This window comes from Arvicanthis niloticus, chromosome 16 (assembly GCF_011762505.2).
Source record: "Arvicanthis niloticus isolate mArvNil1 chromosome 16, mArvNil1.pat.X, whole genome shotgun sequence".
Lineage (NCBI taxonomy): Eukaryota > Metazoa > Chordata > Mammalia > Rodentia > Muridae > Arvicanthis > Arvicanthis niloticus.
In genome coordinates, this window is record NC_047673.1 from 22,919,523 (window position 1) to 23,063,701 (window position 144,179).

Genomic DNA, 144,179 nt, shown 5'->3' on the forward strand with positions numbered 1-144,179 from the left:
CTTTTGTATTGTGAGGCTTTCTTGGATGGTGGTCAGAGCTTGCAGGTTTATACTGATCTGTATCTACTTCTTGATAGCTGGTGACATCAGGGTGAGTAGTTCCGGGGTTCACATAATGGGTTCAAACATCCTACTCGATAGATCTCTCAGGGTTTTCATGAAAGTCAAAATAAAATCTTGCCTATGACAGACCAGTACGAAATGTAAAGCACGATGCTGGTGTGAGAAATGTCTCCAGTTTGTTAATCTATTCCATCTAAAGGAGGGTAGGAACAGGCTTTTATCATAAGGACCAAGGGTGACTAAGTGACAGACCCATGCATAAATGATGGATGGAATAGGCTCACTGGAATGTGTCTAGACTTGAGGGAAATATCTGATCATGTATCCCAAAGGATCTCATTTGCAAAATATACTGTCAGTAACTGTGTGGGCAGAGGTAGAGTTGCGTTCCAGAAGCCTGGCTGCAAGATGGAAGATAAAGGATGGAGGCCAGGCATGCAGGGGTAGGCTGGGAAGGTACCATAGGTACCAGTGTCGGGTCGGAACTTAATATTGTCATAAGTAGATCACAAGGGGGAGAAGAACTGAGGGACTGGCAATGTTTGAAAAAGAATAAAAGCCTCAAAAAACAAAACAAAACATTCATAGAGGACTGGGGTAGTAGGCTCAGGTTAGAAGTTAGGATAGGCCTAGCATGTGCCAGGTCCTGGGTTCAATCCCCAGTCCTGTCAAAAAGTATGAAAAACAACATAGGTTTTTGGAGACCCTCCAAAGGATGATAAATCTCAAGATTTTGTTATTCTATTTCATGATTATTGTAAGTAAATGGGGATCCAAAGAAGGTAAATACTTTTGTTCACAGTGAAGCTAATGAATAAGACAAGTTATTCAACCGTTGTTTAAAAACAAGGTACCAAGTTCTGTCTTAAGTTCTGCTGCAGCTGAGGTAGACGATCTGTTGTACTCTGTTCAGAAGTTTGGATTTTAAGATTTCCACGAGCCAAGGAAAACAGCTGTGTTCAAAAGGAAGCAGCAATGGCTAAGGTGCTTAATAATAACAGACTGTCTAAAGAATCAAGGGAATTTCTCCTTTAACAGGAGAATCTGAAAGAATAAATTGTAAAAATGAAATTTTAGGTCTCAAAATTAGGTTTCTTAGGTTCAGAGTTTCAATTTACATAGGTTTCTTAGGTTCAGAGTTTCAATTTACACTCAAGTGTTAGCTGCCCCTGGGGTGCATTCCAAGGGCTTAAATAAACATTTCAAAGGCACAAAAGACCCAAGATAGAGGCAATAAAATACCTGGGTAAACGGAAGTCACTTGAAAGGAATTCTCCCAGGAGCAAGATACAGATGTAAATTAGGGTAATTGGGATGGGGGCTAGATGGAAACCAGGCTTGGGAACGGATGTTTGAGATATCCAATCATATGTAACCGCGCCAAACTTTCCCGCTCTCCCCAACCCCTACCCATAAATATCCCAAGTTTCCGGGGCTAGAGCGTCGGAATCCCTATCTCCTGCGTGAGATATATTCCGGCCCGAGGGCCCTCGTCATTAAACCTCCTCTGCAGTTGCATCAAGAAGGTTTCTCGTGTGTCCTTGGGTTCGTGCAGGTCCGGACTTGGGTGAGAGTCCCCTTTTGGGGTCTTACATTTTGGTTCCCTGACCGGGAAACTCGCGACCACCCTAGACACACGACGACCCCTTGGAGGTAGGTTTGTGTGAGTGGTGTGTGTGAGAGTGCGGCGCCGCTGTCCTTGTCTCTTTGTTATGGTTTCTTCTGCTGTCTTTGTTTCTGTGTTTTGATATCGGTTTCTTTGGTGAGGGGAATCTTCCCCATCGGAGACTGAGTGCAGCTGTCATTGTGGACCGTGAGGGCCCAATGACTGTGGATGGACAGACGTGTTGAAACCCACAGGCTGCAGCCCGGGAAGGACGCTTCACGGGTGGTTAGGGAGTCAGAGTGGTCTGGCTGCCCTTGGGGAAAGGCGGTATCCTTTCCCATCTGGGTTAGGGAGTCAGGGAGGTCTGACTGCCCTGTTTTGGAACAGGAGATGAGTGCTCCTGCTAGGGGGAAGATGTGGAATCCTTCCCGTCAGAGGTCGCGTTTGGCTGGTTCTATGAGACCAAACTCGGGCAAGTGTGTCTGACTGTGTTAGTTCTGTGTGTTTATATTTTGTGTACAGTCTTTCTGGAACCCCTCCCTGCCGCTACTGTGTGGCAGAGTACCTGAGCCAGGCTCCACAACCACTGGCTGCCCTGGCCCCCTCGGTGGTCCCCTCTTCGCCAGCGCTCGAGCCACCCTGGTACTGGAAGCCAGAGTACATGCAGGTCTCCCGCCCACCGCAGTTTAAAAGGCGGGAGATGAGTTCCCAGCCTCCCGCCCGTGATGAATTAAGTGCGGGCGAGAGGCGGGTGGCGAACACATGCAGGCGGGCGCCTAGCGAGAGATAAGGGCTTTAGTGAGTGCGCTCCACATCCTGAAAACTACGTTTCCCAACAGGCTTTGCAGCTTTGACAATTTATCCAAGATGGCAGCCGGCCTGAGAACTACGTTTCCCAACAGGCCATGCGGTTTCCAGACACTGCTGCGATTGTTGACAATTCTGTGCCACTGATATAGTGATAGGGGCAGTCTATCGTGTTGTCTTTCCTTGTCTTTTCTTGATAAACTTCGTTCTGTGTTATTTGTTTCACATGTTCTTGGACTCTGACTGACAATTGACGTTCCTTTTCTTTTTTCTGGACTGATACTGTGTTAACATCCTGAGTTTTAAAAGCAGAAGCAATGAGACAGGCTGGTCCTGTTCCACAGCTTGTGGCCAAGAGAAAGCTCTGTTCCTCTGGAGGAAGAGACAGAGTGTGTCAGGTGCCTGATTTGATGTGATGAACTACTAAAACTGCTTACTTAATTTAGTTTAAAACTTACTTGTGAGACAGTCTCAATTTGCACAAGAAAAACTGATAATTCGCCCTGCTCTGTGGCCAGGAGAAAGACACCAACAGAAAGAACCTTGAAGAGAACAGACTGTTTTCATAAGCGGCTCTTAGAAGGGGGCCAACAGTTGTTTTAGCTTCTATAATAAGAGAGTTGATAGTGAGTTTTCCTAGTTTAATAAATAAAAGAGCACTTTTTTCCTTTAGTTACAGCTAAAAAGTTACAGGCTGTCCTGAGTCAGAATATATATATATATATATATATATATATATATATATATATATATATATATGTAAGCTTCTATTTTAATAGACTTTCTAGCCATTGCTGTCTGAGATAATTTCATTATTTATATGAGACTTCCATTAAGATTTGGTTCAAAGGTAAAAATTCAGACAAGAAGAAGTGGTGAGGACTTGTGCTCTTATGTTAGATATAAAATGTTTACTTTGTTGTTCTTGTTGTATATCACTTCTACCAAAGTTTCTATTTTGTTAAAAGTTAAATTCAAATAAGTGTCAAATGTAACTCAAGTTGCCTTTTAAAAATTGTTAATAACTGTGTGAACCTTCAACACCTTAATAATCCTTGCTGTGAAATGCTACAGATAAGGCTATTCATTCTGATTTGGTTTCTTTCTTAGAGCTTCAGAGGTGAGCTCACATTACACTTGTGGACAAGGTACTGTTTGCAAAATGAATTAGGTTATGGTCTCTAGTGTGATATAAACAACAGTCATACAGCCTCACAGATACACTAGTCTGTACAGAGTTCTAAGAGACTATTTACTGCTTTACAGGTGATCAAAAACAATAAGATAAAAGCCTCTCTTCCAGGTGTTCAGAGGTCTCTATAAATTGACTAAGTTTTAAAAGCTATCCTTTGTGCTTCCCACAATTATAGTTAACTCAGTCATTCTGGATTTCTGACGGGATTGGAAACTTATAGCTATTTACCTTGAAAAAAAAAGAAAAAAGATTTAAATAGATGGTCGGCAGCTGACATTCATCCTAAAGCCAGGTTCAGAACTAAATGTTTTAGTCAAGATAGATGACAGAGGTGCTAGTTAGTCAAAAAAAAAAAAAAAAAAAAAAAATAGACTGGGTAGTAAGACTATCTTATACTTCACTGATAAAAATTGACATAATTATGCTCTAATTATATTTTGAAAAGAAAAAGTTTCATTTTAAAAGCCTTGCTTTCACAAGACCTTTGCAGGTTCTGGTCTTCAGAAGTAAAGAGCAGGCGGGGACACCGGAGAAAGAATGTTCCTTCAGACATGGAGACATTGGGGACCCCGTCAATTGATCAGGCCGTGGTCAGCAGCAGGTCAATTTGGAGCAGATGTGACTGAGACCTTCATGTGACAGAAGGTAAGGGACACCCAAAGGCCCACGCCAGATCCCGCTGATAGATCTTGAGAGAGAGGGTTACATGAGACCCCACTAAGTTTGATCAGGAAGCAGAGATCAGATAAGTTACCCACAGTCTTTCTAGACTAGCTCATAGAGACATTCTGTCAGTGTAGACAAGGCTTCAGAGGCTAGAGAGACTACAGGATAAGTCATTGAAAGATTTAAGAAATATACTACATATTAAAATTATTGATGGTAATAACAAGTGGGAAAAGATTTTAAAGAAAGGAATAAAGAAGAGGAATAGAGAAGGGTTAATGTAAGTCTAGAAGAAAAGAGTAGAGAAGAAGAATAGAGATAAGTTGCTATGAGTTCAGAAGAATAGAGAGGAATAGAGAGGAATAGAGAGAGGTGAAGAAAGAAAAAGGTGACAGGAAAGAATTTACAGAAAGCAAAAAAAAAAAGGGACTCCAATCAAAGAGAGATAAAACTCTTTGAAAAAGACCAGTGTGTGCATTGCAAGTAAAGGAGCCAGCTTCAGGGTCCAAGAGGGCCCTAACAAATAGAAGCCAGGGCCAGAAAATCCCAGGCCTCGAAAAACACCCACCCCAAGTGGTGAAGATAACAGCTCTGTGTGAAGACGGCTATTGAGATAGATGGGGCCACCCAACTTTTGATAGACATGGGGGCTTCCTCCAGGCCAATGGGTCAAAACGTATTCATGGACTACCCGAAAATGGTGGACTAAGAGATGGGCTGGGTATCCCATTCATTTATGGTCATCCTAGGCTGCTCCTATCCCCTGTCTGGTTGAGGGGATACCCCCTAAGATGGACATCCAGATACAACACTTCCTGGGCTGCAACTAGCTGACAAGAATTCAACGGATAGAAGACTGACTTCAGCCAGGAGCCGAGATAACCTGCTTTACAGACGGGAGCAGTTTTCTCCATGCTGGTCAGAGACAAGCCAACTTACTGTGTTACTGTGGTGGACAAATGTCATCTGGGCTGACTCCCCACCCCTGGCCTCGTCGGTACAGAGAGCAACCTTGGAACTTGTGGGGCTGACGAGAAAACCAACATCTACATGGACAACAGATATGCTTTTGCCATAGCCCATGTCTGCAGGACTATATACCAAGAGAGAAAACCCTGATGAAGCCAGCAACTGTGAGTACTCATTGCCCAGGACACCAAAAGGGAAGAGATTCAGTGGCCTGAGGCAATAACTGGACAAATCAAGTGTCTTGATATGAGAGCCTGTTCCAGTTGTGGGCCTAAGAGATGGCCTCACTTAAAACACAGAATAAGAGAAAGAACTCAGATTACTAGCCATCCTGCCAGATACTATCTAGAAAAAAAATATAAAATGGTGCACACAAGAAGGGAGAACTATACTCCCCAGAAAACAAAAGATTTACCAGGTTAAATACACAGATAGACTCTTAAGATAAGAGTACAACCAAGCAGCCAAGAGATTTAAAAACATATAATAGACCTCAGGTTTTGGGCCAGGGAAATGATAAGACAGTGTAGGATATGCCAACAAATAAAGGCTTATGAGACTTAGAGTAAATAAAAAAAAGAGTTAAAAGGGAACAGCCTAGAATAAAAGTTGTCCCGAGGTTTTCAAACATCTGAGATAATTAGATCAGATAATAGCCTTGCCTTTGTTTGTAAGATAAGTCAGAAATTGTCAGAAATATTAGAGACTAATTAGAAGCTCCACTGTTTATACTGTCTCCAGAGCTTAAGACAGGTAGAGAGAATAAACAGAACCCTAAAAAACTAAATTACCCCTGAGAACTGGCGCTGGCTAGAGTGTCCCTTTCCTTGTCCCTATTCCAAACCCAGAATGTCCCTCTTCTGTGAGAGATGATTTTTCAGGCTACTAAGAAACTATTCCTGATGCTGTCGAACATAACTCGTGCCAACACCTGCGTCTGATGCCAACTGGAGAGAACAGCCAGACACCTGAACAACCTCCTCAGGCTCAAGATCACCTGCCGTTCTACAAGGCCAAGGACCAGCAGGCCTTGACTCCTGAGATATGCCCATCCTGGAGACACAGGGATAGAGATTGCCCAATTGTCAGAGATAAGAGACATTTGAATCTAAACTGTGTCCCAGACACAGCCTTAAAGAGTGGGACTTAAGCTACATATGTACATCCCCGAGATAAAAAAAAAGCCAACAGGCCCATCAGTGTGTGTATATATATATATGTATATGTAGAGAGAGAGAGAGAGAGACAGCTACTTTACCTAAAGTACATACTAGAAACCATCCAGGGGGTGAGAAAAAGATAGTTTAAGATTCAATGACAAAGATATAATTAGATGCTTAGACAACAATATCACTCTTTACACCCAGATGATGATTCATAATTCCAAGATTGAAATTTGACCATGAGAGAAAAGGAGGAAATGAAAGAATAAATTGTAAAAATGAAATTTTAGGTCTCAAAATTAGGTTTCTTAGGTTCAGAGTTTCAATTTACATAGGTTTCTTAGGTTCAGAGTTTCAATTTACACTCAAGTGTTAGCTGCCCCTGGGGTGCATTCCAAGGGCTTAAATAAACATTTCAAAGGCACAAAAGACCCAAGATAGAGGCAATAAAATACCTGGGTAAACGGAAGTCACTTGAAAGGAATTCTCCCAGGAGCAAGATACAGATGTAAATTAGGGTAATTGGGATGGGGGCTAGATGGAAACCAGGCTTGGGAACGGATGTTTGAGATATCCAATCATATGTAACCGCGCCAAACTTTCCCGCTCTCCCCAACCCCTACCCATAAATATCCCAAGTTTCCGGGGCTAGAGCGTCGGAATCCCTATCTCCTGCGTGAGATATATTCCGGCCCGAGGGCCCTCGTCATTAAACCTCCTCTGCAGTTGCATCAAGAAGGTTTCTCGTGTGTCCTTGGGTTCGTGCAGGTCCGGACTTGGGTGAGAGTCCCCTTTTGGGGTCTTACAAATCCAGCCTGGAAAAGCAATATTGCCAACCAGACTACTAATAACTTTGTTAGTTGGCCTTCTTATGTAGCATTCACGGAAGGTCTTGGTGAATTAAACAAGAAAAACAAGCACAGCAGTAGCGGCAACCTTCACCTAGCCTCCAGGACCCTGGGTGGGGACATTATTCTATGGCCTTTCCCGAGGCAAGCTGTTCACTCTGTCGGAGCCACTGTCTGAGATGCTCCAAGGCTGTCAGCTCTTTGAGCGGTGCTTTGAGATGTTGTCTTTAAAGCCGTGGGCTCCTTGGGTAGCCCTAGGGTACCTGGCATCACTTGAAATTTCCCATCATGGCTGGTTTTTGCCTAAAGCTCTGTCTTAGAAAAGGCAGGGGAAGCTGGCCGGCCGTCATTTGACAAGAGGCTCAATGGAGAGAAACGAAATTGTCCTTTGTTACCTAACTTTCTAGGCAGAAGGCTCCTAGAAGGCTTCTCAATTTTCACAGGCAAGGAATCCCCAGGGGATCTTGTTAAAATGCACGTTCTGGTTTGCTAGCTTTGGTGCCAAGGCACATGGAGTCTGCATTTCTCACAATTTCTGCAGAGAGGCTAGGTTGTGTAGCCCGTGCCCAGTAGCTAGGTGTCCCCAGTAGCCACTTACCATGAGAATTTGCTCAATTGGTTACATGCCATCTCTTGATCAGAAGCTCTAAAAAAAAAAAAAAAAATAAACAAAAAAAAAAAAAAAAAAAGAAAAGAAAAATCAAGGCTGCCTTCAAATCCCCAGGGAACTCAGGGGAAAACCTGGATCAGGTGGGCTGAAGTAAAGCTTAAGACTTGGCTCTTCTAACAAGAACCTAGCTGTTTCCAGGGGCATTCAAGGAAACACATTGAAGTTTACCTAGAAATACGTGTCCCCAGTGTTTGGAATGAATAATTCTCAGCTGCCAAGAGGTTTCTTTCACTGTGGAATGAGAACAACACCAAGTGCAGCTGAAGAATATTAGTCTATAAATTAGCGAAAGACAAAGCTCACACCGGCTTCCACACTACTGGGCAGAGAGAAGAGGTCTCCAGTTTCTTTTAATTACAACTCTGATTTCATTCTGAAGGAGCAAAGCAACAACGTAGCAGCCAACTGAGAGTGATAATGACTGGTATTTGGGATCAAATTGGCTTGTAGCAGCTTCTCCCCACCCAGGAGACCAGACACCCCAGCTAGAAGTTGGAGGATACGTGTAGCCCCTACTGCCAAAGCTAGGCTGTATTTTTGTTTTCAAAAATACTTTCTATGGAAACCCACTACAAAGTTCTCTTGGTTTCTGCAGGCAAAGATCATTTTAAGTAGTGTGTGTGTGTGTGTGTGTGTGTGTGTGTGTGACTGAGTATATAGTAGCAATATAGAAGCCAATGAAATTGCCTCACAGTAAAAGAGCATCATGGTCTGTGCTAGCCTGGATCCTCTGCTTAGATCTCTCTTACACATACACATACACATACACATACACACACAAACACACTCATACTTATATACATTCACACACATACTCACATACATGCATATACATGCATAAACATACAGAAGTGAACACATGTGTACACTCACATATGTAAACACATGCACACACATTCATATATACATTCACATACTCACATGCATACACATTCGTAAACATACAGATGTGAACACGTGTGCACACTCACATATGTAAGCACATGCACACACATGGAATGACATGTTTTATGACAATTACATGATTGCAGCTGCCTATCCTGAACTACAAATGAACATGGGGGAAACTGGGTGGGGTTGAAAGGGTAGTCAATTAAAAACCCAGAAGATACAAGTTGTGGTCCAGAAACAGCCACCCAGTGACTTTCCCTCTCTGACCACCATATTAAGGAACATCTGTGTCTACCATATACTTCAGCAGCATTGAACCAGAGCACATAATGAAGGTCCCGCCTTGCCTGAAAAGTCTGTTTTCGTGACAGCTGCAGTGAGTTTCTTTTCAGCAGTTCTATAACAAACTAAGAAAAGCTGAGAAAGATGCTCAGGCAACGCTCGCTAGAGCAGAGCACTTTGACAGTTGTGTGTGCAGACTTAAATAGCCAGCTTTCCAATTCTGTGATGTCATGGCTCCATGTTGGGAGGTAGCTGCGACTGAAGAATGTTGTTCCCTTTTGTTTCCCAGCCTTTCTTATTTTGTGATTGTCACAGACCACCTCTGATTCTAAAACATGGGTATCACACATTAAATCATAAATCAATGAAAGTTAGAGTACAGGATAGTCTTGAGTTGCTTGTGTGAGCTTGTGTCTGTGTGTGTATACATATTGTGTGTGTACACCTCTGGACCTCTCCAGGTGGCTACTTGTCTATGTAATTTGTAATAAACTGGTAATGTCACATAGGGTGTTTCCCTGAGCTTTTAAGTTGCTATGGCTAATGATTGGAATGGGAGAAAGAATGAGAACACCAGATTTTGGAGCCACCAGACAGAAAGCAGGCATGAATCTGAGAACCCTCACTTGTCATAGGGGGTCTGAAGTGAAGGAGCATGTATGACCTGAGCTCTTAACTTGTGGCATCTTCCCTGACTCAGTAGGGTTAGAATCAAGATTAATGTGCAGATACGACATTCAAATCTGCAGGGAACTGGAGGATTGCTTTCTGCAGAAGAACCACATTTGTGTCAGAGTGAATTTGGACAGAGTTTTTCATTTGTAGTTCTTTGTTTTGACAACACTGGTGATTGAACATGGGACTTCATTTGTGGGGCAAAACTTTGTAAAATAAATGCTTACTCAAACTGCACAGAAGGTTTGCTAGGTATTGCTCAGGTTGCCTAAACAAGTTTCACAGAAACCAAATCTTTTAGTCTAAAAACCTCTGGTTACTCCCACGAAGAATCTGGGAAATCAGAAAAGGATAATTTTCCCACGTGTCTCCCTCCCTCTGTGTCCCTGGAGAACCTACACAGATGCTGAAGTCCTACCTATCACATCATTCTCACCTCTAAATCCAGGGAGTGCATCCATTTCTCTGACTTTTGGTTTTTTCAGCTATCAAGAGTAGACAATAATACCAAGTTTTCTGGGTGGATTTAATTAAAGGACACATGTGTAAAACTGGACAGTGTGATATAAGGTACTAAGTACATGCTAATGATGATGGAAACTGCATTGGAAGGGGCACCAGCTATGGGAGGTACATTTATTGTGTGTGGGAGACATCATGGCGATACTATCTGTGGCCACATTTGGGTAAGAGGGAAACTTAGCCTGGAATAAAGGCCCAGAAGGCGTTTTTCTAAATTTGTTGTAAAATACGTCTCACCTAACACTCTTTTGATCCTTCATTTAGGAGCTATTGCCTGATTATTATGGTATATAACACACCCAACAGATGAGACTCAGCTCAATATAAGAGAAAGAAGGAATAGTTGGCACTATTTCTTTCCCTAACACATAAACTACATATTTTTGAGGCCATCATTATTAAAGCTATAATTGGGTATTGGCAGGTAGGAACTCGGAGGCTAAGAAATGAATTATAAATGAATGGAAGCCCTGTGGATAATTTCTAGTCTATGGAGTAGTTCACGCTACTTAGTGGCCTTCAGAGAAACAAATCAATAACTGTTATTTAGAACTCCCCTCTACCTCCCAGCCGGTTAGGAGCCTTTTCTCTATCAGAGATCCTGTAATTTCATCAATGTGGTATCATTAGCACTCCACAGTTAGCAATTAACCTTTATCCGACAGGCTTGGTTGTAGCTTCAGGGAGAAAAACTGTCAGTCACACGGAATATGCTCAGATTTCAGTGGGGCAGCCAGTTCTATTTAAGACAGATGAAGCAGCTGTTAAAGTTACAGTTAGAACTAGAGTCAGTATTGATTTGTGAGAACCAATTTCCTGTTTTTAAGGCAATTCAAGGAACCAAGGGGATATCTATATCAGTCATTTTAATCTTGGTAAGAGGTAAAGTGCTCCCTCACAGGGCCATGGTGACACTCTGGCTTTGGGCACAGCTCCTTAGTGGCAGCTTCCATTTAGACGACGCCCCCCCCACGCCCCCCCCCCCAGCATTAGCATCATGCTACTGACACCACTGTGTTTGTAAACCACTTTTGCAGCAATGCTGGAATGGTGGAGGGGTAATTCAGCTGTGGCCTTTATTCCAACTGGAAACCACAGTGCACAGAAATGACTTCAGTTGTTCATCTTTCAGTTACTAAGACGCACAAAGCTCACTTTGCTCATTCTCATGTTTTTTTTTTTTTTTTTTTTTTTTTTTTGATAGTCTTGCTTCTCTGAATAATTGCTGGGTGACCTTGAAAGTTGTCTGTCTGGTTCTTAGTCTTCTCAACTGCACAGTCAGCTATAATAACTGGGATTTGGTTCAATGGACTCCAGCAGTGGATCGTGTCCAGATAGATCTCTCCCAGGCATCTCTAAGTTAACTTCCCATCTTAGCAAGATCATTTAAATATTAATTATGGATGAAATGACATCAGCATGTCCTAGTCATTGTCCTACAGTATATTTTGTCAAAGTAGTACATTTAGTTCTATAAACTATACCTAATAGCATTTGTCCAAGTCTTTGCAAAGTGCTTTTGTATAAGTCCTCTAAGACAGTGTCCAAGACTTCCAGATTATACTTACACTATTAACCATTAGTTTTCCGTTTAGTTCAGAAATTTGTTTTTTAGACTGTCTCTAAGCAACTGAAATGATTTAACTAAACGTTTAATTAAACAGACAGATTTTACTTTCTCTGAGAAGTAGGAATTCATTCATTTTTTATATTAATGTGAACTGGCTGGCATATAAAATACCATTAGTGAAGTAGAAAAAAGGATTCCAGAAACTGAGCATACATCTACACATTAGATGAATGTGTTCCCAGTATGAAAAGTCATGCCCATTTTTAATTAGTCATGGATGGAATTAGGAAGAAATAGATGCTTTTGTTTAGAAGATAAGCATTTTGCTTACTATATAGAGAAAGTTGCTTTCAGAGATGAAAACTGAATATAATCTAATTGAAAACCAGTGACCGACTAGCATATAAAAAAATTTCTCAGGGAGGTGGTTCTGTGAGTAAATATGTTGTCACACATGTATGTAGACCTGAGTTTGAACAACAGAACCCTTGCAAAGGCTGGGGGCCAGAATACTAGAGTCTATAATCCCAACATACCTACAGCAAGAAGAGAGGTAGGGGCAGGAGACTCCCTGAAAGTGCCCTAACATATGCAGTACTAGAATTGTTAGTATTCTGTCTAAACTCCACCTCCACAGTTACCTGGCAACAGCCAGGTATGTTCCTCCCCACAGTTACCTGGCAACTGCCAGGTAGGCCTGGTCCACTATAAAAGGAGCTGCTTGCCCCCTCCTCACTTTCTTACCCTCTCTCTTAATCTTTTACTCTTACTCTCTTGTCTCTCTGTCCCCTCCCCCTTCTTCTCTCTCCACATGGTCATGGCTGGCCTCTACTTCTCTACTTCTCTGCTTCTCTCTCTCTCTCTCTGTGTGTGTGTGTCTCCCTCTACTACCCTCCTGGCTCCCCTCCCCATGCCCTCAATAAACTCTATTCTATTCTATACTATACCCGTGTGTGACTGGTCCCTCACGGGAAGGGATGCCTCTACATGGGCTCGCTGAGACATCCCCTTCCCATACCTCTCCACACACCCACAGAACATATTCTCTTTATCTCTTTATCTTTTTATAAACACTTCAAGAATAACAAACCCTGCCTCAATAAGGCAGGTTAAAACCACTTATAAAGTAAGCTTAAAACTCTGGGTTGTCTAGCTCTTCCAAAGCAGACTCCATAGGCCTCACTTATTTCTCTGCAGGAGGGAGCTCTGTGCTCTTCCACTGCATTCTTCCCACACAGACTGTGAGGCTGAAGACATCTGAAGGAAACAGAGAGATGTGGAGCCTGCTGAGAGGTGTGACTGATCGCTTCACTTAAAGAAGAGAAAGCCCCCAGGGAATTGATTTTGACAACTCTATGTCACCTCTGCAGACTTTCTAGTGATGTATGTATGGAGATTAACAAACATCAGTTCTTTCCAACAGTGAATATACTAATATAACTCTTCCTCTCACAAGAAGCATTGAATTGTATTACTTTAGTGATCTGAGATGTTACTGGCTATAGGTCTTCCTAAAATGCACAAAAGTTTTGAATCCAACAATAAATCCAGTGGTAAAAATATTCCTTTATGAGATTTAAGAAGTTTGATTTTTTAGTATATAAGTATTATTTATATATACTATATTTAATATATAGTATATATAATGCATTCATAAATGTATGACATAGATATGACTATGTATATATTAGTGAAAATATTTCTATGGCTTCTGTATAGTACATACAAGTAAAGGAAAAACTACTGTGGTTGACTGCATACAGAGGGATCAGGCACCTGTCCCCACTTCCATTCCCAGAAGTCAACAAGGGAGTGCTTTAGAGTTTGAAAATCTATGATATAAACTCAAGACTTTCCCATATCACATAGCACGGAGGGATACTAAGGCTTAACCATATTAAATCCTTACCCTAGTAATAGCCACCCACTCCTACACCTGAGACTGGGGCTTAAGATTTCCAACCTGGCCCAGTAACAAGTTGGTGACAATCTCATTCCTTCTGTGTATACAGAGTCCTGTTTTCTATTATTAACCATGCTACTTGGTAACATGGGACTATAACCTTGCACATAGCTAACTTTTAGATTTTCTTGTGTCCTAAAATAAGAATGATGAAGGAAAATACAAAAAAAAATAGATCTACAGTAAACTTTCATCTTTATAAAAATGACTCCAAGCAAAAATCTGCAAAATTCCATAAGACTTCAACTACCAGAAGTCCAATGGAGCAATTGCCTTAACCTTAACGGGAACTTTAAAGGACGCGAACAGATCCATTGTGCTTCCTGACATCTACACCCACAGTGGCTTTGACACATGTGGAATACTGAACACTTGCAGGAGATTAATAAGTGTTTCACTATGGCAGTGCTTTGCAAAGTGTTTCCCAGAAGCACCTTGTACTTGTTGGCTTTTCTGTCATTGTGACAAACTACTAGAGTTGTATCTGAAGGGAAAAGAAGGAATTCTCTTGGCTGATGGTTTCAGTCCACCATAAGGTAAGAACACGGGTGTGCAGAGTCGGTGAGCTTACCAAAGTCAGAAGGCAGAGAGACAGGAGGGGACTAATTATGGCCTTCAAATTTTTCAAAAGCACACCCCAGGGATCTATTTTAGAATAAATAGAGCAACTATTTATTCTAAAATAACTAAGGAAGCAACTGCATCCCTTAAAGCTTCTAGAAGCTCTCCAATCAGTCTGCTAGATGGGAACCAAGCCTTTAACACACGAGCCTGTAGAGGATATTTCATACTCGAACTGTGACACACTTTTGCCAGCAGAGGAATAAGTGTGTACAGCTCTCTTCCCCTGCCATCAAGTGAGTGTACCGTCTGATGTAATGAGTAGAGAACGGAATTATGTCGAGTTTGTGTCAGTTATTTCTTGAGTCATCTTTACATAAGCTAAAGTCATTTAGGAAGCAGGAAACTCAATTAGGAAAATGCCTCTATTGGAATGACCAGTTAGCATGTCTCTGGGGGCATTTTCTTGATTAATGATTGATGTGGAGGGCCCAGCCCATTGTGGGCAGTGCCATCCCTGGGCTGGTGGCCCTGGGTTCTATAAGAAAACAGGCTGAACAAGCCATGGGGAGCAAGTTAGTAAGCAGCACTCCTCCATGGTTCTGCAGCAGCTCCTGCCTCTGGGTCCTGCCTTGGGTACAGGTCCTGATTTTCTTTCTTGAACTGTAAACTGTAAGGTGAAATTAACCCTTTCATCCTCAAGTTCCTTTTGGGCATGGTCTTTATCACAACAATAGAAAGTAAACTAAGACACAGTCTCATGTTTTATATCAACATGTCTAATTTCATTACCTCATACTTCTACCTTTCCTTTTTGTATTTCAAATTACAGTTTTGTTTAAATGAAAAAAGAATATATCAACTTCACAATATCTAATGGGATAAAGGAAAGTTAAGGACAAATGCATATATAAATGACTAATAATTACACATGTATAATAAAACTCTTGAACAAAGATATACATATTTCGTTGAAAACAAGATTTAAAAACAGGTAACAGAGGTGGAAGTGTGTTGAAGGTAATGCATATCGGCTGTTGAGGGGAAGTTGTAAACCTATCTTCTCAGCATCTCTCCCTGTATAATTACGGGTGTGTGTGAATGCACACATACATATGTGTGCATGTGTATGTGTATTGGCACTCTAGGAGCATACAAGCATTGGCTTTGTTTCTCCAGCCCTTTAAAGCAGTTTTCACAATCTCTGAAATTACATTATGAACTAATATGTCTGCCTCACTATTTTTCTGGTCATCTGCTTGCCTGAGTTAGTCAGTTTAACTATATTTTCAGCAGATTTGAAAGTTACTATGATGCCTACAAAATTCTAGTGCTGTGTACTAAAATATCCGAAAAAAATTCCAAGAATACTCATATCACATGGGCTAAGAAAATAAATAACATATGCTGTTTAAAAGGATCTATTTGTTATGTATACAATGTTCTTCCTGCATATATGCTTGCATGCCAGAAGAGGGCACCAGATCTCACTATAGGTGGTTATGAGCCACCATGTGGTTGCTGGGAATGAAACTCAGAACCTCTGGAAAAGCAGTCAGTGCTCTTAATCTCTGAGCCATCTCACCAGCTTTATATTGTATACTTAAAGATGGAAACTTTATAATTTTAAAACAATTAATATTGCAATAAAATGTAGTTTTCAGTAAATAGATTTTCTTTGAGAAGTCATGTTTATTGAAATGTAATTTATATACAGTAAAATCAATATTTTAAAATACTACCCGTTTAATCAACCATGAGTAATCATATCATAATCAATATATGAGTAACATTCTTTAGGGCTCAAAAAGTCTTTCTGAGTAGAGTTCATGGTTTATACCTTTAATCCTAATACTTAGGAGGCTGACGTAAGAGGATTGCCATGAATTTGAGAGTAGCCTGTGATATGTAGTGAATTTCATGCCAGTGTGAGATTCTGTCTCAAAAAATATAAAAAGTTCACTTGCACTCCCCTTTATGGTCAATCCCTTCTCTCCTACCAGAGTTCTGACTATGGTGATCCCCATTCCACCTGTAGTTTTGCCTATTCTGAATGTTCTCTAATGGACTCATATAACACGTAGCTTTATGTGTCTGTATTAGTCACCTATGGCACTACTGAGATGCGTCTAAGCTGGTACATGTTATCAGTGGTTTTGTATCTTTTTTTTTCCTTTTGACTGCTGAGTTAAATTGTACAGTATAGGTATATCAGTCACTGAATGATAGACATCTGAGCTGCTCTGGATTTTGAGATATGCTTCTTTTAAAGAAATACAGTTTCTTTTTGGGAAAATGTCTAGAGGTGAACTTCAGATTACATAAGGTCTTCTTTCAGTTTTGTTTTCAAAGGGCCTGTACCATTTTGTGCTTTCATTAATATATGGTAGCTCCAGGTTCTCTGCACCACACCCCATATTTCACATTGTTTCAAGTGTGTGTGGATATGTGGGTGACTGCATGCATGAGTGTGTGTGTGTGTGTGTGTGTGTGTGTGTGTCTGTGTATGTGAATTTAAGCTTAAGGTCTACAGTGGTACCTCGCTGTGCATGTAATTCCTTCCAGAAGTCCTCCAGATTCCAGTCATACATCTTAATAAATTCAGCAATGATCTGACCGACTGATCCATTTCTTCTACCTTGTCCTCATATCCCAATACTGTCCCACAATCCACTCTGTTGGCCAACTTCTCCACTGAACTTTATATTTAGCTTATTAAAAATTTTCATTTCCATCATTTCAGTTTGGCTCTCTGTCAGTACTTTTGTCTCTTTATTAAATTCCATTTTCATATCCAGGATTGACTTTCTTTTTCTATTCAGCTAATTGTTTTCTGTTGGAAAATATTCTTTTCCTCTTTGAGTTCTTTGGATGTATTTATAGTCATTCTTTGGAACTTTATCCACAGTACTCTTGCTGATGCTAGTACTAGGGGACTGGTAGTTTGGGAAAAAGACATGTCTTGGTTTTTATGTTAATTTGGTTCTGTAGTGGGATGTGCATACCTGGAGTTGTTGGTTCCATGAGGTGGTTCTTCATGCCACCTCTCTTTTCTGTGGAGGTTAGTTCTAATTATTTTTGTCAGTGTACCACTGGAGCCTTCTACTCTTTGAGGGGGTGTTTGCAGAAATTTTCTCAACTAGCTCTTTGTGTACTGGCAGAACCACCACAGCCCTGTGCTACCTTGCAGCCTGGCCTAACTCACTACTGCAATTTGGGATTGGTGGCACCCCATTGGCTTACACCTGGCCTGGCTCATCCTCTGCCATACTTGATTTGGGTCCCTGAACCTGTGAACCTCAGCTACAACAAAAGTGTGGGTGGAGCTTCATTCATCATTCCTGGGTGGTTCCCTGCTTTTACCACTGGATCCTGTGGGTACTTACATCAGTGTGCCCTACCCTGGGTCACCTTCAGGCAGTCCTATAGGGTATGAACTTATCAGCTCTGTATTGCAGTTTTTCCTTAATGTAGAATGGTGGCCAGGTACTTAAATAAGGCAGCTTGGTTACTTTCAGTTGGTTGGTTTCACAGACCCTGTCTATTGATTGGCATATTCATTGACATAAAAATACTGAGTAAGAATCTCATCCATGTAGTATACGTGCTTCTATTTCTCTATAATGGACCTAAATTGCTCTAAGCTTTTGGACAGACTAAGTCTTATTTCACTCCTGTTTTCACCTGACACTTTCTTGATTCTCCATCACACTACTGGGGACCTCAGGCACCTTCTTTTAGGGTACTATCAGCATCCATGTCCTGTGTGAATTGTTCTCTGCTCCATATGACCCTTTGTTGTAAGGTTTATTGTTGCGGATGACAAGGACTCTCCAGATTCATGCCTTTTAGCCTGTCTTACCTCTCAGAAAATCATTCCATTGTCTCAAAACCTCTCAGGTGCTACAACAAAAGTGTGGGTGGAGCTTCCTAATAACTTTTTTTTACCCTCCAAAACATTTCCATACATGGATTTCTTATTCTCTTGAAGCATAGGAGCTCTAGCTTTGTCCCTATGTGTCCTGTTTGGGAAGGATAGAGAACAACATTAGGTCAGTCAGCTCTTGGTGTCTTCAATAGGTAGAATTTCTATCACTTATATTCTGTCTCTGTCTTTCTCTGTCTCTCTCTTTCTCTCTCTCTCTTTTCATGCTGAGTGGCTATCTTGACTGATTTCTATCCCACGTACCCACTTTTCTCATATACTTTTATTCTCCTACCTCAGGGAGATATTTGTTCTATCTGATTCCATGTTAAGACTTTAATTTCTATTCTCTCCCTATCTCTGTGGCAATGAAGGTGAGAAATCTGAATTTCCTTGGATGAAAGAGGGTCTATGAGGCCTAGAATCAATGGGGAAATGTTTTAAAACCTCAAATTAGGTTCCATATTCCAATCCATTATTCATTGAATCTATATCACTGGTAGAATTGATTTAAGCTCTGGCCCATGGATAGCCTCTACCATGATGGATTTACTGATGTGTCTGTATGCAAAGGTGGTCTAGAGTTATGGTTGAAACAGTCCTCCATGTTGAATATAAAGGTAGTTTCTTCAGGACACAAATGGGGAGGGTAATAATCCTGGTTCCTGGGCTGTGGTCAGGAACCTTGCAGCCATTTGGATAGCAGTCAGGATGAAAGACTGAGCAGAAAGGTGATGGTTTAGGAATAACTAAAACTCACAGAATTGAAGGAAAGAAGCTTCGTTATTCAAATCTTTAAAAAGAGAAAGATTGTCTTGTTTATGTAGCTTAGGCTGGCTACAGCCTCAGATGCCCCTAACTCAACCTCTTAACACGAGGTTTCCAGGCACACACTGTCTTTAGTTCTTACTCTTGAATCCTGAATATCTCTGAATATTTGTCCAGGTTTTTGTGTCTTAAATGGCTTCATACGGTTTTTAGGAATTATTTTTTTGTAGTTCCATGAATGTCATAAGGATTTTGCGAATGATTGCTTTGAGTCTGCACATTACTCTGTAGAGCACGGGAATTTTATAACTATTGATTCTTGTGGGTGCTCACTTGAGTTCATTCTATCATTGTCGTGTTCTGTAGCTTACACTGTAGAGATCTTTGCCAACTTCGATTAAATTTATTCCTGTGTACTTTGTAGCTATTGTAGCTGAGACTGTTTTCTTGATTTCAGATATCTCCCCCTGCTCTCCTACAGTGGTGGTATTGATTGTGAGATCCTGAAACTTTGTGGGGTGTTTTTCTTAGTGTTGATTTTTAGTTTTATGGCATTGTCTTGAAAAAAATATTGGGTATGATTTCATGTTTTTAAAAATGAAGTCTTATTTTGTGACCTATCAGAGAATGTGCTTTTGCGAGAAGTGTGTAGTTAACAGCTGTTGGATGGAACGTTCTGGAGACTTCTGTTAGGTCTATTTGATGGAGGCTGCAATTAACTTTTCCATTTGATGGAGGTTGCAATTAACTTTGACTTTCTGTCTAGATGCACTGTACACTGCTGAATGATGGGTTCTCAATTCTCAATACCTCTACTATGACTGTATGAGAGTCCAGCTCTCTTTAAGTGTATTCCTGTTTGTTTTATATATTTGTGTGCCCTAGCCCTGGGTGTTTATACAGTGACCATTTCCTCTTAGTGAGTTGATTCTTTCATCCTTATGTTGTGACCTTCTTTGCTTCATTTTAGTGCTTTAGATTTAAAGTCCATTTTATGGAATTACATAGAAATGTATTTATATAGAATTATATTTATTTTATATAATATTATATATAAAGATACATGTTTATAGAATTAGATATAAAGATATCATACATATTTATAGAATGATATAGACTTATATTTATTTATGCTATTCCTGTTCTTGTTGGACTCCATTGTGTGGAATACCCTATTTCAGCCTATATATTTTCTTAGAGGTGAAGTGAGTTTCTTGTAAGCAATATGGAGTTGGGTCTTCTAATTTTTTCATTCATCTCTTTGTATATAATAACATGAGAACTTGATCTATTAACATTAAATGTGACTATCACTAGGTGAGGAATCGTAGTACTTTGTAACTTATTTTGTAGTTTCATTGTACCAACTTTTCTCACTCTTACAGTATTAGGTTCTTTGTTATTTTTGGTTCATCTGTGGATTTTATCTTGTATTTATAATGAGAATTATAAAAACATTTTTGACTATAGAAAGCTATTTTTCTCCTTTAAAAACACGTATTGAATCTTTGTGAGTTTCACATCACGTACCCCAATCTCATCCCTTTCTCTATCCCTTTGTTTCTGCCCTACATGCTTGCAAACTCCTCCCCCAAATAAAGTAAGATAGAATAAAAAAAATTGTCATGAAGCTGTAGTGTGTCACAGTGTTTTCCACAGTATACACGTTTGTCTATGCATCTTTACTTGTATTATTGCAATGAGTCATTGGTCTGTGGCCTCTGGCTTCTAGGAAGCTATTTTTCTTTTACCTCCTTTTCCTCAGGCTTTTCTCCATTTTTTTCCCTGCAGTTCTTTTAGATAGGAACAATTATGGGCCAGAGTTTTTTGTTGTTGTTTGTGTTTTTTTTTTAAATTTAATTTACTTGTATTTTTATTGGATATTTTATTTATATTTCAGATGTGATCCCCTTTTCCCATTCCCCCAACCACCCAGGAACTCCCATCCCATCCTCCCTCCTCTTGCTTCTATGAGGATATGCCCCCACACACCCTCCCACTCCCATCTCCACACTCATGAATTCCTCCACACTGGGGCATCCAGCCTTCCCTGGACCAAGGACTTCCTCTCCCACCTATGCCAAACAATGCTATCTTCCCATATATATACAGCTAGAGCCATGCTTCCCTCCCTATGTGCTCCCAGGCTGGTGGTCTAGACCCTGAAAGCTCTGGTTGGTTGGTATTGATGCTCTCCCCATGGGCCTGGAAACCCTTTCAGCTCCTTCAGTCTTCTCTCTAACTCCTCCATTAGGAACCCACCATGATCAGTTCAATGGTTGGCTGTGAGCATCCTCCTCTGTATATTTCAGGCTCTGGCAGACCTCTAAGGAGACAGCTATATCAGCCTCCTGTCAGCATGCACTTCCTGACATCCAGGTCAGCATCTGTTTTTGGTGACTGCACAAGGGATAGATACCTTGGTGAAGCAGTCTCTGAACGGCCCCTCCTTCAGTTTCTGTCCCACGCTTTGTCTCCATATTTGCTCCCATGAGTATTTTATTACTCCTTCTAAGAAGGACCAAAGCACCCACACTTTGTTCTTCCTTGTTCATGAGGTTCATGTGGTCTGTGAGCTGAATCTTGGATATTGCGAGCTTTTGGACTAATATCCAATTATCAGTGAGTGAATACCATGTGAGTTCTTTTGTGATTGGGTTACCTCACTCAGGATGATATTTTCTAGTTCCATCCATTTGCCTAAGAATTTCTCAAATTCATTGTTTTTAATAGCTGAGTAATATTTCATTATGTAAATGTACCACATTTCCTATATCCATTCCTCTGTTGAAGGACATCTGGGTTCTTTCCAGCTTCTGGATATTATAAATAAGGTTGCTATGAACATAGTGGAGCATCTTCTGGGTATATGCCCAGGAGTGGTATAGCTGGGTCCTCAGGTATAGGTATGTCCAACTTTCTGAGGAACCGCCAGATTGATTTCTAAAGTGGTTGTACCAGCTTACAATCCTACCAACAATGGAGGAGTGTTCCTCTTTCTCCACATCCTCACCCAGCATCTGCTATTACCTGAGTTTTTTTATCTTAGCCATTCTGACTGGTGTGAGGTAAAATCTCAGGGTTGTTTTAATTTGCATTTCCCTGATGACTAAGGATGTTAAACATTTCTTTAGGTGCTTCTCGGCCATTTGAGTTTCCTCAGTTGAGAATTCATTGTTTAGCTCTGTACCCCATTTTTAATAGGGTTATTTGGTTGTCTGGAGTCTAATTTCTTCAGTTCTTTGTATATATTGAATATTAGCCCTTTATCAGATGTAGGATTGGTAAAGATCTTTTTCCAATCTGTTGGTTGCTGTTTTGTCCTATTGACAGTGTCCTTTGCCTTACAGAAGCTTTGCAATTTTATGAGGTCCCATTTGTTAATACTTGCTCTTAGAGCATAAGCCATTGGTGTTCTGTTCAAGAACTTTTCCCCTGTGCCTAAGTATTCGAGGGTCTTCCTCACCTTCTCTTCTATTAGTTTCAGTGTATCTGGTTTTATGTGGCGGTCCTTTATCCACTTGGACTTGAACTTTGTACAAGGAGACAAGAATAGATCAATTTGCATTATTCTACATGCTGACCTCCAGTTGACCCAGCACCATTTGTTGAAAATGCTGTCCTTTTTCCACTGGACAGTTTTAGCTCCTTTGTCAAAGATCAAGTGGCCATAGGTGTGTGGGTTAATTTCTTGGTCGTCAATTCTATTTCATTGATCTTCCTGCCTGTTTCTGTACCAATACCTGTCTCAGCACCTCATGGTACCTTCTCCAAAATAGATCATATAATTGGTCACAAAACAGGTCTCAACAGATACAAAAAGGTTGAAATAATCCCTTGCACCCTATCAGATCACCACGGACTAAGGCTGCTCTTCAATAATAACAAAAACAATGGAAACTGCCCACATACATATGGAAACTGAACAACGCTCTACTCAATGATGACTTGGTCAAGGAAGGAAGGAAGAAAAAGAAAGAAAGAAAGGAAGGAAGAAAGAAAGAAAGAAATTAATTAAAGACTTTTAAGAATTTAATGAAAATGAGGACACATCATACCAAAACTTGTGGGACTCCATGAAAGCAGTGATAAGAGGAAAACTCATAGCTCTAGGAAATAAGAAGTGCCTACAAAAATAAACTGGAGAGAACATACAATAACAACTTGCCAGCACACCTGAAAGCTCTAGAACAAAAAGAAGCAAATACATCCAAGAGAAGTAGGCAGCAGGAAATAATCAAACTCAGGGCTGAAATCAACCAAGAAGAAACAAAAAGAACTATACAAAATATCAACAAAACCAGGAGCTGGTTCTTTTTGAAAATCAATAAGATCAACCCTTAGCCAGACTAACCAGAGGACACAGAGACAGTGTCCAAATTAATAAAATCAGAACTGAGAAGGGAAACATAACAACAGAAACTGAGGAAATTAAAAAAATCAGCAGATCCTACTACAAAAGCCTATACTCAACAAAACTGAAAAATCTGGATGAAATGGACAATTTTCTAGTCAGATACCAGGTACCAAAGTTAAATCAGGAGCAGATAAACCATCTAAACAGTCGCATAACCACTAAAGAAATAGAAGTAGTCATTAACAGTCTCCCCACCAAAAAAAAAGTCCAGGACCAGATGGTTTTAGTGCAGAATTCTATCAGATCTTCCAAGAAGAACTAATACCATTCTCTTCAAACTATTCCACAAAATAGAAACAGGAGGAACACTACCAAATTCGTTCTATGAAGCCATAATTACAATCACACCTAAACCATACAAAGACCCAACAAAGAAAGAGAACTACAGACCAATCTGACTTATGAATATTGATGCAAAAATACTCAATAAAAATCTGGCAAGCCAATTCCAAAAACAAAAACAATCATCATGATCAAGTAGGCTTTATCCCAGAAATGCAGGGATTGTTCAATATTCGGAAATCTATCAATGTAATCCACTATATAAAGGAACTCAAAGAAAAAAACCACATGATCATCTCACTAGATGCTGAGAAAGCATTTGACAAAATCCAACATTCCTTCATGGTAAAAGTTCTGGAAAGACCAGGAATTCAAGACCCATACCTAAACACAGCAAGCCAGTAGCCAACATCAAACTAAATGGAGAGAAACTTGAAGCAATTCTACTAAGATCAGGGACTAGACAATGCTGCCCACTCTCTCCCTACCTATTCAATATAGTACTGGAAGTCCTAGCCAGAGCAATTAGACAAAAAAAGGAAGTCAAAGGGATACAAATAGAAAAGGAAGAAGTCAAAATTTCACTATTTGCAGATGATATGATAGTATACTTAAGTGACACTAAAACTTACACCAGAGAACTCCTAAACCTGATAAACAACTTCAGCAAATTGGCTGGATGTAAAATCAACTCAGACAAGTCAGTAGTCTTCCTCTACTCGAAGGATAAATAGGCTGAGAAAGAAATTAAGAAAATGGCACCCTTCACAATAGTCACAAATAATATAAAATACCTTGGTGTGAACCTAACCAAGCAAGTTAAAGATCTGTATGACAAGAACTTCAAGTCTCTGAAGAAAGAAATCGAAGATCTCAGAAGATGGAAAGATCTCCCATGCTCCTGGATTGGTAGGATTAATTTAATAAAAATGGCCATCTTGCCAAAAGCAGTCTACAGATTCAATGCAATCCCCATCAAAATTCCAAATCAATTCTTCATAGAGGTAGAAAGAGCAATTTGCAAATTTATTTGGAATAACAAAAACCCAGGATATCGAGAACTATTCTCAACAATAAAAGATCTCCTGGGAGAATCACCATCTCTGACCTCAAACTGTACTACAGAGCAGTAGTGATAGAAAGCTATTCTTAAATTTGAACAGCGCAATATTGTACTGATAAGAACAAAGGAAATGGAAAAGAAAAGTACTAACGAGACTATTTTATATTTGTGCTTCATTTCTTCCTGCATTTTAATGTTTTCTCCTTGTGTGGTGGAAACTGAACCCAGGAGTCTTGCTTTTGATGGGCAGTCCCTCTGCCACATCAGTCCCGCAGACCCACATTTAAAATGTTTCATGCCCCATCTTACATGTTAGATGACATTATTAATGCAGCTATTTGTATTTTAATTTTGTTTTCCATAATAAAGATATAAGTGCTTTATGCTTCACATTTATGATAGTTCATTTTGAATAATTCTGTTATCTTTAAAATGGTGTTACCTCTGTTTTCCCCTTATGTGTCTCTTTCTGTTTGAAGAATTACCTTTAGAATATCTGGTGGTTTGAGTCTAGTGGAAAAATATTCTCTCAGACTTGCCTGGGAATGTCTTTGTCTCTCCAACATTAGCTATAGCATCATTGATTGACCCTTTTCCTTTTCTTTTGTACTATAAAAATTCCATGCTACTTTCACTTAACATGTAATGTTACTTCTTATGTGAGGAAAGGAAGTTGTATTCATAAAGCATCTGTTGCTTGTTCATTCTTTCTTGTTCTTTTTTCTTTTCTTTTTCATGTATATAGTTATCATTGTGCATGAATGCAGAAGTCAGAGAACAACTTTGAGAAGCCAGGTCCCTCTTTTTGCCATGTGGGATCTGAGATTGATCTCATGCCATCATGCTTGGTGGCAACCACCTTTCCATACTGAGCTAGTCATTACCCTTGAAGCTTTTTCTCTTATAGCCTCGAGAGTCTACCCTTTACTTCCTACATTTGGGACTTGATTATATATTATGGGGTCTGTTGGTTGCATCTGGGTGGTGACTTTTGATCTTTTTGTGGCTCTATCGTAGTGTCTTCCTTGAGATTTATGGAACAGACTGATACCTCTTGGCGTCAAGAAATGTTTTAAAAGTTTCTCATGGAGCTTCTTATTCATTTCTCTATTTCTTTATTCTGCTATTGATACTCTATATTACATTTAAATGTTTGCTTAATATATTTTCCAGCTCATCAACTTTTGTTTCTCATTTTCAGCTCTTAAGATTTTGTAAGACTCCCGAGTCACTCTGTTTTTGTTGAAGTGCCCTTGGGTTAAGCTCTTTCCTTTCACCAGAGAACTTGCCCATGCTCATTGCTATATGGTCAATTTCTAGTGTCCCCTTATTATGATTATTAGATAACGATTCTATGAAAACTCTCGATGCCTCTTTCATGATGCCATCTGAACATTCGGGGATTAATTATTCTATCCTGCATCCAGCTTTATTTATACTGAAGTTCCAGAAGTTAAAAACAAATCACCTTTGCCACGTCAGCACTACAGATGGTATTTTGAGCCCTGTAGCTGAAACTTCAGATTTAGTTGGCAGCAATGGGAGTCTCTCAAAACCTAGGTCTCTCCTCCTAGCATAGTGTTGCCTGCTCAGAGCCAGGGCTTGTCCAGAGTCTCCATACATGAGTGTGACCTTGAGGTTGGGTGGTTATATTGTCTCACGCTGGGTGTAGAGACACTTCCTTGGTTGACAAAGCTGATGTTATTCTGGGTTGCACCTGACTCTTACAGCTGAAAAGATCTGTGTGATCTACTAGTAGGGTATCTTTCAGGCCAACTCTAATACTGACAGAAATATAGGCCATGAGTTAACTTCACTGCCATTATATAGTCATTATATAATGTTGAAAAGATCTGAAAATTGTGTCTGTCCGCTCTGACCTCTAGTTCATAGTTAGTTAATACCTGATCTCAAGTCATCAGGGTTGGCTCTGAGTTTCAAGGAAAAGCCCATGTCAACCATCCCTGTTACTCAGTGAATTTTTCTCCCCTTGCTGCCTGAGTTTAGGGAAGGAATCCTGGAAGCAGTCCCTGGGATAACTGCCTAATCAGGTTCCAGAGGCTTTGTCCATAGTCACTGTCGAAGGGACAGAGGTTATGGGTCTCTGTGTGGTACTCATCATAAGCAGGCCAGATCCTGGAATTAAAGTGTAAGGCCTAGATTCAATTCCTTTCCCATCCATAAAGCCGGAGACATCTCCTTCCACATCATATTGCTTATAGTTGGGGAAAGGATAACATGGGTAACTCCTATTTTGATGCAGTTTCCTTCTTCTTTTCTGTACTCATTGGACTCAGGCAACTTGGTTGTTTGGTGGCCAATTAGTTGCTTAAATCAGGGTTTCAGTGAGGGGATGATTGCTAGAGGATCTGCTTCAATTGTTTTCTTGCTAATTAGAATTTATTAAGCATATTGCTTTCTAAAACATGTTCTTACTTAGAAAAACACAGTTCATATTCTCATGTCTCTCATAAAAGAGCAAAAAAAAATTAAAGTTAATAAGGTAATAACCATAATTTATTTATTATTCTAAGGTGAGATGCATGTCCTGAATAATAAGAATATCAATTAAGAAGTAACAAAGAAATTGAACCAAGTTTGGCATGTAAATGAAGGTTTATTTAAGAGAGGATTTCAAATATATTGTTGGAAATATTTCCATCTCATAACATTTAACTTTAAAATTTTATGTGCTTAGGTAATGGGTCCACATTTATCTTATCATATAAATCATCTTAATAGATCATAAGAATCATTCAATAAAATTCAACTGTTATAAAAAACCTGTATATTTCTGATTTGGTTTATTTGTAAATATTTTGAGCTTGTTTTAATTACTTTTCATTTTTTCTTTTTCCTACTTTACAGAGCACTATTCACACACACACACACACACACACACACATACACTTATAAATTTCTATCTGCTGTATAAGCTCTTTATAGTTACATGTTTTTTCAGGATACTTTTATTCAATAATCATTATGTCTATTAAGTCTATGTGTTCTTTAATGATATATTTTCATATATTTGCATGTCTGTGTGTGTGAATGGGCACAGATCTAAGTGCTTGTGGAGCTCAGGAAAGGCCTGGGATCTCCTGTTGCTGGACAATCACTTGACATGGATGTTGTGATCCAGTGACTTATTTGGTGGAGTAAGCATTCTTAACCATTTAACCATCTGTCCCACACAGTCAATCTATATCAATCTTATCATATTTTATCAGGATGCTGGTACATGACTGAATTAACGGTGATAATGGCAGAAATGCTGTCCATCTTACTGGAAGTAATTTGATGACACCACAGGGCTTTATAATTATGGCAGTGTTCTTGTCTACATGCTTATCATGTTATGACATCATTTAAAAAATTATTTATACTTATATGAGTACATTGCAGATGTCTTTTTTGTCTTATTTATTTATTTATTAAATGTTAATCAAATGCTTTATAAGTTTGGTAATGCTCAATTACAAGATGCCCATAAAATTAGAAGTGTAACCCAATACCCAACCTAGATATACCAACTATCTTTGACTGGTGGAGACACATGAACATCTGCCTCCATGTTGCCCTCTCTTTCATCTCCTAGCTCCTCCTCGTTTCCTCCTCCTCCTCTTACTCCTCCTCTTCTTCTCCTTACTCCTCCCACCTTAGCTCCTCCTACATATCACCCTTCCTGTTAAAATAAAAATTTTCTCTCAAAATACAATTAGAGCATAACTATACCAATTTGTGTCAGTAAGGTACAAGATAGTCTAATACCCAGTCTGTGATTTTGTTGACAAGCCAGAACCTCTGTCATCTCTCCTAACTAAAAGACTTAGTTCTGAACCTGGCTTTTTTTTTGGCTTTAGAATGAATGTCAGCTGAAAACCATCCTCTCAAATCTTTTCTCTCAAAGCAAATAGCCAGAATTGGCTATGAGACTAGAAGTCTTCAACCCTGTTAGAAATCCAGAATGACTGAATTAACTGAAATTATGGGAAGCAGAAAGCACAGCTTCTAAAACTTAGCCAATTTATAGAGACCGCTGAACACCTGGACAGTCCCTATACTACAAAACATTGGAGCATCTGATCTTCAGCCTTCTGGCCCAGGATTATCTGATAGAACTAGTGATGCAGAATTATTTAGGGCTGATTACTCTGTCTTGGCAGATATAATCAGTCAACTATTCCACAAGTGTGTCCTTTTCTGGACAGTAATTTGTCTGTAGATGAAAAGAGGCAATTCTTGCCTAGTGGCTGTCTCACCACAAGTGGAGTAATTCCAAAGATGCTAAATTTCTTCTTAGCATTCAAGATAGGAAGCTGTCAGGAGCAGACAGGTCTCTAATCAAAATGAACATTCATACAGCAATGTTTGTAACCTCAATTCTGTGGACTTCTGACATTTTGAAAACCAACTATCCATGTAATGCAATCTGGACAGTTGTCTGTTAACTCCTCTCAGCTATTTCTAAATAAAATATAGGAAACACCCTAACAATAAACTCAAAGCCATGAATTTGCTGTAGGCCCTTAACTCACAGGCCAACCATCTCAAATCAGTTAACAAAATTAAAGAAGATCTAGGTCTAAGCCTTGTATTCCTAAATGTGTTATACAGGCACAATGCCTATGACAGTAACAATATTAATCTCAGTTTTATGACATCATTTTGCTGTCTACTATGCTTCTACTAATCTCAAAAACAAGTGTTGAATTTTAGGATGTGTTTCCTAGCATCTGTTGAGATACACATACATTCTTTCATGTTTGCTGAAGTTGTGAGTCACATTAACTTGTGAGCCTATGTTCAGTCATTTGTGCCTTTGAGAGAAGCTCTCCTTTCTCATGAGGTATTATTACTCCCAGTGTATGGACAAGGCCAGGGCTTTTAGCTTTAAGAAGCCATGGCTGAGTTTGGGCATTCTGCAAGTATTTGGCTGACAGCGCCTTGTGCTCTCATTATTCTTAATTCTCCCATTGAGAGCACAAGGGTATCTCCCTGTCATCACAAAGTATCTGTAAAAGGCTTCTATATAAAACAATGATGATCAGAGAACTAATGAATATGAACACAGAACATTGGATTTCTACTTTGTACAGATATCCTGAATTCTAACAGCATTGGTGACATCACTGAACAGATGAGGAACCAGAAGTACTTAATGCTGTATGTTTCTTTCCCTTAGGATGAAATCAATGTTAGATATGCTCTATATCCTTGTCAGAGAGTTTGGGGATCCTAACCCATCATTCTAAACGAAGCCATCATCCAGATTAAAGACCATTTTGATGGTTACAAAATTAAAATGACCAGGGGTGTGGGGTGGGAGTGGTATTTTAAAGATTGCCCACTAGATGGCATTCTGAGTCTATCAGAATTGCTTTAACTGGCTATTTAGCCACCAGTTAAATACTGGTTAATTAAAGAAAGATGTCAGTGAATGGCCATCACTGAAAAGAACACCATCTGAGAAAGTTGCTAATCCCATTTGTTTGGGTACTTGTTAAACAGTAGCAACAAGACTAACAATTATGCTAAAGGGAGCAACAAAGAGACCTGTTTAAGGACAGCTTTGAAAGCAGTTCCTGCTGTAAGGACAGTAAGTGTACTCTAGCAAAAGAGCAAGTTATGTCTTACAATAAAATGCCAATCCTGTTTTACATAAATAACTAAACATCCTTTTTACCAATCTGAATTACACAACCTCTTCGTAAGTGATTCCAAGAGAACTTAAATGCGTGTGGTAACAAACCAGGATTAAGCATGGCTTTGAAAGGAAGCTGTGTAGGATGGCAATGAAATCATTTTGGGTTTAAATGACAATTTTCTTATTCAGTCATCTTTTGGGGACTACTGTTGGAGGTAAAAACACTTGCATACAATTTAGGAAGTAAGAATAAACTCATGTACTATTGATTCTTATAACATAAACTAACTGATTTTGGACCCCAGACCTGCTGATGGCTTCATGAGAGCAGCATTGACCCACCTTCAACAGTTCTCATCCAGTTCTATTTTCCTTCTAATAACATCATTTATCCAAACACCCCTCTACCTATTTCCTTCAGTCTTCTTCAATCCTATGGTACTAATGGTTCAGCATATGGTTCAACTTAAGGTTTTGTGCTTTATGGTCATGCTAAAGTGATTAGTCATTCAGGGAAATTATACTTTGAATTTTGACCTATTTTGGGCTTGTAATATATTTTTTGATACCCTTGTCTTAGGCAATAGCAGTGAGCTACAGTCAGCCATGCCGTCCTGAGGATAAGCTATCAGTATCCCACCAGAGCTGCATTGTTTTCCTCAGAATGAACGCTAGATGTGCTAAATGCATCTTTGAACTTACAATAGTCTTAATAGGAGAATCTTCCATGTAAGTCAAACATCCGTATATCAAAGAATGATATTCTCCTTTATTTAGTTTCTTGAGAAAGACGGTACCTACGTGAGCAGCTCATACAGAGTCATTCTGTGTAGATTCTGATAATCACAGATTTGAAATGATTTACAGCACAATAGCATTGAAAGGAATCACTCTTCACAAGTGTGAAATAGATGTTTCATTAGCAGTTATGTAATGGTTTTTATAAATTATGTGTCTGATAGCTTTCAAATGGCTAGCAAGTCTTGGGAAAGAACAAGAAAAACCAAAAATCAAAACAAAACCTCAAGACATAACATATCATAATCTCATTATCTAAAGTAAAGAAAAACTCGAACAAGTCAGGCTATATAAGAGAATTAGGAAAGCTTTCCTGTGTTAAAATGTTAGTTTCAAGGAGGAAGAATTGTGGGCCCCAAGGGGATAGGAACTCCATAGGAAGACCAACAGTCAAATAACCTGGAGTGTTAGGACTCTCAGAGACTCAACCACCAACCAGAGAACATACATGGGCTGGACCTAGGCCTCCCTGCACATATGTAGCAGATGTGTGGCTTGATCTTTATGTGGGTCCCCAACAACTGGAGCAGGGGCTGTCCCAAAAGCTGTTTCCCATCCATGGGATATGTTCTACTAGCTGGGCTGCCTTGTCTGCCCAGTGGGAGAAAAAGTACCTAGCCTTGCAGAGACTTGAAGTGCCAGAGTAGATGGATACTCATGGGGGGGGGGGGCTACCCACTCAGAGGAGGAAATGGGGGAAGGATTGTGGGAGGGGCTGACTAGGAGCCAAGCAGTGATCAGGATGTAAAATAAAGTGAATATGTAAATAATAATAATAATAATAATAATAATAAAATTAAATTAAGAAAAATTTCAGACATTACTTCACAGATTGTGGAATCTGGTCCTCTCTGTTAATTAATAAACAGACAACATTTGAAGTCATGCCACTCTCCCGAAATCAAAGGTCAAGTAGAACATTCACCTTCAGGTTTCAAGTGTTGAGTCATGCTGGCTGAAATCGCCTGGGTACAGAATGGTAGGAGAGATGGCTTCCCACCTCCCACTGGTCATGTGAGTAGTGAGTCACTTCATTCTAGCACTGGAGAGCTCTCTTGGTATCTGAGTCAGAATTCTTAACCAATGGCAGCCAGAGAAACTCAAGCTGCCCCTTTGAATTCAGTAGGAGAAAAAAATGTGTGGAATGTTATTTGCCTAACTGTGACCTCAATTCAGACAACATGCCCGGGCAGGTAAAGCAGGCTCTAGCATCTGGTAGCTTGAAGCATTAAGGGTGTACTTTGCAGTTCTAACATTTCAAACATAGAAGTACTTGTCATAAGAAAAGAGTCTCCCCTGTGCTGATAAGGATAGCATACAATGGACTTATTAAAAAAAATTAACCCAGCCTAGCAAAGTATGTGCTATTAAATAACATCCTTTCCTAAGAAGTGACAAATCTTGTCTTTGAGAACAGGTTTGAATCCTGTAAACAGCCCAAATGCAGGTAGCTTGGAGGGAACAAAAATTACTTTAGAAATCTGAAGAGTTGCAAAAGCAAACACTCTGAAACTAAAATCCTTTTTATTTATTATTATTACTTTAAAATCTAGTTTATTTTTCACACTTTTCCTGACTGAGCTGAGTGCAGACTCAGGCTAAGAGCTATTCTTGTGATTCTGTGATTTGCTACTGTGTGTGTCCTCTCACAAAAGGATCACTTGCTGACAGCACAGCCATGTAGACTCTCAGCTTGGAGTGCTTTGGAGGGACCTGGTACACCCTACCTGATATACACATATGAGGATGCCCAGATCTAAGAGATGGGCCTTTGAGTAACTTTCTGTTAAAAGAAATTCCAAAGATCACTTGAATTTATCCTATTGATACTAAATATGTAATCTCATGCATGTTCTTAAAAAAAATCCAATGCTCTAGAAATACATGGATTATTTTTATTAAAGTGAAATTTATTTTATTTGTGGTAATTGGCTTAAAATCAACATGAAAAAAGACTGGAAGACAAACTGCATTACACTAAGACCATGTATGGAGAATTGCCATAGTCAGTCGCTGTCTTCTTCAATGCTAGAATTACCTTTGGACCAACACTGTAAGATGAGACACTTACACAGGCAAAAAGGGAAACTTTACAGATAAAAGTCTGTGTCTTTGCCACTGCTACTCTTTGACTTGGAAATGTGTAGCAGCTTCTAGAGAAAGGTAGATGGAAAATCTATGGTGTCCACTTTAACTCCTTCAGTGGCACGTCATTACAAAATATCAAGTGAAGTCTTATCATGGGTGGAGAATTTGCTAGTCAGCATCAGAATGTTAACAAAGGCTATGTCATAAGAACAAGAGGAGAGGAGAGCTTTTCTCAAAATATTCATTCATAACAAGCTATGATGTAACTTTGAACTCTATACCAAACCAGCTATATGTGATAAGCTACACATGGCATCTCACATACATAGACTTACATAAATATTCTTTATGTAAGAATATTTCTATAGTTTTTTTTTAACTATGTCCATAAATTTGGACAAGATTTGGGGGACAATTCTTTCTCTTATTCAGAAATGTTCTTCCAACAAACTGACTTAAGTGACTAAACTATGATTTTTTCCTCATAAAATTAGAAATTGGACTACTTATATTATAAGCACCGCCCCCCCCCATTTATTTTTTATCAAACTCAACAATGTAATTTGAAATCCCATTTTATTTTTAAAGAGGATCCAGGAGCAGGAGGCAGCATCTGGAGGAGCATGAACAGGCAAGAGCCTGATTGTGGGAAAGAGCCCCAGGTCAGCCTTTGGGAAAGTCACGAGACCTGCTTAGCCTCCAGTTTCCTAGGTCATAGGAGGTAGAGTCTCATCAAAGTCTCAGAGTCAGAGAATTTCCATCAAGTCTGCAGAGTGGGATCACAAGGGGCTTTGAAGGAAATTAGGTCCTTGAAGAAATGGTTGAATCCTGAGAGCTTTGCATAGGACAGGAGCTAAAGAGGTCAGGCTTAGCAAAGAGCAACCCTGGATGTCCAAGTTAAATCGTGGATAAAATGTTTATATGACTATATCCCAATATATGACGACCCTAGAAATGTTAGCAAGTTGATATTTATTTGTAGAAAGAATGATCCAGCCCCTACGATGGGGATTTTAGTGAAGAATGACACGGGGTGGAGGAGGTATTTCAATCTTCCTTCTCACCCCTTCCCCCATCGTTATCAGTTTTGACTGAAGTTTGTTTTTAGCATCTGGCTGGAACTGTTACATCATGACATACTCCATGCTGTAGGGAGATATCAGTTAAAGAAGCTCAAACAGAAAGGAAGTGTATGGCTTACTCAACAGAAGGTCAGCAGGGGAGGAGTCATAAAAGAGTCACGGTTTCCTTTTGTCCCTCTGTGGGGACATCTTCAAGATGTTGGTTTCAGCTTTCAGGTTTGCCATTTTTTTTTTTTCGGTTCTGAAATGGCTAGATTATACATTCATATACATGTCTTTGGATAAAAGAAAGACACATACTTCTTGTAGTTGTTCTTTCTTTTCTAAGGCGAAGAAATGTCTTTCCTGGGCATCCCTCTCCTGGTGGACTCCTAGAAAGTATTAGAGCCATGTCACAAGGCCACACCCAAGCCAGAGAGAGAAGCTACAACAAAGGTTTCAAATGTTTTTGCCTGTTGCTGTAGGAGGCAGCTTCTGTGAGTTCTGGCAGAATCTTCTGGAACTTTGTACCATAGCTTTCCCATTTTAGAAGGGAAGTCCCTTCTTGATGAATAGCACCAGACATGAGGTTTGTTTCTTATCTGGTAGACCACTATAAAAAATGTGAGGAATAGTTCTTTTCCTTTCCTTTCTTTTGTAGGTGGGGTGGGGAGGGTAGTTCTTCTAAAGGACTTTGTACATTGGACTTTCACCCTAAAACAGGAAGAGATCCATGTCAACCTTAACATAGCCCCTTCACTATGCTATCACTTTGTCAGAATGTTTAGCCATAGAAAGAAAAACGTGTGAAGAGTCCTCATCCAGAGTAGGGCACAGAAGCTGGGAGGACAGCCCAGTTGGTAATGTGTTGGTTCAGCAAGCTAAAAAAAGCCCTCAGTTCCTTTGTGAAATAGCCAAGTGAGGTGAGGTGGTACGCATTTGTAATTCCAGCATTGGCAAGGTGAAAACTGGTGATCCCTGGGGCTTGGTGCCCAGCCAGGCTAGCCTACAATGTGAATCCTAGGCCAATGGGAGACACTGTTTTAAAAGCAATGTGCAGGGTGCTTGTCCTTTAGCTTGCACATGGAGATGTATGCGTGAACTCACTAACACACAAGAGTAAGGCACAACCCTACTGAGGACGCACACAGAAAGGTCAAAGAAGCTCATAGAATTGTTTCATGGCTTTTTACCTTTCAGGATGTATCCCACTGTTGTTGTATTCTTATGTATACCATTAGCAGAAGAATAATATAAATAATAATTTTCCCTCAGTACCAATGACTGCTCAGGTGTGAACCCCATACTTGCTTTAACCTCTGGCTTCTGTGATCAGGAAAAGTAGAACAATGAGCTGGCTTATGAGGAATGCCTAATTAGCCACATGACCTATGAGACAGCTGAGGCCTGATCTCCACATGATTTTACATGCTCTTGTTTATCGTGCAACAGGGTTACATGGAAGCTCCTTCACAGCACTCGCCAAAAGACAAATATTTAAACATATTCCTCCAAAGCTTATATGAAATTCTAAGTGGCACACTAAATATGTCTATGTGCCATAAGTGGACAGACAATGGGTGCAAGTGTTATGCTAGACACATTGCTGTATGTCTGACATCTTGAATTTATTTCATCCCAAAATAACTTACTGAGTTATTTTTTCAGGCTATTGATTCATTCAGGGTCATATAATTTCACGGACATCATCAACAGAAGGAGAGTTATTGCCAATGACTATGCCTGTAAGGGAAGATATGTAGACATTTTGTAAATACTTGATAGGATTCCCTCCCACCCCCCCACCCATGCCTCAGACTGTATCTTTGTCTGATAAAATAGAATTTCTGCTTTGGATTGAATTTTAAACCTGGTTCTTAACACCCAAAACACAGCTCGTGAGTATTAGAGAGAGAGCCAATCAGAGATATTTTCTTAAGAATGAGTTGCCTACTTTCTGCTGCTCCCTGGCAAGAGGAGGCACATTCTTTGCAATTCACAGCATTGTACATTCCAAATGTGGTAGGTCACTCATTAATTATTCTCAGGAAGAGTGGTCAAAGTTCCCATTCTTCTTTGGGTGATAATGATAGAAACGCAAAAAAACAAATCTCCGGATACATAGGAGTTAAGCAGTGCCTGATATGACACCCCTGGGAAATGAGAGCAGACCCTTCTTTGGTTCTTCCGTGAAAGAGGGGCCAGCTTGAGGGGACACATGACCTCTGAGCATTCCTTTCCTAACTGAGGAAACTCAAATTGTAGCACAAACTTGATCAGGCATCTTGAGTTGTGTGTTTGCTCTTGAGATCCATGGGTTATAGGGAGGGCTTGCAGCACCCATTGGAAGCAGAGGGTTGGAGACAGAGGAAGCTGGACACAGAGTATAATGAAATCAAAGTGATGGACTTCTCTTAGCTCTGGAAAAAATATGGAAGAAAGGATGTAAAGGTAAACATTAGACTAAAATAATACTATGTGAAGATTATCTTTCTAAATGTTCTTTAAAAAAAAAATGTTTCCCAGTAACTTAGACACGGAACTTACATGTTAATTTGTTACTTTACGGTAGGAAAGTCACTTGATCCTGTTCTTAAAAATTATATGTCATTATATATTCACTAATTGTTGGCTAAAAACAATACATATGTTTTTCACAACATCAGAATGAAATAGAGGTGTACTTGGGAAATAGCACCCAGAAATGAAAGAAATTAGAGCAAATACTGTTGTATCCATTCTTTTGCTTGATCTGTGAGTGTCAGTATATCCACAAGGTCTCAGCTACTTGTTCAATAAGCTACTATTGAGGGCCAATGCTTTTAAAAAATCTTACACATACACACATGTTGATGTAATTATTTAAAACAGCTGCCAGTAAACCTGACTATCTAAACTGTGGTGGCTCTGCCTAGCTTAGCTGCCATGTTCTGTGGCCAGAGGCCATGTGCATGCAACAGCTAGAAACAGCCAGCCAGAGACACCAGCCCTGCCACCCATGAGACGGCAGCATGGGAGATGGCAGCAGCTAGAAACAGCCAGCCAGAGACACCAGCCCTGCCACCCATGAGACGGCAGCATGGGAGATGGCTCTGCCAATCTTCCAAGCTGTCTTCACAAGGCTGGGCTTTGCCAGACCATCCCGCCATTCATGCAGACCCAGTAAGAAAACTAGACTCTAATGCTTAAAGATTAATCAAAGGCTTTATATGTTTGGTAATGCTCAATAACATTATGCCCATACAAAGAGAGTTGTTTCCCAATTAGCTAACCTAAATAAAAGTTGTTACCTGTGACTGCTCTCCACACCTGCACGGCTCTCCATCACTCTTATATCTCTGCTTTCCCTAGCTCCTCCTCTTCCTTTTCCTCTTTTTCCTCCTCCTCTTCCTCTTGTTACTCCTCCCACCTTAGATCCTCTTACACACACACAGACACACACACAGACACACACACACACACACACACACGTCTGTATTTTCTCACTTAATGATGTAGAAAGATCTCGTGAGAAATGTGTTTTTTCACTAGAAGCAACAGTTACAGAAGGATACTAAAAACTATGCTGTTGGTCTTTAAATTTAAAACTTTGAGGTCAAGAGCTTATATTTCAACTTTGTTACCCCAAAAAGACAGCTTCAGATTACAACAATGTTAAAAAAAATTTAGCGTACCCCTCTAGGACTGTAATTTTAAATGAACTTTTACTCAGAGAAATGTATTTTAAAATCTAACATGGTTAAAAAAACAAAAACAAAAACAAAAACAAAAACAAAAACAAAAACTCCCAGAAATGATCTCTGGCTGGGGGATCTGTTTGCTTCTCCAGTATTTCTGTTGCTCCTCAGCTCTTGGCTGTAACAGATTCTGTGTGAATTTAGAACTGGGCAGGGTACCACGAATCACTCAGAATCCCTAGCTTTCCCTACAATCACAAATCAGACACAGAGCAGACCTGCTAGTCCTTGGCATTTGTGGCACATGAATGCAGACGATTGGATCTGGTCATAGGTTTCTCAGTAATTTTCTTGAGAGGAGATTTCCTCTGGTCTTAAGCATGAATCCTTGAGAATGTAAAAACTAGGCTCCCTGCCTGGTTAGTGAAGAAGTCATGCTGAAAATGAAGAATTGAAAGGATGTTTCCTTCATGCCTTGTGAAACCTGCAAGAGGCTGACCCAAAAATGGAAACTGGATTAGCCTAGTGTTCAGAGCACATGGGAACATTTTCAATGGCCATTGCAGAATTGCTCTTCTAAAGAGACATAAAGATTCCAAATAAAACTCGAGCACAAAGAGCTGGTATAGACAGATTTGCTTGATATCCTTATAAAAGTCCTTAAATCTGTCCATCCAAAACACAACTGGGAATCCTATGTGAAAGGACATTAAGGGCCATTCAATAGAACATGTCCTGACTGCTAGGTCACATCCCATAAGCTCATTCATACAGTCATTGCAAAGGTTCCTTTCTCTTTTCATTTCTTCACTTGTCTATCCTCTCACTAAGTTTCTCAACTGGTCTGTGAGTCATTCTCTTTGTTCCTTAAGAATTGGGAGTATGTTTTTGCCATTTATGGAAATTATAGGGCTGACCTTTCTGTTCTAATAAAGGCTTTATAGACAACTAGCTTACTAAAGTCTGCTATACTACCTTCTGAGGCTTATGGGCAAAGGCTTCCTGTCTTCACTTTTTCTTCATGAACAGTCTTCTCCAAGTTTTAAGTCTTAATCTCATTCTCCATGTTCTGTTTTGTTTTTCTTTTTCCGAGACAGAGTCTCATGAAGCCCAGGCTGACCTCAAACTCACTATGTAGTCAGTATTGGGCTTGAACTCCTAAACTTCTGGCCTATACCCCATGGGTTCTGGGATTATAGGCATGCACCATTATATAAGTTCCATATGTTCTGAAAGTACATCTGCTTAAGAATTTGATCTGTGCTTATATATCTTCTGTCTGGGGGGTTTTCTCTCATGTTTTCTGTTCATCTCTGAATCATACATTATCCATATAATGTAAAGAGCTCACAGCATTCCCAAACAGAGTTGTATGTGTGCATGTGGTATATAATGAAACCATTTTTAACTTCATATAGCTATGGAGACAGCTTCTGACTTATAGTATTTCTAGAAACTTGAAAATACTATTTGGAGACTTTCTCATTAAACTTTTTAAATAGAAAAGAACTAGTAGGAATTGAATATTCTAAAATCATATTCAATAACACTTATATCTTCCAGTGCTTCAGTTTATAAACAACCTAGTACTTTTCAGTGGGAAGCAGAGGTCGGCAAGACCCATAATTCCACTTAGGTGACCTTTCTCTGAGTCAGCCAATATGGATAAGACAAAAGAATAGCAGAACTCAAATCATACAGCAGGATTTGTTATATACTAGTCAAAATACCATTGGGCATATAAATTACATTGATAGAAAAAAATTCTGGAAGTTGAAAGGGCCTTTGTGGAGGGTCAGGAAAATTTACTGCTACTGACTTGAGGTTCAGAAGAAATTATAGCATCAGGATTCCTCACCAAAAGAAAAGTCACTAAATTTAAGTCCATGATCAAGGTGACACACACTTATGACCCCAGCATGCAGGAGGTTGAGACAGGGGGAGGGGAAAAGAAGTTCTAGGTCAGTCTCATCTACATAGCATGCTGGAGACTAGCCTGGGCTATGGTAGCATGCTCTTTCAAAAAGCCAACCAATCAATCAAACAACCAGAATCACATGGTTCTTAGTACTTGTTCTTCTGAACAGTTTGTTATTACATATAAGTATATTGTTGTTTCTTAGTACAGTTTTTTTTACAAACAGGGTTATCCAGTGGTTACTTTTGCATCATTGTGACAAAGTAAATGACAGAAACAAAGGAGTATGGATTTAATTTGCTCACTGTTTCAGAGCGTTCAGTCCATGGCTACTTACCTTCAACATGGGAAGTCTATCATGGTGGAGGTGCTTGAGGCAAAGGAAAGCACTTGACTCTTTGACCTACAAGAGAGTAGAGTAAAAGGGAATACTAGGCCACTGGTAGCCTTTCCCTTTCATTCCATGCGGGTCTCGGCCCATGAAGTGGTGGTATCTACATTTAGGGCGGGACTTCCGGTCTCAGTCAATCCTTTATAGACATGCCCTCCCAGACACACCAGATGTGTGCCTCCCTACTCTGTGTGCTTCCAACTCCAGTCAGGTAGATAATGAAGACCAGCCATCTCAGGCTGCTTTGAGAGAGAAAACAAAACAAAAAATGCACCAAGAACACAGAGCCAGACACAGATGTTTGCTGCTATAATAAAACCTGGAGATTTTTCATTAGTTAGAAGTCATTTTTTTTTTTTTTTTGCCTGTCATTGTTTGAAGCTTAGAATATTAGGTGGCATAGGATACACAGGGGAAGGAAAAGGAACTTTGGATAGATCTCTCCCTACATGAGCCTGGGGAGGGAATTTGTGTTTTTAGAAAGAAAACTTGGGGCCAAATTCCAGAGATTAGTTTGTGAATTCACAATGGTTGGTTGCTTTGGTTTGTTTTCAAATCAACTTCAGTGAAGTATTACTGGTGGGTGATTTACTGCTTTCCTGAATAGCTATAGCTTGCATGTGTCTGAGATCATTGCCACAGCAAGATAAAGACTATATCTAAGCCTACCAAGGTTTCTTTTTGATCCCTGAATATTGTTCCCAGTGCCTTTGTCTTGAATCACAGAATGGCTTTTCTGTCATAACCTTATCATAGTGACTGGAATTTTTATATAAATGAAACCACAGTCTTCACTTCAGGCTTCTTGGACTGAGCCAAATGACCTTGAAAGTAGTTCTTCTTTTATATGCTAGGAATTTGTTTCTTTTGATTGTCTAATAGTATTCCACTGTTTAGCTATTACCTGTTGGAGCATGTGGATTACTTCCAGTTTTTGCTAATTATGCATAACGCTGCTATGGAGTGTATCCAGGTTCTGTTCTTGTGCACAAAGCTAATGTAAATATTTGTGTACAAGTCACTGCATGGACATATGTTTTCATTTTTTTATGTAAATATCTAGAATGGAATGTCTGGATCATATGTTTAACTTTTAAAGAACCCAACAGCTTCTTCTAAGTGATTATGCCATATTCCATTCCGGCAGGGTTCCTGTTGACTAATGTCCTCATTAACATTTCGTAATTCCTATTCTTTTAACTTTGGTCATGCTAACGGATGTGCACTGCTTTATCGTTACACCTTTAATTCTCACTTTGTAGATCAGTAATGCACTCCACATATTTTTTGTGCCACACACCTTCATTAGGGAGGAGTCTGTTCAAATGGATTGTCTAGTTTTATGGCATTTTCTCTCTGTCTCTCCCTATCTCTTTTTGCTATTTATTTGAGACAGGATCACAGGTAGTCCAGGGTGGTCTCAAACTCACTATACAACTAAGAATGACCTGTCTCTGTATCCCGAGTGCTGGAATTTTATATATGAACCACCTCATCCAGCTAGGTTGCTTACTTTCTTATGTATTCTGAATGTGAGTCCTTTGTTGAGTATAACCATTGTGAATACTTTTTTACGCTTTGTGGGCTGTCTGTTTAGGCTTAGCAATTTCCTTTTAAAAGGAAAAGAGCAAAGTTGGTAAATACTATTTGATGTTTTCTTTATAATGTATATTTTTTGTGCTATTTCAGAAACTTTGCCAAAAATCCAATACCAATATAGTTTTTCCTTGTTTTCCTCTAGAAATATTATTATTTATACATGATTTAGGTCTCTGATAATTTTGAGATGGTACTTCTTATATAATTTGAGATAATTAAGAATATTCTTTTAAGGAATACATGGCTATCAAAACTTATCCCATGCTATGGTTTGAAAGGGGCATTTTCTTGCTGAAGCTCATATTGACATTAAATCCTTATTATGAGGGATAAAGAGACTGGGAAACTTAAAACTATCATGTTTACAGCTAAGGAAGACCTTTGAAGGATGTTCAGGATTAGACAAGGCCATCAAGGTAGAGCTCAATATTAGCTGTGTTTATTCTAGCAGAGCGGGAGACAGCAAAGATACCCATGTCAGTTCCCTGTTTCTCTCACCACAAAATATCTTCTGTGTCTTAAGACTTCCAACCACAAGGCCATATGATGAGACCCCTTGACCTTGTACCTCCAGAACTATGAGCCCACATTTGTAAACCTATCTGTGACATTGCATTATTAGCAACAGAAATTGGTCTAATGCATTCTGGAATCTCTGATCCTCTTTTCCATGTTTGCTCAGTGTCATGGACTAAAGAAGTGTGGCCATTTCTAGCCATTGTTTTCCCTGTCAGTCGTAATTCTAATTACTATGAATGTCAACTTAATTGCTACAGATAGTATAAATTTTCCATCTTTCTTCTTTTTCACATTTGTTTTGGCTATTCTAGATCCATCAAATTTATAAGTAAATTTCTAAATCAACATGTCAGTTTCAGTGACAATGCCTCTGCTGAATTTTGACTGGGCTTGCTCTGACTAGACAGATCAATTTGGGTAGAATTGCCATCTTAATGACAAAATCATTTAAAGAACTTATGAACATCTAATGAACTATGAATTGGAGTCTTTCAATAAAACCATTAACATGATTTTTTTCACTATTCATATCATCTTTCATAGTTTCTCTCAGCAACATTCCACAGAAAATCTTCAGCGAGAACATTTTCAGCATAAAGTTGTCCAATAGTCTTTGTGAAGTGTGGTCAGAGGATGCTGGTATTTTTAGATTTTTTTTGCAAACAGAATTCTAAATTTTAAAATTTTAATTTTTAATGCTAGTATACAAAACTAAATTGTTTGAAGTATTAAGTTTCATGTTGACCCTTTTAGGATTTTCTACATAAATTCTCATTCTGTATGTATGTAGAATTTAGTTTTTTTTTTTTTTCCTGTTTCTTCTGGTGTGATTTTGGTTTCCCTTGGTTTTATCCTTATTTTTATTTTTCATTATTATACAGGTTTTTGTTGTTCTTTCCAAGAGATGGGGTGATGGAGAGAAGAGAAAATGAGCATAATAGATCCATAAGAGCAGATAGGAGGATCTGGACTGTTTGAATAGAGCTTTGTGTTGACTTTTAAAAGATTTCTTAAGAGATTTAGCAGGTATTTCACACTGTTGCTCATTGGAAGGCAAAGTAGTAGCCGATGGAATGAAGAAAAATCAAGATGTGATGAAGAGACAGGTTTATAGTTGGAAGGAAGCAAGTACCAGTTGCAGCCTGTTTTGCTGTTGCTCTGTGGGTCACTCATGTGGGCTAGTTTTATGGGGAGAGAAATGTATTAGAAAGAGAAAGAAGCTGTGTTGGGTTAGCTGGAAAATACTGTTGATGTCAGGAGTTTTAATGATTGTTCAAGTAGGTAGATGAATGCCAGTCAGTCAGTTCTAGGAAAGCCTATCACTTAAATTCCCATGTGTCTTCTCTTGAACCCAGTGATGACTACAGATGCAGCCTCAGTTTCCAGTCTCTGTTTCTGTATTCTCATCTCTTGTTCAGACCGTGTCTTCCCTTCTTCCAAGAGACTGTTCCCTATTCCTTTCTAATAATAGTAGTTCTGAAGAAAACTATGCCCCTTTCTCCATTAGAGCTCCCACGTAGGTGGTCCTTAGCTAAGGTCAGCCAGGAAACATGTATAATGCTAAATGAACTCAGTAGGAGTCTTTTTGGTTGAATGTATGTAGATATAGATAGATTTGGTTATATACATACAATGATAATAATTACAAAATATGAACTTGTGAATGAGGGAGCATGGGAAGAGTTGTTTCAAGGGCGGAATGCTAGGAATGATATATAGTATTTGCATATGAAGTTCCTCAAAAAGGTTGGGAAAAAAAATACACAATAAAAAAAATCAGAGAGTGATTTTGAACTTCAGTTTGAGTTTGAGGGAAAATATGTTTGCCACTATGCTCTTTTTATTGTCTAATATAATTGACTGTTTCAGTAGGTGATGTGGGTGTTGATTTTTCAGTGTGATGCTAGATTGCATATTCCTTCTATCTGGGAGCTCAGTCACCATAATATTCCCCACCCCGCCAAAGAATGTGGTTACCTGTAAGTATTGAATAAAGTGATATGAGCAAAAAAATGTACATAGCTCTATACAATTAAGAGAGGGAGAAAACTATTCTATTAAGACTTTATCCCGAGATAGCTAACAAAAGCATGTAATTATCAGATTGCAGAATCTGATTATCAATTTAGAAAGCACCTCCTGGCTTCTATGAGGAAAGTGATTGAAGGAGCATATGACATCACTTGGGAGATAACTACTGAATCCTGGCTTTAAATGATGGCTAACTGATGTAAAGAGAATAGGATTGGGGAGAAAAATAATAGAATTTAGGCCTTGTTTAATTTCAGAAGCAAGTGAGAAAAATTGCTGGTGGTGAGTCTTAGATTTGGAGTTTGAGGCAATAGGACAAACACAGTGTTAAGGAATGAGCCCTTAAAGTCTGGTAGAGGATTAGCTTGAAGATGCCCTCAGGTGATTTTCTTCTTGGGCAACTTAAAGCCTATGCTTATCATATTTACTTTACCACAGTCACCACCCTTGCTGTTTCTCTATAGCATCTTCATTTTCAGAGTCATAGTCATTGGTTCTTTATCTGAGGCTTCCCACTAGTTTGGCAAGTTTCTTGTATATCTATGTTTGAGACTGGGTCTTTCTGAGTAACGCAGGCTTTTCTTGAGCTTGACATCCTCCCACCTTGTCCCCAGAGTGATGAAGTTACAGACATAAGTCTCTGTGCCTAACTCAACAAGGTCTTTTTCCTAACATTGTCTCTTGAGTCATCTTCCATTTACTCTGAGATAACTTTATTGAAGATCTCCATACTTACGGCTGAACTCTTCCCAGCTAGCTGATTCCTCGCTTTCCTCTTTGCCTGTGGTTTGCATGCAATGTTTCTGGCACTCATAGTGGTAGTAACTTTCTTGAACCATGTCTACCACCTCCTTTCTTATGCTGTCTTAGTTTGGGTTACTGCTGTGAACAGACACCATGACCAAGGCAACTCTTATAAAGGACAACATTTAATTGGGGCTTGCTTACAGGTCCAGAGTCTCAGTTCATTGTCATTGTTGTAGAAAGCCCAGCAGTGTCCAGGCAGGCATGGTGCTGGAGGAGCTGAGAGCTCTACATCTTCTTCCAAAGGAATCCAGGAGCAGACTGTCCTTAGGCAGCTAGTAGGAGGCTCTCAAAGCCCAGCCTTACAGGAACACACTTCCTCCAACAAGGCCACACCTTCTAATAGTACCACTCCTTGGGCCAAGTATATCCGAACCACCATACAGGACATAAACATATTTGTACCCTCCTCTCCAGTCAAATGAGTAACTCATCATTTTGTCTTTGTGCCTTCCACCTAAGAAAACATTGCTGCTGATCTTTCTGCTTTGTAGAGCTTCAGCCTTTTCTTTAGTTCAGATGCCAATTGCTATTAACTTACCTGGCTACCCACAGAAATATAGGTGTCTCTCTAGCCCAGCTATCCCCTGGGACACAATACTGAGTTCCTTTGATTTTTGCATCTCCTATGTCTTATCACCATATCTGAGTAGTAGGCTCTTTAAAGCTGAGACAGGAGGATACTTTCCAAGCTTGTCATACACATGCCAAGTGAGGAAACCAGATTGGGATCAGCTCTCAGTTCATGGTGACATTTCCTTTGGATGTACTGGGTCACTGGCTGTACCAATCTGGGCATTTGTCTATTGCATCTGGGACATCATCCTGGGCTACAGCAGCCACTATATCAGGTTCCAAGGTACCAATCCAGCTTCCCACCCTTATACTCACCCTTGTTTGTCATCACATTGACGGAGCTGGGAAAGTCTTCTATATTAGGCAGGCATGCTACAAGCTCCTCAGGAGGAGGAAGCCCCTGTTTCCAGCCTGACACCTTTTATCCTTTTGTTCCCTTCTCTTTTGTCACACAGTTTGTCCTTTCTGTAAGTTAGCACACTTGTTTACAAAAACAGCACTTTCATACCAAGGTTTATTTCAAGTTCTGTGTATTTCTGGCAACAATACCCTTCTTTATTATTCCCCCTACCCCAGAAAAAAATAGTTATCTGTCCTACATTAGTACAGTTTCCAGGGTGAACACATGTGCTAGGGAAGAGGTGGAACATCAGAGAGTGATTCTCAATCGAACAAAAGTGGTTCATCTGAAGGGAACTTCTACCCTTATAGTCTTTTACAAAGGGGGAGTTTCTTTCACATTTAGGTGATTGTGCCCTGAATTACTTTTTGCTTCCCTCACAGCCCCAAATTCTCTCCCCTAAAGAAGGATGCTTTATATAGACAGCACCACCAGGATATCTTTGCCTAGTACTTGTCATGACTCTTGCTTCTAGGGGAGCACATGCAAGGAACAAGGACGGTAAGAGGGAGGGGCCTAGGCCCCCAGTGCCTTCCTGCGGTTGCAGCCAATAGTCGACCACCAACAGCAACAGGCACCTTCCCTTACATTGCAGCTCTTTAAGCTCTGTGTGGCCAATCTTTTCAAGGTCAGTTATGATAACAGGCTCCTTTTTTTTTTTTTTTTTTTTTTTTTTTTTTTGCTACTGTGGAATGCTTAGGCATCCCTTGATGTTCTTTTTGACCTGTTCATTGAACTCCCTTTGTTAAGTTTTTCACTGTACCCTCAGGCGGATACATGGATCCTAATTAATATAATGTCCACTGAAAGAACTCCCAGGCTTAACAACTTACTTCTTCAATGACAGAAATGGGATCCTATGGCTTGTCTTTCCATGGTACTACACAGGATGACTGACTACCATGAAATCACCTATAACCCTAGACTACAAAAGATAAAAAGAAGACCAACTCAATACTTGTGTGTGAACCCAGAGTTACTTTTGAAAATCCATGCTTGCAGACATGAACCCTGTTACTGCAGGTGTTCTGATTTTTTTTTTTTAATGTCTTGACCCCTCCCTCACCTTGCAGGTCCCAAGTTAACTTTGTAGCTTTCCAGAGAGTGGAAGTACACTTGATAGACTATGCCTGTCTAAATCACAGGAACATAACTCTGATCTTACCTCTCTACTGACTGAAATTCTTCTTTGTACGTCAGCTAGCTTGTCACTAGAGGATAGATCTGACAAAGATTCCATGAATAGTTGTGCTTCAGGGTCGCCACCCTCAGGGTAACTACTTCCTTCCTTCTACTTTTGTACTTCCTTCCACTCAGCCAGGACAGTCCACGCTCTGAACTGAACAAGCTATTAGCATTAGATGTCAGAGAGAAACTTCAACCAGGTGCCTGAGTGGAGTTCACTGTTCATTAGAGGCCCTCAGTGATCCTGGCTTTAATACTTTGGTCTTCATAGGTCATGGTCCTGGAAGAAATTGCTAGCATATTTCCAAGTTATTTTACCTGGCGGTTTTCTCTGCCAGTCTTAAAATGTACACTCCTTCCTTTTTCGTGATTCCTCCCAAAGAAAACAGCCATTTGTTCTTTCAAAGAGCACTATAGCAGCCTCTCAGGGAAGGATGCTTTTCATTCAAATGTTACGGTTTCAGGGTCCAGAAGGGCCAGCAAATGCAAACCTAAAATGAACGTCTCCCAAGCAGAAGTTCTGTCTGTCACATAAGCATAAAGCAAATGGCCCAATGGAAGCATCACATAAATCACTCAATAGAGAGTGCCAAAAATTTCACTGCATTCCTCCCAGAACCTAAAGCCCAAAGAGCCTAGTTCTCCAAACCCTCACCTAGAAAACTGAGGAGGGAAAACGAGCTGTGAATAACTATGGGGGGAAGTGTGAGGGGTGATGGAACCTGAAGGGACCACCTTCAAATCTACATTCACACAATATTTTGTATCCAGCAATGAATCAAAATTGTTGAGCTCAGTTCATAACTTTAAAGGTCCTAAACTCTTGCTCTCATCATCAGTGTTAGGAACCAGTGATGGAGCTACGACTTGTATAGGAGTCTACATTTCTTAAAAGATGCTGGTCTACCTGGCTTTTATTTGATTTGGAGGATTGGTATAGATGGGGTTCAGGTGCCAGAGTTAATGAGTAGTGCACTAAGTTATTGTCTTGGGAATAAGGGCTTTGGTTTCTTAAGCTACAGTATACTCAGGGGAAAGAGATATATATATATCTCTAGGGATATATATATATATATATATATATATATATATATATATATATATATGGAAAGTCACTTCAACCCATTGTAAAATAAATGTGCTTTTACATTGATTTTTAAATTTTTTTGAAATATTTATTGGGGCTTACAAGAAATATTGTCAGTTATGGGGAGTAGCCTGTCCTCTCAGTTATAGAAAGTAAGTTGGATTTGATCTGAAGCACTCCTAAATCTTTGGAAAAGAAATGGGTTTTCTTCCAGGGTTCCAGCTGTAACAGCAGCACCATAAAACAGATCATGTGTGCATAGCATTTTGTACTGAATATTGAGATTTAATTCAATGTTTTATATTTTAGGGTTTTATGACTGTTAGGACAAAGTGTAACACACTTGTTAGCTTTAGACAGTGGAAATTGATTGAGTCATAATTCTAGGAAGCAGAAATGTAAAATTTGGACTATGGCAGGAAGGAAGGAGCATCAATAGGATGGCAGAACCAGGAGCCTCCAATCTCATCTCTCTGCAGAAAACAGAAGGCAGCTGTTTATGAACAAATATGGCCTTGGGAGGGCCCATTAAAAAAAAAATAGCAGCACAAAGTGAGGAAACTTCCAAATTGCCACATACAAAGGACTGCTGGAGAGACATTTAAGGTGCTTGGGGATGGCTAGGAACAAAGAAGGAAGAGGATATCAGCCATACAGAGGGTGCACCATGGTCTTCAGCGGCTTGCTTCTGATGTAGATGATACCAGCATCTTTTGCCATTGGTGTTATAAAATGCATCCTTACCACTAACCTCAAAGAGAAAGATGCTGTTGGTATAAGAAAGGCATTTTTATTGCCAGTGTGATGCCCTGGGGTGGGATCTCCATACCTCTCAAATCTGCATGTGTTCTACATGCTTTGGCTGAAACCACTTAGCACAGGGGCCTACTCCATAGTTGCTCCACATGTGCCAATATAGCATACTCTGTAGTCACAGTGTGTGTGCCCACTCTTCTAACACCAGAACTACTGCTGTACGCAGCTCTTGGGGTTCTGGTTGCTCCATGCATACATCTTTGCATCCCTCTAGTTTTGATGCTGCCCCATAGGTCCTCATGCCTTGCATGTCTGAGGTGCTGAGGACAGATTTAGGAAGTGTTCTAAAAACTGAGCTACAACCTAGCTCAGAAGGCAGGCTTACAGAAAAATGGATAAAAATTAAAACTTTAAATATATCTATAGTGTGATACTAGAGATAACTGTCAAAAGTTCGATGTGTTGCAATGAGCAGTCAGTACTCTTTCCTGCCACTTGAGAGAATTGTACATCCAAATTTTGAGTACATTTCATGGCTTAGGTGTAATAAACGTATAACATTCACATGCTTCTACACAAGGTTCTACACAGGGAGCAAAGATGACCACTTTTATTCTAGCAATACAAAGCATTTATCTGTTGAAAATTACTATGCAACAGAGGCACAAAAATAAGCTAGAAATAAAAAATGTGTTGCAATGTGTATGTGGGTGGATAGGCGTGGGTGGGTGTTATTCAGTGGATTTCAATATTAAACTTCCCTAGCAGATTTCTTCCTGGAAACAATATATTGAAGTTTTCTTAGCTGGAAACCATGTAATATTCATTTCCATCATTTCACATAGCCCCTCTCCATGTTCATTAGCAAACTTTCTACATTCCTTCAAGAATAAAATGTCCTTGTTGGGCTGATGAGAATAAGCTCAGACAGAAGTGCATTGCTTTTGGTAATGCATATTCTATGACGGGTAAGGAAGGCATTCTTGGCAGAATGGCCTAAGACATGCTCAGTCTTGTTTATGAAATGAAAAAAAGGGGAGAGGTGGAGAGATTTTCGGGCTGCTTGGCAAGAATTTGACATGGGTCAAGGACAAGGAAATGGGCTGCTCGGCAGGAATATGACATTGGTCAAGGATAAGGAAGTGGGTTTTAGGCAGGAAGCTGACATTAGGCTAGAACAAAGATGTAATTTCAGGCAGGAATCTAAATCTTAGGTTAGAACAAGGAAGTGAGATTCAGACATGAAAATGACTTTGGGCTAGGACAGGGAAGTAGGCTCAGATATTTTGGTCATCCTGACAAGCCTTTAGAAACAGTGATCACGGAAGTGTTCAGAGTGTTCACATAATTGGATTTAATGCCTTGCTTTTTCTTTGACTATTTGTGTTTATTGTCTTGCTTGTTCCTTGACTATTTGCATCTATTGTATCGCTAGTTCCTTAACCCAGAACTGACCTTAATACTTGCATGTAATTAAAATGGTATAAAAGCAAAAAGGAGGAGGAGGTATAGGATAGGGGGTTTTTAGGCAGGGGAATGGGGATGGCCATCTGAAATGTAAATAAATAAAATATCCAAAAAAAAAAAAAAAAAGAATTAGCAAACCTTTCTCTAAAGGGCATGATTGTGCCTTGATATTTTAGGCACCATAGTCATAGCATCTTTGTTGAAACACCAAAACTTTCCACTGCAGAGCAGCATGGCAGCAGGTATGTTTGTCCTGCACATTGCTGGTCTTCCGTGATGCTATTTATACAAACACATTGCCCATGTTTGATTAACTTATTCTAGATCATGAGACAGTACACTTAGCGCATTTTCAGTAAGCATTTGAACTTCCCTTTTAGATGCAAATCGCCATTGATTTGATCTGTATCCACTCCCCTAGAAATGTGGTCTCCCTTTCAATGTCTAATTCAACTCTGCACATATAAACCTGGAGGCCATATCTGAGATTGAGGTCAGATACAAGCACATTGTTTCTTTATAAAGTATTGTGACAACTCTGGGCTTCTCATATAATGAGACAATCTTGTGACAACATGGTTTTCTGAATTCTTTTTTCTCTTTCCCATTAAGTGGAACCTCAAAGTTCTTTGAGACTATGGGGTTTCACAAAGAGGAAGGTAAGCTGTAGAAATATTGCCTGATGTGCTAACACCAAATGCAAACCCACTCCATTCATTGGCTGTTTTTCTCTCAGGTGGTCTAGAACTCAATGCCATGGTTTGCTGGATTGAATTTCACTGATAAAAGACCTCCGCAAAGCTTGGGCTGTGGGATTTCAGTCATAAAGCCATGTATAGCATTGACAATGATGAGCAAGGAGGGAACTCTGTAAACAGGAGTTGATGGAACACACAGCCACATAGAACCTCACAATAGTTTATATAATGTCTCTTCAAAACATTTATTGCCATTATATATTTATTGCTCAACTACTTTTCTATCTAAACCTGCCTTGAACTTGTTTATATTTTGGCTTTTACGACTAGTTCAGGTAATACATTCCATATGTGTACTTCCCATCTAGAGAAGAGGGCCTTCTTGTTAATTTGGAACCTATATTTTATCAAAACTGTTGCTGACATAACTGAGAGAGTGCCAGAATTTATCGTCCCATAAAGCTCCTAAGAAGAAAGCACTCTGAGGGTGGACTCTGCAAAATGGGTCTTTGAGTAGTTTTGCACCAAAGCAATACAATCAGACAACACATTTCTACTGGTTTTAGCTACTAAACCTTTCTGGAGTAGAAAAAAAAAAACACACCAAACAAACAACTCTGCATTGCAGATTAGGTAATATTGCTAACAGATTCAGAAGCCTATATGACATACTTCCCTGTTAAGGATCACACATCACATACCTTACTATCAATCTGCCTTCCTCCATTAGAACATTATCAGCAAAGACTCATACAGAAAGTGGTCTTGTGAGAAACATTGCTGAATAAATGAAGCCATGGAGACATAAGAGCCTGAAACCTAGTCTGGTCCTGATGCTGTCTTCCCTGGGCCATCTAGTGTTGTACCTAAGTGTCCTCCATGGAGCCTGTTCTCTGTGCATGTTTTTTTTTTTTTTTTTTTTTTTTTTTTTTTTTTTTTTTTTTTTTTTTTTGACTGCTTGCAATACAAAGCTTTGAAATAAAGCTCACATGTTAAGGGCCTCTCAGCACATCAAAGAAAACAAAGCACATATAATTCCCAATCTGCAGATGAACAAATAGACTCAGAGACAAGAATGGATGTGCTTGTGGTCTTATTGGTAAAAAGCAGTAATGCTGTAGATGTCACAATATTACCAGTCATTTAAAACTCTTGATCACAACTTAGGAAAAAAGGATATCATGAGTCCAAACACCAGTGTATAGTCACAGAACTAAAGCCTTCATAAAGAATGCCAGTGCTAATATAATATATTCTTACTTTTTAACAGACATAGATTCGTGTATTTGTATGTATGTATTTTTTTTCCTGCACAACTCCTTTACTTAATTATTTTTTCTCCTTTTTTTTTAAGTTGGAAGAAAAAAAAATCACCTCATCTTTGTTGGTATTCTTTGAGGTCACCAAGTTAGGGATGCAAAATGGTTCCTCGCTGCTGGAGTTAGAGCATGAGAAAGTCAAGAGAGATGAAACTTGAAAGTTTTTGCAAAATCAGAAAGGGAACAGAATCCAGGTTTGGATGGCTGGATGATCTGGGCAGGAAGCAGTTAAGGGACTGTGAGATGCTCTGAGCTGCCAAGACCACCTCCATGCTCCTGCAAGATTAGACAGGGAACAGATGTGAAGCGAGCCAGAGGCCTTCAGAGGAAGATAGCAATGACATGCACTGACCTTGTCGAGAGCCTGACAAAGGGACCACAAGCTTTTTGAAGTCATAGCAGTGGGGCCATTTTTTATGAACTCTCCAAGGTTATATAGACTTTTTTTCTCCAGCAGAGAACATTTAATTACAGCTAGTTGTTTACAAGGAAGGGAAGTGAGCCCAAAGGGGGCTATCAGGGTGACTGCACAGAATGTAAACAAATGAGCCTGCACAACAGCTGAGCTTTCCTTGAGTTCTCTGTGGCTGATAAGAATCCCATCATCTCTGGAGATGACTTTTTGTCTATTTTGCTGGGAGAGGAGAAGTACTGAGGTAAAGATGTCCCAGGCTGATAATCCCAGATGTCAGGAGTTTGGTCATGGTCTCATTTCAAACTGTCCTTTTTAGTGGTGAGGCAACTATGTCCCTGGTTGCAGTAGTTGAGCATCGGGTCCCATATGCCCATGGGCATTACCACAGCGACACCAGATATGGGCTAACTATTGGTGGATCTTCAAGCCAAGGCTTTGAGTGAGGCCTCTTGCTTTATTCCCTACAATATAGTCTCTACTCATTGAAAGACCAGATAGAGTGGAATATGAGCCATGGAAAAAAGATAGGGGATTCAGCACACTTCTGACAGGGTTCTGTGGACCCAAGGCCTTCTAGGAAGTCTAGGTTAGACATCCACTGGACTTTCCTAATAGGAGAAATTACCCTATGTAATGTCTGGTTCCCTGGGGAATGAATAAGGGATTTTGGTCAGGTAGGTGTTTAATAAGATGTTTGTCTAAGGGAACTGGGATTCATGCATCCCTGTAAGGATGCCCTGGGCTCCAGGTATAGGAAAAGGAGTGAGCCACGTTGGGTATATGAGGCCTTGCTAGCCTTTTTTTTGAAGAATGACTGGCCCAAGTATCCAGGATTCACCATAAACTAGTGGAGCAAATTCAGTAGTAGGTGCTGCCTCCTTCCTCAATAGGTGTATGTTAGAAAGCATTAGGAATGCTGGGCACTAGGTATAAATTCTTTCATGAGGGCAGAACTCTGTGTTCTACTGGGAGATTATGCACATCATTAGGATTAAACTATCCAGTCCAAAGTACACAGATGCTACCTACTTATTTTGGGGGTTCATATCGAAACTAAAAGACAACATAGAAAGATTTGAGAGCATTGAACTTTTTGCTTATTTTCTACCTATTACTACAACCGAATTCCTTTAGTATAAGGCATGGAAAACTTGGGTGGGGGGGTCAAAGACACAATCTGAGTCACTGCAGGGACAAATGAGCTCTGGTGAAGTCGGCTGTGGGTACTGGCATGGCGATGAGCCTGTGTTTACTGGGAGGGTGTTATGAGGGCAGGAAGAAAGCAAGGATTTAGGAGAATCCATAGAGATAAGAAAGGGCTAGCAAAGTCATAATTTACTGTTACACCCTGGGCTCAAGGCTTACCTTCTCTTGATGTTTCTATCCATTCAAGTTCCTATCTTGGAGCACTAGAGAAGCCTGCTGTTTTTATGGGCAAAAGTATATGATTGATGTGTATATCACCTCCCACAGCTTGGTGCCTCATCAAAGGTGCACTGTGATGTATCCCATACAGTAGACAAGGTATGCACATTCGACAGTGGTGTGTGAACTGGGATTTTTCTCATACTGCCCCTTTCCTTGCCTAATGCTCTTGCATGGTGAGCTTCTGTTTCTTCACAAGACTCAACCCAAATGCCGTGTTTGTTTAGCAGTCTTTCATTGTCATAAGATTTCTACTAGAAGTTCATGTAGGTGATATGTCCTTAATCTTACTTACAGAGAGGCCATTTGTATTTTCCTCCCAGTATACAGTCTACTGTTTGGTGACTAGTATGTTTAGTTTACTTGGTTATCTGGGGAGAAGAAACCTGTGTGTGAGGGATACCATTAATACCCTTAGTGGGTTTTAGCCTGTGTGTAGCCACACTCAGCAGTAAGGTACGAGTGAGCTGGAGCTAGGCTGTGAGTAGGTCCTTCTTCATTTTGGCTTCCGATAAAGAGTCAACCATGCCTCTTGAATGAGTAAAATATCCTATACCTCTCAGCAATACCTTCTGAGCTCAGCATCTGAAGGCATTAATGCTGTATATGAGAAGTTGGCATATGTCTCTACACCTGCTGAGTAACAAAAAGTTTTCAAGAAATGCTGGCAAGTAGAAAGCATGCAACCCAGATCTGTATGTTTGTTGCCAGGGTAGCTGTGCAAGCAAGAGGCATATGTGTGCTTTTGCCTTTCTGGCTGGACAAGATGGACAAGATGGACAAGATGGACATTGCGACTTGACATCTGAACCTTGTCTCTGGCATTTTACAGACTCTTCAGGTAGAACTTCCCAAAAGCAGCTACTTCTTCCTAAGAGATGAGGCACTTTGCAGGACGATTTCAGCAAAAAGGGAGAGAGCCATGTTGGAGGTGGAGACATTATACTGCTCATGCTTCCTTGTGGCTTTGTTGTGGTTTGTTTGGAGGCTCTAGTTGAGGAGCAAGAAGACTGGCTCTTCTCTATTGGTGAAGGTCAACCTCTTGATTGAGATTCAGGAGGGATGCACATAGAGGGATGAGGGATGATGGTGATACCTGCTTAGCCAGATTAGCAGAGTCAACCCTGGAGAACAAAGGGGCGACAGATATCACAGGCACATTGCCCTCACATACAGAGATGGCCACTCTTAACCTTTTTACTTGAGAGCAAATTTTCAGTCATTCTTTTCTGTAAGACAGGAAGCTTTCTATCTATTTTTTTCATGTCATCTTTCTTCCTCTTTGTGCTCTTTTTATTAGGAATGTTGTCAGATAGACACTCATCAGTGAGGACATTGTTTCAATCACCCAGACTCAGTGATTATCAATACTTTGTTCTCTTCTCTGTAGGATCTGTAGGTACATGATTTCAGAGATTTATTCCAATTCTACAGAGATAGAGATTTTTCACCTCAATTGTTCCTGGCCAACAATTGTTTCCTTATTCCAAAAAGTATGTAGGAGGGCATAGTCTACCCAAGCTATGGGAACAAATCTAAAAGGTAAAAGAGGGGATATTTAGTCCTAATGACCCCCAATTATATGCAGTACGAGGCAAACACAGGATGGCTAAAAGCATCAAGGCTACCTCAGAGCTGCTGCCTTGAGCAGGAGTGCAAGAGCTACATTTTTTAAATTACAATTTTGGCAGAAGCACCAATAGCAGGTCATACTAACTTGTAGCATCTGGAAGCTGGATATCCCCATTACCCCTCACTTCAAGAGATGATAGCTTTCTTTCCCAATCTTATGTCTCCCTGTCTGTTGCATGAAGACCACTACTTAATGTTTTTGAATTTTTCATTTGCCTTACCCTTTTCAAATATCTCATCAAGAAATGTACTATTGGGCATTTTTTTTTTTTTTTTTTTTTTAGCTTTTTAAAACTAAAATCTATAATGGATTGACAATATTCGAAATTACTTCATATCTGGCTTTTGGTCACTCTAGCCATGTGTGTAGTAAAGCTGTTTCTGCCCGAGCACCTCCGCATGCTCTAGCCTCTTGACAGCACATGGCTTCTGCTGGTGATGTCACTATATCCCTCTGGTATGAGGAACAAGAAAGATGGGTAGAGAGATGTTACTTATGGATTTTTCTATTTATCCCCGGAATCACATTACGTTAATATATCCCACTGTCTTTCTACCTGTAAACATAGGACTGTCACTTATTACCTCCTATTCTAATGGAGAATCCATATGTTGCAGGGAAAACTCTTCTTGATGTAAATTTATGCAATGCAGTCCCTAAGAAATAAAAATCAAGGTCAGTGCAAAAGGACAGAATATAGACTTCTATATACGTGTATGGTAGGTGACTATGTTCCATGTCACAAGATGACCTGATGCGCAAGAGGAGAGAAAAACTTTCCCTCACTGGGTTGAGTTTTTAAAAATTGCTGAATTATAACATGTTCATAAGTAAATTAACATGTATTTGCATTCCAATTAGTACGCTTTATACACTGTCCAGAGCATTGGGAAATTCTCAGAACCCCTGGTCTTACAGGCAAAGAAGAAAGGACCAAAGATTTCTGACTCAGTTGATAGTCCATGCCATGCTTTAAAACCAAGATAGTAGGCGGAGTCACTTTTGTCCTGCATTAATAGTATCTAGTGAGGGCATACACACTGAGATATGTTTCCTAGAAACTGGAACTGTCAACAGAATCACCTATTAGAGACCTGCCCAAGTACCTTTTTGACCTGGTTATCTAACCACCAGGAATTATTATGTATGTATTACACACATGGGTTTTAGATGTCTGTAGTCAATGTGGATTTGGATTTTGTGCACAAGAAGGGAAAAATACTTGGTACTTGGCTATAAAAATGCTGGAGTATTTTCTTCTCAAATTAATATTAGTCAGGTGATATATAAGACCCAACAATCAACACATACTCTATTTCAACAGCTTTCCCTTTCTCTTCAAACCTGTGGGGCAAAATGTGAATTCTTGTGCAGTAGTCACTTCTTGCTCTTCTTCGATTTATTCCAGCCATTGCTGAAGCACTGTAGCTCAGCAGGTAGGAGTCTACACTCTGAATAACAACGTCCCACATCAGACCAGTCACAGTGCTTCAGGAAACGAGACTCGAAAATTGCTCTCAATGCATAATTGGATCCATACACAGGCAGAAGCTCTTGCTCACTTCCAAACTGGTGATGTCTGAGCAGCAAATGATGACTCTAAGAAGAAAAGCAGGGGATACTTCTGTGCCTCACAAAGGAGCACAGACCAAAGCTTATTAATTTATTTCACAAGAACTGATCATGTCTGTCCTTTGTGTTAGGAACTGTTCTAGCTGATTGAGATCTGAGTAAAAGATAAAATTCAAAGCAGGGGGGGGAGGGGGAGGAGATGGGGGTTTGCTGAGGGGAAACCGGGAAAGGGAATAACATTTGAAATGTAAATAAATAAGATAGCCAATGGGGAAAAAAAAAAAAGAAAACTTCAAGTATAAGTATATAAAGAAATGGTGGGGTAGGATCTGGGCAGAGAAACGAAGTAATGACGCAGTAACAGGCTAAGGGGAATCCCATAGTTGCTTGGGAGTGGAGCCTCTGGGGAATAATAATAGGTGGGGCTTGACTGTAAAGATTAAATAAGAGGTGAGTAATATAGAAAGGTAAAAAAGTGACAGAGAGTACAGAGGTCTTGAGGATGAAGTTAGGAGAGGTGCTGGAGGAACAGAAAGAGAAGGTATATATTTCTGTAATAAAAAAAGAGGGAACTTAATTCAGAAGCAAGACCTTGGGAAGTTCTGTAATGCCAGAGGGAAAAATTTGAAATTTCATTTTTAGTGTACTAGTGGTAAAAGTGGTCTGAAGAATTACTTACAGTTTCAGTTAGCTATAGAGTGGGAAATATTCCATGGCAGGAAACAGTAGACCTAAAACACATTGGGCCACTTGAGTAAGTAGGGCATGTAAGAAGAGATAAAGGCAAGCTATGGAAGTAAGCTAAGTAGTACTTACTAACTGGTTAAGTGTGGGTGTTATCAGGAATAAAAAAAATAAAGAATAATGTCTAGACTGGGGGCACAGGCACTTCAGGAAGCAAAACCATGAACTAAAGTCACAGTTACAAAACTGATTGGTGGGATTAGGGATTTATACTTGGTTTACTGTGTGATTCAGTAGCTTTCCTGGGTATTTGAATCTGAAGCCTAGAAGAGAGTCTGGGTAGACATGGAGTTATTGAGGTACAGCATCACCTAAGGTAATTTCAGAAGATCTCAGATGACATGACACTTCAGAAAAGCCTGTGGTCAATGAGAATTAAGAATATTTACCAAAAAAGGAGTAATCATAATTCAGAATATCTTGATGCTATTTAGGATGACAAATTCCTCTTAAGCCATGGTCATCCTCCTGCAAACTTCCCACATTGGTCATGTCTTTGTCTTGAATCTCAAATTGGAGGTAGGCTTTACTTCCTCCCTTGCTTCAAAGCCAGGTGCACAATGACTAGTCTCAGTTTCTCCAGTTCAAGAAAGGCAATTCATTTTCTCTTGCTTAGGCTCTGTATCCAGCCCCACCTAGTACCTCAAAGGACTGTTCTATCTCAGTACCCTCTCCCAACTAGTCCTTGCCTTGTAGGCAGAGCCTGACAATAGAGAGTGAATACAAGCTAAGGAAACAGACATGCCCAGTGGGATAACATTCTGCTTTGGGGCTACACCTGTTTGCAGACACCTACTTGAAGGCTGAAATGTCCAAATTAAATTCTCCAACTCTTTTATGGGGAGAAGCTTTGTAATAACTCCATAAAAGATGAAGAGAAATTCATAATTTTATTGGGAAAAATTATGAAAGTATTCAAAGCAAAATGGTTCTACTATCCATGAGTAATTAAGGGAGGGAATGAAGAAATACATGGGGCTAGTAGGTTCCTGTAACCCCAGAGGCTGCAACAACATGTTTTACCATCTCAGTTCTTCTCCATTAAAATAGGATCCTCAAACTTAGTTTGTTATTTCTTATTGCATAGTTGCTGTGTGTCAGGAATACAGGAGCAACTTAGCAAGGTCATTTTGGTTCAGGAGATTTTATGAGGTGGCAAAACTATGTCACCCATGATTGTCATAATTTAATGGTTTGACTAGAGCTGGAAGGTCTGCTTCAAGATGGCCTCCTCACATGCTTTGGCAGAAAACCTACACTTCTCATTATGTGGGCCCCTCTATGGGGATAACTGAAAACTCTCAAATCATGGCACATATCCTTGCTACTGCATCCCAACAGAGTACACGATCCACAAGACTAGAACAAAAGTTCAACACAACAACTTGATGATACATACCGGAAGTCAAGACCATTCTCATCGCCATGTTCTATTTGTTAGAAGCTGTTGAGCACAGCCCATTGTGCAGCTGAGAGGAATCAGACTCCACCTTTGGAAGCCATCCAAGCACATGTGGATGCCTTTTAATCCCCTATTCTGGCTAGAATTAGATGGTGAAGTGATAATTAGACAGTGGACTATTAGTCTGATGAAAAAGCATCAAAACAGATGGTATTTGGGAAAAAGTATCAAGATTGGAAATTTTAAATTCATAAATTTGGAGAGAAATATTGTCAACAAGTATTCATAGCTGTCTCTGGAGAGAGAAAAGGGACCAGGAAATAAGACTCAGCAAGGATAATTTTGCAGCAGAGAAGCACAATCCTTTCTCATTGCTCTTGAAGAAGTAAGGCTGCAAAAGACTACTACTGATCCAAAGAAGAACACTGCTTTCTTCCAGATATGAGACTATAAAGCAGGGGTCTCTGCCTTGAAGAACACACTGTGTCAAGCACTGCGGGGATTAGAGGACTGACAAGGCTAAAATATGGTCAATTATAATAAAAGTTAGCTAGAAAAAGCCCTGAATTTGAACTCTGTAGTAAATATTCAGTTCTAATCTTTCCCTTCCCCCTTCCTTTACGATTTAATACTTGGCAAGAGAAAGGCCACTGGACAATATTTATGAGCTCATTATCTCCCTGTGTCTGCTGCCATGGGGGATAGTTCTTGTAACAAGTATATTCTGTTGTAGGAAGTCCACTGCAGGTGTCTTCATTGTGCAAATGCAGTGGTGAGCACAATGCTCTGTTGGCCCCAAAATATGTAGCTAAATATTATTCTCTGCAGTTGATACAAAGGAATATGATCAGATGGAGTCAGGATAAGCTAACTTAAAGGAAGGCAATGAGGTAAATACCCACAATGCAGGAACATGAGCAGGTCTTCCCAGATGGGAAATTGATGGCATCTCCTCCCCACCACCCCCAGCTCAGATCCCCAGCCTGATTACTAAGGGGAAGAGAGAAGAGAGTAGCATGCTAGGTTACAGATACTGACAGGACCTCTAGGTACACTACACTTTCAACAGTCTCTGAATGACAAAAGAAATATTGTTTTGCCACCATTTGTCTTAATGGACATTGAGTCTTAACAAAACAAAACAAAACAAACAACAACAACAAACCCTCTAAGTACTCAGTCACACAGCTGTAATGCAAGCAAGCTGAGATTCAAACTGGAAATCTTTCAAACACACTATTCTACATCAAACAGCATGATATGCTCATGTATTGTACAGTCTCTCACGTGACTTCTGGAAACATCTGAGTCTGGATTTAGATGGTGTAGTAGTAGCAACAGTATAAAATGTCATTGGGGCTCTAATGGAAAAACAAGTTTTTCTTAGCACTAGAGACATTATTTTTAAGTATTTGAAATTATGGTGATCACAATTTGGCCTTGTTTATATTTCCCTTTTAATGGGTTTTCTCCCCACACCGTTTCTCAGAGAATGGGCCAATAAAACCTTCTGCTGGTTTACGATGAGCTGAAAGACTTTTGACATTCATTTATGCCATCCAATTTATGGAATATTTACCCACAACTAGGGCTGCTGTAAATTTTTGTGAAAAATAATGTCCCTGGGAAGAAAGGTGTGTTAGCATGTGGGAACTGTCCATATGACACAACACCCGAGCAAAGAGTACTGGGTAGAAAAGTAATTAATCATGTTAACTGATTGGTTTAACTTCTTATTTTCAGTCTTTGAAGTAACACCTGTTTAAAATGGATCTACTCATTCATTCTTGAACGTGAGACTACAGTATATTGAAATAAAATCAACACAGATTTTTTAAGACAAAAAGTCTTCCCAAGGTTTTGAAATAAATAGATTTTTATGTGATAACTGTATTCCTTCACTTACCCTGTTCATTGGATCTGAATGTTGAGTCACAGTTTTTTAAAGGGCAGATAATTTATCTAAACTTTTGGTTAACAGAGACTGGGGAAAGGATATTTCTGCTTTCCTTTATTCCACCTGTGATCAAAGAGGCCTATAAAGAGCCCAGTAGAACAGAGAGAAAATGGCTATTTTTCAAAACAAGCTCTGAGGTTGGTGGGGATGGTAGAGGAGCCAGAAGGTATAAATGATATTCAGAGACAGTACCACTTCCAGGGAAAGTGCTTACTCTACAGATTCCAGGAAAATTATAGAGGTAATTAATATTGGCAGTTGGGCTCATTTTGTGTAGGCAGAACTTTAAGCAGCAGCTGACCAGGTGCTGGAAGAGTGGAAGCAAGTATTTGGATTGAAATTGCCACATACATTAACATGAGGGAAACCCAAGGGTCCCTGTTGAGTGGATTTCAGGTACCAGCAGCTAGCTACAGTTGTGGAAATTAGCAGCTCTTACTATTTCTTCCTAGGAGGCTCCATTTTCTTGTCTTTTATAATGTTTCTTCATTGCGAAAGCCCTGTAGGCAGAACAACAATATGCCTTAGGGGTCTCAGAACACTTTTAATTTAAACTAATCTAAGCTGCTGCACACTTCTCCCCATGCTAGATCCTGTGACCAATTTGAGGTTCAGAAAACATGGTCACCACAGATTTAGCCATTGCAAATGATCACTAGCATTCCACTGACTCCCAGACGATTTGATCATCTTGTGCTTGCTTGAGCACCCCCTCCAGCTTGGACCCCTGGGGAAGAATGAGAAGGGCATTTCTCCCTTTCACTATTCTGGGAATACTTTCCATACAACTTAAGACACAGTAAGGCGTCTTGAGTTACACATGCATAGTTCAGGAACGTTAGTGAGCCTAACCAAGCAAACAGAGAGAAAGCACTCCCATTCTATCTGTGAGAATCACTGTTTAAACAGAAATGGGCATGCGTAAGCATGATTCTCACATTCATTTGTCCAAAAGAAAAAAAAAGTAGTTCTGATTTGTCTACAGGTGTGTATCCCCTTTCAACCTTAGCAATATAATGTAACATTTTTTATATCATTAGATATACATTGCAATCACCATTTTAAGCCCTTCCTTGTACTTTATCAAAAGAACGTGTAATATATTATCAATGCTCAAGGATGCTATTTTGCTTGTACATAAAATGCTGAGAAAAGACACCACATTCTCTACATGGAGTCTCTGGGTAGTAATAGGTGACTTTGTCCTGCAGAAGACTTTGAAAGCTGCCAGAAATGATAGCTTGCTGTGATGTATATATGTTCTATTCCTTGTTTGCCCAAACACTTCAGTGACATCCTTTGTTGTCTTGGCTGTTGGCTGTTCCTGCATTTCTCAAGGATGGTCTGGTGTCCAGACCGACTTTTTCGGTCCTCGAGTTGCCATCAGTTTCTTGGCTGGCTGTGGCTTAGCATTGTTCTGAGGTTGGTCTCTGGTGGAGACTGTCTGGATCACATCTTTGGGTAGTGCATCACACACCACGTCTGCTCCCTGGCTCCAACCAAGACTTTAAAGAGATTTTTTAAAAGGCTCAGAAAGTTTCTTGGATATCAAGCAGCTCTTATAAAAATAACATTTTTATGACTTAAAATGTAAATGAATAAGGAACATGTGGATTAAATTTCCTTTGAAATGCCCAAGGGCTTAAAAAGCCGAAGAGACGAGCACTTGCAAAATGAGCTAAATCAAGTTTGCCAAAAATAAAACACTTGAAAAATTGTTTGGGATATTTTGCTGATCCCCAGGTGCTCAGGGGCTCTCCTTTCTAAATTTGGGAATGACTTAGATTTTAAAATGTAGGTCACCCAATGAAACCCACTTCGAACAAGCTCCATGGGTACTTGGCTCTCAAGTTAAAGAACAGATGTCAAAAGTCAGTTTTAGATCATGGCACTTGAACTGTATCTACTAGTTCAGCATGCCACCGCCTCTTTCTCCCACTGTGGTCAGATGCTGACTGTGCAAATGGTGCTCTGGGTGGGTGGGGGGTGCCCTCAGACCTTGTTAGGGAAAGACTAATAGTACCTACAAAGAGGTCCAAATGAACATTTCCTCTCCTGTTTTCTTCTGTCCCTTGACCCATGTTTCCTGGCTTCTATCTTCAGGCAGTTCTCATTGAAGCCGAGGCCAAGACAGAGATTCTTGTGTAAGTAATTTATCAAGGAATGATTCTTAGAGAAGTCTGGAGGAAGGAAGGCAGGAGGAGAAACTAAGCAAGATGTAGCTTCTGATGAAGTCTAGCCTTAGTCTGATGCCACAGGGAGTTCAGAGCAAGACTTGCTGAATGGATTTCTCTTACCTTGAGGTGTGACTGTCAGCTGTGAGCTTTTAGTTCTCCAAGAAGGAAGAGTCTTATCTCCAGGGTACTTGGGAGATAGACAGCTGTAGTCATAGTGCTAAGAACAATCCCAGAAGACATTGCTTCAGGCCAAAGGGAAACTGTGGCTTTCAGGTAACACCCACAGCAGTTGGGAGGCAGACTCCTATCTGCCTAGGGAGTGTTACAGGAGGCTGAGCCAGACAGAGCCTGCACATGGTCATTTGCATCCCACTTTCTCAGAGCCTTGATGATGTCATCAGTTTCCCTTTTCTCTGCTTTCACACAGTCCCTCATTTCCCAGGTTTGCTGTGTTTGCATTTGTCTTCTTTGTGTATTTCCTAAATATCCCCATCTTCTCATCAATAGCCTGGAACTCCTTAACCAGTCCTAAGCTGAGGTTCATCTTTAAGATAGTCTTAACTCCTGTTATCCCACACATTGCCGAAGTAAAATTTAGCTCCAAATATCACTTCTAAGTGATTTTGAATAAACTGTGGTCCTTAAAGGTAAAGGTTACCTTGGAGTTGTAATATTCTTTTTGGAGGCCCATTCAACTCTAACATTATGACAGAGCTAACATTTTTATATATAATGTTATTTGACGACAAATTATAATACAGGAAAGCAAATTTTAAGAATAAAATATTGAAAGAACTTATTAAGTGTTTAAAGTGCTATAATGTTTAAAATCCTGAGAGCAGGGCTTGTTAGGTACTCAGTGGATACTGGCTGGCACTGCTCACTACTGCAAACCTCACATCTGTTCTCTGGTTATATCCCATCCTCTGGCCAAGAGTTGTTTTACACACAGAAGCAGAGGCTCATGTTCAAACTCAGATTATTACATGACTGCTGCTTTGCGTATATTCCTTCCCATGGTACTCACAAGGAAATCCATTCTGGCATCGTGCCCTGCCTGGCCTTTAATCCCATCTCCAATCCCTGCCCGACATGTGCTTCTAGTATATGAGCTTTCTTCTGTTCTTTATGTGATGCTTCAGGACCTTGCCACAGGACCTTGGCCTCATCTAAAGGCTTCTAGTTCCAACCAACACCTTTGCCTGACTGACTCCATCTTCAGGGCTCATATTAAGCAGTACTTCTCAGAAGCAATTTTGCCAACAAGTGCCAACTGTGGTTGCCCACTCAGCTGGTGTTTACTAAGCAGCCATTCTGTACCAAGTACTGTTATAACCAGGAACAGTATAAAAACCATCAAATGAGGTGGCAGTGGCCTTTGTCACCATAGAATGTTCATATAGAGGGGGAGCACAAAGAGAAGTCCACTAATATGTACGAGCATATATGTACTTCTATGCACGTGTGTGTTTCAAGAAAAGGGAGGGAACAGAACAGTAATCAGAAAGATTTCTTCAAGAATACTGTGTTTGAGCAAAGTTTGAAAGAGATTACCAGTCTCATGCGATTATGGAGTATGCAATTTTGCTTCATGTATTTCCTCCCACTTAAGTAATGCAGATCTGGAGGGCGGTGGTCTAGGCATTCACCTATCTCTTGATGAAGTCCAAGATGGGAGAAAGGGAACTTCAAGCCTGGTGTTGGGGGAGACGGTCTTTCTCAGCAGTGCTACTTTTCAGTGAAGGACCCAGGTCTCTAGGAGGTATTCTGAAAGTGTGTCTGTTTTCACATTGGAAGAGAGATTGGAGGTAGGGACAGGTTTGAGGCAAGGCTGAATGTCTTGGTAAATTGACTCACTGTCTGTCCACTTATGCACTCCACTTACATACTTGCCAGGGTCCTAGAACATTAGAAAATCTAAAGACTAACTTTGTATCCTTTTCCTTGTTTGTCTTGGATGAGGAGGAGAAACTTTGTGCAGAACAGCAATGGCTTCAGCTCATGAGAGATCCATCTTAGGAGAAAAATGAAGGTGGTAAAAATAAACTTCAAGGTTTGGAAGGCCACAGATAGCCTGAATCTCTATTCATCTCAGATTGTTACTTGAGACCCATGGCGTCTGACTGCCATTGCCAGCATTTAATGGAGTGAGTTGATATTGGTATAGATGCCATAAAAACCAAATTTCCCCAATTTGGGAGACTTAGGTTTGTTTTTGTTGTTTGTTTTTACTGGTGCATACTGATGGTATATTTTAATAGGCTTCAGTGTGATGTGTCCATATATTCATAGAATGTCCTGTTGAAACACCACCTCCTTGTTTCAATGTCCCCCATCTCTCTTCTCAATCGCTCTCTGTTGCAAGTCATTATAAAGCGATGGTCCCTCAACCTTCCTAATGCTGTGACACCTTGATACAGTTCTTCATGTTGAGGTGATCTTCAACCGTAAAATTATTTTGTTGTTACTTCATAGCTGTAACTTTCTATTATTATGTATTGTAATGTAAATATCTGATATGTAGCATATCTAATATAGGACCCTTGCAAAAGGTTAAGAACCATTCCTCTAAAGTTTATATTTTTATTTTTACCATGAGAAAGAACATACATTACTTGATTTGGGGGGCGTCTGTACTTATTAGCTTAATATAATATTCTCTAGTTCAATCTATGTCAATCTGTAAAATGACAGGAGTTTATTCCTTTCTGTGATTCAGTAATGCTTCATGTGTACATACATCCCATATATATATATATATATATATATGTATATACACACATGTACACATATATATTACATACATACATATATATGTATATATATAATACACACACACATATATACATATTCAGCTGCGAATGGCTACTTTGACTGATTATATATGTTAACTATCATAAATGTTGCAACAAAGACGATAATGTGATGATTTCCTGTGAATATATATGTGGGGATGATGTAGCCCCATCAAGTGGTAGACCATCTTGGAAGTTTGGGGAAACCCTCACAGTGTTCTATGGGTTTATGATGGCTGTAAAACTCACATTCACAGAGCTTAATTTTCTCACTATAATCAACAGGCTTTGCCACTTCTGTTGAGATTTAATAGACAAAATCCAACCAAGATTTTCTCACTGTAGTTTGATTTGTATTTCCCTGTTGGCTATTACTATGAAGAATTTTCTTGTATATTTGTCAATTATTTGTATTTTTTTGAGAAATATCTTGTCATCTATTTGGATAATTTTACCCATTTTAAGCTGATTATTTAAGAGTTTTTCTAATAGTTGAAAAATGATTTGTTTTCTACAGTGTGACTTTTACTTTTGTTTTGTTTGTCACCTAGAATCTCCTTAGCTTAATTTAACCCCACTTGTCAATCCTGCTTTTAAGTTTGTTCCTTGTTCTTTTAAGATTCTGTCCAGAAAGTGGTTGCCTATATCAATGCCTGACATATTTATGCTGTGTTCGCTCATAGTAGTTTGAGAGTTTTTCATCTGGGCATTTCCATTTTTGGATTATCTTAGATTGGTTTTATGGAGAGAGAGAGAGAGAAAGAGAGAGAGAGAGAGAGAGAGAGAGAGAGAGAGAGAGAGAGAGAGAGGAGAACTCAAGTCTCTAGTTCTTCATGGGGCCACATAACAGCACTCACTGAAGAGACTTATCCTTTATTCAGTATATTTCTTGGTACCTTGGTTTAGAATCAAATGGGTCCAGATGTACGGGCTTAATCTATTCTGTTTCTTGGATCTTTATGTCAGTTACATCACAATGCCACATCTTTAGTCACTGAATGATCTATAGTATGTGTTGAAATCAGATACCACGATGCGGCTATGTTCTTTTACTATCTGGGTTCATGCTTTCATATGACATTTTAGGATGTGTTTTCTAGTCCTACCAAGGATGTCATTACTATTTTGATATGAGGTTGAATCTGTAGATCATTTTGATAGTACAGCTGTTTTAACATTCTTAATTCCTATCCTTGGAATGGACCTGTGTGTGTGTGTGTGTGTGTGTGTGTGTATGTATGTGTGTGTGTGTGTACTTCAAGCAGTATTATAACTTTTAATATAGAGTCCTTAATTTCCTTGGTTACAGTTTAGTCCTGTATACATATACTTTGTAGCTACTTTGAATGTTATTGCACTCTCTAGTTCATTCTGAGCAAATTTGGAGTTTGTAAATAGAAAAACTACTGATTTTTTTTTTGTATTTTGACATTCTATTCTATCTCTTTACTAGATTTATTAAGCCCAGAGTCTTTAAAGCGAAAGTCTTCAGATTTTTCTCTATGTAGAACCTTATCATCTCTGGATTTTCAATTCTATTCCATTGATCTTCCTGCCTGTCTCTGTACCAATACCATGCAGTTTTTATCACTACTGCTCTGTAGTACAGATTGAGGTCAGGGATGGTGAGTCTCCCAGAAATTCTTTTATTGTTGAGAATTGTTCTCACTATCCTGGTTGTTTTGTTATTCCAAATGATTTGCAAATTGTTCTTTCTATCTCTATGAATAATTGATTTGGAATTTTGATGGGGATTGCATTGAATTTGTAGATTGCTTTTGGCAAGATGGCCATTTTTACTATATTTATCTTGTTAATTCAGGAGCATGGAAGATCTTTCCATCTTCTGAGATCTTCTTCGATTTCTTTCTTCAGAGACTTGAAATTCTTGTCATACAGACCTTTCACTTGCTTGGTTAGATTCACACCAAGGTATTTTATATTATTTGTGATTATTGTGAAGGATATCATTTCCCTAATTTCTCTCTCAGCCTGTTTATCCTTTGAATAGAGGAAGACTACTGATTTGTTTGAGTTGATTTTATATCCAGCCACTTTGCTGAAGCTGTTTATCAGGTTTAGGAGTTCTTTGGTGGAAGTTTTAGGGTCACCCACACACTTATGGTCACTTGATCTTTGACAACAGTGCTAAAACAGTCCAGTGGAAAGATGATAGCATTTTCAACAAATGGTGCTGGTTCAAACTGGAGGTCAGCATGTAGAAGAATGCAAACTGATCCATTCTTATCTCCTTGTACAAAGCTCAAGTCCAAGTGTATAAAGGACCTCCACATAAAACCAGATACACTGAAACTAATAGAAGAGAAGGTAGGGAAGACCCTCGAATACCTAGGCACAGGGGAAAAGTTCCTGGAACAGAACACCAATGGCTTATGCTCTAAGAGCAAGAATTGTCAAATGGGACCTCATAAAATTGCAAAGCTTCTGTAAGGCAAAGGACACTGTCAATAGGACAAAATAGCAACCAACAGATTGGGAAAAGATCATTACCAATCCTACATCTGATAGAGGGTTATTATCTAATATATACAAAGAACTCAAGAAATTAGACTCCAGACAACCAAATAACCCTATTAAAATGGGGTATAGAGTTAAACAAAGAATTCTCAACTGAGGAAACTCAAATGGCCGAGAAGCACCTAAAGAAAATGTTTAACATCCTTAGTCATCAGGGAAATACAAATTAAAACAACCCTGAGATTTTTACCTCACACCAATCAGAATGGCTAAGATCAAAAACTTAGGTGATAGTAGATGCTGGATGAGGATGTGGAGAAAGAGGAACAGTCCTCCATTGTTGGTGGGATTGCAAGCTGATACAACCACTCTGGAAATCAGTCTGGTGGTTCCTCAGAAAACTGGACATAGCATTACCTGAGGATCCAGCTATACCACTCCTGGGCATATACCTAGAAGATGCTCCAACATATAACAAGGGACATATGCTCCACTATGTTCATAGAAGCCTTATTTATAATAGCCAGAAGCTGGAAAGATTCAGATGTCCTTCAACAGAGGAATGGATACAAAAATATATATATATATATATAAATACATTTACACAATGGAGTATTACTTAGCTATTAAAAACAATGAATTCGAGAAATTCTTAGGTAAATGGATGGAACTAGAAAATATCATCCTGAGTGAGGTAACCCAATCACAAAAGAACACACATGGTATTCACTCACTGATAATTGGATATTAGCCCAGAACCTTGAAATACCCAAGATTCAACTCACAGACCACATGAAGCTCATGAAGAAGGAAGACCAAGTGTGGTGCTTCGGTCCTTCTTAGAAGGAGTAACAAAATACTCAAGGGAGCAAATATGGAGACAAAGTGTGGGACAGAAACTGAAGGAGGGGCCATCTGGATACTGCCCCACCTGGGTATCCATCCATGTGCAGTCGCCAAAGGTAGACATTGATGTGGATGTCAGGAAGTGCATGCTGACAGAAGCCTGATATAGCTGTCTCCTTAGAGGTCTGCAAGAGTCAGACATATTCAGAGGTGGATGCTCACAGCTAACCATTGAACTGATCAAGGGGTTCCCAATGTAGGAGTTAGTGAGAAGACTGAAGGAGCTGAAATGGTTTGAAAGGGTTTGTGGCCCCATGAGGAGAGCAACAATACCACCAACCAGAGCTTCCAGAGTCTAAACCACCAGCCTGGGAGCACATACGGAGGGACCCATGGCTTCAGCTGTATATGTAGTGGAGGATGGCCTTGTCCAGCATAGGTGGGAGAAGAGATCCTTGGTCCCATGAAGGCTGGATGCCAAGTGTGGGGAAATTCGATAGTGGGGAGGTGGGAGTGGGGGGGGTTAGGTGGGGGCACATCCTTATAGAAGCAGGAGGAGGGGGGATGGGATAGGGGGTTCCTGGCTGGGAGGGGAAGAAATGGGGTAAGGGGGATAACATCTGAAATGTAAATAAAATACCCAATAAAAAATATCATTAAATAAAGAACCTTATCATCTATAAGCAGATATCTATGCCTTTTACTGTTTTCACTTGCACAATTGCTGCAGCTAAAATTTTCCATGTCATTTTTTTAGAAACATGAGACTGCATTCATTTCCCCCAGTTCATTTGATTGCTGTGGCTTTGCCACATATAGTCCTTATTGAATTCTGTAGTATTTCTAATATGTCAAGAGCTTTCATTGCAAAGGAGGTTAGAATTTCATCAAATACTTTCTATAACCAATTGAGATGAACAAATTTTGGTCTTTCATCTTGCTGATTGGATTGCTGTTTGACCTGCATGTGTTGAACCATCCTTGCATTCCTAGAACAGATCAGCTTCATCAAGGCAAATGTTTTCAAAAACTCTCCGTTGATAAGATTGAGTTTTACTGTTTTTATTTGTTTATTTGCATGTATGTGTATACAGCAGGTGTGTTCCTGGTGCCTAAAGAGGCCATAGGATATTTGATTCCGGAGAATTGGAGTTACAGACACTGTCCTTTGTGAAGCAGCAAGTACTATTAACTATTTCATCATCTCTGCAGTCCCAAGACACTGTTCTTCCTGTGTTGTTGAATTTGAATGTATGTGTTTTATTGAGAAAAATTTCACACATGGTCATCAGGAATGTTGGGCTGTATTTTTTTTTCTTTGTCTGGTTTTGGTAGCAGGGCAATACTAGGCACACAGAATGTATCCAGAAGATTCTCTTGCTTTTAATTTGGTGGAATATTTGAGAGAAGTTGGAATTCTTTTTAAATATGCTACAGTTCTGCAGTGATGCTATCAGCCCTAGGCTTTTCTTTATTTGGAACCTTTTCTCATTTAATTACATGGCTTGTTATTGGTCTACCTAGGTTTTTCATGTTCTTAGAGTTTAATTTTACAAGTATGAGGTTGGACCATACTTTCATTTCTTGTTTTCTAATTTGCTGACACATTTCTTCTATGTAACTCTAATGATCCTTTGTATTTTAGAGGCACTGATTATAATTTTGTCCCTTTAACCACAAACTTTATTCTTTGAGGTAGGTTGGTTCCTGTTTTTCTCAGTCCTTGTGATGCATTTTAAGGAAGAAGTCAAGCAAACAACTTATTTGTTTAAATGTATAAACTCCTTGCCTTTGATACAGCTTTTGCTTTATCTACTTATTCCATTTTTTTTTTTAATTTTAAAACTTTGTTTTTGCAAAGCCAATCAAGAAGTGTTGGAAGGAAAAAGTGTAAAAGTTATCCTCGCGTATTTGGAAACTTGAGCAAGCACTTTAAAGTTTGAGAAAAATGACGACAGTTGATTCAAAGGCAATACCCAGCAATGTGTTTTAAAACACTGATGTGTTCGTTCTTAAGTAACATTCATTTTGTTCTCTAACAGCTACAATATGATACAGTATGCAACAGCTCACTTGAAAGTGCTAGAATCAGAGGATAAAGAATGCCAGAAGCCATCCCACTTACATTTCCTACTATACAATGCCTTCCTTTGGTCCACCATTTATATCGCACAGGCAGACAGTATGGTCATCCGATGCACTCAGGAGATGTCTGTTCTAATTAGAATTCCAGGAAAGACCATACGTAGCCTTTTTTTTTTTTTTTTTTTTTTTTTTTTTTTGTGACCTCTTAATCTAAGATCAGGATTACATTCTCCACTTGGATCTGGTTTTGCAGGGTGTTTTGTATAGTTAAAACCCAAAACATCAGAAGATGGTGTTTTTGTAGCAATGATGTGAGGATTTTATGGCATCTAAACGAGCACAATTTACTTCTCCTTCATGATTAATTTTAATTTCACATTCATTTTTTTTCCTATTACAAAGCCAGAGCCACCAAATTCTCCCTTGTCGCTGTCACAATGGAAGCATCAAACTGTGCATCATCGTTGGGAATGTGAACTCGAGCATCTACCAGATGATTCTGCTCATCAGATGTATGAGTGCCCAGCGTCAGCCAATGAAGGTCATGATCCTTACCTTCTGGTTTAGTCACTTCAGGAAGCCACTGAATCGTAAGACTGGGCCACCGAAGAGGATGGGACATAACCAGGTCATACAGAAATGGCGTATTCTTCTTCCAGATTTTATATTCTTCGTGGACACGCTCCTCCACCATGTCTTCAAATATCTATTTACTCGCCATCTTGCGTTGGGTCGTTTGGCCCCCTTTGCCACCTTGGACTTCTCTGGCTACTCAAGAGCAGCCCAATGGCGGGCGCCCCTGCCTTCCCAGGCACGTCATGCACTCCTAACTCCTAAAGCCTGAGCTTGGTCTGACTGAGTGCTACCCAGAAACCAAGATCTTCTCTTCTGTCTCCTCCCCGCTTGTGGTAGTGAGGTCTGAGATGCTCTCCTCTGTCTCCCTACTTATTCCATTTTAAGATCAATTTAAGTGTCCCTTTTGAATTCTCTATAATGTTTTCAAGGGTACTTGTAAATTTTTTGATTTTTAACTTTGTTTTTAATCACATTGTGATCAGAAAAACTGTTAAGATTTTTTGAAATGATTTTTAAATACTTACTTTTAATTTTTTCTTTGAAAAATTTATATTCTTAACATACAATGTACCTTAATTATATCCTCCTTTATATTATATATTAATATTATATATTATATATTATATAATGCATAATATATACTATATACTATATATTATATATGATACATAAATACACACACATATATATGTGTGTATATATATATACATATATAGGTTATAGATATCATATATATATTAAACAACTGAGTACATTTACTGCCACAATGGTGTGGGACCATCTACTGAGCCAACTGCAATTGCCTAGTGGCCACACCTCCCACAAAGAAAACCACTCTCCTTCTTTAGAACACATCAACTACCAATAGTTTCTTAGTGAGTGATCTGACCAGGCAGTATTACATCCTGAGACTTTTTGCTTCATCTTACCCAAGGTGTCCTGCAGATAACTACAGCTGCGGTGAGTTCACATGAGCAACAGTCAATCCAAATCCAGAAGTCAACACTTCTTACCACTCCTCCCATCATCCAGCTCTTAAATTCCCACCTCCTTTTCTGCAAATGTCCTGGAGCCCTGCTGGGGTAGGTGTATAAAGATATGCCATCTTCATTGGAGCAGTCGCTGTTGCTAATTCTCAGCACTTTAAACAGTTATGTGTCTCTGCAGTAACTACCACCCAGTAGAAGAAGAAGCTTTCCCGATCAAGGTTGAGGGCAGTATAACTCCATTTTAGAAGGCAGCTAGAAGTCATGCTCATTTTAGCAAAGCAACAACAGTAGTTGCCTTAGGGATATGGCCATGGGCTTTGACCTTGTTTACAAAGCCAGGCATCAATTCCTTCCTGTGGAGCAGACTTCAAATCCAATTAAGAGGTTGGTTACAGAGGATACAGCTCAGCCTGACAGGTTGGTATTGTAGCATGTAGAGCCCAGTACAAAAATAAGAATAAAAATGTCCCCACCCAGCAGGGAGTTTCTTTGTCAATTTAAGCTTAATTTCTTTATGTCCCACAACCAAAGTGAGTGTTTTCTTCAGCAATATGGCCTTACTATCTAGTTATGGAGGGGGCATCCAGGAGCAGTTGACAATAGCCTGCCTTGCTTTGTATACCTCTGTGACCCCCTATTTAATAACTCTTGCAAAGGTTTTTCTGTACCTACACAGGGATTACAATACCTCATATCTTCTGGGAGTAACATTGTTCACTCATGTGGGGAACCTTCATTCAATCTCTTGTTTTAAACAAGTACCTTATGAACTAGTGAGTTTTTATAAAGCTTCTTCATACATCTTAATTTTGTAGAATTTAAGGCTTCTTTGTGGATTAATCTGTGCTTCATCCTACAAAAAGTTCAATGTATATTCCATAGCGATTGAATAGACTTAATTTGAATTTGTAAAACATTCTATATAATTTAAGGTATAATTTAATTCTGATTTTCTTGAGGTTTACTTAATCTAAACATCCACCCACTGATAAAAATGAAGTGGTGAGTTTCATTGCTATGAATGCATAAGGACCCATCTCTCTGTCTGTAGCCTCATAGCTGTTTGTTGCATAAAATAATATGCTCTGGAATGAGGTAGGAATACATATTTCTTGATCGTTAGTTTGTGATTCCACTTGTCTGGTCTTACATCTTCTTTTCTTAAACTCTAATATGCTAGATATAAGTTAGACAGTCCTGATCCTCACATCCTGTACGCAAGTTACAGGACACTACCTCACATCATTTGACATCGTCCATGGGATGGTATCATTATTGGTGAGTTCCCATAACAAGAATATTTGTTTATTTCCATTGTTGTTATCAATGATAAAGGCTTATTCCTGTCCCTTTTTAATTTTCTTCAGCTGTTTTGAATATTGAATTATTCTCTTCTCTAGTTATTTTTCTTGATTTGATGGTTTTTTTGTACTGTTAATACTGATTCTTTTGTTTCTCATCTGTGTGTCTATTTTCCACACATGATTTATATTGTTACACAAGTTTATGACAGTAGTTAGTTTTTTTAAAAAAATTCTTTTAAGCATCTGCAAGGCTGGAATGGTGTTCTGCTGGTCTTACTTCCATGTGGGTATGACATAGATTCCCTAGAGCTTTTCTAATGATGATTAATGGCAAGAAGCATTGTACATGCCATGATGGATTTTTAGAGACCCATTCTTTCTTTGGGTTCATATAATATTAGGTATAGGCAGTCTTGGTGTAGACAGCGATTTTGGCAGAGTGATCACTACAATAGGAGTGGTGCTCTCTATTATATGATGTAGGTTTCTTTAGGCATCATTTTTGCAGGCTGTACCACTGCAAAGGGCCTTGGGCACACAGCCACACCACTGATGATGAATTTGAAATTCCTATCTTTTTCCCAGGTAAAGATGTGGGTCCTGATGCAGGCCAAGGAAGAAACATCCATTCATGAGGCTCACATCATGTCCATCCTGTTCAGACTTGGTATAGAGCTGACGTAACAGTGGCAGACATGTATTTGTATGCAAGTTGGAACAGTTGTGGCCAACACCAACTAGGTAAAGTTTTTCTTAGCTCTATGTGCACCTAGACCATAATGACACTTAGAACCGTGGTTTTCCTTACCTAGACCTCTGCTTCTGCTGTAGATGAAGGCAACAGCTAATGGCAGTTGTTTCATGGCCCTGTAATATGATCTTGTATCTCTTTTCGGAGCAAGAATGGGTGTTTTTCTCTCTGCCCTGTCAGTTACTGTGGCAGAAATTTCCTTCCCAATGTATTTGCAGCGGGAGCCCTGTCATTGGAAAGGAAGAAGGAGGCGAGATGGCAGCGGACATATACCCAAGTATCTCTAGCAGTCTCAAGGAGTTATTCATATGAAAATGTTAGATAATTGGGATAACAATTCTAATTGTGTGGGCAGCTTGTGTCTCAAGTATTTGCTTATATATAAATCTATTTGGTTAATCTGAAGCTTTAGAGTTTTACTTTACTGGGATACTGGGAAGTGGGTCTGCCAACAACCGGGTGGTTATGGCTGTGAAGGAACTAGTGGTTTCAGGGATGAGTGAATCACCAAAGCTGGAAACACAGCAACCAGTCGCTATGGGAGCAAGCTGGAGAACAGTCTGGTGTAACCAGCTTGGGACCTTTGGCCCTGTGGGAGAGTTGGTAGGCCGAGAGTAGTCCTGCGATAGCACAGGAAGTCTGCCGGTTCACTTTTCTAAGACCTTCTGCAACAAGTTACCAGAGCACCGTACCAGGAAGAATGTTCAGAGGAATTTCATAAATACCTGCATCCAATCCTGGGACTGTCCTCTGTCCTCAAGTAGTGGGCCACATCATTGGTCTCAGATACCAATACCCATCATAGACTTTTAAGGGCAGCATGTCCATCTATTCCTGTCTATGTCCAGCACCTTTCTCTCATTGTTCAGGGTATCCAGTGGGCCTACATCACAGTCATTCTACTTGGCCAGTTTGAGTTTTCAAGAAAGGAAGCTGCCTTCCAAGACATAGAGCATAAATGTCTGTAAAGTTCCAGAGATAGGGATAGGCAAGATTTCTGGACCCTAGAATGGCCTCAAATAAGTCATTTTAAAAGTTGGTTCCTGGCTCCTGGCCTGGAGCACTGGTTCCTCCCAGTCTCAGCCAGAGCACTAAGCAGATGCCAGGGAGCAGCTCTGCCCCCAATCTCACAGAACCCAGAGGAAGCAGGCCAGGAGCTCTAGCCAGCAGTATCTTAGGTAAGCAGACAGCAACGCCTGCCCCAAACAGGGAGTAACTCGGACCCATTAGGACCCAGGAAGTCACTCCTGGCCCTAGGCACTGGTTCCTTCCTGTCTGCGCCTGATCACTGAGCAGAGTTTGGGCCCCAGCTCTAACCCCAGTAGTAACACCCACCCCACACATTTCTGATATAACGAAGATAATAGGAAAGACAGGCTCCACTCAGAAACAGGGCAGGTAGCACTAAGGAGATCCAGATGGTGAAAGGCAAGTGCAAGAGCATAAGCATCAGCAACCCAGGGTACTTGGCATCATTAGAACCTAGTTCTCCCACACTAGAAAGTCCTGAATTCCCCATATCACCAGGAAAGCAAGATTCAGATTTAAAATCACTTCTAATGATGATTCTAGAGGACTTTAAGAAGGACATAAATAACACTCTCAAAGAATTTGAGGAGAACACAGGTAAACAGGTAGAAGCCCTTAAAGAGGAAATACAAAAATCCCTTAAACAATTACAAGAGAACACAACCAAACAGGTAAAGGAATTGAACAAAACCATCCAGGACATAAAAATGGAAGTAGAGACAATAAAGAATTCACAAATGGAGACTACCTTGGAGATAGAAAACCTAGGAAAGAAATCAGGAGTCATATATACAAGCATCACCAACACAGTACAAGAGATAGAAGGGAGAATCTCAGGTGCAGAAGATACCATAGAAAATACTGACACAACTGTCAAAGAAAATGCAAAAAGTTTTTAACACAAAACATTCTGGAAATCCAGGACACAATGAGAAGACCAAACCTAAGGATGATAGGTATAGATGAAAGTGAAGATCCCCAACTTAAAGGGCCAATAAATATCTTCAACAAAATTATAGAAGAAAACTTCCCTAATCTAAAGAATGAGATGCCCATAAACATACAAGAAGCCTATAGAATGCCAAATAGACTAGACCAGAAAAGAAATACCTCTTGTCACATAATAATCAAAACACTAAGTGCACAAAACGAAGAGAGAATATTATGCAGTAAGGAAGAAAGGCCAAGTAACATATAAAGGCAAACCTATCAGAATTACACCAGACTTCTTACCAGATACTATAAAGTAGAAGATGCTGGACAGAAGTCATACAGACCCTAAGAGAACACAAATGCCAGCCCAGGCTACTATAGCCCGGCAAGACTTTCAATTACCATAGATGGAGAAACCAAGATATTCCATGACAAAACCAAATTTACACAATAGGTTAATAGCAGGAAAGCTCCAATACAAGGAGGGAAATTATACCCTAGAAAGAGCAAGAAAGTAACCCTCTTCCAACAAATCCAAAAGAAGGTAGTCATACAAAGACAATTCCACCTCTAATAACAAAAATAACAGGAAGCAACAATCACTGTTCCTTAATATCTCTTAACATCAATGGACTCAATTCCCCAATTAAAAGACTAATGGTCTGGATACATAAACAGGACCCAGCATTTTGCTGCATACAGGAAACCCACCTCAGTGACAAAGACAGACTCTACCTTAGAGTAAAAGGCTGGAAAACAATTTTTCAAGCAAATGGTCCTAAGAAACAAGCTGGAGTAGTCATTCTAAAATCTCCAGCCCGAGAACACAAAGGGGGAGGGAGGCAACTCACGGCTCCACTTGTATAGGTAGTTGAGGGTGGCCTTGCCAGGCATCAATGGAAGTGGAAGGCCTTGGTGCCTGAAAGTTTGGATTCCCTAGTGTTGGCAAATTTCAAGAGCAGGGAGCCAGGAATGGGATGATGGTGGGAGCACACCCTTATAGTAATTTGAAAAGGGGGAGATGGGGTAAGGGGTTAGGCATCAGTGGAAGTGGAAAGCCTTGGTGCCTGAAAGTTTGGATTCCCTAGTGTTGTGGAATTTGAGAGCAGGGAGGCAGAAATGGGAGGATGGTGGGAGCACACCCTCATAGAAACTGCCAGAATTATATGGATTAGACATGACAGAGGCAGACCGCCAGAAGACTATATTCCAGAATTCAAACAAAAAATTATCTTTATACTAAAATTTGTTTTGAGAAACAAATTTTGTATATTGCAGAATACATAGCCTTGGTGTATCTGCTCATCAAGCAAGCTGAGCAGACCTGCTCGAACCTCTGATGTTCTGGAATTCCAGCTGGATGTAGTGAAGACACAGTGTCAGAGGCTTATCAATTTACTCTTCTCCCTGCCCCTCTTCTAATATCTCAACACATGTAACCAGCTTGAAGAAGTTAATGAAGAGTCTGCACTCCTATTCCCAGGGCTTGGGGACTGGGCTGTCTTTCTAGGGAAAAGTAGTGGTTTTGTTAGAATAGGAAGGATTAGCTAGGATTTATTGCATAGCCATAACCTATTGGTAAAACTATGTATAATTGTTATTAAGATGAAGTTATAATTTCTTAAATGGTACAAAATTTATTTTGATTTCAAATTTAAGGTTTTCATTGGTATGAGCTTCTTATTGGTATAAAAATGAGATGAATATTGTTACTCTCATAGGCATTGTGCCTGTATAACACATTTAGGAATACAAGGCTTAGACCCAGTCTTTCTTTAACCTTTTTTTTTTTTTTTTTTTTTTTAACTGATTTGAGATGGTTAGCCTGTGAGTTAAGGGTCTATAGCAAATTCATGGCTTTGAGTTTATTGTTAGGGTGTTTTCCATATTTTATTTAGAAATAGCCGAAAGGAGTTAACAGACAACTGTCCACATTGCCTTACATGGATAGTTGGTTTTCAAAACGTCAGAAGTCCACAGAATTGACATTACAAACATTTCTGTATTAATGTTCATTTTGATTAGAGACCTGTCTGCTCCTGACAGCTTCCTGTCTTGGATTCTAAGAAGAAATTGAGCATCTTTGGAGTTACTCCAGTTGTGGTGAGACAGCCACTAAACAAGAATTGCCTCTTTTCATCTACAGACAAATTACTGTCCAGAAAAGGACACACTTGTGGAATAGTCAACTGATTATATCTGCCAAGACAGAGTAATCAGCCCTTAATAATTGTGCATCACTAGGTCTGTCAGATGATCCTGGGCCAGAAGGCTGAAGATCAGATGCTCCAATGTTTTGTAGTATAGGGACTGTCCAGGTGTTTAGCGGTCTCTATAAATTGGCTAAGTCTTAGAAGCTATTCTTTGTGCTTCCCATAATTTCAGTTAATTCAGTCACTCTGGATTTCTGATGGGGTTGAAAACTTACAGTCTCATCGCCAATCCTGGCTATTTACTTTGAGAGAAAAGATTTGAGAGGATGGTTTTCAGCTGACATTCATTCTAAATCCTAGAAAAAAAAAAGCCAGGTTCAGAACTAAGTCTTTTAGTTAGAAGAGATGACAGAGGTTCTGGTTAGTCAACAAAATGATGGATTGGGTATTGGACTATCTTGTACCTTACTGGCACAAATTGGTATAGTTATGCTCTAATTGTATTTTGAGAGAAAAATTTACTTTAACAGGAAGAGTGATATGTAGGATGAGCTAAGGTGGGAGGAGTACGGAGAGGAAGAGGGGGAGTAAGAAGAGGAGGAGGAAAGGGGGAGGAGCTAGGAGATGAGAGAGAGGGCAACATGGAGGTGGATATTCGCGTATCTCCACCAGTCAAAGATAGTTGGTATATCTCGGTTGGGTATTGGGTTACACTTCTGATTGATACTGAGCATTACCAAACTTATAAAGCCTTTGATTAATATTTTAAAAAATGTATAAAAGCAAAAAGAAGAAGGGGGCATGGGATTGGGGGTTTTTAGGGAGGGGAAATGGGGAAAGGAAATGGCATCTGAAATGTAAATAAAATATCCAATAAAAATTATAATGTAAAAAAACCAATAACATGTAAATCAGAAACCTATTAAAAAAAGATAAAAGATGATTCCTTGCACAAATATCTGGGTATTTGCTGAAGGTGATATGAGCTACACTGTGTGGATTTCTGCTTGCTTCCCTAACTGAGCTGTGAGGATGTCTGGTACCCAGGATTGAAATGACAGTTTGTTAGAATGTTCTCTTTCATTCTATTTCTGTAAAAGGGAAATGTTCCTCTCCTAGTTGTGAACCAGGTGGCAGAGAAGCGACAACCACCACCACCACCACCACTACCACCACCACCACCACCGCCGCCACAATAACAACATGTTGTTTCTATATTGTTGTCTCTATTTGGCTCTTCCTGTCTTTTGTTTCTTTCCTAGTATCTGTAGTTTTCATTTGTTATGTGTTTGTAGTTGTGGTAGCATTTTCATGGTGGATGCTTTGACATCTTGGGAAGACTGTTCCAATATCTGTGCCCTCTCAGTGTCAGGGTCTAAGGGTTATGTTGGATTATTGGTTTGTTTTACTCATCTAGTTTGAGTACTCCATTCATTATATTAAAAAGAATCTTAAATATATATTCCTGGGTATTTTATATTGCACAACTCCAGTTTGATTTAAACCTGATTTAGCATCTCTTTCTGACATTGCTAATAGGTGCTGAGATACCACTTTGTTACAACCAGGTGGAGGTTGGCTCCTCATTAGTGATGAGCAGGAATGAGAACTATTGCTTCTAGGGTCTTTACTCACTATGTAGTAAGATGTCCTATAGCTCTTGGTGGGGAAGCGTTGCCAGCCCAAATGGATAGACTTCATTTCTATGTTCTATTCAGTTTCTTAAAAAGTATACTACTGGGATTAAAGACACACATCAGCATCAACCTATTAATAGCAGGTGATTTCAATACCCTAATTTCTTCTGTAGACAGGTCATATGGATGAAAATAATCAGAGAAACATCAACATTAAATTATATGTTATAGCCAATATCTATAGGATATTCTATCCAAATGCCAAAGAACATATACATTCTAGTTAGCAGTACATGAAATCTTCTCTAAGCTGCATTCTGGGACACAAAACATATTCAGAAAGATTGAAAGAACTCTGTGGATCCTATCTGATCATACCACAATAAACTTAAAACCAACAGCAAACAAATCTCTAGTAAGCACACAAACTTATGGAAGTTAAACAACCTTTGGTTGAATGATGATGAATAAATCAAAGAAGAAATCAGGAAGGAAATAAAAATATTTCCTGGAAATAATTGTTGTATTACAGAACACAATGCCACAATGCTTCTGAGACACATTGGAAGCAATCCTACTTAAACAATGTATATCTCTATGTGCCTACACCAAGCAATCGGAAAAAGCACAAATAAATGACTTAATGATGAACCCCCGAAATTTGGAAGAACGGGTCAAATACAATAATAAACCAAAGAAAACAAAAAATAAATAATAACAAGGTAATACAAAGAGTCAATAAGGCTAAGAGTTGGTTCTTTGAGACAATTAATATGATCAGACTTTTGGCCCAGCTAACTGAAAGAGAGGACCCAAATTAACAAAATCAATAATGAACAGGGAAATTACAATGGGCAGCAAAAATGATTAAAAGAATACCTTAAAAATATATAATTTGTTTTGCTGGAAAACATTAAAAAAGGTTGAATTTCTAGATTCAGCCAAACAGCCAAAATTAATCCAAGAAGTCAAGAACCTAAACAAACGCATAACAAACGAGAAGCTTGAAAACATAAAAGCCATCAAGCTAAAATAAATCAAAGATGAGATGGACTCAAAGCAGAATTCTATCAGACTTTCAAAGATTTACAGCCAGTCCTTGTTACACTAGTTAAAAAATACAAACAAAAGGAGCATTTCCAAACTCCTTCTACACGTCTACTTCAATATCACTTTAATACCCAAACTAGGTAAAGATGTACCACAAAAAGAAAACTAAGCCAATATTCCTTAATAACACACTTGAAAACTGAATATAGGTATTTAAAGAAGACTCGAGGGATCTCTTCATTGAACTCCGAGATGATGACAAGAAACAGTGGTGCTGGGGAAAACAAGCACATAGCTGAAAAGTAGAGACTTTACAGAGGCCTCAAACTAAATGAAGATGAAATTGGAAAACTCACTATCTTAATTTGAAAACTCAAGGGAAAGTCTCACCAGTATATGAATACAAGCAGATGAAAGAATGTCAGGACTTGAAGATAAAGTAGGATTTAAATCAAGTAGAGAATCTAAACCAGATAAGCAAAGAAATGAAAAAAACTTAAAGCGCCAGGAAAGGAAATGTGGAATGTCATAGATTAGGAGAGAAATTCCACTTCAATAGCATTAACAAAATCATAGAAGAAAAATTCTATACAAATTCTTGTATTCAAATACAAGAAGCAAAGAGAACTTCAATGAAACACATCCAGAAAAGAAACTCTCTATACATATTATAGTTTTAAAAATACTAAATAAAGAAAAAACATCAAAAGCTGTAAGAGGAAAAAAAACACTAGTCACACATAAAGGTAAAGTTATCTGAATAATTCTCATTTTTTTAATGAAAAATTTTAAAGCCAGAAGAGCCTGGGGCAATGCAGTCTAAATTCTAAAATACTTCTAACCTAGACTACTGTGTCCAACAAACGTATATGACATATTTAAAGAAAAGAAAATGTTTCCATAATATGAACATCCCAAAAATATTCATACCTTAGAACAACAACAACAAAACCCTAAACAGAATACTGGATGCAATACTTTGAATTGAAGAGAGGAAATGATCACAGTGAGGAGAATTGAGAAAGAAAACAAACCAACTTATAATTAATAAATTACAATGCATGACTGAGCATGGAAATCTGGAATGAAACAAAAACCAACAAGATGACTCCAATCTACAGAAACTCTGCAATAATAATTCAATATGTTAATTACCTTAATTCTTAAAATATACAAAGTAGCTGAAGATTAAGAAAAAATTCATTTTTTGTTGTCTACAAGAAACCTGTAGTGGTTTGAATATGCTTGGCCCAGGGAGTGGCACTATTAGGAGGTGTGGTCTTGTTAGGATAGGTGCAACATCGCAAGCCACAAAGCCCACTGTGAGACTTCTCTAGAAATGGATGAAATAAATAAGACCTGAACAGTGACAATACAGACAGACGTGCTAATGTGTAAGAGAAATATTTTCATTTGCCTTTACCAGGGATGAGCCCCCTACTGCTTACTCAGTACAAAGTGGTCAGCCCTGAAACCATATACACACAAACAACAAAACTGATTCAGCAGGATGTCTATCCAGCAATACTAAAGAAGAAAATGCTGCCATTTTGAGAATGAAGAGGGCATTAGAACCATTGAAATAAGGGGACCTGGGAAGTGTTGGGGGGAAGGAAAGAGAAAGAGGGAGATTATCTAATTATTTTTGAACTTTAAAATGTATATGAAATATTTTAAAGCTCTTAAATTGCCCAAGGGAGGAATCACATCTTCCATTCATTTTTAGTAGGTACAGGACCATGAGTGCCATTCCTACAAGCCTCAAACCCACCAGTGTTTTCTCTATATGATTTAACAAACTTGCTCATTCATACCTTGCATTCTAGGGTCATGTCATAGATACCAAACCCCACGCCCACACCCACCATCATAATTTGTCTCATTGAACCTAGAAAACAACTTTTCTGTGTCTTATACTTTTAGAAGCAAGAAAAAACATACTCCTAAACCAAACATTCCTAGAACATGCCCAGAAGACCTTGGGAAAATGTTGGCCACAGCTGTCTCAAGCTCTGGCACACTTGTGCTTGTCTCTTGGGTACTGTATTGCAGTTGGTTCTGAGCTTGAAACATTCCTTCCAGAAGGAGGAAGCATATCATGAGACTCAGGAAGTAAACAAAATGTCAACTCTATGGGAAAGTAGACGCTTTGAAGATTTTCCAGGACCCTTACTCAATGTCCGTTTGTTTTGCATTTTTGTTTTCAACTTTTTATTGATTTTTTTTTTGTGAATTTCCCATCATGCACCCTAATCCTACTTATCTTCCCTTTCTCTCATACTTGCCTTCTAACTTTGCAATCTTTGCCCCAACAGAGAAAAAAAAAATTGTTATAAATGCTGTTGTGTTTCACAGTGTGTCCCACAGTATGCACTGTTGTCCACATTTCTTTGCATCAAAATACCTGATTTCAAAGCTTTAGTAACAAAAACATCATGGAACTGTTAGAAAAACACACAAAAAAACTATAGCACAAAATAAATCTATATGCACATAGCCAACTGATTATTGATAATGGTACCAAAGCATAGAATGAGGAAACTGTGTTTTCTTCAATTAATAGTGTTGGGTAAACTTCACATGCATACAGAGAGGTCTGAAACTGGAGCCATCCTTCTTGCTGTAGACAAACATCAACAAAAATTAGTTTGAGACCCAGATTTCTCAGTCTATGAAATTGCTCTAAGAAAGCCCTTGAAGACAGTGATGTGTAGGTGATGACAGTTTGGTGAAGTCTGAAAGACACATCAACAGCAGAAACAGACACGAGAGACTGCATCAGTATAAGGAGTCTATTAGAGCAAAGGAAATAGCAGAATCAAAGGACAGCATACAGATGGAGAAAACATTCACAAACTGTTCATCTGAGCAGAGATTCACATCCAGAATATACAAGGGACTCTAGGAGCTGAACATCAAGGAAACAAACCAGTCAAAAAGTGGCCTAAAGTCTAAACTTTCTAAAGTCATTGAGATCGTTAACAATATATGAAAAAAAAAAATCTTAGCATCACTAGTCAGGGAAGTGCATCAGAATCTCAGTGTGAGAGCATCCCATCTTGGCTCAGATGTCTATTACAAGAAGGACAAAGTACAAGTGAGCATGCAGAGTTCATATACTGTTGGTGGGAATGTGAGTTAATGCAGGAACAGAAACCAATATGGAGTCTTCTCCAAGAATTAAAAATGTTACGGTGTAATTCGAGAACTCTGCTACTGAGTATATATCCAGAAAGAACCTAACCACCACACCATTGCACTCCTATGATTTTTGCAGCACTATTTATGATAGCTAAAATATGGACCCAACACAGATTTCCATCAGTGGATGAATGGATTGTTCTGGTGGTGCATGCTCCTGGCTATGGCCCCAAAAGGATCATGGTCACCATCCTTTAGAGATACCTGCTTGTCTACACTGAAACACCATCCAGTTCCAAGACGTGCATCAGCTGTAGTGTATCTTGATGGAAAACTATGTAAAACTCAAGCTCACCATATTAAGCAAAATAAGTCTAACGACAAACGACAGTATTGCCTGTGAACTTTAGAGAGCAAATAAAGATAACACAGTAAGAGGACTCTAAGGAAGAGGGAAGCATGCTGGGCATGCATTAGATCAGGTTCTTCTAAAGCACAATAGAACACTGATCAAAATAGTCTTTTAAGATTAAAATGGCTGAAGAGTACAAAATTCACTACTACATAAGTATCACGGATGAGATGGAAATATTCACTACCTTGATTTATTACATTTTCTATGTGTATTGTAGTATCACAAAATATCATAGAAAGTTGTGCAAATATACCTCCATCAATTGAAATGTAAAGGTATGGGTTTCTGTGGCTCTTGTGCTTGTGTTTCCAAATGAATTATTTGTCCACTCCACATACTAAACCAGGCCCTCCGCTCACATCCATATCTCCCCAGCTCTGCACTGAGAAAAGCATCTCAGTAGTGCTTTTGTGTATTATGGATTTCACTTTATGTTTGATAAGCTTATTGATAGACCACAACAAAAGATACTTTTACATATGAATGTTCTTATTTTTTTAATAAAATTTTAATTTTTTTGGAAAAATAAACTACAGATTTTTAAAACATTTTTGGTCTACATGCATATATATATGTACATGCATAAAAAACTGGTAGGGTCTTCTTTTGGATGGAAATTAATGAAGTTTTCCTAAATAATTTTTTTCTTTTTTGCTTTCTAATAGTTACCATTTGCCTTTCAATCTCTGTGTACAGCGTTTCAAAGGAAACTTACAGATGACATGGCAGATACAACTTGTGTGCTGCCACATGGAAACGGCAGTTCACTTCTCCTCTGAGTTTATTATTTTTAATTTTTTCACTGTGCATATTCACTGTACATGTTACATACAAGTATAAATTTTATGTTAAACATAACACATCCCCCAACCTCCCTTTTCTCTAATTTCCTTAGTTCTCTTTGTTCCCTAGAAATTCCCACTTTTATCACATCAAATATACATGAAAGGTATCATGTGTGTATGTAAAATCTAAGTAGTACAAATGAGAGAAGACATATGGAATGTGTTCGGTGGCATTTGTCTTTCTGAGAAGGACTTAATAAGTGTAATATAATTATCTCCAGTTGCATTCATCTTTCTATAGACAACATAACTAATTTCATTCTTCTTATGGGTAAAGAAACAGTGAAACTTGGTCTCAAAAAGAAAACAGGAGGGGTCGATGAGTTTGCTCAGTAAGTAAGGGCACCTGCCAGCAAGCCTGCTAGAACACACATGGAGGGAGAGGAAAGCTGACTCCACAAGTTATCCTCTGCTTCTATAATATTCTCCATGCAAAATAATAAGTAAATGCATAGAAAATAAAGCAAACAAATGCTCAACTGCACAAACATGAAAATATATTAAAGGAATACCAAAGCCAGCTGAACGTCCTCCAAGTGGTTGAATCTGTATTCACTTCAGCAACAAAATGATGGTGTGTTACTCAAAATATAAAATTTCATTTCTATGAGGTTGTATTGATGTAACTAAATGACTAAAAAATTAATTGGAGCGAACACACAATCGCCAATGTAGAAGTCTATTGCATAAAGTATCAGTCAGTGCTCAGTTTCATGGAGCATGACCTTCACACTCATGTCTGAGCAGTGGACAGCGATTTCTCTGAAAGACGTAAAGCATTCAGTCAAGGAAAACATTAACCACTCAGCCACATGGACAAGATCAACATTCAGCTGTGTGTCCTTAGTGTGACTAGCTTGTCACCTCTTGATCTTCCTCCCCCAAAGCATCACTGTCCAATTACAGGAAATATCAGGCAAAACCTAATAGAAGATTATAAACAACACCTTTATAAACAAGAAGACTAGAAGATTTTGCAGCCCAGAAGAATCTACGAAGATAATACATTGAAATGTGTTGGTATCCTGAAGGGGCCCTAAGATCAGAAAAGGCACAAAGAGTTCCAAACAAGGAATTGTCTAAGCAGGAAACAGGCTGTGATGTGTTGATGTATTGACTAATGATGTATTGGTATTAGTTCATACATTCTGATTAATATAACATATTGATATCAGGATATCAGCAACAGAGAAAATTGGTCATGGCATGATGGGTTATGCATTATCTTCGATGTGGTTTTCTTTTATTACTATAAATATAGGAATATAAATATAAGTATATTTATATTCTATAAATATTGTCTATAAATCAAACTGTTCTGAGGTAATAATATCTCAGAATAAATAAGTAAATGAAAACACAAGGTCAGAGAGTTCTTTAAAATGCAGGGCAGGGAAATTTGTAGAAAATAATAACTTTATTAGTTTGAATGTATATTAGCGTAGAATTATTTATTCCTTTCCATTCATTGAGAAAAGTAAATGTAAATAAGGCAGAAAGAAATTGGACATTGTAAAATGCAGCCAGCATGGCGCAAATAGCATTAGATTGCAGTAAATAGCTTGTAATCACAATAATCAGGCTGAGGCTGGTGAGCCAAGCTATTAGAAATGTTTTTCTAATAAAGTAATTGCCTTAATTTGGAGCTGGGACATATTTGAAAGGGGGGTGTGGTTTAGAGCAGTAAATAAACCCACTTAGTTATTAATTAGTTTTAGATAGCTATGGCCCCAAAGCCCAGAAATTACTGGTTCCTATTAGGAAATAAATGAGAAGAGGATATGAACAATTTTCCAAAATTGTGTTGGTGTGATTACCAAAAGCTGTATTTTGAATTCCCATCCGAGGCAGATTCATCAGAGAACAATGTTTCTGTGTGATTTTTAAATTGATTTTTTTTTATCAAGGAGATAAATAATGCATCAACTTTTTACATTTGAAAATGTTCCCTATTAACCTGATGATACGCTGGTTTATACTTTTGTTTGTTTCCTATTTCAGGTACTGATGATTTGCTTTTTGCCAACTGAACTGTAAATTTACTTTCCCTCCAATATAATAAAACAATGTGTTGCCACAATATGCTTCATGTCTGCATATCTCTCTGCCAGTTAGGTGCAGATGGAGGGAGGGAGCAGCTACTCACGATCTTATCATACAATCTTTTAAAGTCCGGTATATTTTAGTCTGAACTGCAACTGTGACCATATGTTTTGTATTACTCTCTCCCCACTTAATAGTTTACCAGCAGTATTTTCTTACGTCCTTTAAACGTAGTTGTGTGTGACCACGTGGAGGTCATAGTTAGATATTGGCTGTGGTGTTAAGTTGCTCTTCACCTTGGTTCTTAGGCAGATCCCTTACTGCACCTGAAGGTTATGAAATGGCTAGGCCAGCTGGCCAGCAAGCCCCAGGATGCTCTTATTTGTGCTTTCCAGGACTGCCATTACAGGTAAGCACAACTACATGTAACTTTTCTGTGGGTGCTGGGGATCTAACTAGGGTGCTCATGCCTGGGCTGTAAGCACTTTACCAAAGGAGTCATCTCTTTAAACCCCAGAACGTTTCAATGATCTCTCTTCTAAGTGCTGTAATCTTGTGGGGAGCAGAGTAGAATTAATACAGTTTCCAGGAAGCTAGCTGAAAGCTAAATTTCAATCCATAAACAGAGAGCTAAACTCTTGGCTTGGCATGGACTTTTGAAACCTCGAAGCCCACCCCTCAGTGACACACTTTCTCCAACAAGGTCACACTGCCTAATTCTTCTAATCTTTTCAAATAGTGCTATTCCCCTGTGGCTAAGTATTTAAATATATGAACCTATAGGGGGTCATTCTTATTCAAACCACCACATCTATTAAACCAGTTGCCCTATCATGGTTTACCAGTAAGCTATGACCCTCCTGGAGTTCAGGACTTTTCTCAGGACTATTTGATTCACTTACATACCCAGCAATTTGTTCTGTCTTTATGTAAAACATCCTCACATCTGTAACTATAGAATGAAACACTAACAGTCAAATATTAAGTTTCAAAGAATGAAACATTGTGCTGTTTTACTTTGTAAGACAGGATTTTGCTCCAAAACCCAGGCTGGCATAGAAATCATAATCCTCCTGCTTCATCTTCCTGAGCATGGCTGGGATTACAGGCATGTACCACCAGGTCCAGCTGAAGAGTCAGTCTAACTGACACCTTCACCTGTAGGCCATCCATTTCCTTCAGCATCCCAAAGATTGGTCATATTTTCTCTATTACTATATGGATAACCTGAATAGTTTTCATTGACAACTTAAGAAAACCAAGAGGTCACCTGGAAAGAATGAGTCTCAACTTGAGGGACTTCCCAGATCAGATTGACCTGGGAGTGTGTTTACAAGTAACTGTTGTGTTGACTGACTCTCATGGAAGAGTGTAGCCCATCGTGAATGTTGGTGGGCAGGTGGTCCTTCTTGTATAAGAAAACCAGCTGAGCACGAACCAAAAAGAACAAACCAATACACAGCCTCTCTTTATGCTTCCTACATGTGTTCCTGCCCTGAATTCCCTCACTGATGGACTGTTCTTGGAAGTATAAACCAAATAAACGTTTTCCTTTATAAGTTGCTTTAGGTCATGGTGTTTATCATGGCAATGGAAAGAAAACTAAGACAAAAGCAAAGAGGCATAGCCACTACATCACAGACAGCAGCATCACAGAATGCTTCCACATGCTTCCATTGTGATTTCCATCATGTGTAAGTCCATGCATAAAACTCCTGGTGGAAAATGACTTTGGATACAATAGAAATGTCTCAAGCTGCAAATATATGGAATTGAATTTAAAGGTTCACTGTTTGGAATTATACACAAGGAATGGATAGACCTTACCAACCAAAGTGACCACAATGTTCAAATTCATATGTGCCATGCCATTTCACAAACACGGTTTTACCACAGTGCAACCACCATGTTTAAATTCAACTTCTGATTCTATTTGAGCAGCTTTCATGGTGTTTTTGTCAGAAGTTTCTCATTGGACAAAACAACAACTTGTTTTTTGTTTCAGTCTTTCAAAATATTGCATCTCACTCTGAGTGTCTTGCCTGCATGAAGGTCTGTTCTCCGTGTGCTTACCTAGTACCAGAAGTTCCCAGAAGAGGGTATCGGATCCCTTGGAACTGGAGTTATAAATGGTTGTGAGCTGCCAAGTGGGGTGCTGGGATTGCAACCAGTGCTTGTAGCTACCTTTCAGCCTTCTCAGTTTATTATTTTTTGAATATCTTTACTGATTAGTGAAATCCAGAAATTTAAATTTTTACTGTTTTTTCAGAACACTGCCTTCAATTTTTTTATGATTTAAGTTTTTTAAGTTTAAAAGTTTATTTTTAAGTTTAAAGAAATATGAGATATTCTCTAACTCATAAACTGATCCTAAAACATGTCCACCAATTTATGGAATCTATTTTACATTTTCACCATGAGTTAGGTACTATTTTGTTTGTTTTATTTTGTTTTGTTTTGTTTTCCTGTGAAAGCACTGAAAACATTTGGAGAAGTCATGAGGCCTTGGTAAGAATGATCAGGAGAATTATGCTGGATCTAAACAACTCTAGGAAATTTGACAAACAAATTAATTCTCTAGTTCAGTTTTTATTTAACTGGTCCATATGTCCCAGTTTTATATTTATAGGCTATGCAAACTTACCCTTCAATAAAATGAGTTATAAGAAACTAGTCAATACTTAAATTTTTAAGTCAAACATTGTTTTCTGCTTAAATACAATTTGTTGTATGAATTGTTGAGTGGCTTTTCATTGTTTCCTTTGATGGATAACTTTCTAGAAACCCATATATTTTTTTAACTTTTTGTTGATTCTTTGTGAGTTTTCCATCATGCACCCCAGTTCTACTCATCTCCTCACTCCCTCATATCCACCATTCACCCTTGCAAACCCCCACCCAGTAAAACACACAAGCAAACACAAAAGCAATGACTAACATCTCATCGTGGAAGCTGTACTATGTCACAGTGTGTCCTACAGTACATCCCTCTGCCCACATATCTTCACTTGCAAATGTTCAACACCGTAAGTCATTAGTCCTGTTCAAGATCTTTGGCCTCTGTTTACCATCGATATTAGATCTTCATCAAGACTTCTCCCAGTTATCCAACTGTTGCCCTGTGTCATGGAAATCCTGCAGCACTGAAACAGCAGGATTGGCCCTTTCACATATACCAACCATTATCAATGATATAGATAATATAGATTTTAGGGTAGGTCCAATTCAGAGCCCTGGATCTAGGACTGGGTGTTAGCTAACCTGGTCAGTTCTCCCTTATCTGCACCACCAGGGCATGCTCTCCAGCACTGCCTTGGCTAGGCCACCCAATGCTGCATCAGCAGGAAGCAGGGACAACTCTCTTGCTCTCCTGTCCTAAGACTGGCTTTCCTATATCCACACCCCCAGAGCCATCTCTACTGTGTTTCCCAGTCAAGCTGTGGGTCCTACTCTCCCAAGTGCTATAGCCTTTGAGAGTCTGCACCATTGGGGCTGGCTCACTGGTGCCTTCGTCATCAGGACCACTTCCACTGTGTTGCCTAGATGAGTTGCAGAGCCCTCTTTCCCAAGTGCTACAGCCAGTGAAGGGGCAGGGCCAGCTCTCCTGTTCCTGTGAACCCAGCATCATCTCTCCAGGCTACTACATGTGTCAAGAGATTGTCACCCTTGAGCCCACATCACCTCACAACAGATGAGTGCAGGGGCTAGCTCTTTCATGCTCTCACCTTCAGGCCAGCTTACCTGCACCCCCTCCAACAGGGCCTGCTTACCTGCTCTCATGAACTCAGGGCCAGTTTTCCCAACTGCCATAGGTAGTGAGCAGAGGTGGGGGTTGAGGGGCAGGGGACAGGATGACCTCTGTACCTGTGCCACCTCATGGCAGACGAGTGGCAGGGTCAGGTTCCTATTCTCACTCTTGGGACAGGCTCATCCTTGCCCCCTCAAACCAGTACCAGCTCTACTGTTCTGCCCAGGCAAGGTACAGGGCCAGCCAGCTCTCCCAAGTCCTGCTGTGGCTGGTGAGGGGCAGGGATAGATTACCCACTATCATGACACCAAGACCAGCTTTCTTGACTGCCTTCTGGTGGTAAAGGTGAAGGGGACAAAGGGCATCTCCTAGCCACCCAGGTCACCTTATAGCAAAAGAGTGGCAGGAACAGCTCACCTGTCCCCACCTCCACCGTCACCTGTACTCTACCAGGTAAGGTATAAGACCTCCTAAGTGCTATCCATAGCTGGTGAGGGGCAGGGCCAGCTTACCTGTTCTCGTGACCACAGGAAGCCAGGCACTGTTTTAAGTGCTGTGAACAAAGACTGTATAAATTCCCACACTTTCTTTTGCACAGAGTGAGATACCAGACAAGCAATCAGATCTCAGATGATACAAAGAGCTATGAATGCAGAGGACTGGTCCAGCCACCAGTGGGAAAGGTCTGAATGTTCTATTTGGTGTGGTTGGTAGAACTTATTCATCACAGAGAGGGAAAAGAATAAAAGAGAATTAGAGAAAGACAGAGAGAAGAAAGGGAGGGAAGGAGGAAAAGATAGATGGAGACTAAGTCAAGGTTTTCTATAATAAACATTACTGTGAGAAGACTCCCCTTCTAGAACTCTTAGACAATTATGCCCAGTGTGCATGATTTGGTTTTCTCCCGTAACTGTCTTAATACAGAGAAAGAATTTTTTTTTTTGTCTACATCAGAGGATTTTGACTCTTTTAGATTAGGACCAATCAACTTTTCACAAAACTCCCAATAAAACCTGTACAGCATTTGTAATTTCTTCTGAGCTGATACCAAGTTCCAGGCTTAATGATCTAAATACACACGTTGAAAATGGGGTAAGAAGATTTTTTTCAGAAGGCTCTTGCCTATGAGACACTGACTCACACAAAAATTTATATGATGCCTCCCATCCTTAGTAAAAGGTACACCTTTTAGTTTGTAAACTCAGGCTGAAAATCTAGGAAGTTCTGTGGGATTCATCAGTCTCAAACGATTGCTAAATATTAGCTTGCTACAAAGAGTGATACAGTCACTAAATTCCATCTGAACCAAGAGTGCTTTTAGGATCCTTAAGTCTTCACCATAACCCAGATCTCACCCTTTACTCACACCCCCACCCCACCACAGCCCTCTCCCTCTGTCTCACACACAAGGACCACATCCAACTTTTAATGACATCAGCGGGAAGTTCCTGTGAGCAACTCGGAGAGGGAGTTGGCCTAGAATTCCAAAAAAACTCACCTGAGGTTTTAAACCATTCTTATTCCCAGTGCTTCACAACTGATTCAATTTCTACCAAAATTATCAATGTCCCTGGTTCCAAAACTGAAGGGAGAATTGAATTAGGAAGGGGAAACATTCAATGGGGGGAAAAATAGCATCACTCTGTGGGAACTTTGCAGGGGACCACAGAGAGGTGGAGTCCAAAGGTGCTGTTCCCATGATCATCCAGTTACCTGGAAACAGATGTCCCATTGTCACTAGGGCAGTGACTGGAAGTATGTGGGGTGTTAGATTGGAGGGTGGAGAACTGTTAATACCTCCTCTTTCCTCCTCTCTATTTCCTGAAACCAAAGTTCAATTTTCTGTTTGGCTTAAGAAGCAAAAGAGGAGAGAGGGTGTCACAGAGCATTTCTGTTTCTTGTCCGGTTTCCAGCCCCATGTCAGGAAAGCTGAACCTTGGATGGCCCAGAAACCACTCGGGAGTTCTGCTTGGCAGAGACAAGGTAGAAACTTGTGTCATAGGATGGCCTTCTGCAAGTTTCACTTACAAGCTGCCTTACCCCCTGACCCACCAAGAGAGAGAACAATCTTCCCATCAAAAAGACAAAAATGTTCTCTATAGCAAAGACTCAACAATGCCTTGTTGGGTAAGAGCCAAGATGGTTATGGGGATTTGTTTACAAGAAAGCAAATTAAAAACTGCCCTGTGACTCAAACAGTGGGTGGTCTAAGTCCATCTACACAGTGGCCTCTTCATGACTATAAAGGCCACTGTTAGTAGATGATTAGTGCAGTTATATGGAAATGTCCTTAAAAGACAACCAACATAACTGATACCAGCAACACACTGGTATCATATAGTTCATCTCTGCTGGGGTTTTTGATTTCATTATAATGTGGAGCCATTTAATTGATAAAGGTGTCTGTGTTTCATATCACAGGGTACTGAAGGGTGGTCAGCTAATTTTGAGACTGAGGGTAAGATAGGGTGCCTTCAATGCACTGTACACAAATGGGTATGAAGAGCAGGAAAGCTTTGAACAGATTGTCTCTTGACCTCCTATAGCCGTAATGACTTTGGCTAGGCAGGGGCGCATGTGAAAAGAGAGCCCAGAACATTCCATATGTATTACCCCCATTCCAGCAACTACACCGCAAACAGCCCCATTGGAAGATCCTTCACGGACATTGCACAAGTTCTCTGTCAGGTCTTTTAGGACTTATACAAGTAAGCATCTGTATACATGTAAGTACGGGTACCTGCAGAGCTGTCAGATTCACTTGGAGCTATAGTTACAGATTGCTGTGCACCTTCTGATGTGGGTATTGTGAATTGGACCCAGGTCTTCTCATACAGCAGTATGTGCTCTTACTGAGCCATCTCCCCAGATGCAGTCTGTCTTCCTCCTCCTTCCTTCCCTCCCTCCTTCCCTCCCTCCTTCCCTCCCTCCCTCCTCATTTCTTCTTCTTTCTTACTGTATTAAAGGTTGAACCTAGAGCTAAGCAAACGCTCTCCCACTGCCCTCCCTTGAGTTTTACTTTCTATTTTCAGCACTAATCTAAAATGCCTAATTTAAGCTATCTAGTCTAAACTGCCTTGTCTGAGCTTTCATTTAGGCTAAGCTCCGTAGGATGACCTTGAACCCGAGACTCTCCTACCTCATCCTCTCAAACATCTGGGCTTGAGGATTTGTGCCATGAGGCAAAGCTAACATTTTATTTTTGACATTTTTATAGTGTCTTCTACCCACTCTATTTTGTTCTCTATATTTCTGACGTTTGAAAGCATAGATTGAGGGCCTGGAAATATAGCTCAGAGGTAAAGTATTTGCCTAGGATGTGAAAGATCCTAGGTTCAACTCCCAACAATGAAAAAAATCAAAAATACTATCAAATTGTATCTGTACTTTTCTGCGTCCTGTGTTTTCTTTAAAAATAAGGCTCAGAGCCTATGTGGGGGCACATACCTTTAATTCGAGCACTCGGGAGGCAGAAGCAGGCTGATCATTGTGATTTCAAGACCAGCCTGCTCTATGAAGGAATTCCAGGCCATCCAGAGCCTGTAGTGGGACCCTGTCTTAAAGCAAACAAACAAAGAAGGAAAATAAATTCAGAATTTCTGAGTGGTTATGAGACTGACAGAAAGCAGAGTTTCCATACTTCTGCAGATAGACTTTGAAAGCAGAAAATTCTTCAGAGATAAGACATCCAGGGCTACATTAGTAGGATTCATTGAGTTTGCTATTCCGTAAGCTTTTCTTTGTAGGAATGTGACTTAAGACCCTTTAGTTGATTTCTTCACCTAAAGTATGGGAAGAATCCAGCCTCACAGAACTTCAGAGGCCTGCAGTGAGACAACATATATAGACAAAGGACTGGCCCAGAATAAAGTCTAAGTAAATGAAATATCTAAGTCTAATGCATATGAAAATAAAGCATGTAAAAAAGTAAACAAAAACAATTTATTCCCTGGAGAATAGTAGGTAGATCAAACATAAAAAATAATATGGAAAAAAATACTAAAAAATTATAATGGTTATATTATCTGAAAAAAGAAAATTCAGTACAAATGAACAATGTTATTCTTTCCCCTCCCCAAAGGGAAAATACAAGAAAAGATAACCACTGCAAGAAAGTCAAAATTATACTTAAAAGGAGAAAGCGTATTTACTGAAAGTTAGGAATACAAAATTGATGTATTTGGTTATGGTTTTGAGTCACTCAGAGCGTCTTATCTTTGGATTTATTGATGCATAGGTTTTGGTTGTTTGACTACTGCTGGCAGTCCACCAAAAGCATTTAATGAAAAAGTTAAAAGTAAGGTAACCTTGACTTGCCTGGTGAGTATAATGACTACCACAAGAAAGAATGAAGACTCATAGCGACTGCTCTGGCACAAAGGCCATGGACCCCAGTATTGATGCTGTTATTATAGGGCTCTTTAGATGTCATTCCTTGCAAATCCAGTTGCAGGTTTTGATGAGGCAGTGGTTATTCCAGCTGATAAGTCAGTGGTAGAGGGAAGAACACTATTATGTCATACTGTACGCATTTGAGGGCAAAGCTGGGGCAGTATATCAAGAGGAAGTCTGTTACCAGCTAAGCTACTCTGGCAGCCATAACATAGAGAAATGAGCCCAGGGCATGGATTCACGATTTAGCCTGCCACAACCCATAGGTGAGAGAAGGCCTAGAGAGGCAACTGTGGAGGTGAAGAGAGCCAAACACCAATGAACTGAGAGGAACAGGAGGACAGAGGATGGGCTAAGGCTAGAAGCTATACAAAGAGAGACAGCCCTATACTTAGTGATTAGGAACCAATCCCAGAAACTGAGAATAATTCTAGGGCTTTACAGTTCTGGCCAGCCTAAGAGACCTAAGGCCAGCCAGTAGGATACCTGTGTTTCATCGACTGTAGTAGAGCCCAGGAAAGCTTAGGGATGCACATGATCGCCTCAGCAGCATCGTTCCTGAGAGGTGACAAATTCTTAAGAGGTCTTGACAACACAAAGGCAGGCCGGCTGCCTGGACCAGCCTTAGTGCAGTGCCTGTAGCTCATACTTCCAAGGCACTTCAGAGATATCTTTAGGGAAAACACCCAGTCTCTCAACCCACATGCTATGATCTTGGGATGTAGAGGTATCCTTAGCAGGCTGCTCAGAACACAGAAGGCAAAGGTTAAGTACAGACAGCAGAAGGCCATGACACACAATGAAGGAAAGCTACCACAACAAAGATAGCACTGGTAGACATCAAACACATGTCTCACAATGACTCAGCAACAGCATGAACCACAGGAAAGACAAGAGTCCACAATTTCAACAGACTCACCTGCTGTTTAGCCACACAAATGGCAGTCTCCCACTTGAGGGCACACAATGAAGCTATCCCAAGGCCTCATCTTTCTTTTCTCACTAGGTTATGGTTAGCAGGGTTTCTACTGTGCTGTTATTTTTCAAACTATGCTTTGATCTGTTATTCACCATCATAAAGTCATTTAATTATATTTATATTTCTATTAGAGCAATGATTAAAAAAAAAACTCTTGTATTGCATCTGCCCCACAATGTATATTTAATAATAGTTTTTGCTTTATCTTTTAAAAAGTTATCCCATGTTTTCAACATTTATTTGCATTCTGATATTTATTAAATTTTGGTTTTGACTTCTTCATTATTGGGAAAGCTTTCCTGGCTTTTCGTTTTCTTTGTTTTTTTTTCCTCATTTCTCACTTCTCACACTTTTCTGCTTCAAACCCTTTTTCTCCAGTTCTCCTTTCTCTCCCTTTGGGTGCTTAATATTGCTTTACTTTACTGTTTCTATTCTTTTCTCTTCTCTAGATCCCTCCACCCCCTTTCACCCTTCTTCTTTCTCCTTTATTAGCTTAATTTTGTTTGTAATCTATTTTTCTGCTTCCATCTCTTTTTTTCATCTCATTCATTTTCTATTTCTAGGCTTACCCTACTCTTACAACTTCCTAACAGTTCAGTTTTATGGTCAATGGTAGTATATTTATTGGGTTATAATAGATTTTAAGTTTATTTCTATGTGAAAGTGGTTTAGTGTTCCTAAAGTTTGTTTTCTTCTTAGGGAGAGAACTTTAAAAGTAGGTTTCTTGGAGCTGGAGAAGGTCCGTGCTGAAGAGGAATAAAAGGATCCGAGTTCAGTTCCCAACACCCACATCAGGCTGCTCTTCCCTGCATTCAACCTCAACTCCAGGTGATCTGACACCTTCTGATCTCTCTCTCTCTCTCTCTCTCTCTCTCTCTCTCTCTCTCTCTCTCTCTCTCGCTTTCTCTCTCGCTTTCTCTCTCTCCATATCCCAATTGCAGTATTTCTAGTGCAATGCCCTATGTCCCATAATACTCTTCTACTTCAAGGTGTCACCATGGCTGCCACACTCATTTGGCAGAAGGGTATTTTCATGTTAACTCTTTCTTATGGGCCTGCTTTCTTTGTAAGTTAAGACAAAGATCACAGGAGCTATGCGAGCCAATAGAACCTACTCTTAAAAGACTTTACCAGACAAATCTTACACCTAATAATCACTTTCAGCGACGCAGCAGACCACAAAAGCAACATGCAAAAATCAACAGCTTTTCTATATACCAATAGTGAACTTGCTGAGAAATGTAGCCAAGGGGAGTGGATCAATTCATAACATATGCATTCGATTTACAGGACAACACATACATTCCATAAATCACAACACAGAAACAAGAAAAATGGAGTCTTGGGGCAACACATATCCTCCAAAGGATCATAATGGGCTTAGCAGATATGTATGCAATATTTTATCCAACAGAAATAAATATGCTTTCTTCTCTGTATCCCATGGAAACTTCTCTAAATTAGACCACATTGTAGGCCACAAGGCATGTCTCACCAATTACAAAGGAATTGAAATAATCATTGAAGGAACTAGAGAAGAAATGTAAAAATCCCAAGAATCAAATGGAAATGAAAGCATAACTGACCACAAGCTTTGGAATAATGTGAAGAGGGAAGTTTCAAACTATGAGTGTTTCAATTATGAGGACCAGAGATTCCAAATGTAGAAGATAGGGTTATATTTCAGGATCCTACAAAAACAAGAACAACCCAAACTCTAAACCAGTAGATACCAAAGTGAAAATTATGACAAATTTGAAGGACACAAATACAATTCATCAGATAATTGTTTTTTTGGAAAATAAAAATAAAATGATTGGCAAATACCTAGTGTAGTGCTGGCTTGAATGAGAATGTCCCCAGTAGGTTCATTTATTTGAATTCTTGGCCCCTAGTTGGTGGATCTGTTTTTGAAAGTTATGGCCTCATGGGTATGTCACTAGGGGTAGGTTTTGAGGTTTCAAAAGCCCATGCCAGTCTCTCTCTCTCTCTCTCTCTCTCTCTCTCTCTCTCTCTCTCTCTCCCTCCCTCCCTCCCTCCCTCCCTCTAACTTGAAGATAAAATGTCAGATAGAAGCTCTCAATTACAGCTCCAGTGCCATGCCTACCTGCCTGCTTCTGAGACATCGTGTAATAATAAAAAGGTTGGTTTACCAGGAAGTTAGAGCAGTTACAACTATAAACATAATAAGCATTTGAAGATAAGTCTGACTGTAATGAACAGGCAAATCCATGGATCCAGTAGAAAACTTGGTTTCTCAACAACAGGCAAAATAACCATGGAAAAAATAAAGAAGGTGGATGCACTCAGCAATGTATCATTCAGCTGGCTCTAACAAGCAGACATGGAATAGTTCAACAGCACCAGGATACATGTTCACAGAACATATCTGAAAATACACATCCTAGATGATATAACACACATGAGTATGTCTGAAACAATAAAGAATGTGTTCTCTAACCACCAAAGAGCCAAGCTAGAAGTTAATAACAGGAAAAAAATTACCAGCCTGCTCTGGTGGCTTATGCCTTTAACACTAGCAGAGAGAGAGAGAGAGAGAGAGAGAGAGAGAGAGAGAGAGAGAGAGAGAGAGAGAGAGAGAGAGAGAGAGAGAGGTTTCTGTGAGTTCAAGGCCAGTCTACTCTACCTATTCCATTCCAGGTCACCCTGGGCTACATAGGGAACTCTGTCTGAACTCATAAACATTTATAACTCCAGTTGCAGGGGATCCAACACCTTGTTCCAGCATACATTAACAGTAGACATGCAAGTTGTATACATACAATCAGTCAGAATTTTATACATAAAATAGAAAAGTTAGATTTATAGAGCAGAGTTGGCAATAAAGACTTTATTGAAAATGTGTAACAATAAAAATGACATTGAACAGTGGTAAATAAGTCAAGTCACCAATAAATATTTCTGCACCAAATCTCAGAGTTCTCAACTATCAAACCAAGAGTCTAGGGATAGGTTACTAACTAAGTAGAGTACAGGCCATTTGTGAAAGCCCTCTTACTCAATAGGTGAATGGGCACCTATTCCTGCAGGATCAGGAACAGGGACCATCTTCTCATTCTTCCCAGTTCTACTCAACAGAGTATTAGACTTCCTACCCAGGGAACTTATTCAAGAAACAAAATAATTAAATAAAAAAAATCAGAAGGATGAACTATAGCTATCTCCAATATATCATAAACAAGACCCCAAATGTTTCCCAAAATCTTGTTAGAAATAATGAATACAACAAAATCCAAGATATAAAATCAATGTGAAAATGGTAGCTGTATTGCATATGAAAAGGAAAAAAAATTCCATTTGTAACAGCACCAAAAAATTTTTGCAAAATCAATGTAGTCCAAGAGGGGAAATACACACCATTTTGTTGCATTATTTTGTTTCAGGATACAATGTTGTTATGAAAAGCAAGCTAGTCTTGAATTTACAATCCTCCTGCCTCAGTGTCTCAGATTCAGGTATGCACAACCACACTTGTCTCTCACGACTTGTGGATTCAAAGCAATAAATATTGCTGAAAATTGCTGAAAGCTGAAAGCTCACCCTGTGCTCACTGGAAAACACTGTTAAGATCCTCGTACTGTCTACCATGACTTACACATTTAACATAATCTCTAATCATACTCTGCAAAAATCATTTTTATGGAAGTATTAAAAGTTCTATAGCTTATACCAAGTCTCAAAAGACTTTAAATAACTATAAGGTGAAAAAAAAAGTTACAAGTAGAATAAACTTAGAGAACTCATAGTTTCTATGAGTTTTATCAATTTGGTGTAAACTAGAGTTACCTGGAAGGAGGAAACCTCAACTAAGGAAATGCTTCCATGAGATAGGCCTGTAGGCATGTTTGTGTGGCATTTTCTTGGTTGTTGTTGATGTGGGAGGGTCTAGCCCACTGCGGGTGGTTCTGTCCCTAGGCAGGTGGTCCTGGAAAGTCTAAGAAGAGTAGCTGAATGTGAGCCTGAAAGTAATTCCGAAGGAAGCTTTCCTCCATGTTTCTTGCTTCGGTTCCTGCTTGAGTTCTTGCCCTGACTTTGCCCAGTGCTGCACCATGTTTGGGGTGTATAAGTCAAATAAACCATCTCTGCCTCAAGTTACTTTAGGTTGTGGTGTTTATCATAGTAATGGACATACACCAGAGCAACGTCCAATTACAACCGTATTTGTAATTGAAGCTGGTAGTAATCAGAACACATAAAATTAGGACAATGGAATAAATCATCCCAGAAAGAAACCTTTGCAAATATGAACAAATGGTCTTTGGGAAGCATGCCAAAACTGCCGAATGGGGAAAGAGTAATTTTTCTTTAAACTAGTCTTGGAAAACAGTATACACCCCTCTTTGAGAGTAAGGATAAACCTTGCCATATTCCATATACAAGAATGAGCTCCGAATGGCTTAAACCCCTAAAACTGTAAATGTCTGTAGGGAAGCACAGAGTACATGTTGGGCTTGACAATGCTTTCTTAGACACAGAATTAAAATCACAGACAACAAATACCAGAGACAGACAGACAAACTAGACTATATCAAACATACAATCTTCTATGTATCAAAGGACACAACCATCCATTTAAAAAATCAGCCTTGAGAAGGAAATATTGAAATATTAAAAGTGACAGGGGGCATGGGGGGTACTATTTATAATGCAGATGTTTCTTTACTTGTGATGGGTTTATGTCCTGATAAGCTCCATGTAATTTGAAGCATCATAAATAAAAAATGCATTTAATAGTCTAATTACCCAACAGCATAGCCAGCCTAGTCTTACTTAAATGATAGCAGAACATCTATAGTAGTGTGCATTTGAGCAAAATTACGTGATGGAAATCGTTTTATAATAAAGTATTGTGTATCTGGATACATAGTTAGCATGGGTATTTTGTAAGCCTGATGTGTCATAAAACTACAGAAACGTGAGGTAGCACTGGCAACGTGGAACACTTATTGCACAGTAGAAAAGATTCACAATTCCAAAAGAATAATTAAATTGATTAATTAAAGCTCATCTAAATTTCAAATATTCATTTATAAATAGGCTGTTAAGAAAATGAATGATTGGAGTATAGAATGGGCAAACCCTATAAGTGGTGAATCTGGTATGGACTTAACTTAAAATTCATGAAGCTATTCTTAAAACTCACCAGTAAAAGCATTTCTGTTACAAAATAAGTAAAGGGCATTAAAAGACATTTCACAGAAATAAAAATACTAGTTGTCAGTAAGTACAGGATACATTGTTTTACCCTAGTCGCTGTGATGTGCAATTTCAAAGCAATGATGGGCTAGGACTGCACTATCAGAATGGATAAAATTAAAAAAATATATTAACAGCTGATGCTGATGATGATGGAGAGAAAATATTCACTTATGTTAAATGTGGGAAAGTAAATTATACAAATGCTCCAGAAACTTCTTATCCATTTCTTAAAAGTTTAGAACTCAAGTGACAGCTATACCACTCCTGGGTGTATACCCAAAAGATGGCACACAATACCACAAGACCACTTGCTCAACTCTGTTTGTAACAGCTTTATTTCTAATAACCAGAAACTGGAAACAACTGAAGAATGGACAAAGAAAATGTGGCTCATTTACACAATGAAATACTCTCCAGCTATTAAAAACAAGGGCATCAGGAAATTTGCAGGCAAGCGGATGGAACTAGAACATATCATCCTGAGTGAGGTAACCCAGACCTAAAAGCACATGCATGGTATGTACTCACTGGTAAGTGTATATTAGCCATAAAGTAAAAAATACCCATGCTACAATCCACAGACCCCAGAAAGTTAAATAACAAGGAGGGCCCAAGGAAGGATATGTGAATCTCACTCAGAAGGGGAAATAAAATAGTCACTGGAGGTGGGTGAAGGGAGGGAACTGGGTAGGAGAAGGGATGGGGAGGGGAACAGGAAGAAGAGATCAGGTGGAGGGAGAGAGGGCCTGGAGAGTGAATGGAAAATGGTGGTGGGAGAGGGGCAAGAACATATCTATGATGTGCCAGACCTGGGATGGGAGAGGTACCAGGGAGTCTGTTAGGGTGACTCTAGCTGAGACTCCTAGCAGTGAGGGATATGGAGCCTGAAGTGGCTACCTTCTATAGCCAGATAGGACTCTCAGTAAAGGGATAAGGATACCTACCCTCCCACAAAACCTTTGATCCAAAATGTGTCCTGCCTACGAGAAGTGCAGGGACAAAGATGGAGCAGAGACAGGGAGAATAGCCAACCAATGACTGGCCCAACTTGAGATCCATCCTATAGTCCAGGACTAATCACTGACACTGTTAATGACACTATTATGCTTGCAGACAGGAGCCTAGCATATTTCTCCTATGAGAGGCTCCACCCAGCAGCTGACTGAAACAGATGCAGAGACCCACAGTGAAGCATTAGACAGCTTGGAAAGTCTTGTGGAAGAGTTGGAGGAAGGATTGAGGGACCCGGAGAGGATAGGAACTCCACAATATGACCAACAGAGTCAACTAATTTGGACAGTTGAGGGCTCCCAGAGACTAAACCAACAACCAAAGAACATACAAGAGCTGGACCTAGGCCTCCTGTATGTACGTAGCAGATGTGCAGCTTGGTGTTCATGCAGGTTCCTCAATAACTGGAACAGGGGCTTACCCTGACTGTTGCCTGCCTGTGGATCCTGTTCCCTTAACTGTGCTTTCTTGTCTGGCCTTAGTGGGAGAGGATGTATCAAGTTTTCCAGTGACTTGAGGTGCCAGGGTGGGTTGGTACCCCTGGGGTGGGGGGAACTTCCCCCTTCTGAGAGGTGAAGGGCAGAGGATAGAGGCCATGTGACGAGGTAACTGGGAGGACAGAGGGGAGCTATGATTGGGCTGTAAAGTGAATAAATAAGTTACTTAATGGAAAACCTTTAATAATAAAACTATTATAAAGGCCTAACAATATGAATTACGTATACCTGGCAACCAAACCCAGGGTCTTCTACTTACCAGTCTATCATTCTCCCACTCAGATAAACAACCAACCCCTTGGACTTAGATCTAAAACCTCTTTTCTTTGATTTGGATCTCAAATGATTAATGTGTACTTTTCTAAAATCTTTCCCTTTAAATGTAAAATTGTACACGTGAGACTTAGAGGATTCAGGTGGTCTGCTGGAAGCAGAGTATAGATCTCTGATTACACCCTCACTGTCTATTGAAGAAGCTGCCTTTCTTCTATTGAGTTGCTTTTCTGCCTGTGTGACAGTTGGTGGGCTAATTTCTGTGTCTATTTCTGGGTTATCTAGTCTATCTCATTGATCCATGTTTCTATGTTCCACAAACATCACAGACTTAATTACTACAGCGATGTAAGCTTGAAAATAATTGACTCCTTTCATTAAATTTCTTTTCAAAAATTATCTTAGCTTCCTACAAAGTCCTTCTTGAATATTGCATTAAACATGCATGTTCATGGGAGATCTGACACTCTTACTATGTTGAAAATTTTTAAAGATTTTTATGTGTATGAATATGTGTATATGTGCACATATGTACCAATACCACACAGGCCAGAAGAGTGTGTGAATCCCCTGAAACTAGAGTTACACATGTTTGGGAATTGTCATGAGGATGCTGAGAATTGAACCTGGATCCTCTGTAAGAGAAACTGGTGCTCTTAACCACTGAATAATCTCTCTACCTCCGGCCCAACACACTGGGTTACTTTTGACATCATTTGTATGAAATAAGTCTCTTATACATAGAATATCATTGCCATTATTTACAACTGTCTATATAATAGGCCTATTAAAATGTTTGTAGCTGTTTTTTCCTTTTGTCATTTAAACTAAGTATAGCGAAACATTACAAATTGTGTTACAGTATTTTCTGTTACTGGAGAACACTGCAAAACTTCACACTGCTGACGATTGTCCTTTGATTTCATCTTGAAGGACATCCCTCACCATTCCTGTGAGGACATCTTAGTGATGATGGAATCCCCCGGGCATTGCTTAGCTTGTCACTTTAGTTAACCTTTCATTTTTAAAAGATAATTTGGCCAATGACGATATTAGTATTCCTGGCTGCTAGGTTTTTCTGTCACCTCATTGACTACATTCTCCTTTTCACTCTGTTCAGCAAAATGTCCTTTGGCGAGTCTGTAGATAATCCTGTGGGAGCCTCTGAGCATGCCTTTTTTATTTTTTTTCTTTCTGCTTTCAAAACTTCTGTCTGATTTTTGAAGAGATCAAGTATAATGTCTACTATTTTTCTTAGTTTCGTGGATCTATGAGAATATATCTTTCCAAAGATTTGTGTTATTCAAACATTATTTCTTCAGGTAAACTCCATCCTTTTATGCCTCTTATCTCTATCTGGGCTTACCATAATGAGTATAATGGCTCAGTTCATAGCGCCCCTATGTCCATAAGGCTTTCTTTGCTTTCCCCTTTGGCTTTCATGATTCAAGAATTTGAACTAATTATCTTAAAGATTGGTGGTTCTTTCTTCTGCCCAATCAAGTATGATCCCCAAACCTTGCAACCAATCTTTCTGTTCAGTGATTTTTACTTTGCAAGTCCAGAATTTGCTTTTCTTGTTTATAGCTTTGATTTCTGTGTTGATGTTTTCATTTTGTTCATGTACTATTTTTTTAAATTTATTTCTCTGTGTTCTCTTTTTTCTTTATGAAGCATTTTGATGCCAGTTATTTTATATCAGTGGTTAGGCAGCTGCAGTGATGGTCTAGAGCTTTTAAAGCCTTTCTGTTCCTAGCATCTCCCTGTGAAACCGAATGCTACTGCCTCTGCCTTCAGCAACTTCCAAACTGTTCTAATCAGTGTTCTGACTTAAGGGACAAGTCACATCTTTTTGTGATCTCTAGACAAGTATGCGTTTTAGTGACATGGTTAGCTGTTTGTTTCCTTCTGCTCCAAAAATCTCCAGAATGAGGCTATATGGTTTGAAATGACTGAGTTATTACAATTCCTAAGATGGCATCTAGAAATGTCATTTCTGGCTAAGAATTTTTAATACAGTATTGTAGGCTAGATATAAGCTACCAATTTGCAGTTTTACTAAAGGCATCCATTATCTGATCTTTGAGCAAGTTGCTAAGGCAAAACAATAGAGAAAAACTACCCTTCAACTTATTATACCTTAGAATGGTGTCAGCCAGGTGTCAAAGGAAAGCTTGACAACTGCATTGAATTATCTTTATCTTGACGCAGAAGAAACTGTAAATTTGATTATAAATTTAAGAGATATAAAAATAATGCACAAAGCTGATTATTGCAAATTCTTAATAATAGCGTTTTTATGGGCATATAAAATTCCTACAAAAATCAGCAGAACTTTACAAAAAAAGAACATTGGCATACTATTCTTTATTAATATAAACTGCCATAAAGGCAGTGAATGCTGGTGCAATCATAAATAAAGAGCAGAGGAGCCCGGCAGAAAGTAATCAATACAAACACACAGACATCGATGGTGATTGAAGAAGTTGCTGTCATAGTTTAGGGCAGAAAGGATTTCTTTTACCAATTTTGTTCCAAGTGGATACTTTTATAGGAAAAATATAGTGACCCGTATTTCAAAGAATTCAGAAAAGCAAACTCAAGATATATTATAGGCCTACATATAAAAGCTAAAAATATAAAGCTCTTTCCTACCCAGAGAATGTCTTCCCTACATCAAAGTAGATAGATAATGTAAACCACATATACGATATGTGAATGACCTGATAGACCCAGCTTGCCAGAATTTAAAATATTTTTTTAGCAAAAGAAGTTGATAAAATTAGAAGCAAAACAATACCAAGGAGAAGAATCTTCTTATAATCATTATATTAAAAATATTAAAAATCAGTAAAACACTGAGAACCTATTTAAAATAAAATTTCTTTCAGAGGTTATTTTTGAAAGTTTAAAAATAGTCCATGAACATAAAAATATAACATCATTGAACTGTAGTAAGATGCTGCAAGTATCTATCACAATTTCTACCTTTAAATCCACCACTAGGAAAAATTCCTAATGTTGGAGATGAAGCAAAGAAACCTATATTCTCAAAGATGATGGCAGGAAACATAGATCTACTGCCATTAGTTTTTATAGGATTGAAATTGTGTGTATTAGATGTCAGACATAGCACTTCTAATGATTTATAGCCAAGAAATAAAAACATATGAGCACTTAAACATGCATAATAAGTGTGTATCATATTTTCATTCATTCCCAAAACAAAAACTGAAAACTGTAAATGTCCATCAACATGAGACTATACTGGTACTGTGTTGTCTAATCAAGAAAAAAATTAAATCTTCTGATTGTACAAATGCAAAGGTAGTGTCAAAAATAATGTCCAAAACAAAATAACCCAAGGAAAAGTAAGTACTGTCATAGTGCACTTTGCAAACTGTACCTATGGCTACACAAATAAAAAATAGTAAAGTAAATTATTAAATTAAAAATAAACTAATCATCTTTAGTTTGTGGGTATCCTCTGGAGGCAAAGGCTGAAGACTCCAATCACTTCTTCACTTAACTAAGATGTCCTCAAAGCAAATAATTTCTGGAAGTTTAAGAACTGTCTCTTAATAAACCTGTTTGCACAAGGAATACAAAACTGTATTTTGGAAGATACAGATTTTTCTTTTCTATTTAATCTCTGAGAAAAATAGTGAGGAAAGATCCAGATTCCTCTTAATGGCTTCTTCTCATATCACAAGCACTAACCTACTTACCACCAAGACCTCTCTCTCCATTATCTACTTCCTCTGCAGGTGTGTACAGGTGAGCTTTAATAATCTTATCTAGGGATGTTAGATCTATATTAACATACCTTACTCTGTAAAACTGTGTGTGTGTGTGTGTGTGTATTTCTTTAGCTAAGACCCATGCATCATCACTTTAGATTCGCTTTGTTGTGTATCCTTCAGATTTTCGCCCACTGTATGTCTATTCAGTAAAAATCCAAATGAATACCTTCACATCTAGAAGAAGAGGGAATAGAGATAGAGTAAATGTCTTAGGGTGTCCATTGCTGTGAAGAGACACCATAACCAAAGCAACCTTTATAAAGGACATTTAACTGGGGCTAGCTTATAGGTTCTGAGGTTCAGTCTGTTATCCTCATGGCAAGAAGCATGGCAGCATCCAGGCAGGCATGGCACTGGAGAAGCGGAGAGTTCTCTATCTTGTCCAGAAGAAAAACAGGAGAATACTGGCATCCAGGAAGCTAGGGCAAGGCTCTTAAAGTCCACACCGACAATGACACACTTCCTCCATCAAGGCCACCATCAAGTGCCACTCTATGGACCAAGCATATTCAAACCACCACAGAAAATGAAAATCATTTTAATAAATATTAAATTGAAATTTAAGAAATTTAAGAAAGGAGCTAAGACAATGGCTCATAGATAAGAGATGATCCACTGTGATACTCTATTACAAAATCAGTCTATATTATGATAAAAAGACATAAAGCACAGGGGTGCAGGTCTAGGTATAGTGAGGAGGTTGAATCAGAACCCTGGCTTTTTCAGGTGGGTAGTGGCTATTCTGACACTAGAGGACCAGAGGTAAAACCTGTTTTAGCTCAGCATGGGGCCTCCAGCTAGACAGTTTCAAGAAGTCAGGGGGAATTCTGGGTTTCATTTATGACTTGAAAGTGGTCAGTATGTGTGCAATAATGGGAGCCCTGGGACTTAATTAACCTAAAAAAGAAAATGTGTTGAGAAAGTAAAGGAAATACTGAATGATCATAAGAGGAACCCCCAGCCAGGAAAACACAGCAAGACGGCAAGAGAAAGAATTAAACCAATCCCAAGCCAACCAACCAAAAACCCAGAACAATAAGCAGAGTCTACTGCTATAGAGGCCTCCAAAAAGTAAGGATAGACACGGTAAAGAGTTAATTATTGACCCCAATGGAAGGATGTAATCATGGAGAAATGGCAACACATGTGTAGTTCTTGTAGAAGAATATATGATCAAATGAAGTGTGCCCCAAAATACTGTTTTCCAATGGAACATCAGTATTTGGAATCTGACAAGAGTCAGCCCAGACTTAAATGCTGATAAGAAAAGTTTAAATGTAAGTAGAGATGGAAGATTAAGAAGATAGGAAATCTGGTGGATTGGAAACTCAGAGGTAGGAACAGAGAGGCCAAGAGCCTATGCAGGGAGATTACTCTGTGACTAACAAGAATTTGGGTAGGTGGGGGAAGGGGAATGGGATAGGGGGTTTGCAGCAGGAAGCGGAAAGGAGATAATATTTGAAATGTAAATAAATAAAATATCTAATAAAAAATCAAAAAAGTGGCATAGAGGAATTCAGTAATGTCTAATAAAATCATCTACAGTTATAAAAAAGAAAGAAAAAGGAAGAAAGAAAGAAAGGAACTTCCCTGGTGCTTTGATGTGCAAGGATGAAAAGATTCCAAAGTGGAAACTGCTGAGGTCTGGATTGAAAGTAGGTGTAGTTGGATTATCTTCCTCACAACATACATGTCCGATGTGAGTTATTAAAGGAAGTGGCTAGGTTGGCTTTGAACTCTGAGTGATTTTCTTGTCTCAGCCTCCTCAGGGTAAGAAACCATGTGAAATATGTGTGGGAAGAACCATATTATAATTCTATTTAACTATCCATGGAAAGTTAAAAACATTTATTCCTAGTTTTCAAACCCCTCCCCCCAAATAATGAAGAAGGTCGGTGATTGTTTTGATCCATGGCTGGGGTTTAGGGCAAAGGTTCTGAGTAAAGAACAGTTATTGGAGGGATAGTCTACAGATTGTAATCCAAAATAGAGGAAATGGAGGCATGATGTAGCAGAAAGGAAATGACATAGTGAACCTGTGAAAAAAAGAGCCACTCACTTTCGATGGTTCTGATGTTCTAACTCTACTCCTTTACTAAGACACAGAAAATAATCTTAAAGCATTAGTATAGAATCTGAAAGGAGAGTATCTTATGGTCATAGAGTGCGTGTTTGGCATGTTCAGAGACCACTACAAAGAAAATCAAGAAAACGAGCAAACATTAATATAAATGCATAAAAGAACTAGTGGTGGCAGAAAAGAATTAGTGACCACACCACTGCTTAAGGTATCAGGGAGCAGAAAGCACACATAGTAACAATAGAGCCTTATATGTGACTATCTCAGGCTGAGCCACCAGACCCCTGGGAACTGTATCTGACCATCTCACCATACCTGTAACATGTTCACACACACACACACACACACACACACACACACACACACACACACACACGTGCACACAGATGGGGATGAATCTCAATGGTTGAGTATAGGGTGCTAGCTTAGCTCTATGAAGCCCACAGTAAATATGCATGTTTATAAATTGTTTCTTACTTCTCATATATCAAAGTTTATTAGACAACTCTAGTATTAAGATTATTTAGTACCCAAGGAAGTATTTGGACTGTATAATCTTAGTAGCTATTGGAAATATGTGAAGAGCAATCTCTAAATTGTGCTTTTCAATAACGAAAAAAGTGACTAACAGAATTTAGGAACCTATGTTATTTTACTAAGTCAATAGAGTAATCTCACATAATTTACATACAACACTGACTTTAAACATTTATGATCTTTGTATAAGATGAATGAGAAACAAGATATAATCATTGGTCAAGTCAAAATCCATTTCTTCCATATTTCTTCAGGAGTCTCAAATATGTGAGTTACCAAAAGATAAAGGAACAGGGGTAAACAAACAGTAGTGTTTGATCCATAGTGACACGAGCTGAATCTGTTAACTGCCCCAGAGAACAGACAAAGAAATAAGTGCTAAAAGTTCCCCCACATTATTCCATGTGAAGGCTAAAGTTTCACAGAGATTATTTCCAATTGTTCACACTTATTAAAACGGGTCTTGCATTGTCTTCCTTGGGGACTGTTTGAATTGAAGGTCCCAGTGTTCTCTGATCTTTGTTCTCTCGTAACAACTGGATAGAAAATACATCATGTGCAACTATGAACCTTGACTTGGGAGTTATGACAATTTTGGAACACTAAATTGCCCCTGGCCTGCCAAAGAACATACAATTGTTCAAACCTAACAGCAGGTAAGATATTTCCATTAGTCAACCATTAATGTTTACTAGGAGGCAGCTTTTCACTATACGGATTTCAGAACAATGTTGTTGCCCATACAAGGGTAGAAGAAAACATCAGTCAGTATTGGACACAATGAAGACCCTTCCACAAAGTTCTCTGGAAGAAACAAGACTGTCTTGGGAACAGCATAGAGCTGCCACGTGACACTTAAGGAGGATTTATGGAGATAGGATCTCAACTGCCTTGCTACCCTAGATTTTCTCAGATTTTCCCCTTTCTTGCAAATGAGGGATTACAAATGCAGTTTGTATGATTTAGAGCTGTATTTGCTTTGCACACTGTTAGAGAGGTGGTAGTTGAAAGTTATTGAAGCCAGCAGTTCTTTTCCCACTAGGCTCCTTTTTGTGTCTTAGTGGATTTATGATATCACTCTTTTCCAACTGGCTGCCTTGAGTTGCATTCCTGTTGCTCAGATCACTCTTCCTCATAATTGAAATACATAAAATCTAAAATATGGACCTAATATATTTAAAGGGAAGTCTTAAATACAAAGTTCACAGCTAATCATCTTCGCAGGGCTGATATGATTATGATAGGGAAACAGAACAAGGTGAATAAAGCATGTGAGTTCTAATGCTAAGACAACCAGGTGAGTTAACTTAGGAGCTTTGTTTGGAGAGGGGACAGATTTAAAGACCCAGGTTAATCAACTCTCAGGAAGTGAAAGAGTGATGAAGTCATACTTGATAACAGGATCTGGAGTACAACAGGCATAGTTAGCTCTCCACAAGGAAGTAGGTAAAACCCTCTCTTCAGTGTTTTCCTGTCTTCAAAAGGTACAATGAATTGCTCAAATACTAACCCAGCCAAGAAGCAAACACAGGATGATAGGTGTTTAAATTCTGTACAGCCTCTATAAGCATTTTCTAGCCTAATCACCATCTAACTCAATGCAATAAATCTAGTTTCTGACTTGGCCAGAGAAAAATAACTTTATTAAGAACCTTATATGCCCAGTTCAAATTTGCTAGATGATAAATGCCTATAACAGCCTTGGACTTTCATGTTTGTAGGATTGAACTAAAGTGTTGAATCATGTAGAAATCAGAACATGATATATATATACACACATACATATGACAATGCTTATTATTGTCTGTCAATTTAACCTATAATTCTCTTGGTGTAGCTGGATTTGATAATAAGTACTACAGTATTTTATATTATATTATTTAAAAGTGGAGATGGCTGTTGGGTATGGAAGTGGATGCCTGTAATTCTGGCACTTGGGAGGATGAAGCAGGTGAGTTGTGATTTCTAGGCCAGCTTGGGCTACAGGATAAGACTATATTGAAGCAATGAATATAGACAGAGGAAGACAGAGGGAAGAAGGTAAGCACTATATGTATATGCATGTATATGTATGTATATATGTGTATATATGTATATGTTTATATATTTGTTATATAAACATATACATATATAACACATATATAAACATACACACACAAACATATTAGAACAGCAGAAATAAAACCAGACTACTAATAGTTGACAAAAAAATTCATTTTACAAATGGCTGTTTCATGTTTTCAATTGAGGATATGATCTCCTGGATTTCTGTTTCTACTGATGAACATATTTCTTGATACCATGATGCTTTTCCATCTATACAAATGGTAAAATTGTGTGGTGTCTAATTTTGTTTTATGTTTCTGTGATAACACAATGACCAAGTTAGGAAGGAAATGGTTTAATGTAGTTTATATTTGTCCATCAGAGTCCATCAGTGAGGGAATCCGGGACAGGAACTCAAGCCTACACCTGGAGGCATGATCTGGAACAGAGACCATAGAGGCAACCTCCTCCTTATTGGTTTGCTGTCCTTGGCTTGCTTGGCCTGCATTGTTATATGATCCAGGACTACCCACAGTATGCTGAACCTTTCCATGTCAATCATTACTTAAGAAACTGCCCTCACAGATTTGTGTTCAGTCTACTCTAAAGGAGGCAATTCCTCAACTGAGGCTCCTTTTTCCTAAGTGAATCTAGCTTGTATTAAGTTAACTCACATCAAATTGACAAAAGCTAATTACTAATATTTTTACTCTAGAAAATACCTTGGCTATTTAACAGCAAACAAACAAAAACTAATCCCTGAATCATATGGCTCAAAAATCATACTTCTGAGTACTTATCTTAAAGAAACAAAGAATTATATCCACAAAAATCCCTATCCAAAAATATTTATAGCCACCTTACTTATCATTGACTAACTAGATAGCATTCAATGAAAGAAGAATTAAATAAAACTAGAATATGTCAAATTTTATGTAGATCACATAGAAATTACTCTAGATGAAAAAAAAAAATCCCAGTCTCAAAGACTTATGTATAATAGCATCTCATTTCTATAATGATTCCCCAAACAAGAAAATTGGGAACACTGAGAACAGCTTCGTGATTATCAAGGATGAGGGAGGAGTGAACGTACCTGTGACTATGAAGATTAACATGAGAGGAATCTTAAATAAAGGTGAAATAGTTCTCTGTGGGGTTTCTATGTTGTTTGCTTTCTTGTTTTAGGTTTTATTTGCTTGGTTTTGAAACAAGATCTCACTAGTACGTAGCCCAGGCCGACCTTAAAATTGGCAAGCATTGGGATGACAGGCAGGCACATCATGCCAGGTTGACAACAGATCTCTATCTTGGCTGTGGTGGTAAATACATGGCTATATACATTATAAAACTTCATAAAACTCAGTGGACAACACACATATGTATAGATCTCTATCTTGACTGTGGTGATAAGCATAAGAATATATACATTATAAAACTTCAAAAAATTCAACAGATAACACATATGCATATTAGTATATGTAAAGCTTATGATATCTGAATATAGTATGTAAATTTCAATGTCATTTTTTGGGGGGCTTTGATAACATTCTGTTTAACTTAACTTACATCATGATGTTTCTCTTAGGAAAAACTAGTTAGAAGATTACACAAGACTTCTCTAAGATATTTATATCACTTTCTATGAATTCATAATATTTTAAATGAAAGTTAAAAAGAGGGGTATGATATGAGAAAGGACAAATATTGGTGATGATGGTTAGAAAAATGGAAATTAGTCACAAGTATAAGCTCATCCCTTTGTGTAAAAAGTCCTTTTATTTTTTTTGTTTTCATAAACTAAACATTATGACTTCATGTGTTTACCAACTTTTCTTCTACTTGTGAAATCCTATTTTTTCCTAATAAAAAGTAAAATCTTATCAATGACAGGTACGATATCAAGATACCATGTCTTGTTAGTTTCACACCCTTGTTGTGTCTAGTTTTCAAGCATTGCAGAAGCTGATAACCAGTACTCGAGGTCAGACCTTTCCACAGCTTCAGCCAAGCATTGAATTCAGACCCAATGTAACACTGGAGATCCAGAGTCACACATTAATAGAAATAAAATTCTCATTCCCACTTGGAAGCAGACATGAACTTTTATGTTCATCTTAACTACCCATTTGAGAACACAAACATATTTGGGTATTACAGAATGAATAACAAAACAGTCTTGGATAAATCCTGGCTCAATATATGGTAGTTAATGAGGAATTCACAGAGATCTCATTTGTTTCTAGCCTTTGGATGAGGGACAAACTTCTGTCCTATGGTATAGCCCAACAATCTGAGCAAGAGGAGTTGATGACTGGAGCTGCTCACAAGAAATCCTGTACCAGTTCTTGTCCAGACACATTTCTCACCCAGGGACAAAGATCACAATTCCCTAATGAAGAGTTTCACAATAGTTTAATATTATAAAGTGCAATATTAGCCCATGTTGAGGAAAAATAGTTCTAAAAAGGAATTAAAGGAAAGATATTAGTCCTTGGGGGTATGGATGGTATATTGACTCTTCACAGGGAACTACACAAGGTAAAACAGAAAAAGAAACTGGGATTGGCATTGCCAGATTAGAAGATGAGAAATGACCATTGGTGCATGAGATCCTCTAGGTTAGAATGTACAGAATCCCATAGTAAGGGTATGTCATGAGTCTGCCAATAGTTAAGTGTCTACTGTGCAAACAATGACAATGAGCAGGGCCCCACATGCAACAGTATGCATAAAGTCTAGAAAAAGTGCCAGTGGTCATGGACTTTAGTTGGTTCTGTGAGGGGGGAGTTGGGGAGTCACAATGGGCCCTATGATGTTGTGATTACTACAGAACACATTGCACTTAGCTCCTTGCAGAGGAAGAGGCCAGGAAAGGCATTGTAAGGATTATGAACTAGGCACCTCAGGTGCTTCAATAAATACATCCCTCTCCTGTTTCTAAAAGGTGCTCAGTTTCTGCAGGTAATCGAAATAATTCACAGACTGCTACCCCTCTGCTTACTCTTTGAGATTCTAAGTTAGTTCGCACCAAGTGATTGCTTGTGTTGCTGACATGCCCTTTGTCTAGTATCTCATTCTTGCTTTGCCAAGGCAGTTGCGACATCATTCCTTAGGAATCAACAACACTAAGCTAAGAGTCCAACACAGGTTAGAAGAATTTTCCTGAGATAACTGCTCTGTAAGCACGTGGCAGAACAGACAGCCTGTGTCAAATGCCAATGGATCTGGCCCTGCTTTAAGAAAAGCAATAACAATTAAACCTATCAACTCTCACCGAGGTTGAGAAAACAGAGAGGCATTCCAGTTTACAGTGGCCCTGCGCCACGAGACTGCTGAGACTGGAGAACAATCAGGCCGCAGACTACAGAATACTGTCTCCCAAGAAGAATGTGCTAATGAAAATGATCATGAACCCTCATGGCTCCTTCCAGAATGGCAATCAGTTAAGGACCTCAGAAGCATTTCTGGTAGAGTAAATATCCCTTGGCAGGTGGGAGGGAAGAGAACACAAACTCTCACGTGAGAAGACCAGCAGGGTGAGATTTCTTTTTCTATTCTGCCTCTTCATGTTTCCAATAACTTCAATTCAACTTATTGATAAAAGATTGAAATATCACCCACATATCTATGGAGATGAGAGATGAGTGCTACCTATGAAAGAGTTTGAGGCAAAGAAGAAGACAAATGTTGCCCTGAGACTGAACTAGGTATTCTGGCCCCACCTATAAGCTTAGATGAATGTTCTTTACCTTCAGGAAAGAAGTTAACTTTAAGTTTCAGCTCCTATGAGTTAATTTCCATCTTCTCTTAAGTTCTGCTTCCCCAAAGTTCCTGTTCCAAATGTTCTTTAGAGAGAACAGGATAGCAGGTAGGGGTCTCAATATTTAAACAGCCTTGACTTCTAACATCTCTGAGCTGCATACAGCAGTTATGAGTCAGACCTGCCAACATGTAGCAAATGACTCCTCTGTCAAATCCAATGTGTCTGGAGTTAACGAGGTTCAAGACCTCATTTTTTATATCTGCTACATTCAGAGAGGTAAATGTGTTGGGTTTTGAGACAAAGTCTTTTATTTTCCTCTGTGATCAATTGTTTTGTATTTTTGATATAATTACCACAATTATCTTAAGGCTGCCTACTGCTGTTCTGTGACATGGTAGATGGGTAGTTTCTGACACTCAGTTCTTTATCTGAAAAACGTAGGAATCACATCTTTTTTTTTTTTTACATTGCTGAGAGAACAGAAAGAAGCTAAGAGCTTGCATATAGTAAACATTCTGAGGGAAGCAACTGTTTCTCCTAATTGTACTACATGAGCATGCTTCAAAAGTGATCAAATCTGCACACTCATGTCATCTACCTATTCTTGGAAATGTCTCAGGTCACAAAATGCATTTGATGGCTTCACTTTACTAAGTAGTTTTTAGCTCAGAAGAAATCCCATTTTTTTTAAAATAGTGTTCACATGAACTTTCAAAGCCAGGAACATGGATTTCTTTTGAGCAGGGTTATTCCTCTTTATATAAAGTCAACTTCAGAAGCTCCAGAATGCAGAATGTGGTGAGCAGAAGCTGAAACTGAAACCATGGGTGATGGATAAGTTTGACTTTAAGAATTTGAGATAGTCACTAATTTTTAAGCTATGCAGGCATACTTATCTGTACTCGGGTTGGCCATGTTGTCATCTGTCATTTTCATGGGGGACTCTTTTCTTCTCAACCCCGCTTCTCATCATCTTGTAAACAAATGTGAACCTGAAGGGGCTTGGCATCATTTCTCTGCTGCTTCAATGTCACACGGTCTTTGTGGAGAACTGGAAGTCTCTCTAATTCATCTTCTTACTTTTTGCCCTCCAAAACCTGATAACTTTTCTAAGAAAGATAAAATTCCAGAGTATTCCCCCCCCCCCCACCTAAACTCCATTCTTCTTTTACTTTGGAGCAGTGAACTAAGTCATGATTATTATTCTCCACAGGAAACACTCCGATTAGATTTCCTGTTCTTTTATTTATTCTTGTGGATAAGAGGATAAGCCATGAATTGGAGAATACTATAAATCCCATTTTTAAAATCAGTATCCACAAGGTATCAAATTAGTTCTAAGTAGGGCTTCATAGTATGGCTGCAAAAGAGGAACCTAGGGTGGGGAGGAAGATCTTTAATAGTTTACAGAGTTTTGTTACCAAAATTATGTATTCTTTGGTGCATCTGAATAGTATCAGAGAATGTTTAATATCTACTAATAATTAAAATAGAGAGACACATGAACATAAAACCAATTTGTAAAACATATTAGAATGCAAAGCAAATGTCCAGTATTAAAAAGTAGCTTTTTATAATATGATTAAGAACAAGATATTAAAAAATATGCCACTCTAAGGTTGAAGCATGTTGAGCGGGACAGGAAGACTCTATAGGCACAAAGTTGGACAATGGAATAAAAGTCATCTGTCATTATAGCCAAAAGTACAAAATATATCCATGACTCTGCTCTGATTTAAATAAAATATCAAATACACTAAAAAGTGAAGAATCTGCTACATAAGGAATTGCAAATGATTTGGATAAATAAACCACCACCAGGGCAGAGCATCACTTCACTCCAGTGAGAGCTATATACAGTGGCTTTCTCCCAAAGGGACTAACACAGGAGGAAATGAAAAAGGCACTTCATAAAAGAGACACAGGTCACTACCTCAGCTAGGTGCCCAAGAACAGTGGAAACGCAGGTTATTGAGATGAGCTAGCTCACCAGGAAAGGCAAAGGCCTGGAGATGTTGTCTGAGCTTGAGTTCCCCAGAAGTATAGCACACTATAACACAAAGGCTGGTGTAGTCTTCATTTTTTTTTTTTGAGTAGAGGGTTTGTAAATATATATATAAATATATATATAAATATATATATATATATATTGTGTGTGTGTGTGTGTGTGTTCAGCTGGTTGTAAGGAAACAAAGCATATAAGGGAGGGCAGACATTATATGTAACACAAATACAAGAAAAGGGACATATATATCTTATTGCTTAAGATATATAGACTAGAACTTTTAATAGAGGCGACAGAGGTGAAAAGTCTCTTCAAGAATTTAAAGAGAAGAAAGCCCATTAAATTCAACCCATGAGACGAGCACTACTCTGAAGCAAAAACCAAACAAGGACATATGAAAATAAAACTATTTATCTGTGTTTCTGAGGGAAGTGGATGCTAACAAAGTATCTGGAAACAAAATTGGACAGCACATCAAAAATATCACTGGCTGTGTTAAGACTGTGCTCATCACAGGGATGTAAAGATGGTTTGATATATTTAAATCAATAAAGACAATATATTTGGCAAAAGGAAAGATAAAGATCATATAATTAACCCAATAGATTCAGAAAAAAAAGTACTTAGTAAAATTTAACTTGCTTTCATGATACAGGCCCTGAAGAAGTTAGAGAGATGAGGTCTCGATACAGTAAAGGCTGAATGTGGTCACAGCCACAACCAGCACCAAAAGAATGATGAAAATCTGAAACCATTTACTCTAGACTCAGGACCAAGGGAAGGTTGTCTACTCTCCCACTCTCCTTTTACATAATACCAAATAATTCTGTTCAGAGGAATTAGGCAACCAAAGAAGTAGGAGGATGGTGCTTGCTTTTAATCCCAGCACTCAGGAATTGGAGGCCAGGTTAATCTATGTCAAGTATTCCAGGACAGTCAGGGCTACATAAAGACACTTGTCCCCAAAGAGGGGGTAAAGAGAAGAACCCAAAACTCTCCTGTCTGAAGCACTAATGAAGAACATTCACCTGCTTCCCACTTCAAAGGCTATACCCCACAGCATGTCCCTCTCTCTAACCTGCACAGAGCACCAGCTGGTGAGGCAGGACAGAGACTGAGCCTTCCCATACTAAACTGGAATTAACTCAGCTGCCCTGTTCACAAACCAGCCCTCAGAAGCCTTGAGATTGATCTTGGGATCATTAGATCTGAGGATTTAAGATGGAGTACTTATGGAAGACAGGGACTAGAAAAGGGCCATTAGCAGCATAGTTCAAGGTAAGGAAGGTTAGTAGAGCATAGGTAATTGATATGAAAGCAGAGAGGGGGAATAGTGGGGTTGGGAAAGTCAAAGTGGAGATAGTTATAAGGGGCTTATTAGAACAGCTCACAGGCTATGGTCCAACAATGACTGTCTTATGCCAGAAGGGCCAAGAATTCAGTAGTAGTTCAGTTCTCAAGACTGATGTTTCATCAGTCCCAGTAGTGTTAAGGTCTGGGAGAAATTTTTTCGAGAGAGCAGTTAGTCTCCAATTTATATCAGATTCCCAAACACATAGGTTCTAATACCAGGGAAGGAATACTTCAGCTGCAGCCTAGATGAACTTGGCAGTGAGAATGAAGGCAAAAAGTTAAAAACCAAAAAGCATCCTTCTTCCATGTCCTTTTATGTGGGATGCCACCAGGAAGTGTGGTCCAGGGTGGCTCTTTCCACCTCAAATAATCCACTCAAGAAAATCCTCCCCAGGTGTGCTCAGCTGTTTGAGTTTTAGTTTGTGTCAGATGTAGTCTAGTTGACAACCAAGATTAGCCATCAAAGGATATAACTTGCTTGGCTGGATAATGCTGTTTCAAGAAGCTATAGATTATTTAACAAAACCCCAGGACTAAAGATGTGGATCAGTAGTCAGGAACACATGCTGTTCTTGTGAGGGTCTGAGTTCTATTCCAGCATCCATCCAACTCTGGTGTTCACAGTTACCTATAACTCTAGCTTTTTCTGACACCTTTTTCTGACATCTACAGACACAGTACTTATGTACATGCACATACACACAAACACATACACACATACATACACTAATGATGATGATAGTAATAGTGAAATCTTTGAAAAATAAACAGTACCAGAAGCAGAATACTTCCCTGTTACCTTGTTGTTCAAGGAGATCCCACAAATACTGATAAAATTACAAGTGTTTGCCATTTCTCTTGGTTGCCTACCAGAACTAGATGATAAGACCCTATTGTTGAAGACATCATACATCTTAACTGCAAGATACAGAAAAACAAGCTGAAATTGAACTGGAAGCTTCTTCCATCCTAATTTGCTTTCATAATTTGAGAAGGCACCATGTATGTTGCTGGAAGAAGAAAAATATCTGTGGTCTTATGTATCTATAAACCCTATGATATATAATACTAAACTATTAGGAATGATATGTCCACTGTTGCAATAATGGCTCTAAGTTATGGGAGTAACTGGATACCTTCTATAAACTCAGTTAAAAAAATTCATGGTTGACGAGGTCATAAACCCCAAGAAGGAACTACATTGTTTAGCTACATTGATACAGCATCAATGTAGGATGTAGGAAAACAAGAAGTCTTATACATGGTATGAATATTCTAGAACAGTTACTATGGAAAACAGTTTAGAAATCCCTAAAATAATATATTTCTTATATGAACAAGCTGTAGTATGTTAAGATGTGAAACCAATGCCCTAATGCCATGTAACAAGATCACTAGTTCGTGGAATCAGCATGGGTGTTCACCATTGCAGGATTCTTAAAATGTGGTACATTCACCCAATGGAAAGCCACTTGGCCCCTGGAGAAAAGGCAATCTGCCACTGCACCAAAATCAATACAACTGGAGAATATAAAATTAGGTGAAAAAATCCAGTCACAGATAAAAGAATGATTCATGTTCTCTTTCATGTATGAATGCAAAAAAAGTCAACCTGAAAGCATAATTATGATTATTAGAAGTTTGGAAAGATATGTGTGGAGATGACAGATAGGCAGGGTTTGGATTTGATCAGTGCAGTTGCATGCCTATGCAGAAATACACTCTACCCATTTAAACATACAATTAAGCCTTCTAGTTAAAGTTTTAAAAAGAAAAATTGATGGGGATCATACTAAAATTTGAAGGGGTTTAGAGTGTGGCATTATCTGGAAGGATGCTCTTAAGTGCCTGTTCATTCTCTCTTCCATAGAAAAACCAGCCCAGAAAGTAACAATTTTGGCTCTGAAAAATATATACCAGCATATGAGTCTTAATAATAATATATACTTACATATATTTAGTAGCATATAATAAGCCAGATACTTCTGGCTTCTATTAGGTCTCTATGCAGTCAACATTGGCTTGCGTTTAATGCAGAAGGTAATGAGAGGTCATTGATATTGTTTCTTGAAGCAGCCAAGAACTTTTATGGTTGTTCTCAGAGTAGAGCCAAGGACTTAATCCACATCTGTAAAATGAAGACATTCGATTAGATAACTTCCAGCTGTAAAAATTGTATGATTAGCTAATTATTCATTATAGAGGTCCAGCCCTTTGTCTCCCATGAATCGATTTATGTCAGTTCAGACTTGGTGGAATGAAACCATAAACACAAAGGCATTTTATCTTGGAATTACACATAGTATCATACAAAGAAGAGATATTTCATTCTAAAGATAACTTTAAGACTGATAGAATGGTTAATAGTTTCCCCTAAGTGGTCTATGCTTATGAGTGTTGGAAGACCAGAGAAGAGTAACCAAAAGACAGCAGAAGGCTCGGAGCCTTCTCCCTTCACCACCCATCAGCACCTTTCCCTGCTTCAGTGATATATGTAACACATACTTTTCTCCCACGATAGCCGCCCCCTCCCCTTTTTGTAGGAATAGAACAAATTCTTAATCTTGGGGTTGAGATGTTCACAGCTCTGAGCATCTTGTCAAGTGTGCCTGAAAAGAGGAGGCAGGGGATCTCTTCCAATATCTACCAGTATTCTGAGAATGCCTTTAGAACCCACTCTATGTAGTTTTATCCAGAATACCTTTCCCAGTTGTTTACAACAATTGCAGAGACTTCTCTTACCCTTGAATACTATAAGACACTAGAAAACCATCAACTTTATGGAATAAATCAGCAGGAATTTTAGTTTTTCTTACCAGCAATGGTATTCTGGAGGTATTCTGAACAAGTTTCAGCTCCTGGTATTTAGGGATATAGCTAGGGTACACCAAACAGCCATAGGAGTTGGAGGATTATGGACACCTGTAAAGAAAATGAAAGGGTAATGCTATGGAAAAATTTCATCACAATTTTCTGTTGAGAAAGGATGTCACAGTCTGGTATAAAGGTGTAAAGGTTAATCACCACAACTGATCTAATTAGGGCCATAGAAGGTAATGCAATTTATCTCATCTTGCAATTTTCTTGTTAACTAATATGCTTTGCAGTGACTCAGAAAAGATGCTTTTGTGAGAAAACAGGGCAAGAGGAGTCTAAATGTTTCCAAAGTATTTTATGCACAAAATTAATTTATAAGACACCATAACACTTAAACAATCTTCATGTTTAAATTCTCCCTACTTTGTGGGAAAAATATAAAAACCAAAGTATTTCTTGGTATTCACAGTTTTTCACATCAATTCATCTTTTATCTTGAAGCCAAGGAGGATGTCAACAGACTACTCTAACACTGGGTGAGCCAGTCAATTCAGACACTTTTTTGCTTATTATATAATAATATTGAGACATGCCTAAACATACACTTTTAAAAAATATATTAACTAAGGTTTAGTGAAAATTAAAACTTATACATACTTAAGCATATACAACTAGGATGGCTATTCTTAGTGTCAACTTGAGTACATTTGAAAGTAACAGAATCCTAAGTGGCTGGGTGTACCTATAAGGGATTTTGTTTAAATGATTTGAAGTGAGAAGACCCACTTTTAATCCAGATATGTTGAAGTGGGATGATCCACCTTTAATCTGAGCTACACCCTCTGCTGGCTGCCTATACAAAGGACATGGAAGAGGAAGCTTTTGCTCTTTGCCTGTTGGCTCACACTCTTTCTGACATGACCATTACTTCACTAGTATTAGAGCCTACTTCTGGATTCCAGCATCTACTGAAGACCAGCTGAGACATCCAACCTTGCCAACTCAACGACTACCAGATTCTTGGATTTTTCCATTAGTAAACAGCCATTGATGGATTAACTGGACCATAGCCTATAAACCACTCTAATAAGTCCTTTCTATGTATAGTTTTTATCAGTTATATTCCTTTATACAACCCTGACTCATATAGCAACCATACCCTGTTACTTTTTCTTAGGAGCATTGATTTTTACTTGAGATAATGAAGAACAGGAGGAAAACTTGGCATCTCTGCCTTCGTTTTGTGTAGTCTTTAACACTGTGTGGGCATGGTTATCACTAAGGAGAGTCTTTCTACCTAACCCAAAACATCTCCTGTCGAGGTTGAAGCATCATATTGCCAGCTTCATATTATGTTCTGTTCTAGACCCTAGGTTCCAGCCATTGTCCTAAAACTGCAGTCACTTTGGATTCCAAGAATAGCAGAACTGCAAAGGACAGACTACTCCCAAGATGAGGGTAATTATTCATGATGCTGAGGCCACAGGCACCCTAGACCTAGAGCACAAGTAATTTTTCCTAGAGAGAACCAGATTGTACCTGCAAGAAATAAGGACTTCTACAGGTCACTTCCCATAACTATACTCAAGACAATAACCAACATAACCACACCTTGACCAGGACTGCCTAAACACACATATCTCTTATGCTTTTTTTTTTTTTTTTTTTTTAACGCTTCTCTACTTAAATTTGAAGCTCATGCCATGCTTGGGATCTTAGGACCCCCTTTTGTTTTTCCAGCCCATTGATGAATTTCCCTCTATTCCTCCCCATTATTCATGTGTTTGATTGACACCGGAACAACTGCCCACATTCAGGCTGCCGGGGCTGTGAGAGACAGGGCTCTTCTCATACTATATGAGAGCTTTTGCTGGGGAGATGTAACACATGTGCCTACTCACAATAGTCAAAAAAAAAAAAAAAAAAAAAACCCAAAAACCTATGACAGATCAAAGTAACAGTTCTAGCAGAGGCCAACTTGATGAGACATTGAACTTTGATTGGGGTTACTAACAGAAGTTTGGGGGCGGGGTAAGGGTTAACTCCCAAGATCAAGTGTCACATCAAGAAGCCTTTCCTAGTATTAGTGATGACTCATGAAAAACGCATTCTTTCTGGAACTTGCTAATAACTTGCAGACAGTTCAGTAGGTCAGAGAGATCTCCTCTAGGCTACTAGATCTCCTCAGGGGTTACTGTCTTCTTCCAGTAGGTATCAAGTGCTTCTAAAAGGCAGGAGGTGGTAATTATGAATCTTGCAAATTGCAGCTCTTCTAAACACTTGAACTCTATTTACCTTTTAAATATCATGGCCCTCTCTCCCCTTCCTAGAGATATTTCAACTGAGAAAAAAAAAACTGCCATATGACATGCCATAAAACTCATGGTACGCATATAGATTGACGAATAATTATCATACCAAGCTAACTATTCATCATAGCCCATAGCATCATCTCACATAACTCCTTCAGTTTCCCCTAGCATGGCAACTATGCTGAACATGTATAGTGCAATATTGTTACTTACAGTTGCTCTGCTGTACATGAAGCCTGCAGAATTACTTTCTTTTGCATCTCTGAAAGTTTGTGCCCCAGCCCCTGCTAATCACCACTCTACTTTCTGTTCCCATGAATTTGGCTTTTTCCCCCCTATTCCACATATAAGGAATATAAGCTTCATTTCTTTGACCACAATCAATAGAGTATTATGTGTCGAAACTGTTCTGAGCATTAAAGATAATGTGGTAAGAAAGAAGACAAAAATATCTCCCTTCATAGAACTCACAGACTTGTGGTAAAGCCCACATTAGATATGTTAACTTTAAAGGAAATACACGATTCTAGCAGAACAGGCTATTGTAAGAGAAGACTCCCATGGCAAAACTGATGGACCATCTTTGTGGGGGAGTCACATCAATTCTGAGAAAGAACATGTAAATGAAAACCTTGAGATAAATCGGATTTAAGCAAGAGTAATCAGGGACAGAAAAAAACAAAAATGCCATCCAGCCATTTGGAAATTTAAGAACCAACTGTTAGGTGAGAAAAATTCTTTATTGTGTTTTGTAAAAACTGCAAATTTCCTGGGTGGCATCATGGAGTAGCATTGTCTTGTGTGTGAGACTAATAGTGAGACAGTCTAGTGTTTCTCTGAATGACATTTGACATCTATAATGGCTAAAAGTAAACTGTAGCTAGTAAAAACTATCCAGCTAATTTTATAGAAATTAACAAAGCACCCTCTGTTTAAAGATAGTATTGTCAGACACACAATCTAGCCAATAAGATTAGAAAATACTTGCAAAAACCACAAGTTAATATTTAGGAATGATTCAAATACAACGAAAGACGTACATTAGCATGCTTCTCTGGTGGTGATGAGGGTGGTGGGGCTCTAAACTCTATGTCTGCCATTCCCAGACAGTCTGTAATATCAGATAAACATGTTCTTCCTGTTGTACAAAAGGCTGGTATCTCTGCTCCATTCACAAGCTTCGCAGCCTTCAGTAAGAACAATTAATATTACAGTGCATATGTGGTCCAAAGTCTTTGAAAATAGACCTCAGTTCTCTGCTGAACAGTTTTAGACTGTGTGAAAGAGAGCTGTCCCTCAAGTACTTTGAGGAATTTTACAGGTATTATTTTTAGTGATATCACTGTTCCCTTAGATGTTTCTAGAGCGTATAGCACATTCAAGGGCTATCAGTAAATTCACCTTATTTAAAAAAAGAAGAAGAAACGAAAAGATTACTTAGTAGAAACATCATCTGGAAATGTCAAATGAAACTAAAAAAAAAAAACAAAAAACACAAGTATGTTTGTGTATATGTGTGTGTATCACAAAACTATTCACTTAATATATAAATTTCTGTTTGTTATCAAAAGAACCATTTTACTTCAGAGCAATCTCAAGACATATTGATTTAAGAAATTCTTTTCGTATACAATCTACAATATATTCATTGCATATTGGAAAATATAGTTTAAATGAGAAAATTTACATAGAATGTGTGGAACAGATATAAGTTCAAGACCAGTCTAGTCTACAAAACAAGCTCCAGGACAGCCAACACTATTACATGGAGAATCCCTTTCTTGAAAAACAAAGCAAGCAAGCAAGCAAGCAAACAAACAAACAAACAAACAAACACATTACTTTAAATGGACTTTTAAAACACATTAGTAGAAAAAAATTTTGTAGCTTTTATTATTCAAAATAATGAATAATAATGATGTTGAAAATGATGTTTCAAAATGTCATAATTGGTTTTAAAAAGGAATTTATAAATTAAAAACTAATGGTAAATATTTACTTTATGGTGATCCTTAAGGCTTGGTTTGTCTGAGCTGCCTGTGGTGGTTTGAATATGTTTGTCTCATGGAAGTGGCACTATTAGGAGATGTAGCCTTGTTGGTGTAGGTGTGCCTTGTTCGAAAAATTACATCACTGTTTTGGTGGGCTTTGAAGCTTCACCCAGTGGGGAAGAGGGCTTCCTAATAGCTGCCTGAGGATGCCAGGCTTGTCCTGGTTCCCTTTAAGACAAAATATAGAACTCTAAGTTCTTTCTACAGTGCCATGTCTTCCTGGATGCTGCCACGCTTCCTGCCTTGATGATAATGGACAGAACCTTTGCACCTGTAAGCCAGCCCCAATTAAATGTCCTTTTTAAGAGTTGCCTTGGTCATGGTGTCTCTTCACCGCAATGGAAACCCTAACTAAGACTGCCTCTGAGTTCCAAGAGGACATGATAGGTCATTGTAACATAGCAAGCTATTCTTTGCTGCATCTGCTGTCAATCACATTGAAACTTAGCCCCAGCTACAGCTATTATACCAAGCTGGTTTGTTTTCCATTACTGAAGTTACCTGACCCATGGTTTAAGAAATTTAGCTTTAGGAAACTAATCATCAGAGTTGCCAAAGCCATAATTACCAAGCTTTAAGTGTTCCTTCCAATGTCAATAGACAAGAACATAAACATAGCTTAGTGCCTATTATAGAACATTCTAGAATGTATGTCAACTTTATTTTTTGATAATTCCCAAAGCTATTAAGGAAATTGCTGGAGAGATGGCTCAGCAGTTAAGATCACTTGCTGTTCTGGCAGAGAACTGGGATGTGGTCCCCAGTACCCATCTAACCCACTCAGAGGATCCTGACCACTTAGACTCTGAGACAATCAGACACACACAGGGGTTGGTGTACATATGCAGATGAAGACAAAGTGCTCATACACATACATAACATGTATTTTAAAAGTAATTTTATCTCCAATTAAAATGTAAGATTCTAAAAGACCACTACTTGAATGTAAACACCCAGAGAAAGTTCGAGAAAGCTGTGAATGTGAAGAAGTTAAAAATATAAATTCCACAGAGGGAAAAGGCATTCCCAGATAAGCAGGTATAGACAGCTATTTTTCAATAACCACTCTCCCCAGGGGTGAAATGAATTCGCCAAATCTGATTATGAACTAAAAATTGGCTTGTCAAATTAGATAGATTATTTGAGGGGAGAGAGAAGCCCTGGTAGGTTTTAACAGCTGTGTAGAACGGGCATGACAGATTGGAACATGAAGAAGCCTCCAACACAGAGCCAATTTCCATCTCCTGCTGGTTTTCTCCTGAAGGACTTTTTATGACAACTGGGAATTGGAGGAGTCTTGGGGCTGATTTGGAGAGACTGAACCTCCAACAGTAGAGCAGCACAAAAGGAGAAATGCATGTGATATTTCAAGACAGGTGTTATCTCTTGAAATGAAAAGTGAACTGCAATTAATAAAAAGCATAATCTGACACTGATCCAGATGAAATTGGCATGATGCAATGAGCTTCTATGTGTGTTTTAGAGGGTTGGGGTACATAATAATACCATCTTCAGAACATAATGTGTTATATCTTATATCTGGAATACAAAAAAAATTTTTAAAAATATGTCACTCCAAAGTCTGATATATAATCAAAGATAAAATAATCAATAGAAACAGATCCACAAATGACCCATATAGTACAACTTGTAGAGAAACTCCTTAAAATATTGTATGTTTAAAAAATATAGTGGAAACAGACAGAACAGGTGAAGAATTTCAACAGTGAAAGGGAAGCATTCAAAGACTAAGAAGAAAGCTCAGTCTGTAGGGTATTTGCCTTGAAAGTATGGGGACCTGAGTTAGATCCCCAAGACAGACAACAATCACGACAACAAATGGTATGATGGTATAGGTAATCCCAGTGCTGGAGAGACAGAGATAGTTGGGTTCCTGGGACTTCCTGGACAGGTAGCCTAACAGACTTGGCAAACTCAAGAGCAGTGAAATGCGTTGTCTCAAAGAACAAGGAATGACATTTGAGGTAGCTTTCTAGTGCTTGTGTGCACGTGCACACACACACATACACATACACATACACATACACACAAGTACAGGTAACCATTAAAATAATAAAAATACACTCTAAAATGTATAATATACAAATTTAGATCATATTGTGTTTATGAAAATAAATATTCAAGCCAAGGAGAAAAACAAACAATCTTTGAGAAACAAAAAAAATATATCAGTTCCTCAAAAAATGAGTATGAGGATGACAAAATGTTGTCTAACAAATAACTCTTTCTGGGAATTTAAACCAAAAAAAAAATTAAATAAAGATCTCAAGAAATATTTGGTTGACTATTGACTACAGCATTACTCATGATAGGAATGATGGGGAAATGAGTCACCTGTCCATCAGCAGCTGAAGAGATAAGAGAAACAAACACTTCTAGAACCCCACTATGGCATGTTACCTAGCCTTAGAAAAGAAGACACTGCACTATGCCCTGTACAAGTACTGAAATATCACACAGAACTACATTGATGTGTATAAGTAATACATATCAATACAGAAAGGTTTTTAAGTCAGCATAGGGGGGTCACTGTGCCAAGGGAAACAAGCTAGTTGCAGAAGTTGTGATTCCTACTTATACAATGCATCTAACACAGTGAAATATACACAAGCCAAGACTGAAGTATGGGTTTAAAGGGACTATGTGGAGGAGAAAATGAGGGCTTGCTATTCAATAGACAGCACAGTGTCAGTTGGATAAGATGAAGTTCCTCTATAGAGCTACTGTAGATCAGAGTATCCTTAGCAGTATTGTTTTGTACTACAATAAAAACAAGCATAAATGAAACCTTTTTTGTTAAAAAAAAAAGCAAATTGTGATGGTACATACATGCTGGTAAGATATGCTGAAAGGACAGAGGCACTCATGAGTTTGAGGCCAATCTTGGCTATACTTTGGAGCCAGCAAGATGGTTCGAGATGGTGAATTACCTGAGTTTGATCCTCGCAATCTACAGAAAGGTGGAAGGAGAGACCAACTACACCAGGTTGACTCTGACCCATGTATAGACACATACACACATTAAGCACACACAATAATATTTTTAAGGAAAATAATAAATATACCCTTTAGAAGAGTGGTTCTACCTTTGGTCCACGGCCCCTTTGCAGGGGAAGGGTTAGTGAGCATTCCTCTGTCTAAGACCACCATAAAACTACTGTATGATTCATAAGAGTAGCAAAATTACAATTAACAAGTAGCAACAAAAATGATTTTATGGTTTGGGAGTCACTACAACATGAGGGGCTGTATTAAAGAGTCACAGTATCGAGAAGGTTAAGAACCACTGCGGTAGAACATAGAGTCCATTGGGTGCAAACAATAAAGAACGAGTAGACACAGCCAAAAGAAGAATCAGAGAAATGGAAGAATGTTCAATGGAAGCAATGTAAATCAAAGTAGAGAGTGGAGACAAACTTGGTAAGAAAATAACGCATAAATGTTATATAGGATGGTATCAGAGAGCCTAGCTTCTGTGTGGTAGGAATTCCAGAAGAAAAGACAGAATGTATCTTCAAAAATATAATGTGTATTTCTTGTGTGGTAATCTTTAGGAAGACCATTCTAAATAGAAACTGCAAAGTGAAAGTTTTTTCTCCTTTTTCCATCAGGAAAAAAAAATGACTCTCCTTTGCTCCCAGGAATGACATGGGAAAATGACAAAATGTAGACAACAGAAAAGTTTGTTGTTGCCTCTTAAAACTTTTTCTGTGTACTCTGGCATGATGCTGGGATGCAGGTCTCAGAGACTTTGGTTAGACCACAGTGGTGATGGAAACATTAAGTTTTGTCCACTAGATGCAGCAACAAAATAAACCATTAGACCTCTGCTAAAGGAAAAATGAGAACCTGTCCTGGGTGTGTGCCCGATGCCTTCTCCACTCATGAGACGTTGTTGTTAATAAGAATGTGGACTGAGCTGAAGCATTGGAGTTGGGTGTGCAGAGAGGAGGCAGCAGTGTCGGGCTGACAGGAACTCTGAGAAAGATCTTCCTCTCTCTCAAATGAGAAGGCGCAGTCAATGTACTGAGAAGAGCCAGAAGACCTGGGCAGCTGTCTGAAGAGTTGTCAAAGACAGAGGAAAGTAAAAGAAACACAAGGAAGGTAGGGTGAAATCATTAAGTGGGAGAATGTTCTAGTCACTGTGACAACATATCAGAAAAGAAGTAGGAGGAAGGAGGAGTTTGGCTTGGCATTTCAAAATGCTTACTCCAATAACACTGGGCCTGAGCTGAGGCTGAACTCATGATGGTGAGGACCTGTCAGAGCAAAGCTATTCTCCTCACTGCAGAGAGAGGGAGGGAGGGCAGGATAGTGAGACAAACTATATCCTCCAAAACACATCACCAGTGGGCTACTTCCTACAGATGGATTCTACTTCCAGTATAGTCTAGCACTCCTCAAAAGCACTCTCAGCTAGGAACCAAGCTTTTGACACATATGTCTTTCCGAAACATTCCAGACCCAAGTTCTGATGGGTTTTAAATATAATGCTAAGGTTCTTTTTTTTTTTTCACCTTTATTCTTGAGGTTGAATTGAATAATTGCATGTTTCGAAGCAAGCGCTGATAATGAACCTGTTACTCCAGGGAGATTAATTTGGCAGCAAGAAGAATAAATTGAAAGAGGAAGCCATGAGGAGAGCTCGATGCAGAAGGACAGTCTGTCTTAGTGTCAGGATATACCTTCGAAGTTCGACCTATAGCAGAGTGAAGTGAGCTAATGCTGCTAAAGGGATAGCTGAACTGATTAACTGCAAAACACACGTGCTATATTAAATGACTCTAACACATTATTTTTTATTGTGGCATCTAAAGGAATCTCAAAGTGTTGTCCTACAGAAGCCAGACATTTCTAAAAAAAAAAAGAAAGAAAGAAAGAAAAAAAAGAAAGAAAGAAAGAAAGAAGGAAACCATCTCCACTCATAAGGCTCTCATGGTCAGTAAATACAAATGTGTACCCACACAAAGACAGAGATCCAGGTACTTCTCATCAAATGAAAGGAAAAGTCAATAGAAATATCTAAAACATGAAAAGTGTTCTGATTTCTTCACTTTGCATTCTTGTTTTGTTCCATACTGGGTATCACACAAAGAAAAAAGTTAACCCAAATATTGATGTCTGGAAAACTGTGCTCAAGACAAAGCCTATAGAGGACTTGCATGACTAAAAAACTGTTACAAAATGATGAAGAGGGCTCATATCATATTCTTAAAGAGAAAAACTCTTTTTCTCTATTCTTGCCGAAATGCGTACTTTTCTTAACATTTCCAGACTTATGTGGCTGGGAGACATTTTAAGTATTTACTAATCTCCAGGCTATAAGGATCTGCTTAGTCTTTAAATCAGCTCTTAATAATTAACAGGATTTTATTGAGTCTTCATTATGGTCCTCCAACTGTTAGACTAGAGAGATGCTGAAGACATCTACTTCCCATTAAGGGGATAGCAGCTGAGTTTGACAAGAACACTGATTAAAAGTAAGTAGAGAACATGTCCAGATGCCTTGTAACTTGAAGGGGAGTAATGATAATGGTGGCCATTTATTGAATGCTTGTTACATGCCAGTCCCTTGCTTAAGCGCTTTAATGTGTTATCCAAGGTTCTACCTGCAAGAGTGGATGCACATTCAGAGAAGAGAGATCAGCATGGGTAGGAATGGCTTCAAAATACAACGAAGGAGCCAGGAAATACCCAAATAGTTAGAGAAACATATTATAATATACAAATAGGTTGCCAAATTTCAAGAGGAATGTCCTGATGATAGAACCTGGAGCTAAACTGGCAAGAACTTGTATAAGAGTGGATATAAATCATTTGGCATTTTCTTTTACCCTTCTCTCTAGCCATGCCTTTGACACCGTGCCTCTGATTCTCATCAAAATACACACTCTACTTCTGATGCTATGAATATACTTAACCTTGGGATGACCTTTGGCCAGTTCAACTAGGCAGTGGTGCAAGCATTCCAGTCCTGGTCTAGGACCGTAGTTGCCCATGCATTCAATCCCTTTCTTGTTCTCAGCCTTGCAGACCCTACCTCTTGCTTTAATAATGAGCCTTGGAACATGAAGGACCACTTAAAACTGACCTGAACCAACCAAGCCCAAATCACCCTAGACCAGCCCCCAATGGCTGCTGGCTGCAGACTCATAAATAGGCTCAGCCACAATGCAGCAGCAACCAGTATCAGAGCCAAATGATGAGCAACTGCGTGGCTAAAGGCCTTTTCACTAAGACTGTAGTTCCAAAGGGAAAAATTCCCCTTGGCATGTCTTTGCATTTCCTGTGGAATACCAAAGTCAGTTTTGTGTGCCTCATAGGCTTCCATTGCTGGCTTCTCCTCCTAATGTTGGCAGGTATAGAGTCATTCCTTCAGCATCTTCTCCCACTCTACTTTGTAGTTTGTTAGTCCCATCCAGCCATCAATGCTCTGATCTCCCAGTTATGTTTGGCTTAGAGATCTCTCCCAAAGTCCCTTCAACTCTATCTCCCTGACATTCCCACGCAGAAGCCTACTATGCATCCTGAGGGTGATGTGCCCATCTTTCCTTGCTTCCACTCCACACCAGTCTTCTTTACCTCTGGTCATCAAGAGTGCAGTGTTTCTATGTTCATCCTTCTACAGTCTACCTGACATTCAATGGTCCAATGCCTCCTTTTAGAGGTGAGTCATTCACATCATTTCACTTTTCAGTTTGAATCTTTCACTGGTTCCCATCTTACACAGACGGAAAGCCCATGCTAGCTATTACCTGCAATCTGACATTACCCCAATCTTCTACTTCTCTGCTTAATTTGTCATCCTTACCTTCCTCCATTTTGCCAAACATGATTCTGTAAACCCTCTGAGAAACTCTCTTCCACATGACATTGTCTTTCTAAAACCCGTGCTTCTATCTCAGTAGTTTGATCAACTGAACCTTCCTCTGACTACACTTTCATAGGATTTCCATGTGACTGACTTCTACCTGCTGTCAAGTCTTTTCCCAGGTGATAAAACACATCTAGAACTGGCATGGAAGAAGCAGAAATGGAAAGCAAGACTTTGAAGGCAACCTAGGCTATATGACAAGCCTTTTCAGAAGGAAGGAATGGGGTGAGGGAGAATGTAGAATTAAAAAGAGAAATAATAAGAAAAGAAAAGAGAGGAGCAGAGGGGAGGGAAGGGAAGGGACAGTGAGCCAGAGACAAGCCTGGATGAGAACTCAAGAACAAAAACAGTCAGTCTTTGGTTTCTGATACTACTCAGAGCAGCGTCTAACAAGCAAGTACATGGATGAATGAAGATGTGGTCATTTTCCTGGCTTAGAAAGTAGGGGACAAATCTAGCCACATTAGCATCTTCCTAAACACTCTCAGTCTGGCATAGCCTAGCCTCTGTATTCAACATTGCCTAAGTTCAAAATCCAGCCCCTCTACTTAGCTGTGTAGCGTGTCAGACAAATCATTTAGCACCCTTGCACCCTCTCCTTTTTGACTAACCAGTGCCTCCACCACAGGGTCAGATGACTCAAAGGTGAATTTACATAAAGTAATTAAAATAATTCCCAGGGGGCTCATAAATATTAAAATATCACATCTCATTAATAGTCCCTATCTTATAAATCTGGTAAAAAGGATTGGAAGAAATAATTTATGTGAAGTTCTTAACGTAGTAAATCAATGTGATCTGATCTCATCTCCTCATGTCTCCACAGAAGACACTGGCCGCCCTTCCCCCACAACTGTGGAAACTGTGCTCTGCTTCCAGTGACATCTGAAAAGCAGTTTTTCCTTCATGAAACCTCTCATGTTTCATTTTTTTCTGTCAACTCCCACAGTTCCTTCTTTATCTCATTAGGTCTTCTCAGCATCCTTCCTAGTTGGCCAATTTTCCCTTTCCCTAATGGAAAATCCCATAAAGGCCATTTTCTTGTCAAGCAGCCAGTCTTTGGTCTCTAAAAGAGGGGTTGTGTGCTATGGTACCCCTATCAACCACTGTTCATCAATGGTGCATATGGCAAGCGGGATGTGTGTGTGTGGGGGGGATTCTCTTTGGGACCCCACAAGAAGAAGATGGCTGGTGGCTCATGTATCAGAGGGTGTGTAAGGGGCTAGCGTCTTTGCTTCTGAATTTGCTCTTTAGCCCTCAGCCGCAATTCTCTGAATTGCCCATTAGCATGGAGAAACTGACCACTGGGCTTCCATCTGCTGGCACTGTTGTTGATGGGTGATGCTGTAGAGCTGTTCTTTGACCTCAGGAAGGCAGACTGGGACTAAGTCTAGGCTGAGGAGACCTTTCATGTGTGAAAAGCAGCACCTTGCTCCTCTATGTGGTGACATTGGGACTCAGCCGTCAGTTCCAATAGGCACTCAGTCTGAGCGAAAGCAGTGGTCCAGGCAGGGGCCACAGGGCTTTGAGGAGCATCCAAAGAGAAAGAAACAAACCAGGGGGGACAACCCTGCTCTTATGAGGTCCATGCTCACCACACTCTTTTCTTGGGGTTTTTTTTCAGTCACCTGGAAGACAGGGAGACACTGAACTGGTGAGGACTGGGTGAGATTTGGGAGAAAGGGGTCTTGAGGAGAATGGGGACAGGAAGAACTAATTATTTCTTTTTAATGAACTTTTCACTAACTTTTTACTAACTGCTGATCAGTGCTACCCCTACCCCCATTCTTACACCTACCTTACCCAATGGAGATAGGGGTTCAGAGGCAAAAGACACAACCAAAACTGTAGCATCCATCATTCTCAGTCCCTTCTCTGGGTAATAGAGCTGATGCAAGTACTCAGATCTTGAGAGTAAGCAAGGTATCATGTTACCCCTAAAGCAGCAAAGGGATCTCAACCCCTAAGCTTCTGGAGCAGTGGTTCTCAACCTTCCTAATGTTATGATCCTTAATACAGTTCCTTATATTGTGGTGATCCCCAACCATAAAAATTTTGTTGCTACTTCATAACTGTGATTTTGCTACTGTTATGAATCATAACAGATTTTTTGGAGATAGAAGAATGTCAAAGGTGTCACAACCCACAGGTTGAGAACCACTGTCTGTGGCTTGGGGTCTTTAGCCTGAACTGTCAAGTTATTAGGCCTGGTGGGAGGGCTGAGGCCTGGCTTTCCAAAGAAAAGACAAATCCCCCCAGGTAAAGCCTGATACTTCTACTTTACTTCCCAGTATGAAAAAAGGGGAGATTAATACAGTTCTCCAACTAGGATCCCCACCACCCTCAAGGCCATGGCTCGGGGGCTCTGAGGCTATGAAGAGATTTTAGCCCTCTACAATTGCCCTCTACACTATGGATCTGAGTCTCTCTGATGCTTTGGTTGGATGAATAAATATGATTCACCTCTGAAAACATACAAATAAGAAGAGATAATAATTAGTGTTCTTTCACATTTACTATGAGGGACACAAGCTTTTCTATTTTAGTCTTGGGAAGTAACATAAATATAGACTGAATGACTGCTATTTTTCTTAATCATATTCACTAAGACTGTTTAAGAAGCATATCACTTTAAAATACACATTTGCCATAAGATGTTTCCCCCAAGAGGGAAGGAAGGCCCTTCATTATGCTTCTGACATTTATTAGTTTAGACAGGCTGAGAGAGTGCAGAGGAGACATTTGGAAAAATGGCTTTTCTATAGATCACTGGATTATCTGTTTTTTGTCTTCTTTTTCATTGATCAATATGGACTTTAGGTTTGCAGTTATGAACAATTACTGAATTCAATGAAAACAAGATTAAATGCCCTCTAAGCACTAGAGAGATGTTAACGGGAGGTCTCGTCCTGGGCAGTGTCCCTCTGACATGTCTGCTACACAATCCTTCCTGGCTTCTCCAAGCATGCTCTGTGTTCTTTCTTCCCAGAAGGACTGAATCTATGATATTTTAATTCCTGGAAACAATTCATCACACCAGCGTGACATTTGCTGCAATGTGTGGCATTTAAGACCCCCATTCTCCCAGTTCCTCATCACAGAGAGGAATACTGATAACCCTTCAATACTCATCCCATGAGACACTGAAGTGAACCATACAGTTTAATGATCCCATTTAAAAAATTCAGATATGCATCATGTGTATAAGTGTCTTGAGTATATTTTGGTATGGATAAAATAGAATGCCCAGAACTGCTCAGCTATGGGGACTTTGAGACCTTGTCTGTCATCACAAATGCTCTTGTTCACACCTGTACTGAAGCCATCATTCAGCCAGAGAGTTGCCTGTGCATATATCTTTTGTGAATACACTGAATGAAGCTTTACCTATACAATGATAGGCTTGGACAGTCTCACTTACATCCTCCAAATAATAGTACAGTGATGAGCTACATACAGTATTCCAATCAATGATGGTCCAGTGTCACCTAAAAACATCACAGCCCTCTAATTTGCATAACTATGCTCTGTGACATCATCCAATGACAAAATCATCTACTGTCTCAGAATGTACCCATGTGGACAATGTATATGAAAGTATACGTGCAACATTTTTCTTTTCCATGGAATGGAAACTCAATTTCATCAAAACCCTAGATCCCTGACCTGCTATATCATAAAAGGAGGATTATACTGTTCCAAAGAGCTGAGTTTCTGATCTGGCCTTCCTGTTTACCTGACGTGTGGTCCTGTGCATGTCATAGTGCCTCTGGTTCATGTGTGCCCACTTTCTAAGAGTCCTTCTCAATTTAAACATCCTTGATGCTGTGGATTTTCCACAATATTCAGATGCTTTTTATGCATGGACTTCTAATGACTACCAGAGACAGCCTGCTTATAGCTGTGCAAGAAAAGAGATGGATACATTTTTTTTTTTTTTTGCTACATATAGATACTTAATACGCTGTTATTAGATTGTATCATGTATTTATTTTAAGATCTTGGAGTTAAGTTTAGATAAGCTATAATTATACTCATTATAATGCTGAAATGCTCAGATTTTTTTTGTGCAAGTCAGCTTTTAGTAAAAAGATAAAATATAGAGTCACAACTTAGATCAGTGTCTTCTTGAAGTAGTCATGCCTGGAGTCAGTGCCCACAATCTGCTCTTAAATGTTTCTTCCATTACTCTTTGCCCAGTGATCATAAATGTTCTAAGTGTTTGCTGCAAGTTACTGCAAAATCCACAGGTATCCAAAACACAAAGTATGACAACTACTGTTAACATTTCTATTTGTTAATGAGGAAAAACCATTCATAATTATAGTAAATGATGAGGAAACCATATAATTTTAGAGCATGCATCCTTCTAGGCACTACATGGAAGCCAGAAGACTGATCAGTAATTGATTGTTCTACAGAGGTTTTTATTTTTACAAACTTGCGAGTGGGGAATGAGACAAAAACTTAGAGTAACATACTCATGGTTGCCATTGTAAAATCATTGTCAACTGCCCTCTTCTTCCTTGTGTTTCTCTGTGCTAAGTAATATAGAAAGGTATATGCTTATTTTTTTTAGATGCCTTCAAGTAGAGTTATAAATGTACACAAGACTATCCCAATCAAGCGCAAGTTAGCCAGGTGTGTTGACACATGCCAGTAATTGCATACACTACCAAAGTATAATCAGCACAAGAGGCTAAAGCAGGAGTTCAAGGCCAGCCTAGGCTAATAGCCAGACTGCTTCAGAAGGAAATAAAAAATGAGTGCTACTTGAGACTTGGGAAAAAAATCTCATAGTCTGAGATTTGGAAGGGGTGAGACAGGAGCCACTTGCTTGCTGCTATTCATACTGATGCCAGCACATTAGCTTGAAGGGGCTGGTCTCTTCATACCCTGGCACTAAACCAGTAGGCCTCAGAGTGAGCTGGAGGCAGTAGCAAAAGCTCCCCAAACATTGAATTCCAGCTCTGGGAGTAGCCATCCACTCTGCAGAATCCCTGGTGCCATTTGTCTCAGTGTGTCAGGGATAGAGTTCTCTACTGCTGGACCAGTTAGAAGGTTTTCCAGGCAGTGCTGCTGGGTGCTCTGTATGAAGCCCCTTCTAAGCCTTGCACAATTCTGTGAGCTTCCAGATCCACCTTAATCATTCCACTTTAACACAGCTGGACTGATGCCTACTTCCAACAGCAAATGTGTGCATAGTGAGAAACTACCTGTGTTCAAACAGCAGGGGCGCGGAGAAGCAAGCATTGAGGGCAGGAACAATAAAGAGGGCCTCTAGCCCACAAAATAACCATGCTACACCTTGAAGAAGAGTGTTACACTTTGAAGAATACTTACACATGTGTACTTTTTACATATGGAATGAAAATTTAGTTTTACACCGGGAGCTCTTGAGAGGTGTCTTACTAACATCAACCGAAAGACACTCTCCACTTCCCAGGCTTCAGTGCATCAAATGCTGCCCCCTAATCCCAAGAACTATTTCTGCTGTGTTAGCCCCTGATATTTAGAAGGCATCACAAAGGATCAAAAATATGTTCCCAATATTTTATGGGTAATTCATGAGCAAGCAAAAGCCAGAAAATAGCAGTGTTAGAATAAAAGCTTTTCTGTGACCACCATCCTCTACCAAAGAATTATGGGATTATAGCTTGGTTGTGAGGCTTTAAGGCCTACAAATCATAACAGGCTTGATTAGGGAGTGGTGCCCAGGGGACTATAGGGAATACTGCTCATAGGAGCAGAAACCCCAGCCATGCTGCCATTCACCAAAGTGTTGCTTTCATCTTCTTTGCCTGGACTGTGGTAGGATTTTCTCATTCCCTGAGGTTAGCAATACCAAAGCATCCTGGTCCTTTACTGGGCCTTGCTCTCTTAGTCAAAGAAGGCACAATACCTTGGCCTCCTGTCCCCATGGTCCAAGGTGATGAGCCTCTCTTTTCCCTCCTTTCTTCTCTATGTAACTGGCCACCCCTGTGGCCAACCAAGGACAAATCCCTTCTTCATATAAAGCCACACACACAAAAATAGCATCTTACCTACCTGCTCTTGAGAGCTGGCTATGGGGTGGCTATACCTCAAAACCTCTGATCACATATTACCCAGGGAGTTCAGACCAGGATAATGCTGAAAGATTCCATTTTTTCACTTTGCTTGGGGGCTTGACAACTAACAGAGATACAGAGGTTAATTTCCTCCAGGCATTAGGGAATCTGTACTACCCCAGTTTGTGTTTTTTTTTCAAGGGTATGTCTCTATCCTTTGTCATTTTGGGGGCTGTGCTCTGTCACCATTTTCCACAACTAGTGCTTGGAGACTGTAAGTATGACACTGAGAAAAGATGACAGAAAGCAACAGTTGCTAAGTCTGTGAAAATAGCCCTGGCCTTCCAGACTTCTCTCCCTAGGAGCTGCCAGCTTTGAGTGAGCAGTCAATTGAGAAGCAGATCCGGGTGAAGCCGCTATCTTCTCTGAAATTAATTTTAGGGTAGATTTTATAGACCATAAAAGGATCACACTAACAGAAGCCAGAGACACCCTGCTGGATGGCAGTTCCCAATGTGAAGTGGGCATCTCTATTGTGTACTTTGAACCTTGCTACACAGTGCTTCTCAACGCCTGCCCAAATGTTCTTTTGCTCAACTTCTCATTCTTTCTACCTTGCCCAAGTCACTTTACTAAGGTGATAGTCAACTGTTGAACATGGGGGTGGGCCAGGGTGGAGAAGACATCCAGGTCTGCACTGGCCTCTGATGTAGGTAGCAGAGAATGAGAAGGTTAAATTCTCTAAAACAAACTGTTCTATTTTTTGTGATGGTTTGAATAAGAATGACCCCCATAGGCTCATATATTTGAATGCTTGGTTATTGGGGAGTGGTAGTATTAGGTAGTATGTTCTTGTTGGGGTAGGTGTGGCCTTTATGGAGGAAGTGTTTTGTAGTTGCCAATTAATCACTACTCAAATCGTACCGGCACACATTCCCTGCTACCTGCCTTTTTGTTATGGGTTCCCAAATGAAAGGCATTCTCATTCACCCTTATATTTTAATATGTCTTAAACAGCTCAATGGCTGGGCCACTTTTTAACCTCTACGAGGCTAACACACTCTCCCCTTTGATATTCCTGACTTATCTTCTATCTTGGAGGCCCCAAACCCAGACCTACAAAGCCACATTCCCTGACTCTTTTTATTTTTTTAAAAAATTATTTATTATATATACATTAGTCTGCCTTCATGTATGCCTGCAGGCCAAAACAGGGCATCAGATCTCATTACAGATGGTTGTGAGCCACTGTGTGGTTGCTGGGACTTGAACTCAGGACTTCTGAAAGAGCAGACAGTGCTCTTAACTGTTGATCCATCTCTTCAGCCTCTTGATCCCTGACTCTTACAGTTGGTATGCTCTCTCTTTTGCACCTCTCAGGCATGGTTCTTACTCCTTTCCTGGCATGATACTTCTCCCTTCCTGCTCCTTCCTCAGTCTCTTGCCTAGGAATCCTGAAGTCCAGCCTCTGTCTCCCTACCCAGCCATTGATGGCCAGCAACTTTATTTACAAATCAAAACCAACTGGGGTCAGGGGCCTTCAGCGTCTTATGGTCTTATGTGTGGATTCTCGTGTAATTTGGGAGTTTCAATTAACATAACATAAACATTAGACCAAATCTACAACAAACGTGTATGGGTGTTTTGCCTGGATACCTATCAGTGAGCCACATACTGCCTGGTATCCATGGAGATCAGAAGAGGTATCACGTTCCTTACAACTGTAGTTATAGACAGTTGTGAGCTGCTATGTGGTTGCTGGGAATCAAGCCCGAACCCTCTGTTCTTACAGCTGTTCTTGGCAGCTGGTGTGCTGTTGAGCTATCTCATGGGTCTTATTTTATTTTATTTCTGATTTTTTTCTTTTTAGCTGAAGTTTGGAGTGGTGATGTGTGCCTATTGCACCAATTTTTTGGAAAGTGGGCAGGAGGATATGTTCAGTCCAAAAGCTCAAGGCCATTTGTAGCAACATATTGAGACCCTTGTGATGAAACCCTTGATATTTTTCTAAGAAATAGATTGTCTTTATTGTAATTTGAGCTGTTATAATAAAATAGCACAGACTGGGAAACTGATTTAAAAAAATGCAATTTTGTTCTTAGTGTCTGGAAGGCTAGGAAGTTCAGGATTGAGGCATTAGGTAATTCTGGTCAGAACCAGTCCTCTGCTTCAAGGGGCACCTGGTTAGCACGTTCTAACATGGAGAAAAAAGAAGGCAAGCAGCTGAAGGTCCTGTGAGGTCTCTGTCATGAAAACCTCTATCCCTTCTGACTTTACCTCCTCCTATAGGTCCCGCCTCCTAAGGCTCCACCTCCTAAGGCTCCACCTGTTAAAGGCTGCTGCATCAGAGATGTTTGCACTTAACATCTGGGGAAAAATAATGCAAGTTCCTGAAACCTATCAGACAGCAATGCTTTGTGCTGTGGTCCTGATACCTGATACCAGAGTCTGAATATAATCTCTGTTCCTCATTGAAGGTCAAAAGAGCATGAGGCCACAGTTGCTCAGAGGCTGACAGGTCACAGGGAACCAGCAAGGTGAGCAGAACGGTAAGTGAGGGCTCTTGTCCAAATGAAAGCAAGCACACAAGAATCTTTCCAAGTGTGCTGCCTTGATAGGTTCCTAGAGCAAACGGTTTGTATTTTGTTTTGTTTTCTAATAACATATTAAGGGGTTCTTCCTGTGTTAAAGAATAAGCGACCGATTTGTGTTGTTTTGCTTGTTGAGCTATTGGGAATTGGACCTTGCACGTGTTAGGCGAGCTCAATGGTTCCAAACTATCCTTAGTCCTCTTTTTTATTTTAACATAGGGTTTTCTTTGAACTTGTTCTATAGCCAGGGTGGTCTTGAACTTGTGATTATTCTGTCTCAGCCTCCGAGGTCTTGGAGTTAGAGGCTTGTGCCAAAAAATTCAATTTAATGTCTTGAGCAGTCTGAGGGGGCCACTCATTTTGCATTGTCCTTGATACAGACTACTGACCTCCAGTGAGTGAAAATGTTCACGTATCCTAAGACCATCTTT

The 144,179-nt window shown here is 39.3% G+C and overlaps 3 long non-coding RNA genes across 3 annotated transcripts; all 3 read left to right on the forward strand.

The window, feature by feature from the left end:
• Positions 1 to 1,114: 1,114 nt before the first annotated feature.
• LOC143434673 (uncharacterized) lies at positions 1,115 to 7,207 on the forward strand. The gene is made up of 2 exons (XR_013104356.1): positions 1,115 to 1,716; positions 4,152 to 7,207. It is a non-coding gene; the product is annotated as an uncharacterized LOC143434673 (long non-coding RNA).
• Positions 7,208 to 32,291: 25,084 nt separating this feature from the next.
• LOC143434604 (uncharacterized) lies at positions 32,292 to 74,654 on the forward strand. The gene is made up of 3 exons (XR_013104221.1): positions 32,292 to 32,365; positions 72,863 to 73,372; positions 73,967 to 74,654. It is a non-coding gene; the product is annotated as an uncharacterized LOC143434604 (long non-coding RNA).
• A 928-nt stretch (positions 74,655 to 75,582) lies between these two features.
• Positions 75,583 to 81,591, forward strand: LOC143434605 (uncharacterized). Its single transcript, XR_013104222.1, has 3 exons — positions 75,583 to 76,066; positions 76,295 to 76,392; positions 79,317 to 81,591. It is a non-coding gene; the product is annotated as an uncharacterized LOC143434605 (long non-coding RNA).
• The last annotated feature ends 62,588 nt before the right edge of the window (positions 81,592 to 144,179 follow it).